The sequence below is a fragment of the Astyanax mexicanus genome, chromosome 10, assembly GCF_023375975.1.
Source record: "Astyanax mexicanus isolate ESR-SI-001 chromosome 10, AstMex3_surface, whole genome shotgun sequence".
Lineage (NCBI taxonomy): Eukaryota > Metazoa > Chordata > Actinopteri > Characiformes > Acestrorhamphidae > Astyanax > Astyanax mexicanus.
In genome coordinates, this window is record NC_064417.1 from 17,633,475 (window position 1) to 17,777,653 (window position 144,179).

The 144,179-nt window shown below is 39.1% G+C and overlaps 6 protein-coding genes across 9 annotated transcripts; 2 read left to right on the forward strand and 4 right to left on the reverse strand.

Moving 5' to 3' along the window:
- Window positions 1-15,703: 15,703 nt before the first annotated feature.
- Window positions 15,704-73,127, reverse strand: poc1b (POC1 centriolar protein B). Of its 2 annotated transcripts, none has more exons than XM_007234184.4 (12): window positions 72,928-73,127; window positions 71,483-71,567; window positions 71,006-71,177; window positions 70,721-70,900; window positions 70,225-70,332; window positions 69,934-70,049; window positions 69,713-69,846; window positions 68,542-68,610; window positions 67,126-67,278; window positions 66,800-66,877; window positions 16,562-16,786; window positions 15,704-16,369 (listed from the first exon to the last, which is right to left on the reverse strand). In XM_007234184.4, exons 1-12 carry the CDS (start codon window positions 72,979-72,981, stop codon window positions 16,226-16,228), a joined length of 1,518 nt encoding a protein of 505 aa, XP_007234246.3. In that variant the 5' UTR covers window positions 72,982-73,127; the 3' UTR covers window positions 15,704-16,225. The 2 variants fall into 2 exon arrangements, with proteins under 2 accessions (XP_007234246.3, XP_007234247.3); XM_007234185.4 differs by lacking the exon at window positions 72,928-73,127 and adding an exon at window positions 72,476-72,666.
- A 60-nt stretch (window positions 73,128-73,187) lies between these two features.
- On the forward strand, window positions 73,188-83,680 carry cep41 (centrosomal protein 41). Of its 2 annotated transcripts, none has more exons than XM_015601546.3 (11): window positions 73,188-73,426; window positions 76,147-76,210; window positions 76,497-76,544; window positions 77,286-77,347; window positions 77,476-77,542; window positions 78,307-78,439; window positions 78,738-78,907; window positions 79,062-79,129; window positions 79,218-79,332; window positions 79,433-79,648; window positions 80,171-83,680. In XM_015601546.3, exons 1-11 carry the CDS (start codon window positions 73,382-73,384, stop codon window positions 80,284-80,286), a joined length of 1,104 nt encoding a protein of 367 aa, XP_015457032.3. In that variant the 5' UTR covers window positions 73,188-73,381; the 3' UTR covers window positions 80,287-83,680. The 2 variants fall into 2 exon arrangements, with proteins under 2 accessions (XP_015457032.3, XP_049339784.1); XM_049483827.1 differs by having other exon boundaries at window positions 78,325-78,439.
- A 1,478-nt stretch (window positions 83,681-85,158) lies between these two features.
- LOC111195717 (carboxypeptidase A1) lies at window positions 85,159-91,233 on the reverse strand. Its single transcript, XM_022683572.2, has 11 exons — window positions 91,149-91,233; window positions 90,024-90,105; window positions 89,746-89,880; window positions 89,116-89,217; window positions 88,803-88,904; window positions 88,594-88,692; window positions 88,351-88,461; window positions 88,152-88,242; window positions 87,849-88,048; window positions 85,765-85,849; window positions 85,159-85,502 (listed from the first exon to the last, which is right to left on the reverse strand). The coding sequence occupies exons 1-11, from the start codon at window positions 91,211-91,213 to the stop codon at window positions 85,315-85,317; spliced, it is 1,260 nt and encodes a 419-aa protein (XP_022539293.2). The 5' UTR covers window positions 91,214-91,233; the 3' UTR covers window positions 85,159-85,314.
- A 3,333-nt stretch (window positions 91,234-94,566) lies between these two features.
- Window positions 94,567-99,880, reverse strand: LOC103029000 (carboxypeptidase A1). The gene is made up of 11 exons (XM_015601544.3): window positions 99,775-99,880; window positions 98,109-98,190; window positions 97,835-97,969; window positions 97,644-97,745; window positions 97,296-97,397; window positions 97,054-97,152; window positions 96,813-96,923; window positions 96,511-96,601; window positions 96,211-96,410; window positions 95,239-95,323; window positions 94,567-94,965 (listed from the first exon to the last, which is right to left on the reverse strand). Exons 1-11 carry the CDS (start codon window positions 99,861-99,863, stop codon window positions 94,781-94,783), a joined length of 1,281 nt encoding a protein of 426 aa, XP_015457030.3. The 5' UTR covers window positions 99,864-99,880; the 3' UTR covers window positions 94,567-94,780.
- Window positions 99,881-102,366: 2,486 nt separating this feature from the next.
- Window positions 102,367-105,693, reverse strand: LOC103029424 (carboxypeptidase A1). Its single transcript, XM_007234183.4, has 11 exons — window positions 105,589-105,693; window positions 105,389-105,470; window positions 105,135-105,269; window positions 104,890-104,991; window positions 104,257-104,358; window positions 103,992-104,090; window positions 103,792-103,902; window positions 103,349-103,439; window positions 103,069-103,268; window positions 102,884-102,968; window positions 102,367-102,647 (listed from the first exon to the last, which is right to left on the reverse strand). Exons 1-11 carry the CDS (start codon window positions 105,651-105,653, stop codon window positions 102,460-102,462), a joined length of 1,260 nt encoding a protein of 419 aa, XP_007234245.3. The 5' UTR covers window positions 105,654-105,693; the 3' UTR covers window positions 102,367-102,459.
- Window positions 105,694-115,781: 10,088 nt separating this feature from the next.
- On the forward strand, window positions 115,782-131,701 carry tes (testis derived transcript (3 LIM domains)). 2 transcript variants are annotated; one of them, XM_049484196.1, is made up of 8 exons: window positions 115,782-115,941; window positions 118,989-119,074; window positions 122,625-123,237; window positions 124,851-125,207; window positions 125,863-126,078; window positions 129,845-130,003; window positions 130,976-131,187; window positions 131,290-131,701. In XM_049484196.1, the coding sequence occupies exons 1-7, from the start codon at window positions 115,915-115,917 to the stop codon at window positions 131,168-131,170; spliced, it is 1,653 nt and encodes a 550-aa protein (XP_049340153.1). In that variant the 5' UTR covers window positions 115,782-115,914; the 3' UTR covers window positions 131,171-131,187; window positions 131,290-131,701. The 2 variants fall into 2 exon arrangements, with proteins under 2 accessions (XP_049340153.1, XP_049340152.1); XM_049484195.1 differs by having other exon boundaries at window positions 130,976-131,701.
- The last annotated feature ends 12,478 nt before the right edge of the window (window positions 131,702-144,179 follow it).

Sequence of the window (144,179 nt, forward strand, 5' to 3'; positions counted from 1 at the left end):
GTATTATAAGACGCACTGTCAATTTTTGTGAAAATTAAAAGTTTTTAAGTGCGCCTTATAGTCCGAAAAATACGGTATATAAAAAAGAGGTACCATTTTTTCCTAATACTGCCATACATTGCCAGTGCTAAAAATACTGAGCTAATCAGCTGTTTTTTAACTTAAACTTCCTTAAGGATGAGCATCTGAAAGTATAGTTTTAAAGGTGTTCTTTAGGCAGGACTTAAGGAGGTTAAAGGGGTTCTTCAGGTCGGACTCAACCCATATACAATCAGACTTTAATTTTAACTCCTCTCCATTAACTAATCTGTCCTTTATCAAGACACTGGCCTATATTTACTCAGCATAAGAATGCTGATCCAGGATCAGTTTAAATTTACTGAATTCTGTGAGACAGCTGATGAGAGCTGATCTTATTTCAATACTTTTATTCTGAGATGCTTGATAATGAGGCCCGCTGAGGGTAAAAGCTACTTTCATTCATCACAGTCCCTTCTCTCAGATTAGTGCAAGCATATGATATCGATGAGTGACTCAAAATGTAAATAAAGCAGCGTAGCCTGGCTTCAGTGCGGGCCCTGTGCATGCTAGATTTCAGCAGTGGAGGTCAAATCCTGAGTGGAAATGCGTGCAAATAATGTGGGAAATAAGACTAAAGACCAGCCACATCAAACATCTCTAAAAACACTAAGTAAATCTAGCTGCTTAATCACCACTCTGGCTAAAAAAATATATAGTTATTTTCCATTTCCCTACCCTAACCATGCCCTGGCTTTGTGTTTGTGGATTCCTATTCTAATGCATTCAGCTACTTCAGGTTGCATTCATTTCTTACACAGATGTAACAATGCACATACACGTGCTTATCTGGTTCCTGTAAAAAAAAAAGGGCTGACTGGAGCAGATTAAGATAAACCTTTTGGCACCATGTCTAATACCAGGCATGAGCTGGAGGGGTTTAAATCCCCCAGTATACTACACTATATCAATTATATTACTATATTGACTTAAGATTTGGACATGGACTCTAGCTTAAAGACCAGTGACGTGACTTGGACTTATATTGTGTTCTAGTCAAGTCACACACATCACTGTATGTCACTGTTGCCCAGTTAGTTGCTTAAATTGTTCTTTGTCTGGGTAAAGATGTCTTTGTTTGGTTTGTATATGGCAGTCTATATAGCACCTAAATGTGTTCAAATAACCTTACATGTAAAATAAGCTATCATAACCAAGCTGATTTAAATTATGAACTATTGTTGGTTCCATAAAAAAACAGAACCTTTAAACAGTTAAAAGAACTTTTAGTTCATGTAGAAGTTCTTTACACTCACATTACTCTTTCACAAACATAACTCTTAATGAAACTAAAATTGTTTTTTTTACAGGACCTTTATTTTTAGTTCTCAAACATTACCCCACAAGAAGAAATACTACTGACATCACGTTTAAGGGGGTTTTATTCCAGACCAAGGGTTTCTTTAAGAGCTCTAATAATTATTTAGAGAACTATGACAATTTAAATAAGCATTTCAATTTGCTTTTACTCTAAAGTTAAGTCCTTGTGGCTTTCTTGGAATCTGTCCCATGACTCCACCCTTTGCCTAGTCACGAAAGTGCTAACAAGTGATCCTCCTGTAGTTATAGTCTAAAGTTCAGTTGGTGGGACGCCCATGTCATGCAGACACTCGGTGGACTGATAACAGTTTGCCTCTTCCTGTTATTATCACAACAGTATTAATGTGATGTAGTGCGTCCGAACCCGGTGTGAGGGGCCCTGCACAACACCAGAGCCTGAAACTGCAGGACTGCCCCAGAACAGCACTGTCTGCTGATTTGCATTACATTGCACCCCAATGTGCGAATTGTTGAAGAGCTGACTTGGAAATGAGGGTCCAAAAACATTAAAATTAGTTTTATTATGGAAATTCTGCTGTGGGTGTGTTGGGGTTGGGGTTGTGCATCCTGTGCATCTCCATTCACACAAGCATACACATTTCTTGACAAGCTGCTTCCCTGCAGGCTCCTGGGCGGAGCTGTTGTTTTGCACACCCTGGTCAGCCCAGAGTCTGAGACAATGACGGCTCCTCTTTTATCTTCTGGCTCCATCCCGTTGTCTCTGCCTGGTCTCTGCTCCAGGAAGGGGCGGACTACAAAGCCTGTAAAGGTGAAAGGTCACCCTGGGTGTGCTCCTGAGAGACAGGGAAGTCCCCATTTGCTGGATATTGTCTTCATCATACAGTGCCAGCGGACTACCGTGTAGTTTTGCATGCTTTTTGCACAGTGGGTTGTGCTGGTGCCCTGTTCTGTGTGATAATACACATGGGTATGCAGAGCCTTCTGAGGTTTTCAACACAGACTGATTCAGTACAGGTGCATGGTTGGTTTCCAGTGCAGCACTAGAACTATATTTTTCTATATATATTGGTATATCTATGGCATATATTTTTTCCAATATGCTGTGAAACTCAGCCCTAGGGCAATCAATAGAATGTAGGAAAATGGCATATGATGTGTATGGTATTTACAAAAAATATACATCCAAAACATTAAAACAAGTTTTTTTCATTCTTTTATGGGAGGGTCCGTGTCCAGCCCAGATTCCAGTACTTTAACACATCCCTAAACCTGCCAACTAACAAATGAGTCTGTGTGTTTGATAAGAACTAAGATGATTCAAGATTTCAACTCATTAAGAAGCTGTAAAAAATGACATATTAAATGTGTCCAAAAGACCAATCAAATCCAAGATGTTTTTTAAATAAGTAAGAAAGAAAGAAAGCTGTTTAAAATTGATATCCGTCATTAATGGTATAAAAAAAAACAAAGAAATAAAAACAAAATAGACTAATATTAAAAGCATGTTCACAAGAAGTGATTTTCTAGTTCTTTCTAGTAGTGTTGTTCAGCCATGGCCAAAAGGTAGGTAATGTGAGCTTTGAGCAGAAAAGTTCCATCCTACAGGGAGGGCAGGACAAGGCACCTAACCACCATTTGCTGCCTGGCGACTAAGGTGGCTGCCCAGTGTTCTGGGTACACATTCTGTCCCCAACTCCAAATGATTGATGTCATATTAAAATATCACAATATTTTTTGACTGTTTAGTTTTTTTAGACCACATACAAACACAGAGTGGGAACACTGCATAATGAGCCGACCAACAAAAACGTAATTCATATACGAGCTTGTTGTTTTAAAATATTTAAAAGATTCTTAGGTTTACTAGGTTATTAGATTACGAGGTTTTGTTTCCAAAACCTAAATAATTTGGCAAACAAATATTCATTTGTTTACATAGGCTTCTATTGAACTACACAACATTGTTGCATTTTAACCAGGCTTCTTTAACCCCTCTGACCCGACTAGCTCACTCTACTTTGCCTCTCTGTCATTTTGATGTATTTCGGTGCAGTTGAGCAGGTCCTTTCCCAAGGCCTGACTTCCAGTGTGTCACTGCAGTGACACTTGTTTGCATTCTTGGTTAAAACAGCTTGTGGCCTGAGGCTAGAGTAGGAGGGTGTTCTCGTGAGCTTCTGCTTAATTGTGCTTTCAGCCACGGGCTGGGTTCAGCACAGTGCTGTGGGGACATGCTTGGAATTGCACACTCGCTACTTTGACCAAAACAGGAAGTTAAACGCTCAGGGCCTCCCTGGAGAGCGAGCGCAGGAGAAGGCGCCCGGCCTGGGACAGCCACAAACAGGATGTGCTGTGAAAGACATGGCTGAAAGTATCTGCCATGTTGATACGCAACGTTCAGCTAAAGTGAAAAATGATTACAAACTGCCTCCGTGCTGCATCGCTTACTTAACAGTGAAGTACTGTAGAGGAACATACTTTAGCGAGGGGTATCACCACTTACTACATTACATAAGCAAGTTTAAGGCAATTATTAACCCATCAGGCCCAGCAGTATCCCTGCTTAGCATATGTGAACTCAATATAAATGAATACAAGACCGTTATCACTTCAGGGAATGTGTCCGGACCAAAACACAAAAGCACATTGTAATGGCATTTTCGGGTCTCCTTGCTCTGCATTGTTTACATAACAATGGGCAGCTATCACTTCTTTTTTCAGGAATGCCCCCTGAAACAATGTCCATTACATTCCCCAAAGACATAACACAGCTAAGACCAGTGCACTCTCTGGTTTTCTGTCTCTCTCATTCTCCAGTTTCAACACATTCCTGACAGATCATTCTGAGGGGGCTTGGCTGCTGCTGACTGTTGAGAAGAGCATTCTGGAAGACATTTCTCCTCTAACAGCTGTTTTCCTCTGCTCCTAAACAGAAGTCCTGCAGATCCTGAAATATGGCAGGAATCTGTAAACAGCCGACTGGGAGGGCTCTGGTGTGTTCTGGGTAATAACTGTGTGGTGCTAGGCGTATGTCTGCATGTGTGTTTGTGTGTGTGCAGTGGTGGTGGTGGTGGGGGGGGTTAATTAAAGGAGGACAGGATGAGGGTTATTACTTGTTTGTTAGGGGACTGCAGAGACCATGGCATGTAATCACAGCATCTGGTGGGCTGAGTCGGAAAACGCCACATAAAAAAACTCCATGTCCTCCTGTGATTCACAGTGGACACCCACAGATTCTTTTAACAGTGGCCAGGTAATCATTAATAGTGTCCTGGCCAAGTTACCACCAGTACAGAGAGACTACAGAGAAAGAGTCCAACATGCTGTGTATGCACACGTCTACAAAACACATCAATGTCACTGCAATATAATGCCACTGAGGATTTTATTACATTGCGTGTGTTAAAGCAGGGGATTTACTAATAATCTGCATCTAGGACCAGGGTTAAGAATCACCGTCACAAAGAACAATACTTTACATTTCTCCATTAATTCTTCCATCAACCATTTCTTCCATTCCAAAATGTTGTAGGCTTGAAATGAAGGAATGGATTAGGGTTGAATGCAGAGAAGTTGCCCTCCAGGAGCAGGGTTGGAGACCACTGTGCAAGATCAATTAGTTTGTTAGAGCAGGCAAAAACACTAAAATAGGCAAGGACAAGGATTGATCTGTGTACTCCTTGGTTAAATTTCCAATCTCATATGCAAGTCATGTAAAAGCGGTAGTAACAAGACATATGAGCCACAAGGAAGGTCCAGTGCTGGACCACCCTCCAGTACACTAGCACACACCGTTAGCCCACTTTTATCCAGGTATCCCAAATACCACAGCACATTACGTCACCCCTGAACACTTTGTCATTTTTCCAACACGGCACAAGTGTTATTTTATTCAGAGTGTGAACGAGTCAATAATCTGAAGTGCTTAAAGTGGGACGGTGCACCCTGGTGAGATATTCAGAGTGCTCCTTTTCTTCTTCTTCAAGGGGAGCTGATCACAAAGGTCACCTTATGCTAGCGTATAAGAATGCAAAGGCTGGCGTCCTACATATTATTAACTGAAACATTCTGATCACCCACTAGATTATTGGCAATTCCAGGCCTATAACATGAGCAATGTTTTAGTCCTTGGACAAATAATTAACTATTTGCTCAGGTCAAGATTTCATCAGAGAGTTCATCAGGAATTGGTTCAGGCAACAGACACAAATGAGTCATTCCATCCTCAGAGACCTAAGAGGCATAATTTTTAAAAACAATATTATTGTTTTAAAGTGCATTCAGGCCCTGATGCAAAAATGCTGGATGAAGCAAAAAGTGTGTGTAATTCACACTTTCTTGACAATTGGAGCTGAACCTGAACAGAGCAGCAGAGCCTTTGGTTGATGTTTGATCTGTTGGGTTGAGAGCAGGAACCTTTATTGACCATAGAGAAGAAATGAGTGATGGAGGAAGCTGTGCTAATTACAGAGGCTGCGGCTGATCCGGCTCCAGCTGGGAAATGTCCACAGAGCTCCACCAGAGTCACTGGCAGTGTGTGCGCACACATGTCAACACTGTCAAGGTCAGGTGAAGCTGTGTTTTAAACAAGAGGAAGAAAGGAAGAATGTACCCAATCAAAAAAACTCTCATTTTCTGAGTGAGAAGAGCGAGAGTAGGATTAGGACTGTAGAATTATTTCACTAAAATCATGCTGCATGATGTTCTGATCTTACACAGCTTATACATTATAATTGAATTACTGAGAGGGGGGGGGGGGGGCAATAGGAGGTACTATTGCACTTTTGGTCCTTTTTCATGCTTTTAGGAAGTTTCTAATATCTGTCTTGATTCCTCCTGGTATAAAGAAGGGTTTTCCTGTAATCAGATTTGTTGGTAAATATTAGCTTCTTTGAGACCAGCGTACAGAGATTCATCAAAGGCAGCACAACAAATTCATTTTAACGCCCCACTTGCAACATCACTAGAGCCCAGTTAAACAGAGGCCCGGAACAGACGGTACTCTCTCCTGGTAAACATCATTAGAGGATCAGCTCTCTCCTGGCTCAGTGACGTGTGAGGGCAGCCTGCCGCAGGGGAACCCTTACATCCGCACGCCGTCATCCCATCAGCCAGGCGTGCTGCCTGTCGGCTCTTGTGCACAACAGCTAATCTTAAAAGATTAGAAAACTGTTCTAATGCTGCTTAGCGTGAAAATCACTTTGGAGAAAACAGTCACCTGATCAAGCAGGTCCATTTCTGAAACCTTTGTAGGCCTTCAGTGCAAAATCATGTTACAACTTATAACAGGTACATGACACAAAAGCTACAATATGAGCTCATAAATATTCAAATTCATCAAAACACATCCAGCACATGTGTATATGCTAATTCTAGGCAAAAGTGGCCTTTGTGCCTGAAGTCAAAACAGGATGAGGTTATGTGAACAGTTACCGTACATTAGCTCTTGTTTTTGTGAACAAACCCTCTTCCTGGCGTCAGATTATGAGACTTCATAACAGGAGATTCATTTCCTGTGTGTCCTAAAGGAGATGCAGCTCCAGAATGACCCACTGAGCAGAGAAAGGCAGACAAGAACTGGGGGGTTGCATCAAAAGTTGATAATCAAATGAAATTCCTTTAAACCATCCAACTTATCAATGGGCATCTCACCATTTTAAGACTACTATGTGACACTTGGTTCTGCCTGGTGGACTGAGTTAGAAGCTCATTCAGATTCAGAGTGGTGGTCCACAGGCCACCTGTGGTTTAAGCAGATTGCAGGATGAGCCTGGTGGCTAACACAGCTTTCTTTTAATCATGCAACTCCACTTCCATAAACTGCTTTTAGCCTTTCTTTCTTTTTGTCTCCTTCTCCTAGATCCTCTCATTCTCCCACTCCCCCTGTTCTGAGAGGAGTGAGCTGACAGATGGCTTCAGGCTATCCTAAAACAACAACAGCATTTGGCAGGTAGAAGCCTGACCTGAACCCAGGTGCTCTCTTTCCTTCACTCACAAACTCACTCTATTACTCACTGACTCACTCTTTCACTCACTGACTCACTCTTTCACTCACAAACTCACGCACCCATTTATTCATTACCTAAACTACTCACCCCCCCTTACATGTCACTTACCAATTCGCTTACCATCCTCCCTCACCATTTCACTTAACCATTTACTCATTCACTCATACTCATAACCCATCATCCCACACCCTTTCACTTACCAGTTCATTCATTTATTTACCATCCTCCCTCACCCTTTCACTTATCAATTCATTCATTTATTTACCATCCTCCCTCACCCTTTCACTTATCAATTCATTTAAACATTTACTTACCATCCTCCCACACCCTTTCACTTACCAATTCATTCATTTGTTTACTTACCATCATCCAACACCCTTTCACTCATTCACTAACCCATCCTCCCTCACCCTTTTATTCATTCACTGACACATCCTCCCTCACCCTTTTATTCATTCACTGACACATCCTCCCTCACCCTTTTATTCATTCACTGACACATCCTCCCTCACCCTTTCACTTACCAATTCATTCATTCATTTACTTACCATCATCCCACACCCTTTCACTTACCAATTCATTCATTCATTTACTTACCATCATCCCACACCCTTTCACTCATTCACTAACCCATCCTCCCTCCCCCTTTTATTCATTCACTTACCCATCCTCCCTCACCCTTTTATTCATTCACTTTTACTTACCCATTCACTCATTCACTAACCCATCATCCCATACCCTTTTATTCATTTACTTACCCATCCTCCTTTCACTTACCAATTCATTCATTCATTTACCATCCTCCCTCACCTTTTCACTTACAAATTAATTCATTCACTAACCCATCCTCCTTCACCTTTTTACTTACCATTTTATTCATTCACTAATCCATTCCCCTTCACTCTTTCACTTACCCATTCATTCCATTTTTCACTCATCCATCCTCCCTCACCCATTCATCATCACTCACACTCTTTTACTCATCCGTCCACCCTTTCGTTCACTCACACTTTTGCTCAGTGATTAAATGGTGAGAGAATTTGGGGGTTTGGCTAGGAACACCTGGTAAGGATTATAGACATGGACACACAGACAAAGCCCTCTGTACTCTAGGCCACTGCTTTGTTAGCACTTCTTATGATTAGTAGGGCCTTCCCACAACACACCTGTGCACCACTGTGGCCACTGACCACTCGCTTACATAAAGCCTGACTGGACAGGAAGAGGACATGACATAAGTGGACTAAGCACTTATTATCTAGCACAGTGTGTCATGCAAAGAAAATGAGGTAACCGATCTGGAGCGCTAGCACTCAGCTATTGCATAATAGAAGATGAATGCAGGGACTGGAGCTATCCACAGACAAGCACATTTAGCATTGAGAATTGTGTTTGCATCAGAATTTATGAGTGTATGAGTTTAAGTAGTTATCAGTTATGACAGCTGGCTTACATGTTCTTGCTGAACATTATTAATATGCACCCATTCATAAAACCTACACAAGCATTTTGAGACAACTGACGAACTAACGAACATTTACAAAGGTTTATACAGACACAAGTCCATTGTGATAGAGTGATACAGACAGCTTTAATCTATTCTGATGTAATTCTGTATGTCAAATTTTGGGAAAAAAATTCTAAATGATTGAGTCTGGGCAAAATACATGTAATTCCATTTTCAACTGGCAGCACAGTCTAAGACTTGGCTTAAACCTTGCCCATGACATAAGCATTATAATACGCATAACAATGTACCTTTTACATGTAACAGGATTTCATTTTTGTTTTAGATTCTGAGATTAGTTTTATCCTGCTTACGGTAAAATTAAACTGGTTACTGTAATGCTATTTTAACTGGGCCATCAAACAAAATGTATTAGTTGTTTGTAAAAGCACTATGAGCTTCTACATAAAGTGCTCTACAAGCATATCATTTTATTTATTATTTTTACATTAGTCTTTTATCTTCCAGGCCTTGTGCATTACATGGAGTAGCTGTTTTGTAGCTAAGCTGTCAGGCAGCTATCTAGTTAATCCCACATTTATTAAGCATTTTGTGCTGTTTGGTTGCATCACTATCCACTATGCACAGCATTCTTTACAGTTTCCTGATTCTCATTCTATACAGGCAGGTCTAATATTAGCATGAAAGGGCCAACTGATCTAGTTATTACGCAGACGGCTAACGGTAGCTAATGTTCTCACAGTGAGACATGGCATTTTTTTAGTTCAGTTAAGAGTCCCAATATTGTTTAAAAACCACCACATGAGCAGGCAGCATAGCTCCGCCTCTGGTTGAAAATGGTCCTTTCTGGATTCTTTTCAGTAGTGTTTTAAAAAAGTGTTTTTTCATGTTAACAAATTTTCAACCAATGGCATCCATGGCTATATACAGTCATTGTTTTAAAGCATTTTCTTTGGTCTGTTCATCAGGAAATGAACACAATATAAAGATGCTATTTTTACAAACATGTAAAGATTTTTTTTTATGATGTTATATTTGTTCCTATTAAGAGGAAGGCACCGGGGGCACCTTTACTTAACTACTGCTTATGTAACTACTGCTTTTGACGTCACACATTTTTCGTGACACAATATTAATCAAAACCAGAATAATTAATCACCAGAGTAATACAATGTGAGAACTTTTAAGTTAAGTTAACTTTATAGATTTCAGTCCATAATATTTGAATGCAGGCAGATTTAGTTTCAGAGGTCATATTGTGTACCACCTGCTTCAAGTACCACTGGAGGTACCTGTACCAGAGTTTGAGAACCTCTGCTCTGTAGCATGACATATTTGTAAAAGAAAAAAACAACTAATTTTTTGGGAGCCTGGGAGTCACTGTTGATCTCCATTTCAATACTAATGCTTTGTGCTTTAACTCAAATGAAAGTAAAAGCAAACTTAATGGTTCTTTACTTTTACTTGTGCATCATTTTAGTTTAATTTAGCCAGTATTAAAATGCTTCACCGTAGCGTTGGGTTTGTTTACTCTAAATTAAAGTAAACAAGAGGTGAGAATAGTGAGAGCTGAAAAGTGCTAGAAAGTGAGATGTGGTCCAAACAGCCAAGAAACAAGTCTGTGACCTTCCTAACTCAACAGCAGGCTAATTCCTTCCTTCAGCCGCCCAATCCAATCAGAGCTGAAGAAGGTTTGAGTCAGGGCAGCGCTCTGCTCCGCAGCCTCCAGGATGAATCATCTCATTCAGAGGGCTCATCATGCAGCGTGGCAGGAGGCCTGTTAAGCCGGGCCGAGAGGACAGGGATTACCTGAGCTCGTCCACCTGCTGCAGTCAGGACCCACCGCCACTCGGGAGCCCGTGGGAAGAGGCCCAAGGTCTGGCTTAAGCAAAAACCATTAGACTGGAGATGATGAAAATGGGGCCAAGGCACCTGACAAGGAAGGCACATGGACAGGGAACCGGGAGAGCCGCCAGTGACACGGTCACACTTGATACACTCCACACACACCCAGCCACATCGCATTCACTGCAGAAAAGCTGATTAGAGTGACATGGACACATACGGCCTCCAAGCTCAATTCAATCAAATCCTCACAGCAAAGTTCCTACAGCTGATGGAAAGTCTTGACTAAAGAGTAAATGCTATTTTGTCAGCAAAGAGGAACAAACTTTCTACTTAATTTTGCTGAATATGTAAGTAGGGATTCACAACATTTTGGCCCTTCATTTAATGTTTGTAATGGCACACATTTGGCTAATATAATACAGGAAATTAAATTCTTTTAAAACCAGTCTAAATGTCAAACAATTATGAAAAATATTTTTTCTATTTTAAATTTTTCTTAGCAATGCAAAGTATATTTAAGCATTCAAATAAATTATGCAGAGCAATTCTCGATTTTCACCAAATTGTCTCAGATAACGGCCACAAGCAGTTCTTGAAGACCTAAATGTTACAATAACCATCAATTGTGGGATCAGTTACTATCGCAATTCCGCAGTACAGAAACGGGGGGATTGAGTTTGATGTACATTATGTCACCAGCATGACCTATTTTTTTTTTTCAGAGGGAGGCAGGGAACAGTGTGCCAGAGAGTACTGCCACCCACAACCCAGATGGAAGCCCAATCAATACAGCTGCAATCTTTCCTTAAAAAATAACCTTCCATATTTAAACACAAGGTCTTCCACAGTGAGGCTATACAGCAGGACACAACTGTAATAAAAACTGTAATAAAAGCTAACAAGTAATAAAAGCTATTTTACAAACAAAAAAGGCCTTGCGCAAAATGCATGTGTTGGACCACATTTCCCTTATGCCCTTTTAATTACCTTGTTTTACCTCATTTTTAGTGTCAAAATATAATTTCTGCTTGGAAATGGTGGCTACAGGTAAACAGGTTTTAAACAGTCTGTATCAAGTAAGAACAGTCATATTTAGCCCTGATTTGTAAAGGTGCAGATTTGTGATGATAAACACAAAATACCAAAATAATTCCTAAAAAAGTCCTAATAAATGATAACAAATAAATAAACTGTAATTAGTACAGAGTCTTACTACAGTATGTTGAGGTTCTTTGAACTGTAAAAATATTCATTCATCACATTTCCTCAGTTCAGTTGCAAGTCTTCTTTTTTAGCTCCTTTGTTTTTTAAGAGCACATATCATCCACAAGGTTTCGGCTGAGAGAATCTTACTTTAAAAACGAACATGGTCAGGTTTCTCCAAAAGCTTGTGGGTGAACAGGAAGGACGCTGGGGTCTGGCAGTGACCCCTAACTGCCCCTCTTTCCCGCCAACATCTGATCCCACACAGGAGAGGCAGGGAGTTCCGTATTACCGGAAGAACCTTGTCCTCACACTTCCTCTTTTCAGCGGAATGGAAACGAGGGAAGATATCAACCAAAAACAGAAAGTCATGAGACTGTATAAAAACAAGGCGATTTATAAGAAAGGGCACAAGCAGGTAATTCAAAACCCTCTGTTTTTTTACATACAGTATATTGTACATTCCTGTGATTCATGTGATATGTACATGTACTTAAAACTGAGATTATTTATTAACTATGGCAAGCAATTTAACTGCTCAGAACAACACCAACAGTTCACACTTGCAAACGATGCTCCCAGCCTAATTAACACCCTCGCTGGAACATCATGGGGAGAGTACAAAACAGACTTCAGAAAGCAGGCTGTTGTGTGAAAGTCTTCAACGCAGACGTCCGTTCAGGTACAGAATTTCTACAGTATTGTTTATTTTCATGGTTGAACTGAAATGTTAAGTGCAACTACCATGTTATCGTACCCAAATGCCTCCTGAGCCAGACGTCTCTCATTTCAGGAAGCAAAACAGGTTCTTAGCCTTATACAATCAAAGGAAACCCCACAACACATGGGTCAAAGGATTTGCTAAGGGTCGTGCAAGCGTTCAACTTCAAAAGCAGCCAGACTTAGAAAACAGAGCTGAAGATAAGAGGGCTGAAATTCGTCATTAGATGGGTGCTGAGATTGAAGACATTAAAGACAATTTGAACCATTAACACCTTCTAATGACCTGCAAATCAGGAATCAGTTTCAGGTAACAAAAAGTTATTTGTCAGCATATAAAGATTTTTTAGATTTTGGCACCTCACTGGAAAACAATCAGCCAAATTAAACAAATTAAACGGAATAGAGCTTCCAAATGTATCCAATGCAATTTTAAATCAAATGTAGTTAGCCAAGACATATGTTCAACATGAAAAAAGGTGACAAGTCTATAAAACCACGTCACAGGACAGTCATTTAAATATGGAAACTCTGGTGATAACTTATCTGAAACACAGCTAATTACTGAGTGATTTCTGCCCAAAACTTTTCTTTTTCCCACAATTATCATAATAAAATTATGCACTCCACCTGCTACTTAATAACACACAGTCCATATGGGGTGCTGTCGCCACTCCTTAAAAAAACCCTAATGCAATATGTCATTGTTCATTAATAGACCTTAATAGAAAGTGTAACAAAAATATTTCATCATAATTGAACAATTTATCATTATTTAATTTATTGTTTTTTGCCATTCTTGTCCAAATAATTTTGGTTGACAAAAATGTAGAGCACCCCTTCATGTCAGTACTCAGTATAATCACGTTTCTAAAATGTATATTAACCTCACCCATTGGCAAAAGGCCCTAGTGAAAGCTGGTGAATCATCTTTGTGAATCATGAATGCACTTTTCAGGCACTATAGATAGTAAGTTCATTCTTTTGAACCATTACATGAGATCTGTTTCATACCCCAATATAGTCAGTTCCACTTTGCCAGTGCTTGAGCTCAAACCCCAAACCTGCAGCGTTCAGGTGGAGACAAAACCATCAGACTCTTTTCTATTTTTGTTTACTGCAAAAATCTTTCCACATACTTTCTTTACTGAAAACGAGAAACACCTGGATGCAAAAGCTGGATGCAGGTGTCCCTACAGCACGCACGCGCACACACACACACACCTAATGTTTATCTGTTCTTTCCCCAGGGCTGGGGGGGTTAAAGGGAATTTCCTCAGCTTATTGATGTGTGGGTTTTTAACACACACACACACACACACACACACACACACACACACACACACACACACGGAAGCACACACACACATGCACACAGACACACACAGACACATACAGACCTACAAACATACACTATATACACACAAACAGACACATACATACAAACAGATACAAACACAGATACGCACACAAACACACATACGCACACAGACATACAAACACAGATACACCCACATGCACACAGACATAAACACAGACACACACATAGACACATACAGACATACAAACACAGATACACACACAGACACAGACATGCACACAGACATACAAACACACAGACATACAAACACATACACACACACATGCACACAGACACATACAGACAGACACACAGACACATGCACACACACCCACAGACACACACACACCTGTTTTTTGTGCTCATCGTTTACCACAGGCTTGTGAACCTGTAGCTGCTGCTTAGAAGTGCCTGGTTCTGGAAGAAATGGCTATGCCATTAGAAAAGGTCATGGGGCACACCTGCTCTGTGTGTGGGTGTGTGTGTGTGTGTTTTGTGTGAGGAAGCATTTGTGGGTCTGGATGGGGGGCAGGGGGGTAATTAGAAAAACACACATGTTGAAGGTTTGCTGTAATGCCTGAGAAGAAGCTCTTTCATCAGATGAAGTCAAACAAGCTCATCTGAACAGTTCTGAGATGCACATTCACCTTCTGTTTTTGTATAAGAGAGTAAAAAAAAAAATGGAGGGAAAGTATTTTTTTTACAAGCACAATATGCTACACAAAAACTTTTGTTTACCTTTCTAACAGTGGATGTAGATAAATGTTTATAACAGTTTTTATAGTACTCTAAAGCAAATGTTCCCAGCTCTGGTGTAACGTGGTGTTCTCCTGTTCCAAAACATCCACTCCAAATCAGGAGAGGCTTGTTAATTAACTGATTACTTTATTATTTAGCTGGATCAATTAAGTGTGTTGTGTAAGGTAAAGACACCTCTAGGACCAGTGTTGGGAGACTGTAATCTAAGAAGCGCATTCCAATTCATATTCCCAACAATGGGTTTCTTTAGATCAGAGGTTTACAACCTTGGTCCCAAAATATCTTTCAGCCAACGAATGTATTGGTATTTTACTCTAATTTCAGCTCTGAATGGGCTTGTAAATGAATTGTTTTGATGGACTAGGTGTTTTTGCAGTAGGGGAAACACTAAAATGTGCAGGGCAGATCAGAGATAAAAAATGAGTAGGGCTAGAAACCACTGATTTATTCCATTCAATCCATCAGAGCAAATACAATCCCCAAAGTTTTTCATCTTTAGTATTGCAGATCTCATGATAAAGTCAATGCATGCTACTTGTTTATCTATTTAGATATCTTTGCTGCTGTCTGACATAGCATGTTTTCTCAGCAAGATTAATGGAAATAAATCAACAGCAAGTAGCACAAGCCTTTTTTTGCAGAGCTCTTGTAAAATAACTCGTGATTGCCACTTGCAGATGTTCTTTTCTTTTTTTAAAGAGAACTGAATGTTTTGTTTTTGTTCTCAGGCCAGTGTCGTAACATTTCTGCGTGAAAGTACGAGTGCGGAAGGAGCAAAGCGCCAGCATGAGGAAGGATGTGGTACCCAAAGCAAACATGAGACGCTGGACCCTTTGTGTCTCGACTCCACCACTTCCGCCTGACCTCCACCCAGAGGAAAGCCACGCGGCTGCAGGGGAGAGCAAACACAAACAAGGCCAAGAGTATCTCTGAGGACAGACACTTTATACACACACACAGAGATGCTTGCAAATTGTGTAATTCTTTTGTAGAATGTTTTACTAATGTAAAGATCTGTGAGAACATATATTGGGGAGATTAAGGAGTAAAAAAGAAAGTAAGGAATCGAGATAGAGAGAGATTGTCTTAGCAGTGAGTGTTGCTCACTCTCTCCTGATCAGTCTTCAGAACGGCTGTCCGGAAGAATGCCACCCCTCAGTGCTGTCAAAACAAGACTGGGATGTTTTGCTAGCTGCAGCTGTCTCCTCTGCAGAGACTTAATGAATTTCTGGAACTGACTTCTGCACAATCCCTCAAACCTCCACCCTGCTTCCCCCCCACTTACCACTTCCCTTTTGTTTCAATGCATTCTAGATTTTATTTTACTTTCTGCCATGTCCAGTGTCTTTTCTGTAATGAAGGAAGCCAGGTGGAGAGAAGGAATTATACGTAGGAGGGAGAAATGATAAATGATTGCTGTGTCTGCACTCTACTTCAAGCCAGAGTCAGTGATCCCTGAAGTGGGGACCACCACGGTGGCTGAAGTGGGTCGGTCTCAGTCTCTCACACAGCCGGTCCCTCAGCGCCCCTCTGCTCACTTGGCTCGTCTGTCTGCAGTGCCTGCTGAAGAATAAGAGCCTGGTTGTCCAGACACTCCTTCAGCTTGTCTTCTGTCAGGGTGAGGCGCTCTTCGAGAACAGCTACAGTCTGAGACACCAGAAAAGCATTAATTTTACCATTAACTCCTTGTTCAAGTTCTTGGGGCATTGTGTATCAAAGGTGTGTAAATGTGTATCAATGGTAGTAAATTCAAGTGAACTGAACATCCAAATATGCACTTTTTTTTAAAAACAAAACAGAATAATTAAGAGCACTGAAAAAAAGCTAGAACTGAGTCACCTGGGTCAGAATATCCAGCTGCTGGACAATGTGCTCCAGAGTGCTTCTAAATGCTGGTGGAAGTCCACAGTGCTCATCCAACAGGTCCATAACCCCATGTCCTAGCCTTTCTTTCTCTTCATCTTCCTCTCGCTCCTCCTCTTGTCTGTAAGTACAGGAGGAGGCTGAGGCAATACCAGTGCTTGGTCGATCTCTAAAGCCTGTGACCCCACGCAGAGTTACACCCTAAATAACAGCAAAAAGGGGGGAAGACAAAGAGACATGATATTTTCAATACAAAACAAAACACGTATTCAACTGTTCATCATCTGCTCAAGGGACTATAGCAGGAATACAGGGGATCGACATGAGTTGTAATAAATTGAATGATTGTGCTGGAGTGTTGACTGGTGTTAATTGTTCACCAACCTTGGAATCTATATAATTAACTGAAGCACCCTAAAAATTTTAAATCGAAATTTTCAGGTCCTGGAGTTTAACACCTTATTAAAAAAGTGGACATCAGGGATGAGCAATGTCATACATAATAATGTGACAATTCAATACAGACGGTCAGAACAGCATTTTTTTTTTTTTTAGAAATGAAATATGGCAGCTTTCAAGATGGTGGTCATTTTCTTATTATAGCCTAAAAGATCCACACAGGTTACTTGCTGGGGTTTACAGACACACTCATTTTCAAAAGAGTGCCCTGCCAGTTTTGATTCGTCCTGACGAGTTGGCTAGTTCTACTTGTCTTCATCTTAAATTCAAATTGGTTGTATCCACAAAAATATTTTTATTGAGACAATTGTTTTACAGCAGTATATTAAACCGTTAAAAACAGAACATACGCATTGTGTATCGTGAACTTGTTTCAAGTGGTGCTATATCATGTTTCTGCCATTCTACCTATCCCTACTAAAACTGGAGACCACCATGTCAACATACTGTTGAAGTCATCAGTTGAATGGGTGACTGCTGGAATTCATGCATTTTCAAGGAATTATTTTTGCAATCTGCTCAACTATCCTACCTTTTGTTCTGCTGGATGGTTGACTTATTGTGACTTAAGTTTAAGATGGCGGCACCTGGAGATGTACCTATGCTGTGGGATGTAAAAAGTGGCTTTTAATAAACTTCTTGTTCAGTTTTAAAGTTCTAAATGGCTTGTTTAAAATGTCAGAGCTCAACGGATTCTACCAACAAAGTGTGGAGCTACTTTGAGCCTGGATAAGGGTGTAAAAAGCGATTTATCTGCAGGCGCAATACATGCCCCCTCTCACTGATTCTAAAGCATGTTTGGCCAAAATACTGGATCTCAGAAAGCTGCGGGAGAACAGAGGTGGGCTACTTAACAAAGGTAAGTATTTTTTTATCATGTTTTAATACACCCAAAGCCCATTTCACACTGGAGTTCTTCTTTAACATCCAAATATCTGCTATTTAGTACAGCCTTGCCAAACCCTGAAGACTCTAGGAGACTGGGGCTACTGTATCAGAGCACAAGAGACTCCCGGGGTCAACCCGCACTAAGGCTCGGCACATCACCAGAGCAGGGAGGACTCTGAACGAAGAGGGGTGCACACATTCCTGTCCTAATGCAGGAAGAAAATCAATTGCGGCCCCTTGCTTCCTGTGCCGCGTCCAAACTTCAAAGGCCAAGCCTGAAAGACAGCAGCGTGGCCTGGGAGGGGAAGAGGGGCGAAGGGGGGGAGGTGAACAATGCAGTCAGTGTGTAGTACAGCCTGTTTGTGGGTCCCTTCTGCACCCACCAACCACATCTGGGAAACATCTGTTCATGTCGTTTGTATGCTCCTTGCACTCCAGACCTAGCTGCTTCTTCAGTTATTTATTTATTTTTTTTCTGCTCTTTCTTCCTCCCCCCCTCCATCAGCACAGGAAGCCGAAGTGCAATTGGGCGGAAAGGGGCGAAGATAATGGGGCTTGCCTGACTGCCAATCAAATGACCAATCAGAGTGGTCTTCTGTCTGGGGCTGAACAGACATGAATCACTGCCATGAAAACCAGCCCTGAGCACATTCAGTGCCAAGCTTACCTGCTTTAGTAAGTAATGCGATTAGCTGGATACATGGATGACTTATCGATGACAAGCTCAAACCGCCTGGCAGCGAGTTTAACAAAGTAGTCAGTTAATGGGGTCAGATATCTCCCATACATCAGAGAAATCTTTTAAAATCTATAAAAATAGCCCAGATGTTACAAAATGTTAAAGAAACTTCTTGAGTCATTGATCAAGGAAAGCATTAAGACTCTAGATCACTGCCTACTTTAATCTATCTCAAATAAAACTTCTCCACCATCAAAACTGTGTTTAATCATTCATGCAATTTTAGGACCACTGGATTGGAGTACAGTTATATAATAATGAAGACCTACGCATTCTGCCATCAGCTTCCACAGACTGTGAATTAACTGCATGAACGTTCAAATATGGTGGTGTGAATGAGTGCAGCGCACCATATATAGTCAAACAATGGTGTGACCTGGCAGTCTGCTCAATGGGACTGAAGTGGGCACAGGTGGGTCATTACAGCTTGAAAATAATCATTCAGCATTGAGGCGAGACCCTTGGCTATTATGCCGGCCAAGCTATAATTTATGTCAACAAGCTTGCTGGCTGCTAAACAGGTACTTGGTCTGCACTGGCCTAACAGGGAATATTTATGAGCTACTTCATCCCCACAGACAATCCTGACAAGTTTTTTACATATAACTCAGTTGCACCCCAGAAACAAAATGTTAATGTTAATTTCTAATAGCAGGAGAAATCAGACAGATTGTGGAAATCATGTTCTCTCTGCTACTAGCCCCATTAAAAAACAACAGCTTAATCACGTGCCTCCTCTCCACAATATCCTCTTGATATTATTTCCTAAATCTGATGGATTTAACACACAGATTTGAAACCTCAGGCTCAGGTCGTTGTTTACAGCAGTAACACAGGTTGGATATGTCACTGGTCAAAATGTTTGAATTGCAGTTGAATTGAAGCTGAATTTTTTTGGCAAAAACTTTCCATAATCTTAAGAACACTGGTACAGACCTTTGATCTAAAAGCCAAATATTTATTGTGTTTTATTTGATTAAAATGGTCATTTTAGTGCTCCACAGGTCTGAAATCAAGACATCTGCTGTATAAAGAGGAAAATATCTCCTATGCTAGCTTGCTCCTAACAAATATCAGCTAGCAGATATTAGCACTAAGCAGTCAAAAAAAAAGTAAAAAAAAAAAAAAAAGTCTTTTAAAAGGTTTAACTTGGTTCAAACAGAAAACAGAAAAGTATCCTTTCACTCAAAATAATGTCTTACATTAATTTATTTGTGTACATTATCAGGATACAATAGTGCCTAAAAGCTTGTAAATTTTGTCCTAAAACTTTACAAATTTTCACACATCCTAAAAGTCTTTAAGGTAGATAAGAACTAAACCAAACAAACAAGACCAGAATATTACACAGTCATTTACTTATTTAAAGGTCTCATTCCCCCAAAATCCTTTTTTTTGTTCTTGGTATAATACTACAGGTCTCTCTGAGTTGTATATGTATGCTGAATAAGAAACTGTTTCTCAGCCTCCCTTGTCTGCAGTAGCAAGTCAAAGAAAAGCCTCAAAAATACGAGCTGATTATAGAGACGTCAACCAGATGAAAGAGTATTCCTGGCCTCGTCCACTTTTGGCTCAGGACCGCCTACAAGTAGGGGGGTGGGGGGGTGGGGGGTATGTGGGGTTATATCATTTCTCGACCGCAGGGAGCGGGCAGTTTGAGCTCGGGCTCGAGTTTGACGTTAAGAGAAGTTTAGGGGTTCACTTCACTTCCGCTGACTATTCTTACACACCGTCTCGGAAGTCCAAAACAGCTTCGGCTCTGTAATAGCTGTGGGATTACACTGAATCAGTATTCACTTTGCCATCAGTTCTAGTTTATAGTTTTCATTATTATTTATGTTATTATTATTGGTATAAGATAATGTATGGTATACAGATACAGTAGTAAAAAAAAAAGACAAATACACAAACCTCAATAATAGAGCAAGCTTCAGAGAACTTTATATTTAAGCAGAGAACTGCTTTTGGCAACTTTATTCCGCTGAAAAAAGTTTAAAGGAGGTTTTTGACAAGCTTCTTTACATCTGTATTTAATAGGCTTAAATCAATGTAGTGTCCTCATCACTGTCATTTAACACCACATGGGTAACCCTGGACCAAACCTTCTACTGCACTGACTCAGACACATTAAGCTATTAGGAGTGCAGTGCTGGCTGTCTTGTGATGGAGTCGAGAACATTTCCTTGTCACAGGATGCCATGTAATGGCATTAAAGTGAGCACTCCCAGCACAAGGAAATCTTTATTGAAATCAAATGAGCTATTAGTTTTGACACGCCCCCCCAACCCCGCCTCCCTCCCGGCCACCAAGTTCACTTCAGTCTCCTTCCGCTCGCTTGCTCCGTCTCTTTATCAGTCTCGGGGCACATCAAAGTCCAACTTCCGCTGTGTAGAGTACCTGCTAAAGGGAGGCTAATGGAGTTAAAGCTCCTCTCTGGATCCGCTCTGATTAGGTTTCATATTGGTGTGCACATAGCTTCTACTTCCTGTACTATTCACAATGGATCATATCGAGTCAGGATGTAAGGTGCAGCTGAAGCATCTGGTTCCACTTGCTTTGAAGATCTAAACAGTGCATCCTTCTTCTACTCTAAATTCATCAAGATGATGTCTTAAAACCATACTGTGCAAACTGTAAATGTAACACCAGTCAGAATCTTAATCTTATTGTATCTATTAAGACAGGAGTTGGGTTACATGAAAAAAAGACGATTTTTAAAACCGAACAAAAACAAACATTTGACTGAAAGCAGTTTGTTTTAATTAGTTAAAAAAAACTTAGTATTTAAAATAGTTAATAAAAAACACATACAAAGCGCAATGGACTGTTTCTGCAGTGGTGGCCTGATTAAAAAAAAAAATAAAAAGTCATAAAATGGAAATAGAAAAAAACAGACAGTTTTTAATTTAAAACGAAGAATTCAAGTGAAAGAGAAAGAGAGGAGATCAGACAGAAATGTGGATTAAAGTAGCTAAAGTAAAGTTTATTACTCATTGTTCAGTATATTCAGTTATTTCACTTTTCAAGGCTAAACAACAAAAGTGCTCTTGTCCTTTTTGACAGAATCTACAATGCACTATTTGGTGCATTATAATTTGATTAAATCTGACAAACAAATAGAATTTGCACTGACTGATTTTTATTTTGCGTAATTACAACAACATCAATTTAAGAAGAGCTCAGTTAACTCTACAGTATATGAACCATTATATACAACTATGTTGATATATATAAAAGGTAGTAGTTGAATTTTACTTTTCAATGCATGTTCAAATAACCCAATTCAACCAAAATATTCTAGTCCTGCCAACAAACATTGAGTGTTTCAATCTGGACTGTTTGAACTAGAACAAAGCAAATTTAAATACATTGATTTTAAAAGGTACAATGCATTCAATCTGTTCTCTTTCTCTTTTCTGTATTTCATTTTCCCAATAAAAGACTTTGAAATGAAACTTTTAAATGAAATGTTTTAAAACTCCTTAAATCGTAGATTACTTGATTGCAAAATTGATTGACAGTGACAGACTTGGTGGTACTGGTAACATTCCTAAGTACTATCATGCTACAGTACCCTCAGTGACTTCACAGATATCCCAGTGAGCTGCATTTCCACAGCCAAGGGAGCAGAGATGGCCAGTGACACTGGCTAGCACAGCGGAAATGTGAAACCAACGCTTGTCACTTTAAATGTGGGTCACTTCCTGTCAGGGGACATGAGCCACAGCTGTCTGCAGCTTCACAGGACAACAGGACAGGAGGACAGGTCAGTTAAGGCCCACAGCCACAGACAACTTTTCTTCATTCATCAAAATCAAGGTTTACAAAACAGAAAATAGAATTTCCATTTGGACCCTGAATTACAACAGCAGGGAAAAACACATCTCTCCGTCCAACCACCTTCCACCCTCTAGCTCTCCCTCACGCAATTCCTTTTTCCACCTCATCTATCCGTCTCCCTCAACACTATTCACTCGCCCACACACTTCAGTCTCCAGGGCACAGACATTTCAGCTTCCACAGATGTCATAAAAAAACGGCACCATTTGATAACCTGCTTTATGACTAACAGGTTACATCATATTTGAATTGGGATTAGAGTGTGCATCTTGAGCAGGTTGGTAATCATGCAGGTACATCAATAAAACAGGAGAGCAATGGACATTTGCAGCTTTACTTCTCTGTCTCCCTCTAAGCATGGTCAGTGTGTGTCCAGCTGTGCGATATTATCAGTTTCCTGCACCTATTGGAAAGAAAGAAGAGGCCACAGGATACGACCGTCTTATTCAAACCAGCCTGCAAGGCAAGCAATCTGCTTACTCAGGAGACACCAGTGACCGAACAGGCAGGAAACAACTGATATGTGCAAGAAAGGAAATGCAGAAAAGAGCAGATAATGGTCAATATTAGCCTGCAGATTAACTCTGAATGCCCAGCTGGGGGGAACGAGGGGATTCCTCCACGAAAACGAAAACAGGCTGGAAGGAGGCAAAGCTGCATTCTGACCCAATTCCCGGCTGAAGCACAGTCTGTCACTGAGATCTCGCTGAGCTTATGAGTCATCAGCTGAGAACGAGCACACACGCACACGCGCACACACACACACACACACACGCACACACACGCACACACACGCACACACACGCACACACACGCACACTTGCTCACAAACATGCTGAAAGCTGTTCAGCCTGCTTGTGATCTCAGTTACAAAAAAAACAACTCCTTTCTACACCCAAACAAAGCAACTCTAATGAGCTCCTTTCCAAGCTGCAGTGTTACTGCTCCCTATACAGTGGGTCAGTTGTTCTATATTGTTCAAATAAAGCCTTTAACACATCACACATTATAGAAGTGAAATCCAGCAAGTCCATGTTCTATTTGCAGTGCTGCAATGTTGAACTGCGCATAAATCTTTCCAGTAATTTTCTCTTAAGAGTCTATGACTCACAGCGCTCCACTAAGTCGTGATGTGAAAATACAGCATTAAATAACCTTGCGAGAGAGACAACAGAAGCGCGCCACACTCCCACATGAAACACTTGTTGTGTCTGCTGGTGAAGCCGCTGTTGTTGTTCATGTACTGTGCTGCCAGCCCATTTCTCCAGAAGGCAGGCAGGGTTAAACCAACCGGCCATGCTACCGGTATCTGTGCATCTCTGGCTAGTTTCCAAAGGAAACTTAGCCACTAAAAGGCACCAGTGAAAATGAGTCATTGAGAAAAACATGGAGATAAATGTTTTTTTATTTTGCACAATCAAGACACAGGACATTGTTGCGGCTAGCATTTCAGACAGATATACAGAGCATCTGACACACACCATTGATGAAAAAAGGTAAGGATAAGCAGGAGAAGAGAAACAGCCTCGCAGAAACAGAGAACAAGGAACAACACACAGGGCTCACCACTGGCAATATCTCCTGAGAACAAACCCAGCAAAACCTAAATCAATTGTTGATGAATTACATAAAAAAAGCACACCTAAAACCAAAGCCTACACTAAACAAGAAAACTACAAGAACCACAAGACAAGACAACCACAAAAAAAAACCTTAAAATTTATAGATTCTATACCAATTTAAATTTTTTTTACACTGGATAATTTACAATTATCGAGGGCTCTAGTGTGCTATCAATTTGGCCGGTGGTCTCACATAAATAACTGAATACATCCTGGTGTTGAGGTCAATAACTAAGGATGGGAGTAAACTATAGCCATAATCCTCATATACATACAGAACCTACTAATCTAATCAGCACAGCGCCATCTATCTGTTATCAAACCCCAGAGCCTACTAATCTAACCAGCACAGCACCATCCATCTGTTATCAAACCCCACAACCTACTAATCTAACCAGCACAGCACCATCCATCTGTTATCAAACCCCACAACCTACTAATCTAACCAGCACAGCGCCATCCATCTGTTATCAAACCCCACAAACTACTAATCTAACCATCATAGTGCCATCCATCTATTATCAAACCCCAAAACCTACTAATCTAACCAGCACAGCGCCATCCATCTGTTATCAAACCACAGAACCCACTAATCTAACCAGCACAGTGCCATCCATCTATTATCAAACCCCAGAACCTACTAATCTAACCAGCACAGCGCCATCCATCTGTTATCAAACCCCAGAACCTACTAATCTATCCAGCACAGCGCCATCCATCTATTATCAAACCCCAGAACCTACTAATCTAACCAGCACAGCACCATCCATCTGTTATCAAACCACAGAACCCACTAATCTAACCAGCACAGCACCATCCATCTGTTATCAAACCACAGAACCCACTAATCTAACCAGCACAGCGCCATCCATCTGTTATCAAACCCCAGAACCTACTAATCTAACCAGCACAGCACCATCCATCTGTTATCAAACCCCAGAACCTACTTATCTAACCAGCACAGCGCCATCTATCTGTTAACAAACCCCAGAACCTACTAATCTAACCAGCACAGCACCATCCATCTGTTATCAAACCCCAGAACCTACTAATCTAACCAGCACAGCGCCATCCATCTGTTATCAAACCCCAGAACCTACTAATCTAACCAGCACAGCACCATCCATCTGTTATCAAACCCCAGAACCTACTTATCTAACCAGCACAGCGCCATCTATCTGTTAACAAACCCCAGAACCTACTAATCTAACCAGCACAGCACCATCCATCTGTTATCAAACCCCACAACCTACTAATCTAACCAGCACAGCGCCATCCATCTGTTATCAAACCCCACAACCTACTAATCTAACCAGCACAGTGCAATCCATCTGTTATCAAACCCCACAACCTACTAATCTAACCAGCACAGCGCCATCCATCTGTTATCAAACCCCAGAACCTACTAATCTAACCAGCACAGCGCCATCCATCTGTTATCAAACCACAGAACCCACTAATCTAACCAGCACAGCGCCATCCATCTGTTATCAAACCCCAGAACCTACTAATCTAACCAGCACAGCACCATCCATCTGTTATCAAACCCCAGAACCTACTTATCTAACCAGCACAGCGCCATCTATCTGTTAACAAACCCCAGAACCTACTAATCTAACCAGCACAGCACCATCCATCTGTTATCAAACCCCAGAACCTACTAATCTAACCAGGACAGTGCCATCCATCTGTTATCAAATCCCAGAACCTACTAATATAACAGCACAGTGCCATCCAACTGTTATCAAACCCCCAAATCTACTAATCTAACCAGCACAGTGCCATCTGTCTGTTATCAAACCCCAGAACCTACTAATCTAACCAGCACAGCACCATCCATCTGTTATCAAACCCCAGAACCTACTAATCTAACCAGCACAGCGCCATCCATCTGTTATCAAACCCCAGAACCTACTAATCTAACCAGCACAGCACCATCCATCTGTTATCAAACCCCAGAACCTACTTATCTAACCAGCACAGCGCCATCTATCTGTTAACAAACCCCAGAACCTACTAATCTAACCAGCACAGCACCATCCATCTGTTATCAAACCCCACAACCTACTAATCTAACCAGCACAGCGCCATCCATCTGTTATCAAACCCCACAACCTACTAATCTAACCAGCACAGTGCAATCCATCTGTTATCAAACCCCACAACCTACTAATCTAACCAGCACAGCGCCATCCATCTGTTATCAAACCCCAGAACCTACTAATCTAACCAGCACAGCGCCATCCATCTGTTATCAAACCACAGAACCCACTAATCTAACCAGCACAGCGCCATCCATCTGTTATCAAACCCCAGAACCTACTAATCTAACCAGCACAGCACCATCCATCTGTTATCAAACCCCAGAACCTACTTATCTAACCAGCACAGCGCCATCTATCTGTTAACAAACCCCAGAACCTACTAATCTAACCAGCACAGCACCATCCATCTGTTATCAAACCCCAGAACCTACTAATCTAACCAGCACAGTGCCATCCATCTGTTATCAAATCCCAGAACCTACTAATATAACAGCACAGTGCCATCCAACTGTTATCAAACCCCCAAATCTACTAATCTAACCAGCACAGTGCCATCTGTCTGTTATCAAACCCCAGAACCTACTAATCTAACCAGCACAGCACCATCCATCTGTTATCAAACCCCACAACCTACTAATCTAACCAGCACAGCACCATCCATCTGTTATCAAACCCCCAAATCTACTAATCTAACCAGCACAGTGCCATCCATCTGTTATCAAACCCCAGAACCTACTTATCTAACCAGCACAGCACCATCTATCTGTTAACAAACCCCAGAGCCTACTAATCTACTAATCTGTGTTATTATGTGCTGAACAAAGGGGGATCTCTTATGTGGTCCTTTTCTGGACAAATGGCATGAGTGATAATTGTATAAATACGCAGCAGTAGTTCGCATATAGATATACATTTTACTGTGTTTTAGAAGAGGATGTAATGTCTGGCCCAGGTAAGCTGACTTGGCCACCTTTCCTGGCAGGTACAAATTAGTGCTCCGTGCGCTGCTTCTGAGCAGGAAGCCATTACAGTGGCATTAAGCAGCGGACGCAGGGCAGGAAATTAAATCCACCTGTCCTCGAAAAACTGATGTTACAGTTCTGGATGTGGGTAGTAATTGATCATTACTGTCTTCTGCTCGGCTGAGAGCTGGACTGAGTGTATGTCAGGAAGGGACAGAGCGGCCGGACGGGTCAAGGTGTTAATAATAAATGTGAGATTTGTGAAGAATTAATTTAAACACCAAAAACACAACATACCCCTGCTTTAGGTCTGAACAGATCATGGGCTACAGGGGATTTTACACCTGAATGTGAACAGGTTTATCATTATTAAACTGGTTGCAAATTTACAAAAGTTTATTAAAACCTGCACACTGAGAAAAAAGGAAGATTAAAATGTAAGAAGGACAGAAATACAAAGTGGGAAAGGAAATCATAATACCTAATAATACACAAACAATAAAGCAGAATTCTGAGTAATAAAGAAACTGGTATAACGCAACCCTTCAGATTCATCTTCTATTTTTAGCCATCAATACAAAGTACACTGAAATGGTTTAATCACTCTCCCCACATATCCTTCACATTCTTCTTACTATAGCAACAGCATTTAGCCAAAACACACACAACACTCGCAGCTCTCTCCCGACAATTCTTTGTAGTAAAGTTATAAACCTATAAACATTTGAATTGTTTCTGCTAATGTAAGAACAATGGAGTGATTTGCTGTTTGATAGTTCTTTGTTATAAGCTCCCATGAATTTATCAGTCACTACCTGTGATCACTAGCTTGTATCTTTGGCTGCAGCTGAGCAGTATTTTACACATTTCTCTAAAGGAAGCTCACTCAAACCTTTACTCAGATCTCTTAACTAAATAAAATAAATAAAATTGTATCCACATCATTCTTTACACAAAGTCTCTCACTGTCTGTTCAGTATATTATACAGATAAACAGCACTTACATAGATGTATCTTCTGTGTCCAATGTCATACCATGTGCAGGTATTTATCTTTGGTTTAGCAATTTAAAATTTAAATGTTACCCATAGCGATACAGGGCGCTTACCGGCTGTGGCAGCCTGTTTTTGTTTTGGGATGGAGTAGCCCCGGACGGGCTTGGGGACAGTTTTTATAAACACCTAATCTGCCTGATTTTTTACTGCAAGTACTGTATAAGTGTGAAATGGAAACGAAAATTATGAATGTTTTTCCTAATTTTTATTAACTAAACATCTGAAAAGTGTGACGTGCAAAAGTATTCACTTAGTTGAGCCACCATTCGCTGCTATTACAACTTTGCTTTGTGGTTTGTCTCTACCAGCTTGGCACATCTAGAGACTGAGATTTTTGCCCCATTCTTCTTTATAAAACAGTTCAAGCTCAGCCAAGTTGGATGGAGAGCGTCTGTGAACAGCAGTTTTCACGTCTTGCCACAGAAGCTCAATGTGATTTAAGACTGGGCTATTCTAACACAGGAATATTCTTTGATCTAAACCATTTCACTGTAGCTCTGACTGTATGTTTAGGGTAATTTTCTTGCAGGAAGGTGAATCTACTTCCCAGTCTCAAGTCGTTTGTGGCCTCTAACAGGTTTTCTTCCAGGATACGTCCCGTATTTAGCTCCATCCATCTTTCCATCAACTCTGAACAGCTTCCCTGTCCCTGCTGAAGAAAAGCATCTCTACAGCATGATGCTGCCACCACCATGTTTCACAGTGAGGATGGTGTGTTCAGGGTGATGAGCAGTGTTACTCCCCCTTTTTTAGGCCATAAAATTCAACAATGGTCTCATCTGTCCACAGCATCTTCTTCCACATGTTTGCTGCAAAACAGCAATACATATGTTTCTTTTAACAATGGATTTCTTCCTTTCCAAAAAGGCACTATTTGCGGAGCACATGATTTTTGATAGTTGTCCTGTATACAAAGTCTCCCACCTGAGTTGTAGATCTCTCAGCTCCTCCAGAGTGACCATGGCCTTCTTGGCTTGACCAGTGCTCTCCTTGCTTGATCTGTCAGTTTGGGTTAAAGGCCCTTGTTAAGTTTGTAGAAAACTTGTAGAATAATTTTTCCATTTTTGAATGATGATTTGTACAGTGCTCCTTGGGATGTTCAAAGCTTGGGATATGTTTTTATAGCCTAACCCTGCTTTAAACTATTTCACAAATTTATCTCTGATCTGTCTGATGTGTTCATTGGTCTTCTTGATGCTGTTTGTTCACTAGTGTTCTCTAACCAACCACTGAGGCCTTTGAGGAACAGGTGTATTAATACTGAGACTAAATTACACACATCTGGACTCTAATAACTAATTAAGTGACTTCTGAAGGCAGTTGATTGCACTGGATTTTATTTGGGGGTTTTAGAGTGAAGGGTGTGATTGGAGATAACCACACCTTCAAGAGTAAAGGGGGCTAAATACTGCACACTTTTCAGACTTTTATTTGATAAAAATGTTGAAAAACCCGTATCATTTTCGTTCTACTTCACACTTATGAAATACTTTGTGTTTGTCACTTAAAATCTCAGTAAAATGCATTTAAGTTTGTGGTTGTAAGGTGACAAAATGTGAACATTTCAAGGGGCATAAATCATTTTGCAAGCCAAGGTTTTAAAATAGTAAGAAAAGAGAGTGACAACAATGAATGCTAACACTTTAAAAACACAATGGAACTTGTCAATGAAAATCCATTCAATGAATAAAAGCATGTGATGTACAGGTCAAACTACAACGAATGTGTGAACCTCACTGCTGTTGTAAACAAAAGGCAAATGTTGGTTTAATGCTCAACCTGCTGATCTTCCAGCCAATGATTAACATCAGGGTCAACAACCCACTGTGACTCAGGCCATCCGTTATCAGCCTGAGATATAATACAGCCAACCGACACCTCATTCAGCTGTGTTTGAACAATCCCTCATCCTGTGTGCTCTTCATGCCAGATGAAACCATATCCGCTTCCCTTACACTTTTACAAGCAGAATTGCGGGTAAGAGATCAAGAAACAAGACAGCATGTGCACGAGGTAGAACAAGCACATAGCACACATCTGCTAAGCACAGTTTAAACACACAAACACAGACACACACACACAGGGGGAGATGCAATATGAAGTAACAGCCCTGGCTATATTTAACACTGTTCTTTGAAAAGAGAACACAGCAGGTTAAATGTTTACACTGTAGTGTTCTGGACTGTTCTTAAGATCTAATATAATTACTCACCCATGCAGCAGAGCTGAAGATATGATTTATTAATATTAAAATAGGCTATTTAAAATATCTATAAAAAAAAAACTTTTCAGAACTGTTGTATAGTAATGTGTCGGGCATCTGAAAAGGGAGTCACAATTTAACATGGTGTCCTTTTATATAACCACTCCCAATTATATTACATTTTATGTATTTCAATATTCAAACACAGGTTATTACACTATGGTAAGTATTTGAGTTAGTTTGTCCAAAACCGAAAAAAAACTTTTACCAGGTTATTATTAATTATTTTGGATTTATTTGCTGCTTTTTGTATGTATTATTTCCACCATAAATTTGGAAAACAATATAATTTTTGTGTATACAAGTTTCTCTGTTTTTTTTTTAAAGTTTCCATCAATTTTACAGTGTCCTTTCAGTTCCCTGATGAGTTTACACTGTTGATGTGTTTCGTTTACCTACAGTACAGGCCAAAAGTTTGGACACACCTTCTTATTCAATGTGTTTTCTTTATTTTCATGACTATTTACATTGCAGATTCTCACTGAAGGCATCAAAACTATGACCAACAAGGTCAACAAGTGCTAAACACCTCTGGGAACTCCTTCAAGATTGTTGGAAAACCATTACAGGTGACCACCTCCTGAAGCTCATTGAGAGAATGCCAAGAGTGTGCAAAGCAGTAATCAGAGCAAAGGGGGGCTATTTTGAAGAAACTAGAATATAATTTTCTTTTTTATTTTTTACTTTTTTGTTAAGTACATAACTCCACATGTGTTCATTCATAGTTTTGATGCCTTCAGTGAGAATCTACAACAGTAAACAGTCATGAAAATAAAGAAAACGCATTAAAAAAGAGAAGGCGTGTCCAAACTTTTGTCCTGTACTGTATATATCATTTCTCTCTTCAATTTGTCTTTGTTTCTGAATTCTCTGTAGCCTTCTGTTCCTCTTTTTTCTCTACATCTCTTCCACTTATTGTGAGCTACAGTAAGCACTGGGGTTTCCATTCTCCACCCTACCTCTCTTCCTCTGCCTCCTACAGCCACTTCTGTTTGGTTTTTAACTGTCTCTCTCTCTCTATCTCTCTCTGTCTCTGGGTGCAGCTGTTTCTGAGACACAGCCAGAGAACATTGTGCAACCGCAGCATAAGCCAGAGGAACATTGTAAGAAATTGTCTGGTCTGAAGCCCACTGACTGCATACTGGAGAGGTCCAAATACATGACATCTGCATGGAAATAAGCAAATGGTTTAAGAGCTTGAGAGCTTTTAAGAGCTTAATTTGCAAGATGTCAGGGATATCATTAAGGACACAGTAATTGTTAATGCTTTAAATGTTTTAATCATTGCTGGTTTAAATGCATCGTAAACTTATGGCATAAAAAAACTCAACTCAGAGTGCAGCCACTGAAGCTAAAAGAGCAACGTGTTAAAAATCACCAGTGTCGAGCATTTAAAATTAAATAACCAAAAAAAATGGACAGTGCGCCTTATAATCCAGTGCACCTGATGTATCAATTTTACCAGTCAGGTTGTAAGGAGCAGTAAAGCCACTCTACTGACGTGTGGCGTTATACAGGAGTTTTAGTTACGTTTTTTTCAGCACTAATCAGCATTAGCATTCAGTTAGCGGCTAATGCTAATCGAGCATATACAGAAAATATTGGAACTTTCAGCTTACTGTAAATAAATGGAAGTGCTTTAACTCACCCAATTAACAGTTTTCAGGAGAGAAATCTGTGTAGATCAACAGCAACACCCTTGTTCTTTACTATTGCTACTTAAAGTGTGCCTTACAATCCGGTGTGCCTTATGTATAAAAACAGACCCTCATTGATGGTATGCCTTATAATACAGTGCGCTGTAAAATACAGTAGTAGTTTTAAGGGTGTTTATAAGCCCTACTGATTAGGCACTTTAGTGATTTTACCAATGAGTATCTGAAGCCTACAAAATCTCTCATCCTAGGCAAGACACATCCTAAGTGGTAATGGGCATGTTTTAATATATTTAATATTTTTTTATTAGTTTAATTTATTTTGATCAATTATTATTTAATTTCATTTAATACATTTGTTCTCTAAAGCCTTCAGATAGAAGGTTGTAGATGAACTTGGGTTTTAAAAAATATCTATAAATTAGAAAAACCATTTACAAGTCAGGATGTCCTAGCAAGACCCCCAAAATAAAAAAAGATAAGAGGGTTCTTTTTGTTGGTTCACATGATGATCTGAGCTGAAACTAGAGCAGTGTATTCATTCACTACGTAACCCTTTCTAAAATGAAAGCATTTCATACACAAACAAGCTGGACTACAGTTTAAGACTACCGTTCCAACCTCAGAGAACTGATTAACTGATAAGCAACATGCAAATGTGTCTCCTAAAAAGTGTGTTAATGCGTGCAAGAATATGAAAATGATACTGAACTAGTGGCTCATTTTACATAAGTTCCTGTGTGGTGTGTGACCAGTTCCCTATGTATGTCAACAAACGAAAATGCAGAGTACTTTGTGTACCAGACTCTTGTGGTGGTGTGTGTGTGTGTGTGTGTGTGTGTGTGTGTGTCTGTGTGTGTACCGGACATGGTTTTTGCATGCGCTGGAGTTTAGTGTGTCTATCTTGCTGTTAAGCCTGCAGCACTGCAGTAGGAAGCAAAGTGAAAGTTCAGGCATTTGATTGACATCTGTAGCCATGGGTGGCGTGAGGCCCAGCTGAGCCTGTGCCCTTCAGAGAGCCCAGTCAGAGCGAGGCGGGCACAGCGAGTGTGTCTCTGAGCCAGAGGGGGGTCTTTCAGCCCTGCTATTAGCCCTGCAGCCACACAGCAGACCCTCACTTCTATAGCCAAGCACCTCATAACACTTACTGAGTGCTGTAAAAATGAGAGCTCTATACACAACATGAGCAAATATTAATGTTCTTAACCTTCATTCAAAAAATACTGAGATTAAGGTCATTTAACTCAACCTAAAACTGAAACTCATATGTGAATTGTAATAATAAAAATGTCATTTTCTTATGATTAAAAAGTTTGGACACCCCCATGTTTCTATCACTTGAACTCCCAAAAACCTCATTTAGGTACAGTACAGCTCATCACTGGATTAGACAAAAGAATTAAACACAAATTAAAAATTCAGAGCATGAAAGTTCTCACACTGCGCTGCAGTAAATTCAACATAGCCTAATTATGCTCTTATTATTAATTTAATTAAATATGCAGTTTATATATACAGTTAAATATGCAGTTAGTACAGACAATATCTAAAATTTGCTCAGACAAGCATATTTTAATTAGTTTTGATATAATAAAAATATATACACACGAGTTTTCAAGCTTTTTGCAGTAAATTCATATTTTTTAGTTTCCTTGCATTATTTTTCCCCATTCAGCACCACATATGTTTTGCTGTTTTGTAATATTGTAATATTAACACACTCTTAAATGAAAGGGAAAGTGTTGTATATAATGTTTATTATTTATTCTTTATTTGTGGTAAGAATATGAATATTTCTCTTCATTGAGTACATAACTTTACTAAACATCTTTAATACAGGACCTCCACTTGAAGCAGAATACGTTTACAGTGTGGTATTAGTACTTATATTACTGATATGGAGGCTGTAAACACCAGCTCTGGAGCCAACATATAAAATAACATGCTATTTGCCAGCTGCAAGCTTAGTAATTGCTTATTAATAGCTGAATAATTTGTTTGGTCTAGACGTTTGGAACCAGAAGCAGTGAGAAACCAGTGCAGTGTGAAAGTACTTTTCTTACACTTGTGATTCCTGTATCTATTGTAACTGTAGATTAAACCTTATTTATTAACATAAATAAAAGGAATCTGAGGGTCATCTGAGGGTTAGTACAGAACCTAGAAAGGCAAATCGGCGAACTTACAACATTCTAATGTTAGACTAATCAGTGCCAAATACAGGGAGAGACAGCTCACACTTCAGTCTGCTCACTAAACTACAGTGTAAACTAAAACTAACCGGACTAAAAGCACACAATGTTTTAAATATATGAACCTTTTCACTGCATTTCTCACTATCTAAGTACAGGACAATTTTAGTTTGATCAGATCAAATGCCCAGGAACTCCCAGGAACCTTTGCATTTTCATCAAGATAAAACAACTTTAGTTGTTTAGAAAGTTTAGAATGACATATGAGGACTAAGACTGCAGCTTACATATCAAAAATTAATTATTTTTAAAACAATGTATAAATTGTTAATATCAAAATTGTACATTTTTGTTCCATTATTGTAGAAGTGAACTAATTATACAATATAATATAATCTGAATACAACTGTTGTGGATCTAAAGCTTTTACAACAAACAATTTACAGTACATGCATGTTTCAGATGTTTGTCTTTTGTAAAAGATAAAAAAACAGGTCTGCTTCAGCATTAAATGGATCGTCAAACTTTTTTTGTTTGATTGCAGATTATTTTCAGACCTGCTGCATTAGAAGTATGAGATTTGTTTTTCTGTAATACCTTTAATAAAATCTTCTATTTCTGGGATTTTTCTTTTCATTCTGCAGTTCTGTTTATGACTATGTGAAATGATAAGAATGCAGAATGCGGATATATTGTGGAAGTGCACTACATATTATATCTGAATAGAAAGACCCAAACAAGTATGAGCAAGTGAAGGGTGTCCTAAAGAAGAAGATTTCCATTTTACCCAATCCAGAGCAGAGTCTTATAGAGGCATATGCTGAACCTGAATCAGAAACCCAGCCTGCAGCCTGACTTTTTCACAGCTGGGCTGGACAGACATCTCATCCTGTGCCAGACGAGAGCAAAACCGGAACTGTTCAGCGAGCCTCTGGGATTTCATATATACCAGGCGTTTTAAATGGTGCAAAACGAGTATCTAATTTTACCGTTGGTGGAAAGGTGCAGGGATCTCCGTCCCATGACAGCCTTATAAATCACCAGGACTTCCAGCTATAAGTGAGCAAAGAAGTATCGGGGTGGTGCTAGTAGTGGGGGTGAACAGGAAGAGAGACTGGTGAGGCATCTGTACAATGTACTGGAACTTGAGCTCTTCTACCAGTGCTGAGGGGAGGTCAGCGTAGGTCAGAGGGAAGAGTGGGAGAGGGGTTTGACTAGTCGAGCCTTCAGACAGGAGAGGCGGATGTTTTTCTATGTACTCATGTTGGGGAGGATAAAAGAACAGCCCCAGCAGGAGGAGGAGGAAGGAAGATGAAGATAAGAGAGCTGTCCTTCGCCATTCATGAAACTCCACCACCTGTGTGGGTCGGGTTAACGACAAGAAGATACTCTCTTTAAGATAAAGTGAAGAGAGGATGAGCATTTATTGCACTGCTTTGTCTTAGTAGACTATAGTCTTACGCATGCTCTAAGTGAAATGTGACTGAGAACCACAACAGATCTTCACCACCATCACCATTACCATCTTCACCACCACCACCATCATCATCATCATCATCATCATCACAACCACCATCATCTAAAGCAAAGAGCAATCGCCCATATTTTATCTGTCAAAAATACAAAGATAATTTGCCTCAAAGGTTTAGAAACAGAACGAAAAAAGGAGGAAATGTACATTAATAAGCGGAGCCCAGTTGGTTTACTCTGAGCTGAGTATTATATTTTTTGCAGCTATCTAAATATCTGGTTAATTCTGTAACTTTTACACAGGGAACATATCATCACTAAATATATCACAATACTAATAAACATCATTTTATTGTACATCTAACAAGAGTTTTACGTTAATGTTTCTATCATTTTAGAATGATTCCAAGTGACTGAGTGTACAAAGTAAAACAAATCCTGTATTTAATGACACATAAACATGCATATTCAACCAGACAATGCAAAAGTACACATTGCAAAAATGTAGCTGTGAAACAGAATGCATGCAGCCTAAAAAGGCCCTGTAATGTTGCACTTTATAAGATGTGTTTACAGGACATATCACCTAAATCATTTCTCTGCTTGTTATTATTAGTGTTAAATGTATGAATGATTGTGGAAAGAAAAGCAGCATTACAAAATCATAAACACTTTTTGGAATACACATTTTGTTTTACACATTTCTAAAATGTGTTGCAGGCCTGAAATGGGTCAAAGGGCATATTAACAAATGAAATTAAAGCATGAAATAGATCCATACTGTAATGAAAAAGTTAAAGTAAATTTGCATTATCCATATGGTCCCAACTTTGTCGGAAAGAAGTATGAGAAGCTCTAGGCTAATGACTTTTTTAAAAGCTAATTGGAGCCAGGATGTGATGAGATTGAATGTGTTGTTAAAGATGCCCTGCCCTATAAAAGAACAAAAAAACAGTTTTGAGTTCGAGTGTCAGCTAAAGACTTACAGAAATCTCTGACACATGCACATTTTTGTTGACAAATCTACAAAAAGGAAAACATTAAACTAGAATTAAGTTAAGTAGAGGACATCACGGAGGAAGCCACTGCTGTCCAAAAAAAAAAACATTGCTGCACATTTGAAGTTTGCAAAAGAGCACCTGGATGTTCCACAGCACTACTGGCTAAATATTCTGTGGACAGATGAAACCAACATTGAGTTGTTTGGAAGAAACACACAACACTATGTGTGAAGAAAAAAAAAGGCACAGCATACCATCATTAAAATCTCATCCTAACTGTGAAATATGGTGGAGGCATCATGGTTTGGGGCTGCTTTGCTGCCTTAGGGTCTGGACGGATTGCCGTCATTAATGGAAAAATTAATTCCCAAGTTAACCAAGACATTTTGCAGGACAACTTAAGACCATCTGTCCTCCAACTGAAGCTCAACAGAGGATGGATGATGCAACAGAACAACGACCCAAAACATAGAAGTAAATCAACAACAGAATGGCTTCAACAGAAGAAAATACGCCTTCTGGAGAGTCCTGACCTCAAACCAATTGAGATGCTGTGGCATCATGACCTCAAGAGAGCAATTCACACCAGATATCCCAAGAATATTGCTGAACTGAAATAATTTAGTGAAGAGGAATGATCTAAAATTCCTCCTGACTGTTGTGCAGGTCAGATCTGCAACCACAGGAAACGTTTGTTAGAGATTTTTGATGCCAAAGAAGGGTCAACCAGTTATTAAATCCAAAGGTTCACACACTTTTTCAATAAAACCATGCAACCGTGGTATTAGCTTAAGCAGACTGTGTTTATCTATTGTTGTGACTTAGATGAAGGTCAGAACACATTTAATGAGCAATTTATGCAAAAATCCAAAAAATCCCAAAGGGTTCACATTCTTTTTCTTGCAACTGTATATTCTTACATATTAGCAACTTAGTGCTCAATCGAACTTCAGTCAGAACACTCTGTGTTGGTGAGGGGGAACACTGTGTAGCAGTGGGAGGGCAAGGCAGAGACTTTAATAATGATCACCTAAGGACTGAAACAATGGGCCTTCTTCAGAGAGACATAACAAGAGTAGAACAATGCAAACAATGGAGAACTTCCCTTGTCCTGGGAGGGCTGCCTCATAAAACATCCAATTCAAATTCAAAGCACCATTCTCTTCTCCTACGAACATCTGATTCACAGGTGGCTCCGAGGGCGGAGGACTAATGGAGAATAACTCATTGCCCTGACCTAACCCTCACCCCAGTTAAACCACACTATTCTTCCTCCCAAACACCCAGCCATCCTTGTTTTGCCTGTATTTGTCAAACATCTACATTTAAATATTGCTGCATGTAAGTTCATTTTAATGCACAATACATTATACTTCAGTGATGTAAACAACCTCACATACCAGCAGACCTGTAACAGTGTAGCTGAGCAGTACTACCAAGCTCAACAGTCGTTTACCACAGTAGTCCATTAATATGACCAGCCTGACCAAAGCACTTAACATCTCAATAATCAAGGCTAAGGCGTCTTAGAATATTGAATTGAATATTCATACATGCAAACATATCACCTCTGATTGGCTAACAGCACTGCAGCAGAGAATGCGACACCCCCCCCCCCCTACCTTGTGCTTCCCTAATGTATATTTAAGGTTACTTACACAAGATAGCTAGCGTTAACTAGCTGCAGTGTCGGCTCTGCTGCAGCCCTAGTTTAACTCTGTCTGTGGATTTTAGCAGACGAAGACCTTGAAACTACAACTACAAGCCAAATAAGGTCATTGTCTTTGCAGCCAGAAGAAATGCATTGCAACATAAAACTCCCACTTCCATCCCCATGAATTCTAAGGTGCACATTTTGTAAGTTAATTCTTGTTAAACAGGCAAAAATCAGCAGGCATCACTAGAGTACTTGTTAAGTGTGTTTCCTGACTGATTGCTCTCACATGAGCCAGTTTGTGAATAACGAAGAGAGAGAGAGGAAAGGAGAGAGAGAGGGGGGAGAGAAAAAGACAGAGTGAGGAGCAGGTCAACACTGCTTTTCAGTAAGTGGCCTTTTGAAGTAGAGAGCCTATTCCCTAGCAAGGGCTTCTCAAAATACAAATCAGAAATAAGGGCAATGTGATCACACTGTAATTGGATTCTTCAAAAAAAAAAAAAAAAAAAGTTATGAAAACAAGGCTGAGGTTCATCCAGCAGTTCTGAGTTAGGTTCAGGCTATCAATTTAAAGCACTAGGTAATGCTATTAATCTTGGACGGCTACAGGTTATTTTGCCCCCATTCTAAAGTAAAATCACTTTATTTATAGTAACAGTTAATTTAATGAAACAAATCCTGTTTACTGTTATCATCTTATATTTCAGTATTACCCTCATTCCTGACCATGCAGCTCCCAGATTTTTTTTTTAAACATGGCATTCAAGTAAAAAGAAAGATGGTAAAACAGAGAGTTTCAGCAATAGCTTTATATTGTTTCACATGTTATGTAAAAGCCAACAATAAACTAAAATATTTTATTTACATTCTTAACACTATCCTCAGTGCTAGCAACTGGGTAAATGTGTGTAAATGCATTTTTGACTCCAGGTGGCGTGCTGGACACTTTGTTTAAAACAAAAACTCAAAACTGGATTAGGATTATAGCTTATATCCGATACATTTAAATTTGCCTGTACCTGCCCTGATCCTCGCTGGGCAGTCGTTGGATCTGGACATCTCATACAGTAACTTTATTAACAGTATTAAGGTACAAATTCCAGAACACACTTGACTTTGCCCAACAACAGTAAAAGTTAAATAATTTTGAGAATGTTTTTTTTTTCTGATCCAACACACTAAGCAAGGGCCTGCCTTCGGATGTAGCGAGAGACGTGTTATTCATACCAGACCTTGAGCAGGCTATTTTCTGTTCAGGCATGTCATGCTTTTGCTGTCTTCCAACATAAAAGACAGTCAGCACTGCCATAACCTTGAACAGTCAATAAAACACAGAAGCCAGGAAAAATAGCTTTACAGTCAGAAAAAAAGGCTACACACAAAAAGAGCTGGCTGAATGAGAGTGAAAGGAAGGAGGCATGAGGAAAGAAATTGTAGGAGAGAGTAACTGAGGGCTCCGTGCACTGCAGAGCTTACTGCCAGTTTGTTAAACGGATGGGAAATTGGTGCGACTCATTGAGAAGGAATATGATATTAAATCCATCATTTGACAGTACAGGTCAGTGCTCTGGCTTTGGCATGGCTCTGTTAATGATACAGTTTCTGCCTTTTAGTTGGGAGAGGGCACAGAGAGTGGGCGACTGCCCCGAGTTCAGTTCACAGTCTCCAGAGCTCTCTCTCACTTCTCTGCTAATGATGGGCAGGTTTCCGGTCTAACAGGATTGAGGCCCCTCACAGCCTGCAAATCTCCCACCTGCTGGAGGCCAGTCAACACATACTCTACAAACTCTGCTAATACTAGCACGTTCTCACCACACAGTCACAAGACACCAGGGCTACAGCCTGATTGAGGTTTGGAACATGTATAGCACTGCTATGGTAGAATCCAGCTGGAGCAAGCAGAGCAGCAGCATCACGGCTGTGTCATATTAGTTATCTGCCTACAGTAAAAAACATACAATTACTAGAAAAGTGCAGCTCCTGAAAGAAAGCTGAATCTTTTTGTAGCGTAAATAGCTCCCACTCCAGGAAGGTGCTATGTGGTTGCTTGTTGCTATGGTGATTACTACAGTGTTGCTAGGTGGCATTTGCTATGGTATCCCAGGTTGTAAAGGTGTTGCTAGGTGGCTGCTAAGAAACCCAGGGTGTTTTCTGTGATATGCCAGGTGGATTCTATGGTGTTGCTTCATGTTTTCTAGGATGTTGATAGGCAGGTGCTATTTAATCCCAGGCGGTTCCTGTGGTACCAAGTTGTTGTTGCTGTACCTCATCTGGTTGACTGTGTGTATAACTTGTTTAAAAACTTCTACACACACCATACATCCAATCAAAAAGTTGTATACAATCCAAAATTGCACATTAAGACCCAACAACCTGATGTTGGAACAATTATGATATCTTAAAATCAGCAGGGCGTGCAATTTTTTTTATACTCTTTACATCCTGACAGGAATCAGTAAGTTAATATGAAAAAGAAAAAATATATATATTTAAATCATAACTTTCTATAATAAATAAACAGTCTACAGCATTTCCAGTCTGACTGCAAGTCTTCCTAAAAAATGTAAATTAAGAGTAAAATGCACTTTGCATGACTGCCTATTCACTGGCATGTACAATGCAGAACTGAAGGTTATTAGATCAAAATTAAAAGCTTAATATTAATCTCTTCCTGTACAACAAATCCAACTCCAAACCATACCACCTTCTGAGTGCATTTAATGACTTTGTTCAACCAGCACAATAAAACTTTCCTTTTAAACTACAGCTTGACCTCAAACACAGAAAACAATGCAATACATTTAAACAGATCACAGACCTCAGAGGGTTGTGAAACTGAAAAACAGCAGCAAACTCACAAACACAAAGAAACAAGAGGGTCACTGTATAGGATTTAACTAAGGCTAAACTCCATTGCTACACAAATACCAGATAATCTGCTGTTGAACTTGAGATAATACCAAATCGAATGCAGAGTAGCTGTGGGAACCTGCAGAGTACAGTGAGCTAGCCGCTAATTACTGCACACTCAGACAACAGGAATGCTAACACCTAACCCCACTCGAGGTCTGCATTCCCAGAAAACATTTCCAAAATTCCCACTCGGCTCAACCAGCAGCTAGCAACTAAAAATCAGAAAACATCATAAAAGGCAACTGTACAAAACTAAGCATGCAACAAATTCTTCAAATATCTACATATCAACATTCTACACAGATAACAATGCTGACACTATCCAACATAACTGCTTGCTTCCTATAAATCATGACATTACATTTCTATTTTTAATATTTATGTCAGCAACAGAAGTTTGTGTCACAAAATAAAAATAGGCTTTAAAGAACGGCCTTCCCACAGCGTGAAAACAAAAAATGCTTCAACAGCAATGTGAGATTCAAGTACAGTCTCTGTGTATACAGGAACAGAGCTTTAATAAGAGATTTTAATGTGCTCTAAAATACAGTTAAATATTAAATATGCATGTCACAATAACTATTTTTGGTTGACTAATTTATAATAAAAAAAAATCATTTTAAGATTTTTTTTTTGTTGCCACTAATGTAATGATAAAAAACGGCATAACAATTACACCACATATTATTTTATTATAACTATTCAGCCGGTAAAGTTGAATATGAAAAAAGATAAATATCCTGAATAAACACTGTTTTTAATACGTTAACATACCAACTCACTTCTTGTTAAGTAATCACAATGGTCAATATCAAAGTACGCCTTACGTACTTCAAGTCAATAATGTAATTATTATGGCAGACCTAATTGTAACAGTATCATCACAGTATTAAAAACAATGCAGTACTGTAAGTGAACTGTAAGTGTTAGATTTTTGTTGTTATTATTAAAATAATAAGTTAATTACATATATGTAAAAGTACAGTGTGAGTCGGCCGATGTTGGGATACCTATTCCTGCTATATTGGCGTCTTCTAAAAATTCTGGTGTTTTATAACTATTTACACATATATCACCTGAAAAGTGTCAATTTAGGTCAGTAAAAATGTTCAGTTTATTTACTCTCAGTGTTTATTCCCAGTGTTTGCTTGGCGTGGATGTAATTATGGGAATCTGTACCAGGTTTGCCTGGCAGCTGTGGCATTAATGTGCTATTTGGCCCCGCCCAAGATCCGTATCGGTGATCGGCAGAGCAAGATGAAAGACAATCTTCAATAAAAATCTGCCCCAAGAACACTGATCGATCCTTTTCTAAATTCAAATATTAATTTACAAACATGGATGGGTATTTAAGTCACACATACGACCCTTCTGCTCTTAACATATCCTCAGATGTGAGACAAAGCAGCAGACTCACATCTGAAGAAATGTGGGATCTTTTACACCTCAATGTTAAATCAATGCTTTCAGTGACCCTTCTGATAACTAACAGACACTTCTGACCACTTCCAGTGGCAGTGTCCCTTTAAAGAGTGTCTGAGATGGACTTGGGTAGCATGGTGGCGCTAGCTCTGACCCTGGCTCACACCAGGCAGGCCAGTGAGGAATGTGGAGCCTGATCGTTAAACATTCTTCAGTCAAGCTCTTGTTTCCCCTCTGCACACTCCCCCACAGAATTCAAACTCAGAGTCTTAACCTCGTCTTTACTGAGCGAGGTTAATACGTTTCCTGGAGTCGAGGAGGAATGCCAGCATTCTGTGAGGAGGTTAAGCCTGCAGGGGCATAAGCAGAGCAGGGAGGCGCCGTGTGGCCCTTGTTGCTCTGAGCCGGGGTCTGAGGGGGAGTAGTGGTATAGGGCTGAAGGTAAGACAGTATAGGAGGAAATGGACGTTCTTGCTTGTTTTATTGTAAGAATCCATGCCCAGATGAACTTTATCCAGAACAATAAGAAGTGCTGCTAAAAAACAAAAATTTAAGACTTTTTCTGCATTTATACTTGTGATGTTTGGAAAATATTTATTTAAAAATAATTGTTTTTAATGTCCCTTTAAGACAGAAATATTGTGTTTTAGGTTGAAAAAGAGTTGTTGATCAGAGAGTGACAATTACCGTATTTTTCGGACTATAAGGCGCACCGTATTATAAGACGCACTATCAAAGAACGCCTATTTTCTGCTATTTTTCCATACATAGGGCGCATCGCATTATAAGGCGCGTTAAGTGACACTAGAAAGGGTGCCTACATCAAAGTGAACAGGGGTGGCGCCATGTTTCCCTTCCCCCACCGGGGGTGGTCGCTTGCCGGTGGAGCGTCTCAGTATACAAATCTAGCTCTTTCAAAGTCAAACGAGTGCTGGATATTAATCTACACAGATTCCTCTCCTGAAAACTGTTTATTTGGGTGAGTAACGTGCTTCAGTTTATTTACAGTAAGCTTAGATTTCCAGATGTCCACTAAGGCTTGCTGCACCAGCGTTAGCATAGCTATCCGCTAGCACGCTAGCTAGTCACCTAAACTAGTAAAGTTAACCCAAACTTAAACGACAGCGTTACACTGAGTAATCCTGCGTGTTCTGGTAAGACAGTGAGATATTAGCTAGCGATTCGTCCCCCGTAGCTTGTTTTAACACGGTAAACAAGCAGATTACAGGCTGATAAAACTCACCTCTGAGAGAGTTAGCGCTTAGCATCTAGCTAATGCTAGCCAGGCAAAGCAGCACAGACTTACAGGCCGATAACTCACCTCTGAACGGTGAACGCTTAGCGATTAGCATCTAACTCTAATAATACTGCTCCAGCAGTATTAAAAGTGCTAAATTTAGAAAATACTGATCTCTGAACAGTGAAAAAGCTAGCTAGCTAAGCGGTTAGCATCTAGCTAATGCTATTGCTGCTCCAGCCTCGGAGCGGCACGGCTCTGCACGGAGTGTGTGTTTACTGCTCCTTACACCTGACGGGTAAAATTTAGATACTACTGATCTCTGAACAGTGAATAAGCTAGCTAATGCTATTTGCTGCTCCAGCCTCGGAGCTGCACGGCTCTGGACTCTGTATAGCACTGAAACTCTGTATAACGCTGCACGGAGTGTGTGTTTACTGCTCCTTACAACCTGACGAGTAAAATTTAGATAATACTGATCTCTGAACAGTGAATAAGCTAGCTAGCTTAGCGGTTAGCATCTAGCTAATGCTATTGCTGCTCAGCCTCGGAGCTGCACGGCTCTGGACTCTGTATAGCACTGAAACTCTCTATAACGCTGCACGGAGTGTGTGTTTACTGCTCCTTACAACCTGACGAGTAAAATCCATACAAAAGGCGCACCGTATTATAAGACGCACTGTCAATTTTTGTGAAAATTAAAAGTTTTTAAGTGCGCCTTATAGTCCGAAAAATACGGTACTTAATCTGTTGGCTTTTGATATTGGAACAAATAAGCTCTATAAACTGCTATAAACCATGTATATATGTACATAATTATGAGTAAGAAAACCAAGAGTGGGTCAACAAGTAGATCCAGTTTAATGGGTTAAAACACACAAATTAACTATGTTAAAATACCAAAACACATGCACACAAAGAAAAACAATAATCTGGATCATTGAACTGAAAGGAGGAAAATGTAGAGTTGGGATAAAAACAGAAATTAATGACTTCCTAACAGGTGGGTCTAACATCCAGAACCCACGAGGTTTTAGGTTTCAAACCCATGACTCGCTGGCCCCTGCCCTAGAGGCAGCGGATTTGTTTTACAACCCTTTCCTTGTAATTCCACCATACTTTCCACACAGGACAAAAAAAAAACATTTCATAATTTCTTGCATTCCATTTCCTCTCTTCTCAGCTGTGCAACACCATCCCCAGCCCCCTCCCTGCAACCATTCCTCCTTTTAGTCGTGTTCTAGAAACCCATCATATCTTCAGTTCTCTTTAAGCATTACCACACAAAACTAAATTCAACAAGAGAAAGGCCCATCGAGCGAGGGCCTCTTTTAAATTCTCCTGTTGTCATGTAATGAATCCCTGCTCAATGTTGTTGAGCGAAAAACATACTCAGTCTTCTGCTCTGCTGAATGTGTTTTGATGGCTCTTCCCACACAGTTCACTCAGGCCAGCTTCCAACCTGCATTCATGCTAATGCTAAAAATAGCACCTGCAGGTGAGAGAGGATTAAAGGGAAGAGAGCAGGCACTAAATCATAAACTGGCACACAGCCGGTTTCCGTTAGAGCGCAGAGGCCACAGAGGAATGACCCCATGTTTTTCACAGAGCCGCTGGAACTCTAAAGAGGCTGCGGTACCAGTGTCAAAGAGCACATACGTAAGCGGAGCCACTTCAGCATAGAAAAACAGAGATATACTTGCAAACGCAGGAGCCGCTCTGGGCTTAGATATATAATTGACTCAGATTCCATATAAGTCTTTAAAATATTAAAGGTCTTCATGCTGAAATTGGGATGTTAGATAGAATGTTACACAGAAACGTGATGGCTTTATCTGTGTGAGCTCTCTCATAAAAGGCAGAAAGCAGAACAATTTTGCAGCCACCTTAACAAATGGACACCTGCAACTGCAAGACATTCTTATTACAATGAACAAATTCAAGAAACACAACAGCATTATTTAGATAAACACAATACTGGAACCATTACACAGAAAAATTCTAAACCATAATTTTTTTTCTAATAAATATATAGAAATAAACAATTATCAGATGTGATAACAGTTCAGTGTATTTGCTGTCTAATCTTTGAATTTTATTTTATTTTCAATCACCACCTGTAGCAGGTTACCACTGTTCGCTGCATTTATCCAGCTTCACATAAATTTCTCAGGAGATTCACCTACAGCTTTACTTTACTAAACTCTCTTAGTAATAAACACATATCTACTTCATCCATTACATAAAGTCTGTCACTCAAACAGGTCAGCACATTAAACAGCTTTACAGCATTTATAGAACTGTCCAAACCAAAATTCTGTGTATTTTAGCTTGCATTCTAGTTAAATATTCAGATATCAGTGATTATCCTGAGCATTATTTCTGCTCTCTACCAGAAAATCCTGAAGGGGAATGTCCTGCCATCAATTTGCGACTTTCAGTGTACTTGGATTCTGCAGCAGGATAATGATCTGATAATGATTGCAGTTGATGCCGTCAAGGATAGTACAACCAACTAAGGGGGCAAATATCTTTTCACACAGGACCAGGTTGGTTTGGACAGATTTTTTTCTCTTAATAAATGAAATTATCATTAAAAAATGCTTTTTTATTAACTCAGTTTATATTTGTCTGATATTAAAATGTCTTTGCTAATTAAAAAAAACGTACTGTACATAAGTTCAACAAGATAATCTACAAGGCTGTTTCAAACATCCATATTCACCTACTAACTGCAGCAGCACAGCTTAAAGCTCACCTTCCGTCGTTTTTTCTTTCATTTTAAAATGTCTAGTTGTGGTCTCTAGTATGAATGAATGACATGTGAGCCGTTTTTTTTTTTTTAAAGTGCTCAGGTGTCTCTGTATAGCTCTTTTTTAATGGACTGTTTTAGGGGTGTGTCCAAAATGACCGGATTCCAGCTTTGCTCATGAATATTCATACATGCAAACAGCATGCAAATATCTCTCCTCTGATTGGCTAGGAGCACTGCGACGCCCCTCCACCGCTCTGCCGCTCACTGCCTCCCACCTCCTAACTGATGAGCGGTGATGTTGCGTCGCTTCAGCTCCGCCTCTGGGAGTTTCTCGAGCCAAGGTGGGCTGGTCTGTGAGTTTCTGCCTACGTAGGCAGAAAGATAATTCAAAATTCACCCGTTTTTCGGAGGGGGGGAGGGGGGATTTCTTTGCTTAGCTCCTGCAGACAATGGGGGCTGCAAAACAGTTTAATGTGCAGGTGTACACATTCAACTCGGAGAGACCTACTGTATTCCACAAAAAACAAGAAAAATCGGATTTTCGCGGAAGGTGAGCTTTAAAGTAATGATAAAGCAGTCATCCAGCAGTTTTACTTACAATATATTAACCCTATTTAAAAACAGAAAAATTTTGCTGCAAGGAAATGTATAAGCCTTACATAAAAACTTTTATACAATCTGTATCTTATTTTATTAAATACAGACATTGAGCTTTTATTTGTTCCAAGGATGGAACTCAGGACAGAGAGAAAGGATGCTAAAGAGAAGCAGAGTACGAGAAGAGCTCATTATTTGCCTGTAAGGCATCACTGTTACCTGTAATAGGGCCACGCTGCTATTTTTAGAATCAGTGATGGACTGTCAGGGTATTTTTAGCTGTGGCCTCTATGGGGCAATGTATACCCTTGACAGTCAAAAGAACAAACGGGTAGGTGGGGGTAGAGAAGAGATGGCAAACAGATCCAAGCTAGATTAGGATATGGCATTTATCTTGCAACACCTAGCAGGATAACACTGACAGGTTCTGACATGTACTTCAGGAGGAGTGTGGGTCTGGAGGAAGCCTCTGTTTAGCACAAAAAAGCACCTGGATCCTGAATCAGCAAGAGACACTACGCAAGTGGTGAGAAGAAGCCAGAATGAAACAGGCTAGATATGGTTTAGAGAGGCAGTAATTGAAGAAAACAAAATAGTGGATAAAAAAGAGACATGGGGCCATGTACAAACGAATGGAATTTGAACAAATAGACCTTTTCACAGTTCTGTGTTGGTTAATGCAGAAGCATAATTTACGGTTGTGTTGTAATCAAAGGCTACTGACCGTTCCATTAATAATTCACTTAAACACACTCACCAGACAAACTGTTCAACCTCAAATGAAAAGTCCTGATTATAACATTACTTTAACCAGCAAATCAAGAAAACCAGAGTGAAACTAAACTAGACTGATCCACTCTTCAGCCAAGCATTCACTCCAGTTCAGGTTCATGGTTCGAGGTACACACCCATCAGAGATCCCACAAACAATGCATGGATTAGTGGATTAGTCCAGGAGGCCACAGGAGGCTCTTTCCGCTTCAGCCTTTCTTCACTCTGTCTGCACTTACAGGAAATGGCATTAAAAATAAAAAAAGAACTGTGTGGGTCATCAGAACACTAGCCCAGATACCACCCACTGTCATAACAAAACCACTCACTGCCAGCAAGCCTGTGAAAACACAACGGAAATATAACTGTGAACGTCCATTATATAACCATAACACATCCTTAACACGTTTCCCCACTCACAAACACCCACCCCATCATACAGACCCGTGCGCACACACACACACACATTGCAACACATACAGTACAGACACACACTCACTGCAACACATACAGTACAGACACACACACACACACACACACACACACACACTGCAACAAATACAGTACAGACACACACTCACTGCAACACATACAGTACAGACACACACTCACTGCAACACATACAGTACAGACACACACACACACACTGCAACACATACAGTACAGACAAACACTCACTGCAACAAATACAGTACAGACACACACTCACTGCAACACATACAGTACAGACACACACTCACTGCAACACATACAGTACAGACACACACACACACACACTGCAACACATACAGTACAGACAAACACTCACTGCAACAAATACAGTACAGACACACACGCACACACACATTGCAACACATACAGTACAGACACACACTCACTGCAACACATACAGTACAGACACACACACACACACATATTGCAACACATACAGTACAGACACACACTCACTGCAACACATACAGTACAGACACACACACACACACACACACACACACAGCGCAACACATACAGTACAGACACACACTCACTGCAACACATACAGTACAGACACACACACACACACTCACTGCAACACATACAGTACAGACACACACTCACTGCAACACATACAGTACAGACACACACACACACACATTGCAACACATACAGTACAGACACACACACACACATTGCAACACATACAGTACAGACACACACTCACTGCAACACATACAGTACAGACACACACACACACTGCAACACATACAGTACAGACACAAACACATACTGAAACACATACGGTACAGACATACACTCACACACACACACTGCAACACATAAAGTACAGACACAAACACATACTGAAACACATACAGTACAGACACACACACACACATTGCAACACATACAGTACAGACACACACTCACTGCAACACATACAGTACAGACACACACACACACTGCAACACATACAGTACAGACACAAACACATACTGAAACACATACGGTACAGACATACACTCACACACACACACTGCAACACATAAAGTACAGACACAAACACATACTGAAACACATACAGTACAGACACACACACACACACACACACACTGCAACACATACAGTACAGACACAAACACATACTGAAACACATACAGTACAGACACACACACACACACATACTGCAACACATACAGTACAGACACAAACACATACTGAAACACATACAGTACAGACACACACACACATACTGCAACACATACTGTACAGACACACACACATATGCGGCAACACATACAGTACAGACACAAACCCACATACTGCATAATATACAGTACAGACACAAACACACATATTACTAAATATACTGTACAGACACAAACACATACTGAAACACAAACAGTACAGACACACACACACATACTGCAACACATACAGTACAGACACACACACACATACTGCAACACATACAGTACAGACACACACACATATGCAGCAACACATACAGTACAGACACAAACCCACATACTGCACAATATACAGTACAGACACAAACCCACATACTGCACAATATACAGTACAGACACAAACCCACATACTGCACAATATACAGTACAGACACAAACCCACATACTGCACAATATACAGTACAGACACAAACACACATACTGCACAATATACAGTACAGACACAAACACACATCACTAAATATACAGTACAGACACAAACACATATCACTAAATATACAGTACAGACACAAACACACATACTGCACAATATACAGTACAGACACAAACACACATATTACTAAATATACAGTACAGACACAAACACACATACTGCACAATATACAGTACAGACGCAAACACATATACTGCACAATATACAGTACAGACACAAACACACATACTGTACAATATACAGTACAGACACAAACACACATATTACTAAATATACAGTACAGACACAAACACACATACTGCACAATATACAGTACAGACGCAAACACATATACTGCACAATATACAGTACAGACACAAACACATATACTGCACAATATACAGTACAGACACAAACCCACATACTGCACAATATACAGTACAGAGACAAACACACATATTACTAAATATACAGTACAGACACAAATTACTAAAATTAATATTTAGTATTACTAAATATACAGTACAGACACAAACCCACATACTGCACAATATATAGTACAGACACAAACACACATATTACTAAATATACAGTACAGACACAAACACACATATTACTAAACATACAATAAATATATTACTAAAGACACACACACACACACACATTGCAACACATACAGTACAGACACACACTCACTGCAACACATACAGTACAGACACACACACACTGCAACACATACAGTACAGACACAAACACATACTGAAACACATACAGTACAGACACACACTCACTGCAACACATACGGTACAGACACACACTCACACACTGCAACACATACAGTACAGACACACACTCACACACTGCAACACATACAGTACAGACACAAACACATACTGAAACACATACAGTACAGACACACACACACACATACTGCAACACATACAGTACAGACACAAACACATACTGAAACACATACAGTACAGACACACACACACATACTGCAACACATACTGTACAGACACACACACATATGCGGCAACACATACAGTACAGACACAAACCCACATACTGCACAATATACAGTACAGACACAAACACACATATTACTAAATATACTGTACAGACACAAACACATACTGAAACACATACAGTACAGACACACACACACACTGCAACACATACAGTACAGACACACACACATATGCAGCAACACATACAGTACAGACACAAACCCACATACTGCACAATATACAGTACAGACACAAACACACATACTGCACAATATACAGTACAGACACACATACTGCACAATATACAGTACAGACACAAACACACATCACTAAATACACAGTAGACACAAACACACATACTGCACAATATACAGTACAGACACAAACACACATATTACTAAATATACAGTACAGACACAAACACACATACTGCACAATATACAGTACAGACACAAACACACATATTACTAAATATACAGTACAGACACAAACACACATACTGCACAATATACAGTACAGACACAAACACACATACTGCACAATATACAGTACAGTCGCAAACACATATACTGCACAATATACAGTACAGACACAAACACATATACTGCACAATATACAGTACAGACACAAACACACATACTGTACAATATACAGTACAGAGACAAACACACATACTGTACAATATACAGTACAGAGACAAACACACATACTGCACAATATACAGTACAGACACAAACACACATATTACTAAATATACAGTACAGACACAAACACACATACTGCACAATATACAGTACAGAGACAAACACACATTACTAAATATACAGTACAGACACAAACACACATACTGCACAATATACAGTACAGACACAAACACACATATTACTAAATATACAGTACAGACACAAACCCATATACTGCACAATATACAGTACAGACACAAACACATATACTGCACAATATACAGTACAGACACAAGCACACATATTACTAAATATACAGTACAGACACAAACACACATACTGCACAATATACAGTACAGACACAAACACACATCACTAAATATACAGCACAGACACAAACACACATACTGCACAATATACAGTACAGACACAAACACACATATTACTAAATATACAGTACAGACACAAACACACATTACTAAATATACAGTACAGACACAAACACACATACTGCACAATATACAGTACAGACACAAACACACATATTACTAAATATACAGTACAGACACAAACCCATATACTGCACAATATACAGTACAGACACAAACACATATACTGCACAATATACAGTACAGACACAAGCACACATATTACTAAATATACAGTACAGACACAAACACACATACTGCACAATATACAGTACAGACACAAACACACATATTACTAAATATACAGTACAGACACAAACACACATACTGCACAATATACAGTACAGACACAAACACATATACTGCACAATATACAGTACAGACACAAACACACATATTACTAAATATACAGTACAGACAAACACACATACTGCACAATATACAGTACAGACACAAACACACATATTACTAAATATACAGTACAGACACAAACACACATACTGCACAATATACAGTACAGACACAAACACATATACTGCACAATATACAGTACAGACACAAACACACATATTACTAAATATACAGTACAGACACAAACACACATATTACTAAATATACAGTACAGACAAACACACATACTGCACAATATACAGTACAGACACAAACACACATATTACTAAATATACAGTACAGACACAAACACACATATTACTAAATATACAGTACAGACACAAACACACATATTACTAAATATACAGTACAGACAAACACACATACTGCACAATATACAGTACAGACACAAACACACATACTGACAAATACACAGTACACACACAAAACCACATACTGCACAATATACAGTACAAACACAAACACATATACCGCACAATATACAGTACAGATACAAACAGACATTACTAAATATACAGTACAGACACAAACACATATACTGCACAATATACAGTACAGACAAACACATATTACTAAATATACAGTACAGACACAAACACACATACTGCACAATATACAGTACAGGCACAAACACACATCACTAAATATACAGTACAGACACACACACATACTGCACAATATACAGTACAGACACAAACACACATCACTAAATATACAGTACAGACACAAACACACATACTGCACAATATACAGTACAGACACAAACACACATATTACTAAATATACAGTACAGACACAAACACACATATTACTAAATATACAGTACAGACATAAACACACATACTGCACAATATACAGTACAGACACAAACACATATACTGCACAATATACAGTACAGACACAAACACACATATTACTAAATATACAGTACAGACAAACACACATACTGCACAATATACAGTACAGACACAAACACACATATTACTAAATATACAGTACAGACACAAACACACATACTGCACAATATACAGTACAGACACAAACACATATACTGCACAATATACAGTACAGACACAAACACACATATTACTAAATATACAGTACAGACACAAACACACATATTACTAAATATACAGTACAGACAAACACACATACTGCACAATATACAGTACAGACACAAACACACATATTACTAAATATACAGTACAGACACAAACACACATACTGCACAATATACAGTACAGACACAAACACACATATTACTAAATATACAGTACAGACAAAAACACACATATTACTAAATATAAAGTACAGACACAAACACACATACTGACAAATACACAGTACACACACAAAACCACATACTGCACAATATACAGTACAAACACAAACACATATACCGCACAATATACAGTACAGATACAAACACACATTACTAAATATACAGTACAGACACAAACACACATACTGCACAATATACAGTACAGGCACAAACACACATCACTAAATATACAGTACAGACACACACACATACTGCACAATATACAGTACAGACACAAACACACATCACTAAATATACAGTACAGACACAAACACACATACTGCACAATATACAGTACAGACACAAACACACATATTACTAAATATACAGTACAGACACAAACACACATATTACTAAATATACAGTACAGACACAAACACACATACTGCACAATATACAGTACAGACACAAACACACATATTACTAAATATACAGTACAGACACAAACACACATATTACTAAATATACAGTACAGACACAAACACACATACTGCACAATATACAGTACAGACACAAACACATATTACTAAATATACAGTACAGACACAAACACACATACTGCACAATATACAGTACAGACAAACACACATATTACTAAATATACAGTACAGACACAAACCCACATACTGCACAATATACAGTACAGACACAAACACACATATTACTAAATATACAGTACACACACACACACACTGCAACACATTGAAGGTGTGGTTATCTCCAATCACAGGTGTGATTGGAGATATCCACACCTTCAACATACAGTACAGACACAAACACATACTGCAACACATACAGTACAGACACACACACACACACACACACACACATACTGCAACACATACAGTACAGACACACACACATATACGGCAACACATACAGTACAGACACAAACACATATACTGCACAATATACAGTACAGACACAAACACACATATTACTAAATATACAGTACAGGCACAAACCCCACATACTGCACAATATACAGTACAGTCGCAAACACATATACTGCACAATATACAGTACAGACACAAACACACATATTACTAAATATACAGTACAGACACAAACACACATACTGCACAATATACAGTACAGACGCAAACACACATATTACTAAATATACAGTACACAAACAAAACCACATACTGCACAATATACAGTACAGACACAAACACACATATTACTAAATATACAGTACAGACACAAACACACATACTGCACAATATACAGTACAGACACAAACACACATTTTACTAAATATACAGTACAGACACAAACACACATATTACTAAATATACAGTACAGACACAAACACACATACTGCACAATATACAGTACAGACACAAACACACATATTACTAAATATACAGTACAGACACAAACACTCATACTGCACAAGACAAAATCCTCAGCACAGAACTAAAAAATAACAATTAATTCTTCCAACAATTCTTGAAAAATGTTTTTTCCAATGCATTGACCAATGCTTACTTGTTTAATTTATTTAATTTGCTCAGTTTTATTATATAAAGATCGTTATATGAAAAGAGCTGTAAACAATACTTTAGTTTAAAAAGTTTACAAATACAAGTTTACAAAAAAAGTAGACATTTTGTTATGACTTTTCTTAAAAACAATTGATGAAAGCTCGTAAGAATGCTGAATGAGGTCCTTTTCGGTTTATCTTTTATGGGTGACAAAGCTTGATGGATTGGATCACAGTTTTAAAGCCACAGATCAGATCATTTTGGCAAAAAAGGAGAAAGGAAGGAAAAATGTGAGTAATTTTATTCTTTAGTTTTAAAGTATGGTGTGTTACTGCTTAGAGACCTACTTAAGGTTCTGTCACTTAAAGGATTCTACACACAAATTAATTCATATACCTCACCATGCGGGACAGGCTTTAGCCATCAGTATTAACTTAAACATTGCTCGTCACCAAAATAAATAATTAAGATGGACATTCAAATTTAAAATAATGAAGGAAAGACAACAGTCTTTATTTTAGACAGTTACAAACAGAACCTGTAGACATGGAAATGTGTATTGCGTTCAGACTAAATACTATTTCAGATTCTTAATGAATGCCAATCTTTAGACCACCAACAAAAAAGTTCAAAAATCAAAGTCCGAAAGGCATAGGTAGTCATAGCATGGGGTTGTTTCTGTACACTTCTGTGGCTGTCAGCATTAAGGCAGAAATGTACATTTTTATCATGGAGCACCATAGGCTGCTTTCAAGAAAACATCTTTTCCTGTGACATCCATGCACTTTTCAACAAGATACATTACAAAAACATGGTTGCAGTACTGGACTGGCCTGCCTGCCTACCTGCAGTCCTGACATGGCCACAATAGAGTATAAGGAGTTCATAAAGTCCCTGTCAGTGAGTAGAACTATTGATGTGACAGAGACGTCACTTAACTGAGATTCTTTAACACAAGCAGTTTCTCTAAAACCTACTGCTTGCTAAAAAAATCCACGACAACAGCAGCAATAGCACTGTGTTGCAATACAACACTGTAGGAACAATATCTCAGACAAAATGTCTGGAAGCAGATTGCTACATACATATTCTGCATTTCACAACATCAAACATGCCAAACCACTTCAAACAGTGAGCTGAATGATACAGCTCCACACAATCTGTGGAGCACATTTATAGAACTACAGAATTTCAAGAAAATAATATACATATAATTTACAGATTTTTTTTATTATTTATTTATTTATTTTTATTATTTATTATTTCTTTGTTTACAGACTAATCCTGGTTAAGAAGAGATTAAGACAGCATTGTGATTTTGTTTTAAACGGTTTAAATTGTTCATGTATATGGTGAGTATTATAATAATATAAAATACGCTACATTAACATATTTTTTAACATAAACACATGCATGCTGCCTGTCTCATTATTCCACAAATTACATTTAGAATGTAGAATTATAAGTACTGCCAATAGAATAGGACAGTTTAGAACAGATAACCTGAAGCTGTTGGCACCATGTCTAAAGCCAGGCGTGGGCTAGAAGGTTGTAAAGCCCCCAGTATTGAGTTGAGTGGCTCTGGCTCTCCCTGTAAGGCTATCTCTCTCCGTGCTCTCCCTGTGGAAAGTGAGCCTTCCCCGGGGCCGCTCTATCTTTAGCCACTTCCTCCCATCACATCTCGTCACTGGAGCCGATGGCAGCACTTAAAGCTGGTATCCGCAGCTCGCGGCCACCCAATCTCCTGCTCCTCACGCCACAGGAACAGACACTGCGCTCAGTTCCTCCCCACCGGCCTCACACAACTCTCACACACACACACACACACTCACCACCGCCAGAAACACGATACCAGGTAACACCCTACCAAACCCCCACTACTACCACACCACACACAGAAATACACACACTCACAGAGACAAAAACACACACAGACACACACAAACACACACACATTACATTACATTTGGCAGACGCTTTTGTCCAAAGTGACTTACAATGACGATACATTTAGTAATAAAAGTTCAAAGTAAAAAACATTTTTAGACACGGCCTAAAGGAGGCCAAATGGGAAAATTGGATAGAGAAGGAACGGAGGGGAAGAAGGAAATTAGGTTAGAAGTAGTTAGTGTGTTAGAGGTGTTAAGAGAGTAAGTGCTAGAGTAAGCGAGAATTTATTAAAGATAAGAAAGAAACGATAGTGGAAGGTAGTTTGTCCACCATTGGGGAACTTTGAAGGAGAACAGTCTAGATTGCTATTTGTGTATTTTCAGCAAATCTAGACAATGTTCACTGGAGGAGCACAGCAACCAGGAGGCACACATACAGAGACAGAGAGACACAGAGACACAGACACACAGAGACAAAGAGACACACACAGAGACACAGACACACAGACACACAGAGACACAGACAAAAACACAGACAGAGTCACAGACAGAGACACAAACACACACACACACAGGCACACAGACATACACATCTCAGGCAGACTGAAAACTAATTTGTTAATATTGATGGATATCACTTGCTCGAAAAAAAGAAATGGATCCAGACAACACTCCACTAAAAATCTAATTGTAGTCGAGCATTGCATAAATACCTCAACAACGATACAATTTTGGCTAGGATTTTAAAATCATTAAATATAGCATAATTATTTCACCATCTAAAATATTGTATTAATACCAACAACAAAACACTAGAGTATACCATAAAAAAGGTAAATATATTTAAATTCAAAAGAAAATAAATTATCTGGAGTCACAGAGCTATAGAGACAGACCACATAATATTACTGCACAACAACCTGATACAATATATCCATGCATCATGTATTTGCATTTTACACATTTTAGCAGCCGTGATACACATTTAGTAGTACTTTGACTATTTACACCTGATTCATAACCACAGCTTATTAACGGTGCCTTCAAGCTAACACAGGGCTAGTACAGTTTGTACAGATGTGTTTACAATTAGCACAGAGCTGGAGGTGCGCGCAGTTAGCACAGAGCTGGAGGTGCGTACAGTTAGCACAGAGCTGGAGGTGCGTACAGTTAGCACAGAGCTGGAGGTGCGTACAGTTAGCACAGAGCTGGAGGTGCGTACAGTTAGCACAGAGCTGGAATTGTGTACAGTTAGCACAGAGCTGGAATTGTGTACAGTTAGCACAGAGCTGGAGGTGCGTACAGTTAGCACAGAGCTGGAGGTGCGCACAGTTAGCACAGAGCTGGAGGTGCGTACAGTTAGCACAGAGCTGGAGGTGAGTGCAGTTAGCACAGAGCTGGAGGTGCGCACAGTTAGCACAGAGCTGGAGGTGCGTACAGTTAGCACAGAGCTGGAGGTGCGTACAGTTACACAGAGCTGGACGTGTGTACAGTTAGCACAGAGCTGGAATTGTGTACAGTTAGCACAGAGCTGGAATTGTGTACAGTTAGCACAGAGCTGGAATTGTGTACAGTTAGCACAGAGCTGGAGGTGCGTACAGTTAGCACAGAGCTGGAGGTGCGCACAGTTAGCACAGAGCTGGAGGTGCGTACAGTTAGCACAGAGCTGGAGGTGCGTACAGTTAGCACAGAGCTGGAGGTGCGCACAGTTAGCACAGAGCTGGAGGTGCGCACAGTTAGCACAGAGCTGGAGGTGCGTACAGTTAGCACAGAGCTGCATGTGCGTAGAGTTAGCACAGAGCTGGATGTGCGTAGAGTTAGCACAGAGCTGGAGGTGCGTACAGTTAGCACAGAGCTGGAGGTGCGTACAGTTAGCACAGAGCTGGAGGTGCGTACAGTTAGCACAGAGCTGGAGGTGCGTACAGTTAGCACAGAGCTGGAGGTGCGTACAGTTAGCACAGAGCTGGAGGTGCGTACAGTTAGCACAGAGCTGGAGGTGCGTACAGTTAGCACAGAGCTGGAGGTGCGTACAGTTAGCACAGAGCTGGATGTGCGTACAGTAAGAACAGAGCTGGATGTGCGTAGAGTTAGCACAGAGCTGGAATTGTGTACAGTTAGCACAGAGCTGGAATTGTGTACAGTTAGCACAGAGCTGGAGGTGCGTACAGTTAGCACAGAGCTGGAGGTGCGTACAGTTAGCACAGAGCTGGAGGTGCGCACAGTTAGCACAGAGCTGGAGGTGCGTACAGTTAGCACAGAGCTGGAGGTGCGTACAGTTAGCACAGAGCTGGACGTGTGTACAGTTAGCACAGAGCTGGAGGTGCGTACAGTTACACAGAGCTGGACGTGTGTACAGTTAGCACAGAGCTGGATGTGTGTACAGTAAGAACAGAGCTGGATGTGCGTAGAGTTAGCACAGAGCTGGAGGTGCGTACAGTTAGCACAGAGCTGGAGGTGCATACAGTTAGCACAGAGCTGGCTGTGAGTACAGATAGCACAGAGCTGGAGGTGCATACAGTTAGCACAGAGCTGGCTGTGTGTACAGATAGCACAGAGCTGGAGGTGCGTACAGTTAGCACAGAGCTGGACGTGTGTACAGTTAGCACAGAGCTGGAGGTGCATACAGTTAGCACAGAGCTGGACGTGTGTACAGTTAGCACAGAGCTGGACGTGTGAATAGTTAGCACAGAGATGGCTATGTGTATAGGTTACTTCAAATTTGAGGGAAAACAACAAACTGTTTTTATTCCGATTTATAACCTGCAGTACTACAAAATGCTGCAGAACTCCTAGTATAAAAGGTAATCAACCAAAATGAAGCTGTTCTGCTTTGATGTCTTTCTTCCTCTTTAGATGGCTAGTTTTGAGGATAAGTAGCTCCAGCTGAGATTCATTAACGTGCATCTCAGAACTCCATTACCAGTGTGAAAAAGGTTTCTTGTGTGTTTATGTGTCTAGAACAAAAACGTGCAGTTACTTTAGAGTTAAGGCATATTTTTAGTTGGTCTAGGTTTTTTTAAATGTACATAGATAGCATATTGTTAATGTAAAAGGAAACAGCACAACATTTTGTGATGTCTATACTGTGTTCATATCAAAGTATAATTATGTAAAAGACATATCCTTCAGATTTAGTCCTACAGCACTAATTTACTCTAAGAAATGTATATACATCACACGTCATGAAGGTCCTGGAAAGGCTTGTTCTGACACATCTTAGACCCCAGGTCAGCCCTTTCCTGGACCCCCTGCAGTTTGCTTATCAGCAGCAGGTTGGAGTAGATGATGCTGTGATATACTTACTGCAGAAGGCTCACTATCATCTTGATCAGACCAACACATCTGTGAGAATCACCTTTTTTGACTTCTCAAGCGCCTTCAACACAATCCAACCAATCATGTTGAAGGAAAAGCTGGTCAAGATGATGGTGGACAAGTCCATGATCTCCTGGGTCTTAGACTATCTGTCTGCAAGACCACAGTATGTGCGGATTGGAACCTGCAAGTCTGATCGTCTGGTCAGCAGCATCGGCGCTCCACAAGGAACTGTGCTTTCCCCCTTTCTCTTCACCCTGTACACCACTGATTTTCAGTACAGGTCTGACCTTTGCCACCTTCAGAAATTCTCTGATGACTCCGTGGTGGTCGGGTGCATAAAGGATGAACAGGAAGGAGAATACAGAGACCTGGTGAACAGCTTTGTTGAGTGGTGTACAAGGAACCGCTTGATCCTCAATGTGGCCAAAACCAAGGAGATGGTGGTGGACTTCAGGAGGAAGAGGTCCACAGCCAGTCCTGTTACCATCATGGGTCAGAATGTTGAGCAGGTGGATTCCTACAAATACCTGGGTGTTCTACTGGATAACAAAATGGACTGGAAGGCCAACACGGAGGCTGTTTACAGGAAGGGGATGAGCAGACTCTACTTTCTGAGAAGGCTCAGATCCTTCAATGTGTGCAGCAAGATGTTGGAGATTTTCTACCAGTCCGTTGTTGCTGGTGCTATTTTCTTTGCGGCAGTCTGTTGGGGAAGCAGCATCAGACAAGGAAATACCAGGAAGCTCAACAAACTGATCAGGAAGGCCAGCTCAGTTCTGGGCTGCTCACTGGAGGGATTTGAAGTGGTAGTGGAAAGAAGGTCACTTAAAAAGGTTATTGCTATACTGGACAACACAGCACATCCTCTTCACAATCTACTGGTCACACAGCGGAGCACCTTCAGCAATAGACTCATTCAGCTCCGCTGTAGCAAAGATCGCTACAGGAGATCATTCATACCGACAGCCATTACACTGTACAACAGCTCTTTACTGTACCGACATAACAAGGACTAACTAGTTCTTGCTCAATTTGCACCAGCTGGACATTATAACATCTCTAATATTCTGCACTGTCACTTTGTCCTACTTTTTTATACAATGCTTTGTACTATATTTATGCACATTTTGCACATATTTGTACATTAATGTTTATACTGTTAATATTAATGTTATCACAGAGCACAGCCACTGTGCATATTTACACTAGTCCATTACTGCACAATTACTGCATAATATTTATGTCAATAACGTCCGCATATTATGTAAATTATATATCTATAGCTTTTATAATGTGTTATATTTCATATCTTTAATTCTTTTTAATTTTACCTATTCTATTCTATATATTCATTACTTGTGATACTTTTTAATTATTGTTATTTGCTCTTATTGTAACTGTGCTGCTGTAATAACTGACTTTCCCTCTGGGATTAATAAAGTTCTATCTAATCTAATCTAATCTAATCTATTTCTCTATAGCAGTGTGCATGATCAATACTGGTTTTATTATTTTAATTACTGAAAGAAACAAAACAATGCTAAAATGCTAATGTTGTGTGCTATTGGTTAAACCACACAAATTAGCAACAGGGCTTCCAGCTAAGATTAGATATTTGACTTCCTTCACACATATACTTAACAACGTATTACCTGTGAAGTTGCAATAAACACAAGTGAAATGGTATGTCTTACAAATCCACAAGATGAGCCACAAAAATCCAACAGTTCAAAACGTCCAAAAGCATAAAAAGACATTTTTAACATGGTAAGATTGGTGATTGGCATGATCTGCCAGATAAAATTATTTTTTTTTTTTTATTATTACAGCAGTTTCATACTTGTGTTTTACAAACCTCTGGTTTAAATCCTTCTAGAAGACACTTACACTGCATTCGTATTAAAAAAGTGAAGGTCTGGAGGTTCTCCAGAGCAGAAAAGAGGAGTACTCATCAATGGACTGAGTGTACTTAGCCCAGAGCTGACGTGTACTGAGCACTCATTCAGAAGAGCCTGCTAATGCTGCAAACGCACATCAGCCCTTAATGCACTGAGGAAAGCCATACTAAGGAAGGCTTACAGCGAAGACTGCATCCTCTCTCACTCACTCTCACTCTCACTCACTCTCACTCACACTCACTCTCACTCACTCTCACTCACTCTCACTCACTCTCACTCACTCTCACTCACTCTCACTCACTCACTCACTCACTCTCACTCACTCACTCACTCTCACTCACTCACTCACTCTCTCTCACTCTCTCTCACTCTCACACAAATTCCTGAGCGATTCAGTGAAGGAAAAGCACACCAAAAAGTGTCCCAGGTCAGATTTTGCACTTTTGCCTGCTTCCATTCTCCAGCCTCCCACACACGCAACCCTGGGCTTCAGAGAAAGGAAACTGACCTGTGGGACTTCAGGACTGTGGGATGCGCTGGGTCAAATATCTGAGGGTTTTCCTGTAAATACAGCCTGACAGCTCCGGAACAGGTGGGCACCCTGAACCAGACTGAACCCACTTAGCATGTGTTGGTTGGACACTGTGTCCTGAGTGCAATTTAGTGAATGACAGAGGAAATGAAAATGCAGAGCTTGAAAGGAGGAGGAAAATAAAGAGAGGAAGAGAGAGGGAGAGAAAGCACAGCTGAAGTCATAGCATTGAAAAGTCTATTATTAGGCATTAGTCCCAGTGGCAAAGTGAGGTCACTTTGGAACCCAGCTGAAGGCACGTGTGCATGTGTGTGGCTGTGTGTGTGCAGACTCGGGCAGCTTTCACGCTTGAGCTACTACACAGAGCACACAGACAGTGAATACGTTAGAGCAACTAAAACCAAGAGGAGGACACAGAGACAGAGAAAGAAAAAGGCATGAAGAGAAATATGTTCTGAGACAGATAAAAAACACAACAGTGATACTACTGAAGCCACAATATGAAGCTACGAGTCTTCTAACAATCTCAGCTGTTTCCGATGAGTTTCTGCGTTTTAATATATTAAGTTATTTATATAATCCATAAAGAGCTAAACCACACAGCACAGAGGTTCTTAAACATTTTAGACCATGTACCACCCACAATCCAACTGAAAAGCCAAAGTACCACCTAAAACTTATCCACAGAAACATCAGCAAGCAAAGCAGGGGTGAATGTCATTGTCGCCAGTAAAACCAGGCAAATTCTTAAGACCCAGGGATTTGAACATCCCCTGGTATGCATTTGCTTGTATATTGTATAATCTTTTTTTTGTTGATACATAAAAAAACATTTAATTGGTTGTGTATTGCCTTGGTGTGCTTCACACACCACCAGTGTACACATACCACAGTTTGAGAACCACTGACATATAGCATGAGCCAGTCTTTCATCAAAATACGATTACATTAATCCAGTCTAATGTTAAGTCCACGAAACAGGAAACAGCAAGAAGTAAGAAGACAGGAAAGTGTTTAAAGGTTTCCTTCGTTACCTCAGTTACTAATTAAATAAAAAGTAATTTTTTAGGGTCTGAAAAAAAAACAAAGAAAAACAAACTTTCAGATATGATTGTTTGTAGGAAACCCCATAGTGGTGTGCACTATTCTCCTGTGCAGTGAAGCCAGTATAAATATGACATTAATGGAAGAATCATGAGTTATGTATCCAAAGCCTGATGCCTGAAAAGTCCTGTGGACTGAGGAAATTAAAACAGAACTCTTTCTTAAAAAGAACAACTAGCCAACTGTGAAGTAAGGCTGCAACTAATGACCATTTTAGTAGTCGACTAATCTGCCGATTATTTGTTTGATTAATCGATTAGTTTTTTGTCATGCCCTCCATCTCTATTTCTTACTAACATTTAGGCCCAAAGCCAATTTTGCAGTATGTATTTATTTTGTATGTATAAGGAGACACCTCGCTGAAACAATTGTCTCAGAAAATAAAGTTTACTTATTTATTTTTTTGGTAGTTACTCTAACATATAACTTTAATGTAGAAGACATGAAAAGGATATGATTTCTGCTCATTCATTCATACTTGCAAACATATCGCCTCTGATTGGCTAACAGCACTGCGACACCAGCAAGACCGACAACAGTTAAAAAAACAATTTAAAATAGACATTTTTACACTAATAACAGTCTTTGCAATGTCATATCTTACTTTACAACATGTGTAATGCAGTGTAGTGCAGTTCAGCCACTGACCCAGATTTAGAGTCTCTGTGCTGTGAAATAAGTTGTGATTTGGGAATGGTCTGAAGGTGCCAATGTGTAAAGTGACTAAAGGGGGAAGCAGCATTGGTTTAAGTCTCATTGCCACTTAATTTGAGAATCATTCGTGGTACAGTTTTGTTTGTTTAAATATCACTATATATTTCTTGCAAAAACACAATTTCTCTCTTTTGTTTAGTTCTCAGAAAAAAACACAGAAGACAGTATTGCATTGAATAGGTCCTACCTGTAATGTGCCCTCATCAGATCACGTGATCTCTCAGCACTATTATGAGCTACACAAGTACAGTGTGGCCTCGCTACAGTCAGGAGAAGTTGTCTATGCTCTTTTAAACTGATGGAAAAATTAAACATGTCTCATCTAATGTATGCAGATCAGTTCACCAAACATGTCCAATCTCTTATCTTAGGATGTAGCATAACTGTACCATAAGCCCACACAGCTAATAAAATCTTCTGTAGTCAGTAAAATACCCAGCAAAACAACCCCCACAATATATTAAAAACTGTAAAACACAAACAACGTAATAACAGACACACTGAACACGTTAGCTTTTTTGGAGCTTTCCGTCAGAAGGGTGTGGGTTCTCTTGTGTTCTAGCAAATCCTGTACTAGTTCTTGTTGTAGTTGCCGTTAACTCTAACGTTGCTTAACACAGCTAATATGCAGCTCCTCTTTGTAAAGAAAATAGCGAAACTGTATCTTATCACAATATATTTTTTTTCACAATACTGTTTGAATATTTAAAAACACAGTGGAATTTTTTTATTAAGAGAGTAAACGTTCACTAAGTGTTGTGTGTAGACCCTGCAGGGGAATTTACCAATGAGAGGGGTTGTATCTCCACCTTAACTGCATTAAACTGACACTGACCAGTCTTTAATATTAGTGATGCATCGTTATTGAAAATAAGGGCAGATTTTTTTCATAAAATAGATAAATCCATAGAAAATATAGAATCCTCTTTTTTTTTTTTTTACAGTAAAACAGATTACATGAAGATATTTTAGGCCAACACCTAAGCGTCATCTTAAGCTTTTTTTAAGAATAAAAAATTGAATGCACTTGTAGGACCGGGAGAATACTGAAATAACATTACAGATGTTATGTTCATTACACTACCACTAGGTGGCAACTTGTCTGAAGCCTTCAGGTCACACATCACACAAAATAAAGCCTGCATCGCCACCTGGTGGCAGAGCTTCAATCTCCAATGTCATGCTACGATTTAAATCATACAGCCCGTTTGAACATATATTCACATATATTGGTATCAATGATAATCTTTTTTGAGCAAATGTCAGAATCAGAAATGTCTGGCGTAGAATCAGATAGAAACAGAATAAACCTAATGCAGTAATGTTATAAATCTAGTCTAAGACAGCACTCACAGTGTGCAAGGTTATGATGAGAGGTTATTTATTCCTGTGGGTTGGTTGAGTGTTTAAGCAGTTTTAGCTCATGTGAAGTGTGTTAAATCAATATATTTATTGTGGTACAACACCCAGGATTTTAATTTTAGCTATTAAAATACTTGCCATCTCTATGTTTGTAGGATTAAAAAGTTTTAAGTAATTTGCAAACTAACAGTAATTGACAAATAATTAAGAGTATTTGCAAACTAAGCAGCTCAGCAAACCACCCCTAGCCAACATTATAGTTCTACTTTCAACACGAAGTATCCCTTTTCTACTTCTCACATACAGTACATGCTACTGAATTGTTTTTGTGCTTCTTCAAATTCTTCAATTTGAAGATTAAAGATTAAATCTTACCGGCATGTTGTAAGGAACCTCTCCTACCTCCACCACATGAGGATCAGCTGACTGGATGTTAGTAACAACAGGATTAATCTGAGGAGACACATACAGTAGTGTTAATAAAAGCTTCTATGGAGTAGCCCATAATTGTATAGTATGAAGAAGTAGATAGATACTTCAATAGTCCATAGAGATTTGTCAGCTGATAATAGCAGATACAAATCACAGTTTCATCTGCTGAAGCTGAAGAACACTGCAGTCCAGCAGTGCTTTAGCCTCAATACTGAATTTAACTGTTTGATGAACTGTGTGAGTTGTAGTAGATGTATTTCAGCTCTAACCTCAACAGTTTCATTCTGGGTATGGTGGAGGTGGGGAGACCTGGGGTAGATATCATTCAGATGAGGAGGGGGGTCCGGAGTTACCCGCCTGCTGTGTCTGCTTAACAGTTCCCTGTAGTTCAGTGCGTCGAAGTTGGTCTTCCACATCAAGACCTACAAAGACAACAGATGCTCTGAATCAGAAATACTGTCAAAGGTCTGACTGGAGATAACCACACCCTCACACTCTTATTCTTAAGTGTTTTATACATTTATATCTACATACATTATTTTCCTAACTGTTTATTTAATAATGTAGCTTTATTAACCTTGCTCTCTTTTTAACTGTGTCACAATTACACAAGGCTGGAGGATATTTATACCTTTTTCAGGAATCAGGAAGGTCAGTGTTTTTGTCAACAGCGACTGCTGTGAAGAGAACATGACCTTCAGTGGCAGAGAATCTTCACTGCTGTTCTGGGACCAGTTTATTTGAAGAGACATTTTTCTGAGTGAAGTGCTGGAAACCTCTCCTTAGACAGCCAGTGCATGCCTGTTCTACACGAAGTATAGAGTATAGTTGTCCAGAGGACAAAAGACCTTTTCTATAGATTCTTTTCTTCTGAAACTTTATGACACTTAACAGTTATATTCTATCTAACTGCAGTGAATCCTATTGGTTTACATGTCATTTGCATAAAGTATAACTGATCGGATGATATCTGTGTTGAGTTAGGGGAGAAGACGCCGAAGGGTCCTCACCTCCTAGCCTCTCTCTCTCTCTCTCTCTCTCTCTCTCTCTCTCTCTCTCTCTCTCACCTACTGAGATACAATTACACAATGTTTTGAACCTCTGATGTACTTTTTTATGATCTATTAATTTATGGGCCTTTTATATATGTGTTGCTGAAACAATTTTTTCAGTAAACTGAGGGTTAAACGAGACTCCAGGACAAATTTGACTTTTGGTGTAGTAAAATATGATAAAACAAGATAAATCTAAGTGCGTGTTGTTGCTACATTTTTCCCCTTGCATGATTCTTATCTCCCAAGTTGTTACAAGTGGTACACCATCACAGCTGGTCACAAAAGCAAATATAAATACAATAGTACAATAAATACAATAATGTAAATATATACTGCAAAACTACAAAAAAACAACAATAAAAAAGCAGTAGTGTGATTTTCTTCAGTCAAAAATGATAAACACTGCTCCTTTTGTTTACATTTACTAGTACAGCCTACACTAGAGGAATTCCAGCCTCTGGTGTTCAAACAATGCAACTACAAGAGATTTTATAATAAAACAGAATGAAATCCTCTGGTTCAACGATGCACAATGCCAAATTATCCAATCCAATGCATCTTGTCATAATGCTTCGTTACAGTCCTACTTGTAGTAGTTGTAGTAGCTGTAGCAGTAATACAGATGAATACCTGTAAATCAGCTCCACCAGATGCAAAAAGATCTCCTTCACGAGAGAAAACCACAGCCAGAACTGGACCCTGAGAGCAGAAGAAAGGCATACTCTTCATTTTGCAGAAAAATACATATAACGCCAAATTAGGTGTACCTTAAACAATAGTTCCTTGAAAAGCCTAATTTTCTAATTAACAAAATGTAACTGATCAGCCAAAAAAGTTGTGCATCCAGTTTTTTTTAGTCTGTGGTTTATATGGCCATATGAAATACGTTTTTTTTTTTTTTTTTTTACATATTCCATTTTTTTTCAGTTTTTATCATTTTACATCATATTTCGGATTTTTAGGGATTAAGTAGTGCGGACAGATTAATTACACGCTCTTTATGAATTTTTCATACTTTCATTTGTTCCTCAGATTAAATTACCTTACGTTTACCTTACGATGCTTTTATTCAAAGTGACTTATAAATAATGATGTACATTAGCAATAGAAGACAGAGCCTAAAAGAGGCCAAGGGGAAATAGTAGGATAGAGGGGGAAGAGAGGGGGTGCAGGAAATTAGGTTAGAAGTAGTTAGTTAGTTTGTGCACATAGAGAGTATTAATGTAATCAAATCAGACTTGGTATTAGCAGATACTTAAAATCAATCTACTTGGAGGCAAAAGAAAGTGATTGAGACAACCCTAATGATGTCTATACGTTACTCTGCATTCCAGCTATGAAGGCCAGAACATCAGCACCAGGCTACAGTGCCGCTCACTGTCATTTATTTATTTATTTTTTTAATTGTGTGTATTTCCATGTTTATATCAGAATTTTAATAATTTATTTATTTTTTTACTCAATTCTGTGATTCTGTCCACGTTTTCCCGCATCGTGGAAATCATAGGGCCCTAGGTTTAGCACTAGATGTAAAGGCTAATGATGCTACCAGGGTACCAACAAACAATTATATTTACTCAAAATACAAATTCAAGTCTCACAACTACTAAAAACAACAAGCCTGTAAGTCTCCCAGAGGCCAAAACCACACCAGCCTCTAGAGTTTGTTACCAGTATTAGCCCTGTGGCTCCAACTCTAATCTACAGGTGAAAAAATGGATCCCAAACATGTATTGGATGACTGCCTATATGAAGTGAAAGAGTGTTTATAAAAAGTGTATATAAAGATAAAGTGTTTCACCTTGTGGCCATAAAGGGTATAGATGAGTCTTCCCTCCAGGAGGTCCAGGATCTTCACTGTGCTGTCACTGGAGCCACTGATGAGGTAGTTTCCAGATGGGTGGAAGGAAAAGCAGTTGACGGATGCACTGTGGACTGAGACATAGGAAAATATGATCAAGTTCTAATTTTAATGTAAGAAATTTTAAATCAGTTTTAGAAGTAGCAGAGAATATATCTTACCCTGGTAATGTTGTATAAGTTTGTTTGTTCGAATGTCCCATATTTTCAGTGTGTTGTCTGCTCCAGAGGATGCAATACAAGTACCGCTGGCATTGAAGTCAACAAATGTTGCTGGTCTGTGAATATAAATGTGGTTGCGGAAGAAATAACAAATACTTCAGAGATAAAAAACTAATTATGTACAGTAGCTAACACTTTATATATACTTTATATATTTCAATAATATAAAAAAATGTTGTCAGAACTACAAGCACAATTACACAGACATTAAAGAGGAGAATAAAATTTTACCCGCCGTAGTCGGTGAATGTATTGATGCATTGGCGGGATGACGTGTCCCAAAGACGAACCGTCCTGTCATCTCCGCAGGATGCCACTAATCGTCCATCTGGTGAAAACCTAAGACAAAATCCCTTGAGGGTTTCATTACAACCAAACACAGCTTTGATATATTTGTCTATTAACTAAAAATATGTACAGACATATATGCTTGCCTGCAGTAAATTGTAGATGTTTAATGTATACACATAAATAATTTTGTATTTGTGAGTTGTGAACTTCAAAGTTAAGCATTTGAACATTTAACATAGTTTAGTGAAAAGCGCATCAACAAGATTCATCACTTACCTAAGAGAATGCTGATAAACAAGACATGTGCTCCTTTAGTTTACAGCGGGTGATGCTAGGCTAATATTGCTAATAAACACTGAACCTACAAACGCATAATTAAACATGCTCACTGGATTTTTCTAACTATTCTTTTCAAATGGAAATTCCAGCTACATACCTTGCACAGCGCACCCAGTTGGTGTGCTGGTTTAAAGAGTAGATGAACTTCTGCCGATGCACGCTCCATATTTTTAAAGACTTGTCATCCGAGGCAGTGATCAGCCTCTGCCCATCACTGGAGAAGTTTACACTGCGCACTGTGGCTGTGTGTGCTGTAAAAACAGTTGAGTCTCCCTTGCTGACAAATGACAACAGAGATCATTTAGACACCTGTACTTACACCTGAAATACTAAAATAGGTCTGAACTATTATAAATAAAGACAACATCGAACCAATGCTCACATGTTTGGTGTCCAGAGTCGTACAGTCTTATCCCTGGATGCAGAAGCTAACAAATAACCAGATGGTGAGAAGTGAACAGCAGTTACCACATCTTTATGACCCTCAAACCTGAAGGCTCTGGCTTTTGGGTTGAGGTTCCAGACCATTACAGTCTTGTCACTGGATCCAGTGGCTGGAAAATAAGTTTATCATTAAAATTGTGATATCCCAGTGCAAAATTGTGACAGTGATGTTTGTGAGGAACAGCCATTCTATTACTGATACATAATGCAGAGACTTTGCTAGGGTTTACAATCAAACAACCATTATCATTTCACATATCACAACCCTTCAGCTTCGTAGCTGTAGTTTTATCATTAGATAATAGATACAGTCCATCTTTCATATGTTCTCTAAAATGAATAGTTGCACCCTAATTTAATATTAAAACAAATGCAAATACTTCAACATATCAGTGAGGGAAAAAATCTTACATACCCAGCTGCTTCTTGCTTGGACTGAAATCTGCACATGGTACTGCATCTCTGTGACCTTTGAAACACCTCTCCAGGGTGGGATCCTCCTGAAATAAGATGACTTATTTCTGTATTTGGACATAAACCTAACTGCTTTTCTAATCCCAGGTAAAAATGCAGACCTCACTGGGTTTCCTCCCAACTCCCAGTAAACAACAGCAGCTTGTAGCTTGTAGACGTGAACATCACGTCTATATTAACCTGCACTTTACTATTGTAATTAAGAAGTACTAAACCCACATCCACCAGCACAAGTCATAACTCTCCTGCTCACCAAGTCTAGCGTCATTACTATAGCCCCTGTCTAACTGAGCCATTTAACGATAGCTGTCTATATTTAATAACACAACCAACCTAGCGTTAGCTTAGTTATTTAGCTAGCTAACCAGTTAGTCGATTTGTTCTTCCGTTAGTCAGTCCGTCAGTTAGTAAATCGATTAGTCATTAGACGATTAACGTTAGTTACTTAGTGGTTCGGTCAGCTAGTTGGTTAGTCAGTCAGTATGTAGGTTAGTTGGTAATTTAGTTAGTCATTCAGTTACTTAGTCAGTTCCGAGGTTACTCGATTAGTCAGTCAGACGGTTAGTTCGTCAGTTAGTTGGTTAGCTAGTTGGATTGACTGACTATACCACTAGCTAACCAACTAACTGGCAAACTACCCGTCTGACTGAGTCGGTTTTTTGTTAGTCAGTCGGTGACCAAGTATTTTCTTAGTCAGTCAGTTAGTCGGTTAACTAACTACCTAGTTGGTTAGACAGCCCGTGATTCAGTTAACGTTAATCTGTTATTTTCTTAGTTAGTCAGTTAGTCGGTTAACTAACTACCTAGTTGGTTAATCAGCCCGTGATTCAGTTAATGTTAATCTGTTATTTTGCTAGTCAGTCAGTTAGTTGGTTAGTTAACTTTTATGTTTGCTAGTTTGGTTGCTTAGCGCGCGAGTTGGTCACACACTTACCAGGACAGATGCCATGAAGTTTGAGCGGCTAGGTTAGCTAGTGCTGAAGGTTCTTTCATGGCACGTAGTCGCGCGGTGAGAGTAAATCAGGTTAATCTTTCATTTTAACCCGATAAAGCGAGTTTAGCTTGCAGAGCTAACGTTAACTCCTCCACTGTTAAACCGGGCGCGCTCAGCATCAGGCTGGAGCAGTGGAGCCGCGAGCGGCCAATCAGATCAGACAGTGGAGTAGATCTCAGAACTACTACAAACATTCAGAGATAAAACATTCCTCTTTACAATAATCAATTATTTAACTGTAATACAAGTTTACACAGTTTCGAGGGAAGGCTTTAGGTTTAACTAAGCGGTTTATTAAAATTTAAATATATATATATATTTTTTATTGTAATATTTGTATTAGATACACATAGATACAAAATACATGCAAATACATACATAACTTTACTTACCAGATCATAAAGATTTACATCCGGCTCTTTACTATCTAAATCTGCTTCAGGCATGATGAAGTTAATCAGCACTATGAGGAGTTAAACACCGCCGGATTAAATACTCAGTGTAAACATCACTAACAGTGTTATAATCCTAAACCTAAGATGGGTATATATTTTATAACGTACAGGATATTTTTCAGCAGGTTTTTTTTAGCAGGATGTTTTCAGCAGGTTTCTAGGTTACCTAGGCGCTAAGGTCGGTTAAAAGCTTGGGGGTCGCGGTTACTAAGCAACCGCAGAGTCAGTGGAAGTCAACGAGGCGTGCTATAAACAGCCTCGATGATTGGACAAGACACCGAAACGACCAATCGCCACCGGGTTTCTTCCAAACTGCCGGACTGAGAATACTGTTTTTGAGGGTTGTAGCATTAGCATTAGCGGAGGACAGGAGCAGCACCAGCGAAGCTGCATGTCTGAAAAAATGAGCTATAAACGGAGTATCGGCGACACGGAGGTCAGTATTTGTGTTTATTTTGATGGCGTTTAGTAGAACAGGAGTTCAGTACAGCAAGGCTTCAGTACAGCAGGGGTTTAGTGCATCAGCAGTTCAGTACAGCAGGAGTTCAGTACAGCAGGGGTTCAGTACAGCAGGAGTTCAGTACAGCAGGCGTTCAGTACAGTACAGCAGGAGTTCAGTACAGCAGGAGTTCAGTACAGCACAGCAGGGGTTCAGTACAGTACAGCAGGCGTTCAGTACAGCAGGAGTTCAGTACAGCAGGAGTACAGTACAGCAGGAGTTCAGTACAGCAGGCGTTCAGTACAGCAGGCGTTCAGTACAGCAGGAGTTCAGTACAGCAGGCGTTCAGTACAGTACAGCAGGAGTTCAGTACAGCAGGAGTTCAGTACAGCAGGAGTTCAGTACAGCAGGAGTTCAGTACAGTACAGCAGGCGTTCAGTACAGTACAGCAGGAGTACAGTACAGCAGGCGTTCAGTACAGCAGGAGTTCAGTACAGCAGGGGTTTAGTGCATCAGCAGTTCAGTACAGCAGGAGTTCAGTACAGCAGGGGTTCAGTACAGCAGGAGTTCAGTACAGCAGGGGTTCAGTACAGCAGGAGTTCAGTACAGCACAACTGGGGTTCAGCATGGCAAAAGTTCAGTACAGCAGGGGTTCAGTACAGTACAGCAGGAGTTCAGTACAGCAGGAGTTCAGTACAGCAGGAGTACAGTACAGCAGGCGTTCAGTACAGCAGGAGTACAGTACAGCAGGCGTTCAGTACAGCAGGAGTTCAGTACAGCAGGCGTTCAGTACAGCAGGCGTTCAGTACAGCAGGAGTTCAGTACAGCAGGAGTTCAGTACAGCAGGAGTTCAGTACAGCAGGCGTTCAGTACAGTACAGCAGGAGTTCAGTACAGCAGGAGTTCAGTACAGCAGGAGTTCAGTACAGTACAGCAGGCGTTCAGTACAGTACAGCAGGAGTACAGTACAGCAGGCGTTCAGTACAGCAGGAGTTCAGTACAGCAGGGGTTTAGTGCATCAGCAGTTCAGTACAGCAGGAGTTCAGTACAGCAGGGGTTCAGTACAGCAGGAGTTCAGTACAGCACAACTGGGGTTCAGCATGGCAAAAGTTCAGTACAGCAGGGGTTCAGTACAGTACAGCAGGAGTTCAGTACAGCAGGAGTACAGTACAGCAGGCGTTCAGTACAGCATGGGGTTCAGTACAGCAGGAGTTCAGTACAGCAGGCGTTCAGTACAGTACAGCAGGAGTTCAGTACAGCAGGAGTTCAGTACAGCAGGAGTTCAGTACAGCAGGCGTTCAGTACAGTACAGCAGGAGTACAGTACAGCAGGGGTTCAGTACAGCAGGAGTTCAGTACAGCAGGCGTTCAGTACAGTACAGCAGGAGTACAGTACAGCAGGCGTTCAGTACAGCAGGCGTTCAGTACAGCAGGAGTTCAGTACAGCAGGCGTTCAGTACGGTACAGCAGGAGTACAGTACAGCAGGCGTTCAGTACAGCAGGGGTTCAGTACAGCAGGGGTTCAGTACAGCAGGAGTTCAGTACAGCAGGCGTTCGGTACAGTACAGCAGGAGTTCAGTACAGCAGGGGTTCAGTACAGCAGGAGTTCAGTACAGCAGGCGTTCAGTACAGTACAGCAGGAGTACAGTACAGCAGGAGTACAGTACAGCAGGAGTTCAGTACAACAGGTGTTCAGTACAGTACAGCAGGAGTACAGTACAGCAGGAGTACAGTACAGCAGGCGTTCAGTACAGCAGGCGTTCAGTACAGTACAGCAGGCGTTCAGTACAGCAGGAGTTCAGTACTGCAGGTGTTCAGTACTGCAGGTGTTCAGTACTGCAGGAGTTCAGTACTGCAGGAGTTCAGTACTGCAGGAGTTCAGTACAGAAGGGGTTCAGTGCAGCAGGAGTTTAGTACAGCAGGTGTTCAGTACTGCAGGAGTTCAGTACAGCAGGGGTTCAGTACAGAAGGGGTTCAGTGCAGCAGGAGTTTAGTGCAGCAGGAGTTCAGTGCAGCAAAGATTCAGTACAGCAGGAGTTCAGTATAGCAGGGGTTCAGTACAGTACAGCAGGAGTTCAGTACAGCAGGGGTTCAGTACAGCAGGGGTTCAGTACAGTACAGCAAGTGTTCAGTACAGCAAGTGTTCAGTACAGCAGGAGTTTAGTGCAGCAGAGGTTCAGTACAGCAAGGGTTCCGTACAGCAGATGTTCAGGACAGCAAGGGTTCAGTACAGCAGGGGTTCAGTACAGCAGGGGTTCAGTACAGCGGGGTTCAGTACAGCAGAGCTTCAGTACAGCAGGGGTTCAGTACAGCAGGGGTTCAGTACAGCAGGGGTTCAGTACAGCGGGGTTCAGTACAGCAGAGGTTCAGTACAGCAGGGGTTCAGTACAGCAGGGGTTCAGTACAGCAGATGTTCAGTACAGCAGGGGTTCAGTACAGCAGAGGTTCAGTACAGCAGGGGTTCAGTACAGCAGGGGTTCAGTACAGCAGGGGTTCAGTACAGCAGGGGTTCAGTACAGCAGGGGTTCAGTACAGCAGGAGTTCAGTACAGCAGTGTAATGAGAATTAGCTAAATAGTTCCTGCTGGAGCTGAAAGAACAGAACTCAGCTAATCTAGGTTCAGTACAGCTTGTGTTCAGAGTTCAGGCTTGCTAGTTTTACTAACTGAAAAAGTGAGATATCAGTCTAAATGTGGTGTTTTTGTCTTCTTTTGTAACAGTACCTGAAAAAGAGAATCCCACAGAATCCCAAATATCAGCATGTCAGATCGAGGCTTGACACAGGTAACATTCTTGTTTTAGTAGATTATGAGGCCACTGAAATATCAGGGACACTTAAATTAACCTTGGGGAACTTAAAAAAACAAATGGTATTTTTAATGGAACGATTTTAATGGATACAAAATTAATGGAAAATATGTATTAAATCAAGGGAACTATATTTAAGGCTCTAAATATTAATTCTTCTGAGTTGATACTTCAGGGGCTTCATGGTGTACCACACATTGAAGAGAAGAAAACAACATTAATAACAACATTATGAATAAAAAAAATGCTACGTGTTTTATAGGTTGCAGCTTGACAAAGTACATGGAAAAGCTGGAGGAGATAAAGAAAAGTAAGTTAAATTAAGATCTACCTATAACCTTGCTTAATTAATAAATAATGTTTGCACACATTGTAATTATTGCAAAAATCCAGATAGTCCTTTCAGTTTTGTGTGGCTTTTAAGTAATACTAAAGTAAGTATCTCTGTCCTACTGATATGTGCAGCCTGATAACCTGACTTTTACTAAGAGAATGGCCACTTTGTTCACAAAAGCCATACTGTTAGAGTTTCTCTCTGATTTCTCAGGGATAACCCACACTGGTTGGACTGAATGAGAAAAGGGGTCTGATTGTACTGTAGACCACAATAATTCCTCTGTCAGGTTCTGGATAGAATAGCCTTGTGCAGCAGTGTCAGGCTCTGCTTTTTAGCAGGATAAATGGTGAAGTTACTATGTGAAACTCTTGCCAGCGTTAAAAGGTGGTATTGGCAGCATTTCCTTGAGTGTTGGTAGCAGATGTCCTGAGGTACAGCAGGTCTTTGGGTTATTTAAGACAGTGTGGAGATGGATATTGCTGGTCTGAATTTGTGTGATTTGTTGGTTGACGAGGATGATGATGATGTTAAAAATGGTGATGCACAGGATCCAGGTGAGTATGATTTTATGTAGAATATGAAGTATTTACATAGTTTTTGCATTTGAAATAGAACTATGTTGCATTTTTTCATTTTGTAAAGGTGAAGTTGCATAATGAACTTGTGTATGACCCTTTATAGTTGTTTTGTCATTTTGAATGTATTTGTTCTCAGATTACAGATATAGGAAAGATGAACTTTTTAAGAGACTTAAGGTGACCACGTTTGCTCAGCTGGTAAGCAGATTTGATGCTGATTTTTATCATGTAGCTTTTATTTTATTTTCTAACATATACTAGAATTGAGATTCTACTGCAAATATAATTCAGTTAGTCATTTAAAAACTGACTTTGTCTTTTATCAGGTGATTCAAGTTTCTTCTGTGGCCAATCTGAATGAGAGTATAATGGATGAAATACCTAGACTTGAAGGTAGCGTCTCATTTTAACAAATGAACATATAACACGTGTAGTTTTGCTTTGTTGAGAAAGCAAATGAGAACTTTGTAAATTTGTTATATATTTATATACATAAACACTCATACTTACTGACTGACACATGCAAACACAAATTTAATCAGCTTATTAGGATTATGTATGTTATAGTTTGGGCAGGCCAGGTGATGTGAAATGTACCATTTTTTGCGAACACTTTGTTCAAACAATTAGCTGCCATGGACTTCTCTAAGCAGCTGCCTTTCACTCTGAAATTTTAAATAACTGTTGTTCACAAAGCAGAAGACTGTTAAAAGAATATAGCATTTTCAGATAGCAATAGCAATTTCCTCAGTTGTGAAAGTAAAGTGACTGTTAACAAGTGAAAAGCTAAACAATACAGCTGTTTGAATGAAAAAGATTTTCAGGCTCCAGAGCGATGTTTGTGCTTGCTGCACAAATATGACCTTCATAAGTCATCAGTAGAAAAGCATTTTGCATCTTCTTACCTGCTACAAAAAGTGCTTAAAAGCTGTGATCCTTACCAAAGACTTTGCAGATTGATGGTAAAAAAAAAAGTAATCTTAGTAATCCGTAAGGTGAAACTTTGATAAGGGAAAAAAAAGTTGTGCATAAATGTTACATTTTAATGTTTTTTTTTTTACTGCGGTTTTTAATTTTTTGCATACCACTGTAGAAAGTGGTATAGTTGGTGTTTTTCCTTATTCCTTTGGTTTATTTCTTTTTCGTTTTTCTACCAGATGATGTTTCTGAAATAGATCATCTTATAGATCAGAACAACGACTCCCCCCAGCGGACACCTCAACCTGTAAAATTCATAGACAACAATGAATCAGGCGACACTGGCTTTTCTCCCAGATCCACACTACAAAGGTATCCTCAGCCAATTTTAACACACACACACACACACACACAAACACACACCTATGTCATTCATTTAATCCTGCTAGCCAGCATGTCTGCCTGTATATCTGAGAAGCTCATCTTCTCCCAAACCACCCCTCCATTGTGGACTTACAAAGAGCCCACATCAGATAGGCCCCTTTCTCAGGGCCCTGAGTTCCATTAGACCTGACCAGAGAAGATGAGTACAACTAGACACCCCCCTCAGAGACTCTGTGGGGTTATAATGCTGATCTCTGAATCTGAGAGTGTCTTTCTTCTTGGCCAGTGTGATCAGTGGAGTTGGAGAAATGGATTTGGATAAGAATGGACAGAAGACCATTAGCCCGACTCCAGTGACCACCCCCAGCTCAGCAGAGCGCCCCTATATGGACTGCCCCTACCTGCTGCTGGATGTAAGGGACAGAGACCAGTATGATCAGTGCCACATCATCAGTGGTAAGAAATGAGTATTGAATATTGACACATAGATTAGTATTGGACAAAATTAATTCATGTTGTAAAATATTTTGGTCATTTAAGTACAGTAAATATCTGCTCTTTTGCCTTTGATTTTGAGTTGGTTTACACTAATCCATTTCCCTCTCTACAGCACACAGTTACCCTATTGCAACCCTATCAAGAACAATGAATCCTTACACTAAGGAAGTGCTCGATTACGTATCCTTCGACCCTAGCATTGTCTAGATTAATACATTAATATTTATGAATGTGAGTAACATTACAATAACCCTTAACTACTTTACAGAAAAACGCCCCTGGAAAGATCATTATCTTATATGATGAAGATGAAAGGCTGGCCAGTCAGGCATCCACCACCATGTGTGAGAGGGGCTTTGAAAATCTTTTCATGCTTTCTGGAGGTAAAACTTTGTACATTATTTATTTTGATAAGAACTTGATACATAGTCCCCAGTGAAAGTTATTATTCAGATTTTTTTTTTCTGTCTATTACCGTGTAAGGTCTGAAAGTGATCACGCAGAAGTTTCCAGAAGGAATGACGACTGGCACTATTCCCATCTCTTGCCTTCCATCTCCAAAGGGCTCTTCAGGACGAAAGTATTCCACTCGTTGTCAGACAGTGCAGCTCGCAGAGAGAAAGTGGCGTTTCACCTCAGAAGACCTTAACAAGATCCAGCATTATCTGGATGAAGTGCTCATACCAAGTGAGACCAGCAGTAAGTGGTCCAGTGTACAGTCGCAGTGCATGTATCAGAAACTGCATTGTTATGTTTACAGTCAGGGTTAAAAATAAAGACATTCTATTAGTTTAGAGAGTCTAGACGTTTGTGGTCTACTCACCATGGGATGGCAGTGCAGAATCAAATAAAATCATTTAAAGGTGAATTCCACTAATACTTCAAAATTGATGAATAGGTATGTGAATAAGATGTAAAAAGTCATATCACTCTGAATAGTTTTTTTTATTTTGGTGATTAAAAAAAAAATTCTTTAAAAATTGTATGTGTAAAATTGATAAGTAATTGTAAATCCAAAAGCTTATTTGGATACTAATTTTGTTAAAGATCATGAATGTGATTGGCCACTATTACTGTACTTGAAATCTACTTAGGGTCAGGCTTTAGTTACACTGTGAGTGGAATTCCCCTCTAACCAAAATAACTGTTACATTATGGTGGTACATAATTTTTCAACTTTTGATTACACTGCACTGTGGTGCTTGTGTTTGTTTCATCCAGGTCGTTTGAGCAGCAGGATGTCTACTGGCAGTGCCCACTCTAAAGTGTCCAGTGCTCGGAGTAGTCGCCAGGGCTCAGTGAGTTCCAGAGCACAGAGCAGTCGACCCTGGAAATAAGCCCTGCCTTCATCATCGTGATCTTCATCACCTCAGCCCAAAATAAAACACTATCTATTCTGATACTACATGCAAGACTGTAACAATTAGTGATGGGCACCAAACCTTTACATCTACATTATTTAACCTTCATACTGTCTCCTGTAGACTAGCTGTAGGAATCAATTCAGTTATTACAGACTGAAATACTTGATTATTATTGATCACTGATAATGTTCTGATGTTTGATGCCTGAAATGAAGACACTGCATTCATTCATTCATTTAGATAGATGTGTTTTAAAAATCATAAGACAGTTTCAGTTTACAGTAGAGATGTTGTAAGTCTATTCTCACTCTGATAGAAGCTTATTTGAACTCTGGAGTGGATTTCTGCTGAAATACTCTAAAATGAAAAGATTACAGCTTTTGTTTTACTGTCCTTAATGCTTTAAGGCTTTAATAATTTGTATTTAAATTGCTTTATTTCTGATTGTGCAGGTATGCTACCTTGCTTTAAAGTGTTTTTCTGGTGCTTTTTGTTATTTTTACTCTTAGCATTAAGCATTCCCCTCCATCCAGATGTTACTTATTTTAGCAGGTCTTAATATTCGCATGTTTAAATCAAGAGCAAGTTTCAGTCATTATCTTCCATATCTTGCCTGTAGAGAGCTGTATATTAAAACAAACTTACCTCATAAACACATACAGCAGCTCGACCTTCCACTGGTGTTGGACTAAAAAAAATCTTATCTACCTTATTCTGCCACGACCACTTTCAAGAGTTTGTTTCTTCTGCATGTATTAGAATATCTGGTTAGTTCATATTAAATGGCTTGTGGACACTGATCATAAAGCTGCTAGCTATGCTAACCCAACATTCCAACAGACTATTTAAGCCTATTTACAGCATAGCTAACCAGCTTTCACTCGCAGATAGGAGTGCTGTGTGGAGTTAGCTTGCTTACGCTTGCTAACTTGTATCCACTGCCATCCAGAGAACTGAAGTGCTGTAGCTGTGGATGAAGGAGCTAAATTGAAAACATCCTCCCAAACATCCATATGTCTGCTCTAACCAGACGTTAGCTTTAGAGCTAATCGACAGGGTGTACCCAGGGGTACAGGGTGTGTGTAGCGGGTAAACCTCACAGCACACCCACTTTACTAAAGCTTCAGAACTTAGAACCTGTTTCTCTGGGTAAGAGCAGACATATGGGCGTTTGGTTGAATGTGTTAAATTTAGCTACTACAGATCCATGGGGCTTAGTAAAATATGGAATCTGGCAATAGCTTTGTCTACCAATCTTCAGAGTTATTTATATTTTTAACACAGACTAAATAACCATTTGAGTAATTCTTAAATAAATAATAAAACTCTGAGATAACGAGAAGCTAAAATGTATTAATTAGCTGACTAGTTAATTTACCAGCTCCTATATATTACTTCTTCTGTAGGTTTATTATCACTGTGGATGTAATCTATATCAGTGGTCTCCTGCTGCACCGGACATTCTAACGCCGAGTAAACACATATGCCCCTCCTTGTCGTCACGCAGAATAAGGTGGATAGAGCACAGCTTAATTATTGTTTTGTGTTGCTGAGAGATGTTAGAAATTCAGCACTTTTGTGAGCCGTGATTGGCCCGATTGAAGGCAGCACCAGAGCAGTGCTTCAGTATTGCTGCGCCTAACAGCAGTAGTTTGTGAAAACGGAAGAATAGATGAAGGAGCCCAAGTGCATTTACTGTATCTCTATTATAAAAGTGCATTGAAGATCTGAGTGATGGGCCTGCTAGGCCAGTTACTTTGTTTGTTTGTTTGTTTATTTGCGTGTGTGTGTGTGTGTGTGTGTGTGTCTGGAAGTGAGAGGTTTTCATTTCTTCTTAACCAATGAAAAATGGAATGTAAACTACCTAGTTTATTGTTCATGTATATTTAAAGTTAAATAAAGGAATATTTTATACTTTAAATACGTTTTAATCATTTATGCCACATCATCTGAATAGAACATGGAAGACCAAACAATTTTTTAATCCTTCCTGACCTGCATTTGATAGGCAGTGGTATCTTGGCACATAATATAAACTTTAATATTAATTGTAAAGTCCATGTTTTTGTTACTTGGTATTATTCAATGTATTTACCTTTTTTAAGATATGTGTGCCTTTTTAGTTTTACTGTTAACACAGATAATAATAATAATAATAATAATAATAATAATAATAATAATAATAATAATAATAATAATAATAGTAAGATATTTATTTGTAGTGGGAAAACTAGGAATTTTTAAAAGGTATTTTGAAACAAGTAACCTTTAAACACAATACCTACAGTAAAATTATCTACAGGAACTCCTTACTCCTTACAATCCGCCGCGTTCACTCCGCTTCCAAGACGCTGGCCTGTTATTAGTCCCGCGTATTAGAAAAAACTATACAGGAGGAAGAGCGTTCTTTTATAAAGCTCCCCAACTTTGGAATAGCCTCCCTATTAATTTACGGGACTCAGACACACTCTCAATCTTTAAATCTAGACTCAAAACATTTCTATTTGCTCAAGCTTTTGAGTAATGTCTCATTACAATTTTCTTCCTCTTACAGCTTATCCAGCAAATATAAACCCTGTCCTAATCATCTGCTTTCTCTTTCTCTCCCCATGTCCTGAGCTGCTGCTACCAGTGCCCATCCCACTCCAGCAGAGTTTTATAAAACCATTCTAACCCCTTTCTCTTCCCTCCCCTCTCTGTTCTCTCTCTCTATCTTTCTCACATGTGCTGAGACGCCTGGCCGGCCGGTCTTCCTGGATGCGTCCGTCTGTGGTTCCAGCTTTCAGGAATCAGCCCTGTCCTTCTACTCAGAATTATTACACAGCCCTTCTAACTTCTGCTTTTTTTTTCTCTTCCTTTCCTTTCTGTTTTCTCTATCTATCTCTTTTACATGTATGGAGATGCCCTGTTCCTGATGTTCCCAGCCTGGCTCTCCACTGCCCGCTGTGTCGTTCTCCGGCTCTGCAACCCTGCACTGATTACCATTAACACACTCAGTATCTGTTTCTGTATTAGCCATAGCTCTATAGTTTGTGCCCATCACATTCTTATATTCATAAATTAGTACCTGTTATATTAGCCATAGTTCACATTAATTCTCTGTACTGTTTTTGTTCTGTTATTTGTTTGTTGTTTGTTTGTACTGAGCGGGTCAACCCGAGTAGGATGGGTTCCTCGGACTGAGTCTTGGTTCCTTCCAAGGTTTCTTCCTCTTAAAGGGAGTTTTTCCTTGCCACTGTGTCACCATAAAATTGGCATCTCTGTGGTGCTGCTCATAAGAGGCGTGGACCTGTTTTTCCTGTAAAGCTGCTTTGTGACAACCTTTGTTGTAAAAAGCGCTATATAAATAAAATTGAATTGAATTGAATTGAATTGAATTAAAATGTTCCTATGTTACTGATATAGTGATGATGATTGCTTAATGCACATGCTGTTTCATACACTTAACCAACACATTTTCATGACCTTTCCATACCTTCCTGGCAAATTGTTATTATCAAGTTCTTTAAAACATCAGCATTCTCTAACTGAGCGAATTTACAGTTAAAGTCAAACTGAAACTCCAGTCTGAGTAGGACCCACAGAGCCACTTAGCTAAAGCGTAGTGATGTGATGGATTTGCCCAAACACTATGCAGTGTATTTTTATTTTTCCAAGGCCTGGAAATTGCTATTTTCAAATTCCATGACCTTTCCAGATTTTTCATAACTGTACAAACCCTGACATTATCAACATCATTTTCAAAGGTAAAGTCACAATTCAGAATACATTTTCATATTTTTATTTTTTTCTAATGTTAAAGAATATAAAGAGCACTAATTCTCTACTTTGCATGTTGGAATTCCCAAAAGCCGTTTGGCACAAAGATAACTAATTGCATCTAATGCAATCTATTCTATCTATTCATGTTTCAGTTTTCACGTCCTCTTTGAAATGCCCTCATATTGTACCCCGTTCTTCGTACAGCCCTCTCTCTGCCACTGGGACGCAATCGGCATGCCTAGGTGCTTGATATTATACAGCTTTGGCATTGGAAGTGATTGAAACCTGATTTTAATGATTTGTATGTGTGAGCGAAACTTTTGGCAATATAGTGTAAAAAGATGTATGGTAAGGAAGTAAAACTTCACTGTACTTAGGTCTTAAAATGCTCCATCTACTAGAGTATTATTTTATCCTACTTTCACTTTTTCTTCACTACATATTTTGGATTAATTTAATACTTTTACTCTGATACATTTTTATGTATTACTCATTAGTATTATAAAAAATATTAGGAATCATTCCAAAACCACATTATCACTGCGAGAGAGGTAGATGCTCTGCACTGTTACCGGGTTTAATGAAGCTGCTCATCATTGAGTGAATCAAAAGATCACGCTGATCTTCTAAAGAGCACACTGCTCCTGTTCTGTCTTTCACTCTAAGAACTTTCCACTGATTTTTGTAATAACTACATAACACAGTACTGAATTTTACTGAAGTCTGTAGTACTTAATAGTGTACCATTCTCCATTAGAACCATTTTAAAATCTAGTTAATGAGCTAGCCTACCAGCATATAGTATGTTTTCCTGGATGACCAGTTGACCTTGAGCTGGATTTTTTAGCAGGGTGGTCGTATTTAGTTGTGAGTCCTCAGAATACACTGTTTACTGGCATACAGGTCATCCAAACTTGAGCTGGGAAACTGATCAAACAACAAGTGCAGTTGAACAATATGAAGGCCTCTGTGCTGTGATTTGTTGCTGGTTGCGAAAACATTCGAAAGAAATGTGAACACAATTTGTTGTAACTCTGCTGTGGAAGTGGAAGCGGTTAATGTGAAGCAATGTAGTCCAGTAAGTTTCTTTTTGCCTTCTGCTGCGTTTATTTGTAATGATTTCTTTCCAAAACAATTGGACATCTCAGAGAGCCATTCACTTTAATAAAACCTCGTAAACACATATTACTTTATATCATGCACCTTTAGGTCCAGTATTAACTGAACCCGGCTGCTGCTTCAGTAGGGGTTGTTCTTGGTGTGCTGCATGATGGTCATGAGGGCCAGCCATGTCTCCTCAGCGGTGGGGATGATCTGATTAGCAGGCAGGAGGAACCCATAGAGACCAGTATCTCTCAGCTCAAAGGTGTAGGAGTACTTGATGCCCTGGTTGTATGTCCAGTCTATGCTGCCTCCACTAGCCTCGTCTGAGAAATATGATTAAAAATATTATTATAGTGAAAGGCTAATTACAGAAGAACAGATATCCTGCAGAAATCAGCTTCCTATGTGTTAAAATTATACACTGATTTCTTTAACAAGATAATTAATGCTATAGAACAGAATGGGCCATCTCAGCACCAGCATATTACCATTATGTGACATGTTTGTAATTTAATCTTACATAAATATTTTCTTTTTGATATTGTTCACAGCATTTAAAAGAAGCTCTAGTTCTGCACTACTTACAAACAACATTGATGATGCTGCCATATTTGTACTTGGTGCTGTACGGGCGTTGCAAGGCAATGACGGCCCGTCTCACAACTTCATGCTGCGAGAAAATAACAGGGTTTTCAAGTTTTAAAAACACACAAATCCCAAACATAGAGAAGAACCATTGAACATTTACAGAGCTGGATTGTTTGACATTTTACAGTTGCTTGGTCAAAAGTGCTGCACAGTTTAAAGTGACACAGCTGAACATTGGCTTCTTTTTCATCTATTCCACAAGTGCTGCAGCTGTTACGTATTTATTGTCTAGCTGCTTATTTAAATTCCTGTTCCACTTTATGATGAGTGTACACTGTGTGATTTTTGGCCCATTTTAGGGCGAGTACTCATTCGAGCAACAAGTTTTGGGATTGCGCTGAGTTTAAGTGTAGTACACATAACGAGAAGTGATTACCACCTCACCACCAGCCCCCAATCAGCAATCCTACAGTCGCAAGAAAATCAAACCTGTTTGAAATCCTGGTCGCCCCTCGTAAAGGTATCTTACTGTTGAAGCATGGGGCAGAGATTTTCTTTAGCTGGTGTTATGGGGTAGCTTGACTTTTCAGTGAGGTGCTCTATAATTTTAAGGTACAGGAACAATAATGTGTTTCTCAAATACATTACATTAATTAAAAATCATGCACTGACTATTAGTCATCTTTTCCTTTATCAAGCAAATTAATCAAGCTATGTTTGTTTGGTCCCTCATCTTCATCCTCTGTTCTTTCTTGGTCTAGGTCAGTGACTATGAGCACTGTGTCAGCACCTTCATCACACCTAATAACATCACCTGATGCCCCAACTACACTATCACTGTCGTTTCCGTTTGAGTGAGTCTCTGGGTGTTTATGCAGGTAAAATTGCTCCACAGTAATATTACTAATATATAACCAATGCTGAGCGAATGCTAAGTTACAAAGGAATGCACTCTAGTTAATAGGAAATTAACATAAGGTCAAAAGTTCAATGCATGTTGCACCCATTCAGATCACCTGTGTTGGCTTTATGTTTTTTTGGTTTAAAATAACCAGTTTGTTTTGTGAAAGTATTGATTTATACATACAGTATTTTCACACTAAAAATAAAAAAATATATATAAATAAATCACAGAACTTTCTTGGAGGTGCTCTGGGGAACTGCCACACGAATTGCCAAGGCAGCACGTTTTTCTTTTTTAGACATTCTTTCATTGTTGCTTGTCTCTTACAAAGTAGATATTTACACAGAATTTAAGAATGAAAATATAGCAGTTTTCCCCTCACTGTGCAAATAATGTGCACAAACATCATACAGCACTCTTTATATTGTTACTGTATTTATATTAAAGCCAGTGTGCTAAACTAGTACTGTCTGTATGTGTATCAGATAATGCTCCCGCAAATAATGTCAGAGAAATATGTTGATATAAATATGTAAAAAGGTGCCTCCAACAGTTTTATATTCTTAGCTGCTGAAAAGATGTTTTAAATTAAAATAACAGGCCTGTCCCCTGTACATAGTTAGTGTGTCTGGTGTGAATCTAAGTGATTCAATTTCTTCTCATATGATCCATTTATTTCTCCTGGAATCTTTTTTCTGTTTCTTTTGCAGTCTATAGTTGTTTTTAATGGGGACAGTGGGACTTGGTTTGTTGGGTGCTCAGCTCCCCTAAACCTCTGATCACGTTCTCAGGTGAGTGTCTCCCCACTTTCAGGGTCTTCTGCTTTTGGATGTGCTGTGTATGGATATACAGTGTGAGCAGTCAGGTTGCATCAGAGCATTACACCATATAGTATGAGAACATGAATTTTTAGCTGCAAATTTTGAAACCCTAAGATTTAGATTTAGACCCTAAGATTAGATGGCTCACAGAATTCAGGTAGAAGGGGCCCCATATCAGACTCTTGCTTAGGGCCCCAGGAAAGTGCAGACTGGCTCTGAGCATTTACATAACATTACCATTTGTCCCAACAACCTATAAAGACATGTTTTTTCAAAGTGTTTATGTTTTTTCTAAATCCTAGGATGTTCTTTAAATAAAATATATGGCAATTTAGAAGATTTGTATTTGGTCTCACCAGTTCAGCCTGGTCCTTACACGGAGTTCTGGTGTAGCCATAGGGGTAAAGCAACATCTGAGAGTAGCTGTGGATGGACACGAATGCCTTGAGGTTACCATGGGACTTAACAAAGTCCACAATGGCCTTGACCTCAGGTTCTGAGTGAGCATAAGGTCCATGATAGATCTCAGAGCAAGGGTCCCTACTGGAGCCAGGGCCTGTAAGACAAAATTACTATTCACTTAGATCTTCTGTCTGGACATATAAACATATAAAGACAACTGCAAAATAGGTCCCAGTGTATGAGTCTGTATACTGCACCTCCAAAAAATGCATCCCAGTTTCTGTTTGGGTCAACACCAACACAATCAGACCCAGAATTGGGCTTCCTTGTCTTGCGCCACATGCGCTCCTATTCATGTAATAGATTTGAAAGAATCGTTATTGAGTTATTAGATTGTGTAGCTGTAAGAGTTGTTATATATGGCCCTGTGTGTTACTCAGCAGTTTAAGAGCTCACAGTTGTATGAGTGTAGTCGTATCCATCAGGGTTGGTGACAATCTCCAGGAAAATGTCAAACTTGAACAGGATGGCAGTAAGAGCAGCATTACGTCCAAAATCAGTTGCAATCTACATAAAGAAACACAAATAAAGCTGCATTAGAGCAAACTGCCACACAGCTTTGTAAATAGATTCAGTCGTCAGGTTGTTATTTGTATTAAAGTTTGTGTTGTTGGTAAAAGATCAAATGATAAAGTGAACCTTTTTGGCGAACCAGGTTCCGCTGGCCTGGGTGACCCATTCTCTGGAGTGGATGCCAGTGTCAATCCAGATTCCAGGGCGGTTAGCACCAGTGCTAAACTGTGAGGAAAAAGTGAAAGGATGACCACGTCATATATCTCTTTTATTAAGTAGTATATAAGTATTTATTTAAATAAATGAACAATGTATAAAGCTGTAGTGTATTTTACTTTCAGAACGTTCAGGGGGTGGCCTTCGTAGCTTTTGCCAATCACAACTTTGCTAACCAGTTTGGGTTTCTCCTTCACCAGCAGGTCTATGAAACTGTAGATCTGAAAGTCAGAGCAGTGATGTTCAGTGCAAGGTCAATCGTTCAAACATCATAAGCTAGTCACTTTACATATAAAATCATATATATATTTGTGGCCTGATATTGCATACATCATTCAAATAATCATGACTTTACACACTCATATGCAACCTACAGTCAAGATATTAAAGCGCTAATAAGATCCACTCAAGTCAAGATATTGTAACTCTAACCTCACTCAGGGTGTGGTAGTTGGCATAGTCATAATCATCAGTACTTCCGGGCTGAAAAGCACGAGATCTATTCATCTCCCGCTGTTCCTCGTCCAGAAGATCCTACGGGGAAAAGAAAGCTAAAATTACCTGTATTTGTTAATGCATTTAGTTATTTTGAATTTAGAAGAACTTGTGCGGTGGCAGGCCAGAACTTCTGTAATCAGATTAAAATGTATTTTCTTTCATAATTCTGAGGTCATCGAATATGTTTTAATTAAAAAATAATAATAATAATAATCGTGTGCACAATCTGATGCCAGATTTTCCAGTATCTGATGATACCAAGTACTGATACTACCTAATAGGTGGCTATATATCCCATTTTTAAATGTTTTTGTATTTTGGTAAACACAGTGTGTTATATCTCAAATAAGTTACTTTTTTGTTAAAAATAAATGCAGTGATCCATGCAAGTAAGGAGTCAGGATAATCCCACAGCACTACTGACTTCAATCAAGTGTTATCTAATGGAACACATGAACATTACTAACTCATTCCTGGAATCAGTGCTCTCTATTGCTGATAGCAGTACTATGTGCAAGTCTCAGTACAAATATTGATATTGGTGCTTCTGCTCATAATTATAACCTGAATATTGTGGATCATAATTGTATAAAGAATATTGTTGTTTTTCAGGAAACTCTTGAGGGTCTGTAGACTGGTTGAGGGAACAGAAACATCGACAGGCAGAGACTCGTGAATGGGCTCCCTCCAGAAGTCCAGCTGCACACAGATAAACAGACAGATTACTGCACCCACACTGCACCCAGTACGTTTACTGCACCCACACTACTAGATCTTCCTTTATGTAATAGTGTTTAATCATTTTTAAACGCTGTAAAATAAAAAATGTAAAAGATTTTTACCTTTAGATATGCCAGCTGAGTCAAGTTCTTTAGGAGATTGATCTGTAAATCATCTTCAGCAGTGATCCGCAGGACCTGGTGTCTGTGAACGTCATGTTTATCAACTACAGTGGTATGAACAAGTTTGGGCACCCCTGATCATTTTCATAATTTTCTTTTATAAATCATTGGTTGTTTGAATCAGCAATTTCAGTTAAATATATCATATAGCAGATAAACACAGTGATTTTTGAAAAGTGAAATTCAGTTTATAGGATTTACAGAACGTGTGCAATAATTCTTTAAACAAAATTAGGCAGATGCGTAAATTTCAGCACCCAAACAAAGAAATTACATCAATATTTAGTAGATCCTCCTTTTGCAGAAATAACAGCCTCTACACGCTTCCTATAGCTTCCAATAAGAGTCTGGCTTCTGGTTGAAGGTAATTTGGATCATTCTTCTTTACAAAAATCTCCAGTTCAGTCAGGTTTGATGGTTTCTGAGCATGAACAGCCCACTTTAAATCACACCACAGATTTGAAATAATATTCAGGTCTGGGGACTGAGATGATCATTACAGAACATTGTACTTGTTCCTCTGCATGAATGCTTTAGTAGATTTTGAGCAGAGTTTAGTGTTTAGTGTTTAGAGTCGTTGTCTTGTTGAAGTATCCAGCCCCGGCACAACCTCAACCTTTTTCTCAAGAATCTGCTGATATTGACTGAACTCCATGCGACCCTCAACTTTAACAAGATTCCCAGTACCTGCTGTCAGTCCACAGCACCTATTCCAAAGTGAAGCTGGCTTGTCCAAATGTGCTTTAGCACACCATAAGAGACGCTGTTTGTGGCGTGTGCTCAGAAAAGGCTTCTTCTGCATTACTCTCCCACACATCCTCTCCTTGTGTAAAGTGCACTAAATAGTTTGGGTGCCAAAATGTTTTTCATCTGCCTAATTTGTTTAAAAAAGTTTTTGCACACTTTCTGTAAATCCTATAAACTCCTATATTCATTTCACTTCTTCATCATCATGGGGGTTCCCAAACTTTTTGTTTTTTCATATTACTGTAATAAAAGTCCACAGTACATAGAAATATGTGTGTATTACTGCACAGATGTCTGAAAAGTAATTTGAACACATACCCTTCAAAAGATTTTCTGCCGAAAACAGCAACAACCAGAGATGCCAAAACCAGCAGGGTTCTCATTTTGCTTCCTAAAGCAGAGCTCCTCAGTGCTCTGAGCTCTATCAGCCTTTTATACAGTTTCAGCACTGAGGGTATGGTGTCAGTTATTGCACAGAACAAACAGCACTTCCCATTTGATTTCCTTTAAAAGATACATTTATGTTGTAACAAGCCATTACACTACACAAGTATTACATTTACAGCAATTTTACTTTACCTTTTGATTTTTGGCTGCATATGACTATACAAACTCTACGGTTAATACTTTTTCATGTGATTTTATCAATTTAATTCATGTATTGCATATCCTGTTGTGAATAACATTGTCCTGTTATCATCGCTGTTGTTGCTTTATTGGAAAGAAATTTAGCCTAAATAACCTTAATAGAGATATAAAACAATATCTAGTCAATTTCAAAACCCCCAAACTAAGAGGAAGATAAATATGAAGGTGGGATGAAGGAGGAGTAGGCCAACAAGATGCACTAGTACATTGGCAGATTTGAAATACAGCTGTCCAAATACTGTCCCATAGTATAGAGTTATTCAATTAAACCGGAATGATAACACTGTCTATAGTGAAATGTACGGTTGTTTTTTTTGCATACCGTGTATTGGAATAAAAAAAAAATCATCATAGTATTAAATATTGTCACACTTCCCAGTTTGGTTATGCCTGTGTTAATATGTGAGTGTCTACTGGCACTTGCAGGACATGTAGGTCTCTCTCTCATTCTCAAGCTGCAGTATATAATTGAAGATTCACTCAAATGTCAGTTTCTGACACCTGTTTTCATGTGTTCAATTTTAGAACCTACTGATGCACCTTGAAAGACCTTGAAACCACCAGGTCTTGCTGGAACTATGCAGCAATCCTAAAATAAATTAGAAACCATTTGCCGTAGCAGAAGTAGTAGTAGTTGTAGCGGAAGTAGGTAGATGTGGTCAATGTGAAGCAATGTGGTGTTTTGTACTTGGGTGTATGTATTTACTACAGTTGTCAGTTTTCTCCTCATTCAGTGTTTTTCTTTATTTAATTTATTTTCTACTTTGTAGATTGATATTAAATGCATGAAAACAATTAGGGCACACATATGGAATTATGTAGTAAAAAGTAAAAAAAAAGTGTTTGTATTCCACAATCCCCTGATTAACCTGATCGACTGAGATGGTGATTTGGTGATTTGGGATGAGCTGGAGCTTCACTTTTGTTCAGCACCTCCTTAAGATGCTGAGAAAACTATTCCAGGTGACTCTACCTCATAAAAACACTGAGATCAAAATACCAAGAGTGTGCAGATCTATCCTCAAATATAAATGTGCTACTCAGAAGAATCCAAAGTATTAAAACTTATTCTGGTTTGTTTAACACTTTTTGTTAACAAAATAATTCTGCATGTGTTCCTGTATAGCTTTAATATAGTCTTCAATATTACATTTACAATGTAAAAAAAATGTAAATAAAACAGAAGAAAACACAATGCATGAGAAGAGGTGTCTTCAGACTTTTGACTTGTTCTCTGCATGGTATTCTATGCAATAATATGCACTCTTTGCCCGAGTCTACCCCATTCATTCACTCATACATATTATACTGTACATACACATCACTGAATGTTTACAATGCACAGACCCATCACCTGCTACACTATTTACAGTGGACTGGTACTTTATCAGACTTGTGCTTTACACAATACACAATAAACATATTTTTCTGTTTTTTGTTCTTTTAATAATGTTTATATTTATTTTATCATATTGATCTTTACTTTTTACTTTGTACACATACAATATTATTACGGTATTATGTGTTTTTATTACAGGTTTCTGTGTAATGCATACTCATCTTTTCTCTGGTACTTCATCTGTGTAAATAATACTTTATTTTATTCTATGTATAATACATACCATTTATTTTTATGTACCATTTATTTAGCCTATTTAGAAATTTTAAATAAATGTTTAAAGAATAGGCTGAATAGCAGAATTGATGTGTACAGATCCTTATAGCTAATAACATACATCTATATATAACATGTGTTACATGTATTTGTCCTTTTACTGTTAGATAAGTACAAGTTTATGATCAACAGTATATTTAGTTTTTGTAATGTTTACTAATAAATATGTGATTAACTGGAATTAAATAACTATAACTATAAATCATGACATTACATTTTGTGATTTATTTTATTATTTTATAGGCAGTTTAGGCTTTGGAGCCATTGTGCTATTGTTTACATTACATTACATTACATTTGGCAGACGCTTTTGTCCAAAGCGACTTACAATATTGAAGTGCAAATAATAGAAGAGGTTAAGTACAAAAATAATAGAAGTTAAAAATAAAGCATCTATAGATAGGGCCTTAAGGAGGTCAGAGGGAAATAATGGGATAGAGGAGTAGAGAAGAGGAAGAAGGAGATGAGGTTAGAATTAGTTAGTTTGTTAGAGATGTTAGGAGAGTAAGTGCTCTTTGAAGAGCTCTGTCTTCAGGAGTTTATTAAAGATAGCGAGAGATTCTCCTGATCTGGTAGTGGAAGGTAGTTTGTTCCACCATTGGGGAACTCTGTATGAGAACAGTCTGGATTGCTTTGTGTGAGTGTTTGTTTGGCAAAGCGAGGCGACGTTCATTGGAGGAGCGCAGCGGCCGGGAGGTAGGGTAAGCCTTCAGGAGTGAGTGCAGGTAGGAAGGAGCCTGTTCTGTCATCACCTTGTAGGCGATTGTAAGCGCTTTGAATTTGATGCGAGCATCAACTGGTAGCCAGTGGAGCTCAATGAGCAGCGGAGTGACATGTGCCCGTTTTGGTTGGTTGAAGACCAAACGTGCTGCTGCATTCTGAATCATCTGTAGTGGTTTTACTACGCAGGCCGGGAGGCCAATTAGTACGGCATTGCAGTAGTCGAGGCGTGAGATTACCACAGCTTGTACCAGGAGTTGGGTGGCCTGTTGCGTCAGAAACGGTCGAATTTTTCCGATGTTGTAAAGCGCAAAGCGGCAGGATCGAGCAACTGAGGCCACATGGTGCGTGAAGAGAAGCTGGTCATCAACCATGACACCCAGGTTCCTAGCAAGAGAGAGAGTCGATGGCTATGGCAAAGTTGTGTTGAATAGAAGGTTTTGCTGGTATGACCAGAAGTTCAGTCTTTGAGAGGTTTATTGTGGTTTATTGTGTTTATTAAACTCACTACAAAGATGAGTATCTAGTAGATAACTACTGTATTTATATATTAACACTTACCCCTAATACACTGCATCAGTGTATAGTATACAGTCTGAAACTACAGCACCAGATAACCCAGAATTAAAAATATTCCTTATCCATAAAGATACTTAGTAGTCTAACTTATAAATATAAAACAGAAAGCATATGTTGGGTCATTTGAGCAGTTTTTACTTTATTTTACTTTTTTGGACAGTTCACCAAGCTGGATGATGTTTAGCATGTGGGCCCAGAACATTACGTTTACCAAAGTCTGAGTAATTAACTTTGGATCCATTGGCTGGAATAATAAACAGATATCCCTAAAAAATGTCTTAGGTCATCCCATCTGGTAACCCAGCTGCTGCTTTAGTAGTTGAGTTGTTTAGGAGTTGTTCTTGGTGTGCTCCATGATTGCCATGAGGGCCAGCCATGTCTCCTCAGCGGTGGGGATGATCTGCCTGGCAGGCAGGAGGAACCCATAGAGACCAGTATCTCTCAGCTCAAAGGTGTAGGAGTACTTGATGCCCTGGTCATAGGTCCAGTCAATGGTGCCTCCACTGGCCTGGTCTAAAAAATATCATTGACAATTTCTTTATAGTGGACATTATTATATTAGAAGAACACTAAAACCTGCAGGAGTCAAAATGAGGATTTAATTTAAAGCAGAATCAATGGTTTAGTATTGTATGGTTTTATTAGGGTATGCTATCTTACGTCTGCTGTTTTTCCAAACAAAAATTAACCTTAACAATTAGTGGTTTGGACATTTTACCAAACTACTTTTAATCAGATCATATTTACTATATTTAACTACAAAATATGCATTATTCATTTACTTACAAATAGTTGTGATGATGCTGCCATATTTGTAGCTTGTGCCATACAGACTCTTCAAGTCAGTGACGGCCTTCTTTGCAAGTTCATGCTGAAAGAACATAATGGGAAAGTTTTTCATGCAACATAAAGCCATGGAAGAATTGAACTAAGTACAATAAAAACTCCCATCTTGTTCTTGCATTTACTCAGAACAAATGTGTTTTAGTGATTAAAACTTGAGTTAGTTAAGTTGTTTTAATAAAATACAGTTGATTTGTAAGATTTACTTATTAAACGCATATTTGGTCAATCGGGATGTATCATTGGGATGTAAATACAGCACATGACTAAGCCTGTCATTTAATTGGTCACTAACAGTTTGGGGATTGAAGTTTCTTTTGAGCAGTTAAACCCTGCTCACACATTTCACATTTGCTCCAGGCATCATCTATTTTGCATATTTGGCATGTTATCCCCCTTTACTCAAAATCAGCGTGTAGCCAATTCCCTCAGACTTCCTTTCCTTAAGTATACAACTTTCCTTTATATAATGATTAAATATCTGGCCTCTGTGTTGTGGGCTGTATTTTCTGTGTTAATAAATGTGACTCCGGACTGGTTGAGTACTACAAATACTGTCAGTTTACTGGCAGTTAATGTTCAGTTACAGTTAAAACTTTTTTTTAATGTAGTTGAATATCAGAATATGAAGATTTTCTGTCATTAATTAACATGGTAAAATAAAGCAAAAGAAAAAAACATTGGTGTGTTTATGACAATATATACTAGCTAACCATACTACAGTCCTGTTGTTCTTTTTTTGTACGTATTATAGTCGAGTTCGTTGGCTTTAATTATTAGTTGATACAACTCAGTTAAGTGGAAACTGGTGACACAACTGAAAAAGTAAATCCAAGAAATTACTTCTGTGAGAGAACATTAAGTAAGTATAATCTGGGGAGAAGAAAGGGAGTTAACAGTTTTATCAGGTCTCACCAGTTCAGCCTGGTCCTTACACGGAGTTCTGGTGTAGCCATAGGGGTACAGCAACATCTGAGAGTAGCTGTGGATGGACACGAAAGCCTTGAGGTTACCATGAGACTTAACAAAATCCACAATGGCCTTGACCTCAGGTTCTGAGTGAGCATAAGGTCCACGGTAAGTCTCCGAGCAAGGGCTGTTACTGGAACCGGAACCTAATTGTAAAATGGCAAAAGATGACAATGCTGGATCACTTTGATGCATATCAATTGCAAAATATGAAGTGTGCTTTCTGAAAAAATGGGTGTACTGCACCTCCAAAGCCAGCATCCCAGTTTCTGTTGGGATCGACTCCAACACAAGAGGATCCAGAGTTGGGCTTCCTCGTCTTGCGCCACATGCGGTTCTATTTGCAGAACAGAATATAAAGAATGCCCAGGTTTTTTTCACTGTGGTGGATTATAACAATTCTTATACACTGATTTATGTGTTTCTCAATAGTTTAACAGCCCACAGAGCTGTGGTTGACTAGTGAGAACTGGTCTGTTGTAACTGTATAACAGTTGCTGTGAGAGTGGATATTGTTTGAGATGCTTGTGAACAAATCTAGGGCTTACAGATGAGTGTGTGTATTGAAATCCATCAGGGTTGGTGACAATCTCCAGGAAAATGTCAAACTTGTCAAGAATGGCAGTGAGAGCAGCATCAGTTCCATAGCCAGTTACAATCTATAAAAGGAAACACAAATAAAGCTGAATTAGAGTGAAATACCATTTTTTAATAAATAGATTCAGTTGTCAGGTTTTTATTAGTATTAGAGTTTGTGTTGTTGGTTAAAGATCAAATGATAAAGTGAACCTTTTTGGCGAACCAGGTTCCGCTGGCCTGGGTGACCCATTCTCTGGAGTGGATGCCAGTGTCGATCCAGAGTCCAGGGCGGTTAGCACCAGTGCTAAACTGTGCGAAAGAAACAGAAAAAAATAAATTAATCTATCTAAAAAAGAAATTAATCTTTACCTGCTAAGTGATTACTTTAATGCTGTACACTTCGTTCTTTTCTTTATCTATATTAATCTTTAATACTAAAAAGCATGACTTACCTTCAGAACATTTAGGGCACGACCCTCGTAGCTCTGGCCAATCACAACTTTGCTAACCAAGTTAGGGTTCTCCCTTACCAGCAGGTCAATGAAGCTGTTGATCTGAAAGTCAGAGCAGGAAAGGCTCATGCAACAGCCAGGCAACAATGAGTCATAAACGTTGTTTTGCATGACTTTACAGACACGTTTTAAGTCCCTTACCTCCATCACTGTCATAGAATTTAGAACTTTAGAATTCTCTTGAACTAAGTTCACATATTACAATCACTCATTTTACTAGCTGATTATCTTAGCTTGTTCTTGATTCAATCTACAGTCGATAACCACAGCGCAGACGTCAGTTCTGACCTCACTCAGGGTGTGGTAGTTGGCATAGTCAAAATCATCAGTGCTTCTGGGCTCAGGAGCGCGAGTGTTTATCATCTCCCGCTGTTCCATATCCACAAGAGCCTGGTGTACAAACAGTTTATTATTCACAGCCCACACAACCCTGCCATTCACTTCCTTTAAATCCAGACATGTGATCATAATCACAATACCTGAAGATCCTCGATCATGATATTATAGTGGATCTCATGGTAGGCCAGGAAAGCTCTGACAGGCTGAAGACTGTGGAATGGAACACGGATATCTACAGGCAGAGACTCCTCCACAGGCTCCGTCCAGAAGTCCAACTGTTCTCAAAAGAGTGCAGGACATTATGCAAGGTTCAGTATGTCCTCAAAGAATAGCTCGAGCTGATGTAAACTGAGCAACAGTTCAGCAGATTCAAACATCATCTACAATATATAAAAAAACATATTCATATTTTACCTTAAGGTGCTCCAGCTGTGAGAGTTCCTTCAGGAGAACAAGCTCTGTCTCACTCTTTGCAGTGATTCGCAGGACCTGGTCTCTGTGAGGGGTTCATCAGAAGGCCATTAATTAATTAATTAAATAAATAATTCATGACAGTCAAGTAATCAGTCAGTGTTTATGGGTTACATTACAACCTTCTCAATGACTAGAGTTTAGTTCCCACTCTGGTACAGCAATAAAAGTTTGATAACGCTTTATAATACAGCCGGCGTTTTAGAGGGTAAGTTCTCTTTACTTACAGTGTAACTTATCTGGATGAACCGGTACATTTAAAATACTTACCGGGTCCTACAGGTACATTAACTGTAGGTATAAATAAAAAACAACCAGGAACAAGAGTGTAACAACTAAGTAACTTTATGACACTTACACTTACTTACACTTTTGTACTTTCCTAACACTTATGGTTTAACTGTTCTCTGTGAATCAGTAAATACAAAATAATTACTGGGTCCTACAGGTACTTAAACAGTAGGTATTAATAAAAAACACAAGAACAGCCAGGAACAATCATTTTACCTTTTGTTCATGGAAATAATGAAGGTTGCATTCATTTCACACTGCAGGAATTTATTATTGTAATATATTTTATATATGTTTGAACAAGAAGATGAAAATTTAAGTTATGTTTTTAAAATTTTAGCAGGTCTGGACATCCAGTATGAAGAAACATATAGTTGGTAATGTCATGACTAAAATACAGTTATATTTGTATATCTTCAATAACAACCAGGAATGCTGAGATTTGAAATAAAATGTATTCATTAATAGACATAAATCACATGGTTTTATATTAATGGTTAATGGTGGATGGGTTCCCATTTACAGTGATGGTTGTTCTCGTGTTTTTTCTTTAAACTTACAGTTTAAGTACCTGTAGGACCCGGTAAGTATTTTGAATGTACTGGTTCATCCAGAGGAGTTACACCGTAAGTAAAGAGAACTTACCCTCTGAAACGCCGGCTGTATTATAAAGCGCTATCAAAAGTTCTTGAACAAGACTCTACATTCTCCCACCAGAGCAAGAACCAATTCCATGAATTTAACTGTTTATAGATTTGTCCAAACTGTTGTCACAGAGAATTTAAACCAAGTGTAAAGGCTCATCTTAGGCAGTGATAATCAGATACTTCTACAGAACTGCATTCATACACGGTCCTAAACATACAAGTTCTACAGAGGGTTTTTTTGAGCAATGCTAAGACCAATTTTAAACTGGTTAAGTACGTATACTTTAACCCCTTTTAACTTTATAATTATTATTTTTATTTTTTTCACAAATACACTTCATACATATATCTTTCACAGAAACTCAAAAGGCTATTTACAGCACCTTTATGTGTAAAAGGTCAACGATTTTCATCCATAATTTGCATTTTCCTATTTCTGCAAAGATGCCACATGTAAATATCCCTAATTTATATGGCCCTTGTATGATGGTTTTTAGGTAGCTTTTAATATTTTAAATCTCTTTTGAGAACATGTTCTTTTTACAACCATTAAATCTAAATGCCAAAGTTTCATAAACACCATATTCAAAGCCTGCTACTCCAGGAATCTGATTTATATGATTTATATGAGCCTAAAAAATATTAAACATGACAACTGTGCGCTAGCTTACCCCACGAAGGATTCCTTGGCAAAAACAGCCACAGAGACAGCTAGCAACACCAGGAGCCCCTTCATTTTTGCTTCCCAGAGTAGAATCATCACAGTCACAGTGGCCTTTTATAACTCAGCTCAGAGGGTTATCTGGCCTTCAGCTAAAGAGACTGCTGCTACCATTCCCACACCTTGAGTCATATTTACCAAACGTTTCAGAATAAGACTGCTGATCCAGGATCAGGGGCTTCTTATCTGTGATTAAGATTCAAAACAGCAAAAACTGATCCTGGATATTTTTCTTTCCTTAAGAGACTCTGTCTATAATTGGAACAAAACTGCTGGAATGAGAACATAGCAGCTGCATTCTCTGACCTGACAACTTATCCTGACTTGCATTTTAAAGTCTTATGCAATGATTTAGTGCAACTTTGGCCAAATGACCCATTTTCGATTTTTTAAAGTAGTTTTTAAGTTTTTAAACATGGTTTCTGTAGCTAATCAATTATAAAACATATCAGATTTTATAATATCAATCGTAAATCCTAATATACAGTTATAATTATTATTACTGTTATATTTATTAATGTGTCATGCATATGATTAATAAAACCATCCTGTGCAAAACCTTGAGAATAAAAACTTTAGACATTTGGAAAATTTTCTTTTGTTTACAGTTCTGAGTTTTTAGTAGATTTTATTAGGAGATATTCTGTGTTTGTATCTCTCCAGGTGGTCTGTGCTGGTTTTAAAGTATATCTTGGAGAAAGGTGTGAAAAGTTTTGACATTCATTATTCAGGTAGAATTACTGATACTGGGGTTTAAAATACTTCTGTAGACGTTGAAGTATCAATTTAAACTTTTTACTCAAGTAAAAACTACGTAAAGAATAAAAGTAAAAGTAATGTAAGTGGATAAAAAGCCATTGAGGACTAAAGCTTAGGCAGAGCCCCATGGTCCTATAATGCACCTTCCTCTTTTTCTAAAAGCTATAATGACTATAATGTCCTATTAAAATGTTAACGTTAATAAATCTGGGATGCACTAGGCTCACCGTTTCAGCTGCATATATGCCCATTGAAAATGAATGTATTTTAGTAAAATGTAAACATATTAAAGAAGCTTAGTTGGACGTTTGTCTGGAGCTGGTCTTCATGGATCATCTTCATGTTAGACTACACACATCTGCTATTTTCTTCTGGAGTGTGAGGGGGCGCGACGTGTGCAGATGTGATGGATCATATAAACCAATAGGGTGTCGGAATGATATATCTTTATACTTCTCATCCAACAACAATCAAATTTACTCAATCCAGATTACATTTTTTAAATAATAAGAAGCCAGAATGAAAACAAATAGGAGTAAAGGGCTATTTTTAAAATGTAAGGAGTAGAATGTTCAGATAATTGTGTGAAAAGGAGAAGAAGTAAAATGTCAGCTGGAAAATAATTACTCCAGTAAAGTATAGTTAACCAAAAATTAAGTATTGTGACAAATTATTTGTACTTTATTATTTGACACCTCTGATCTTGGATCATTATCCTGTTTATCTTTTCAGCTTGTTTGACATTTTAGGATACAGAATCCAGAATTTGCGACCATTTTCTGGAATATATTTCTCCTTAATGTGTAAATGTATTTATGTCCCAGCAACACTTCACAGAGGAGTGGTGAATCACTGTTTTATCACTTTCTAAACGTTCATGCAGTTCTTTTGCAGTCATATGCTTTGATATCTTACCAGAATACAAGGAGTTTTTAGTTTTACATGATCTAATCTAAGTTAATGTAGGTACTGAAACTGAATACAATGATTTGCAACTCTCATGAACCCACACTTTATTCTCTATAAAATGTAGAACAGATATCAGATGTTGAAACTGAGACTTTCTATCATTTTACCATAAACACTAAATTAGAACTTGTAAGAAACAAATCACAAAAAAGTTGGTACAGGGGCAACAAAAAGCTGAAAAATTAAGCAACACGAAGACAAAACAGCTGTAATAGGCGCAGTATCTATCTAACATGACTGGGTAACATCTCTCAGATGATCTGTGAAAAAGTTAAGAAAAGTTTTCTCAATACAAAATGACAAAAACTAAATAGTTCACCATGAACAGTCCATAATTTATCAAAGATTCAGAGACACCTTTTTGTGCAATGGTAATCTTTAGGCCCTCAGGTTGCACTGCATTAAAAACAGGCATCAGAAACACTATCACAAATCACTGTGATCACAGTGCAATCTAAAAATGAATCATGAAAAGAAGCCTGTATCACCATGATACAGAAATGTTACTGTGTTCTTAGAGTTGCAAAATGGACTAAAACTGAAAGCTGTTCATGTTATCTAAACTTTAACATTTTATTATTATTATTATTATTATTATTATTATTATTATTATTATTATTATTATACATTGCAGACTTTTTTCAAGCAAGCTAGTTATGTTTACTGAGCTTCACTCACAGGATAACTGCTTTGCATGTGCCACCTTCTGTACACACTCTGAACTGAACACTGAAGAAACCAAATCCCTTACACACAGAATGAAACTCATACACCAGATTAAAAGCTATAAAAGTAGAAATGACAGAAAATCTGATTGTCTCATCATTGTCTACTTTATTATTCTCAGTCAATCATTTATTCCTGTTAAAGATCTTTTGAAGCCTCATCCTCTAATCTGGCTGCTGCTTCAGTAGGGGTTGTTCTTGGTGTGCTCCATGATGGTCATGAGGGCCAGCCATGTCTCCTCAGCGGTGGGGATGATCTGATCAGCAGGCAGGAGGAACCCATAAATTCCAGTATCTCTCAGCTCAAAGGTGTAGGAGTACTTGATGTCCTGGTCATAGGTCCAGTCAACAGTGGTTCCGCTGGCTTGGTCTGCGGGATGTGAGAAAGTGTGTGTTCAGTATTGAGAGCTGATTGATGAGCCATTGCTCTAAAATAGTAAATGGAACAGTTGTTGGTGTACACTATGTTGGTTAATGGCAGCTTGTTTTTTAGCATACATAAAACCTGTAAGATAACCAGTTTTTCGATCAACATAAAAGCTGCTGTAAATATAATTGTAAATAATAAATAATGCTGTAAATAATCTGTAATATTTGTGTACTTACAGATGGTGTCGTAGATGCTGCCGTATGTGTAGCTTGTGCCATACAGACTCTTCAAGTCAGTGATGGCCTTCTTTGCAAGTTCATGCTGTGAAAACACAATTAAACAAGTATGAAGACAAGAAGAACTGACAGACCTAAGTTTAAGTGTAATCTATGGAGAACAAAAAGTTTTTTTTTATTCTCACCAGTTCTGCCTGGTCCTTGCAAGGAGTGCTGCTGTCACCATAGGGGTACAGCAACATCTGGGAGTAGCTGTGGATGGATACGAAAGCTTTGAGGTTACCATGAGACCCAACAAAGTCCACAATGGCCTTGACCTCAGACTCTGAGTTAACATAAGGTCCACGGTAAGTCTCAGAGCAAGGGTTACCACTGGAACCACCACCTAGGGAAAGCATGAATTATTGATTATTATGATCTTTTAAATTGTCTTCTAAACAAAAAAAAGGGTTATAAGAACATTACCTCCAAAACCAGTACCCCAGTTTCTGTTTGGGTCAACTCCAACACAGTCAGATTCAGGATTAGGCTTCCTGGTCTTGCGCCACATGCGGTTCTAATATGGTGAAGTTATATAAAGGTTTGAGACATTTGAATGTTACTCATCACAAAGATCAAGACAAAGTTTCTGTGTGTAATTGTAATTATAAATATATAGGATGTGGAATTAAAGTGTCCTTATGTTACTTTTGTTATCTTGTACTTCGTAAGGTCCACATAACATATGTTTGGGTTTTTATTTCTAAATAAAAGCAGTAAAAACACTTCAGTGTAAATGGGCGTGGCTAAACTGCTGTGGGCTGGGTAGGTGGATAGATGTACATGTGTTGTTTATTTTTAAAGGCAGTTAATAAGTTAAAACAGCCTGCTTTCACTGCTTAGTTTGCTGTTAAGGGTTTAAGACTCACAGTTTTATGAGTGTAGTCGTATCCATCAGGGTTGGTGACAATCTCCAGGAAAATGTCATACTTGTCAAGGATGGCAGTAAGGGCGGAGTCACGTCCATAGTCAGTCGCAATCTAGATAAGAATACAGACATATTTATAAGTGTGTGTAGTTTAGGCTTTCTCAAGGTATTAGCAAGCAGATAAAAACTGTAGAACTGAACCTTCTTGGCGAACCAGGTTCCGCTGGCCTGAGTGATCCACTCTCTGGAGTGGATACCAGTGTCGATCCAAATACCTGGGTGATTATCACCAGTGCTGAACTGCATTAGTAGAGCAAACAACAAACAAACATATAAAGATTTTATATAAAGATATAAGATTGTTTTTTCTTCTCAGTGATTTTATAAAGACTCTCTGTACATATTTATTTTGTCATGTTGCTTAAAATGATGTATAATCAGAACTTTATTGATGGCTGTGACTTACCTTCAAAACGTTCAGGGGGCGACCCTCGTAGCTTTTGCCAATTACAACTTTACTAACCAATTTGGGGTTCTCCTTCACCAGCATGTCTATGAAACTGTAGATCTGAAAATCAGTAATGAACAGTAACGACGGTCAGGGAATTGGCAACCAGTACAATTTTAAATGTCAGTTTATGTTAGTTACAAAAGAAATATAATAGTGTAGTATAATTAGGGGTGTAATGAAATATTGATATTGTATTGCAATATTATGTTTCGCATAGTACTGTATAGATTTTCAAAAACACTATACACAATATATATTTTAATTGTAAGTTTACATGTAAAGATTGGTGTCAGAAGTGGTTCATCTAGTGTTGTGTTTAAACCAGACCACTAGATAACAGTGTAGTACTCTGTCATTAGATAGCACAGCTCTGATTGTATCAATAGTTCAAGTTCCTTTTACTCAGATTTAATAAACATGATCATGTTTTTTTTTTCTAATACTTGTTATTGACTTGCTTACAGTATCACTATATATATATAGCAGTATATTAAATCGCACACCCTGCATCATGTGGGCTCTTGGAAAGAAAGAAGCTTCAAAATTGTTTTAAAATGTGTCACGACCAACTAATTTTACTGTCCTGACCTCGTCCAGGGTGTGGTAGTTGGTGTAGTCATAGTCATCAGTGCTTCTGGGCTCAAAAGCACGAGACCTCATCATCTCCCTCAGTTCCACATCCAGAAGATCCTGGTTTTAAACAATGCAGTGGTCAGTGGACAGTCCAGAGCTATGTTTATAAGTAAAAAAGCATGGATGTAATATTTGCCTCAGTCGGCTGATAAAGATCTTCAGTTTCTTTAAACTGTAATCTGATACATTTATAATCCTACCTGAAGATCCTCGATCATGACATTATAGTAGATCTCGTTGTAGGCCAGGAAGGACCGGACAGGCTGAAGACTTTCGAATGGAACACGGACATCTATAGGCAGAGACTCATGAATGGGTTCCCTCCAGAAGTCCAGCTGTTCATGTATGAGGATAAATGCACATTCATCTCTGATATACAAACACTCTTTTTACACTGCTTTTCACTTCCAGATTTACATTAAAATATTAAAAAAAATCTAGTATAAAATTTCACCTGAAGATGCCCCAGCTCAGACAGTTCCTTCAGGAGTTTGATCTGCACCTCATTTACAGTAGTAATCCGCAGGACCTGGTGACTTTAAAATATCAGTCAGTTACATCAGATGCAGTCCCTTTATTTAATCATCAGCATCAGCTTTACTGCCATTTTGTCACTTTTATCTCAATATATAAGATATAAAGTATCATTTTTACCCATGAAAGGTCTCCTTCCCAAAAACAGCCACAAATACGGCTGCTAAAACCAACAGTCCTCTCATGTTGCTGGAGTGGAGGGCTTCAGTGCGCCTGTAGACCTTTATATTTCAGCTTTGTCATTATGACCTTGGGCCTGAGATACCAAACTGCCCTTCTGCTTTATTTCCCACACGCTGTGTCTAAACAAACTAATCTAAAACTGGAACGAGTTAGAAGCAAGTGCATATCTGATATTCCGTTTCAGGAGTGTATGCTAAGAGTGTCACATTATTTCATCATAAATGTTTCCATTATTCTTGGATAAATATGATTCAAGCTCTTTTGTACTGTAGGTCTTTTGCTCTGCTCTTTAACCCAGCTGTTGTTACTCACATTCAGGCAGGACAAATCAAAATCTGAGTAAGATTTACATAACATTTTTTTCCACAAATAGCCTGAATATCCCTGCTAGACAAATTTGCTGTGTTCCTTAGGTGAACAATTCAATTAGAATCAAACAATTCATTTTCTGTAACAGAATGACTGAAAACCATACATATTAAATAAACATCAACTCTCTGGGAATATTTAATTGCTCATCTTGGTAAAATTTAAGGAAATTTGTTTCCTGACTTTTAAGCAAAGTTTACATACTGTTAATAGATCAGGACAATTCCAAATGCTCAATATGTTTGTGTTTTATTCATTCCACAGCCACCTTTGATGTGTTTGACTCTGCTGGAGAACCTAATTGTTCCAAGTTTAACACTCTAGCCAGTGGCGTGCACAGACATTTTGGGGGGCAAGTGCTCAGGGGGGGAAAAGGGCACTTTTTAGCGCACATGAAACACGTCCTTATAAAACAAATTACACGCACATGTTGAATGAAATTTGACTTTTATTTGTAACATTCTCTAAACGTGAGTTTTCAATGGAAAAATGTCTCACCATCAACTAATTAAATGCATATACAATGTTAACTATGAGACATTTTACTGCACAACAAACTGATTTCAGGTTGGGTTTAGAGGGCAAACGGTAGGATTTTACTTGTGTATGTTACCTGGCTGGTGGGACACGGGGGAGAAGAAGCCTATCTGTTGGCGTGCGTGCTGTGCTGAAGACTCGCTGAACTGAACTGCTGCGGCAGCGCATCTAGTGTGCCTCGCGCATGACCGCGCGGGGTCACGTGACAGAGGAAGAGAGAGTTCGGGTGTGTGCGAGCTGATTTCAGGGCATTCTGTTTTCACTCGTTTTCAAAAGATCATTTCAATCTGGCCTCAGTAAAATCTTAATTATAATAATAATTTAAAAAAAAGTTTCAAAAGGGCACTTTGGTTGATAAAGGGCAGAGTTGGTGGTGCTTTAGCACCACCTGATGTCTATGTCTGCACGCCTCTGGTTTGAGGTTGTACTGAAGAATTCAGAGATATGGCTGAATTTAACTACTCACAATAAAGCTTGGAAATAATATCTTATTATTCCTTAATTATTCCTGCTTTAATGTCATGAACATTTAAACATGTGCATAATATCCCTTATTCAACATACATTGCAGTAGAGCAGTAAAACTGAAGACATGCTCTAATCTGACAGTTATTGTAGCGGATAAAAGGTATTTTTGAAAGTGGCATTTTTTACAAAAACAGCATAACATAACATTCCACATTAAGCAACAACATTCCCTGTTCTTTTTATTTGGTGGGAAACCCACCCAGTGTTCAAATTATCTGTATTTGTCCTGGCAGGAGTCATGTTTGGGTGGCGTTCAAAGTTCAAACAAGGACTTTAACCTTTATTCACATTTCTCACACAACACTAGCTCATGTGCACTCTAATTTATTTTTTATATTTTATAACTTTAATACATTTACAGAAGTGTCTTGTTATAATGCCTTGTATTGGTGTGTAAGAGAGTTTTGCTTTTTATGTTCATTTTTTAAATTATGTGTGCAGCTGAATAAACAAAACAAAGGGAGGTACCCCAGACCTGGACTATATACAGCTCTGGCAAAAAAAATAAGAGACAACTTAAAAATGATGAGTTTCTTTGATTTTACCAACCTAAAAACCTTTAAAATATAATCAAGAGGAAGATGGATGATCACAAGCCATCAAACCAAACTGAACGGTTTGAATGTTTTGGGAGAAATGTTGTCAGTAGTTTATAGAATAAAACAACAATGTTATTTTTATTTAAATATAAACCTGTAAAGCAAAATCAGAGAAACTGATTCAGAAACTGAAGTGGTCTCTTAATTTTTTTCCAGGGCTGAATATACAGTTGCAGGAAAAAGTATGTGAACCCTTTGGGATTACTTCGATTTTTGCATAAACTGGTCATTAAATGTGTTCTGATCTTTATCTAAGTCACAACAATAGACAAACACAGTCTGCTTAAACTAATACCACACAAAAAAATATATGTTTGCATGGTTTTATAAACACAACATCTTAAGATTCACAGTGCAGGGTGGAAAAAGTATGTGAACCCCCCTAGCTATGGCTTGACAAATGTAAAACCAAGAAAATAACCAGTTCTTGCTGTCTCTGTGCTAACATTCATCTGTCTAGATCGGCTGGCTGGGTAATATTAATAAGGCTAGACTAAGCTAGCTAGTACAGTAATACATCTTAAATTATTGTGTGAATCCATTCATGGTGAAGTAAGGGATCTTTAGGAAAATTATGGAAGGTTTGAACTCTATAAGATTTCTTTCTTTTTGAAGAAGTGCATTTAAGAACACAGCAGTGAGGGGGCATAGCTCGTACCCAGCGGCCCAACACTACTTCTGTACTGCACAGCCTCGTTTTGGTACCCTCCCAGTTTATTTTTTTTAATTCGTTTGCACGCCTGTACACTCCCCGTATTTAAAACCAGACCATTTGCTCATTTGCTATTAAACCAGGCTGAACCCTTTCCCAGTCTTGAGGCTAATGCTCTTCAGAGAATCAGTCTTTACACAACAGTGATACAGGACCCCAGTTTTTCAGGAAGGTCAGGTGCCCTCTTTTAGGAAGTAGGGTCAGGGCTGCTCTCCTGCAGCTCAGGAGCTCTCTGTCCTCTGCATCTGTACATCTATTATCTTTTTTAGGAAATCGACATACATTTATATTAAATGCTTATCCAAACAAGATTAAACAATAAACACATATGTACAATAAACAACTTCAAAATATTAAAGTTTGTCCATTTTGTTGCTTGATACCCAGTGTCCTTTTTTCAGTCATTGTTTGTTTAAAAACACATTTACTCCTAATGTTACAATTTGAAATGGCAATCTTACATTGAGTTTTCCACAACTTACATTTAACAATGCAAATAATTACCATACAGTTTCCTTTAGAGATTTTGTGAGGTATTCATTAGAAATTCCATATTTTTTATATTTTTGTGTATATTTGGTCTGTTTTATTCCATACCTCTTTAGACCTGTTACATTTAAAAAATGTGATCTGAAGTCTTTACTTTAAATTATGTAGGTTTCTAAGCCAACGATGGTTACAAAACTCAAGCAATTCCTTTAATTTTCTGACTCATTCCTGTTACTTTCTATGTTTTGAGTAACACAAATGAAAATAACAGAAATTAATTACAAATGAGGACACTAAACACATTCTAGTGATTTTCCCCAAAATTTGTATAAAAAAAAAAACAATAAGATCTAAAAATTAAATTAGGTAACAGTACAGTGTTGAGAGCTCCTCAGTCACAGTTACAATAAGATCAAATTTACAGAAAAACAAATGATGGAACTTAATTTTGGTCTTCCCATGATCTTCAGAAGAACCAGCTGATGTCACTTCCTGTTGTAGATGTGACTTGTAAAATGTTCCAGATGTTTTAGATGGGGTAAAGTTTTACGCTAACAGGAATGTGTGAAACCCAGGGACACAAAAAATATATATATTTATAAATAAATATTATGTATTTATTCTGAAAATATTTTTAAAGCATAGATGGGATTTGGAGTCACACAACAATGCAAAAATATTACATTGCTAAAGTATTTTAATAATTATATTTTATGGTAAAGTTTATAGGTAGAGAGTGGGGTAACAGGTAACAAATGATATTTTTCACTGTTCTAAGTAGTTTTTTTATTAATGTTTTAATTACATATTTCACTTTTGCAATTAGATCAACATACAGAGACAATATGCTTAATAATAAATATATTTTCAGTAATTTAAATTTTGTGTGCACATTTATACATGTAATTTCCTGGATCTGGTTTTTCAAAACTTTGAATCTTGATTCAATTTTTCCAGATAATCAAATCCCCCATTTTCCTATCAAAATTCTAAATTATATCACAGGTTTTGTCTACATTTTTTTAAAACATATTCAGACTGGATATATTTGATTCAGGTATCACAGGATAAGGATTTCTAGATCTGGATTTTACATTTTTTTTAACTTCTTTATGTGGCCATCTGCTGGACAAATGATGTTTTGTCATTTTCTGTTAGTGGTAAAGAGATATCTTTAATAAACCACTTTAAGAGAGATTTTTTTATTTGAACATTTAATAATCACTGTCCATTTTAGAAGACATTGTAAACACATCACAATAAATACAATTTTAATTATAACAAGAGAAATAATGGTTTAACATGGCATTCTTCCTTGGCTGTCCAGCTGGTCCCTCAGGCAGAAGTGCTGTTTGTAGCAAATCAAAACCCCCATTTTAACGCTGAGGAAAAGCCGACTGTCCATCATTGTAGAGAGGGACCTTGCGTGTTCGTGCTATATTGTGAAGAACAATGCAGGCGCAGGTGATGTTGCATGTTTGCTTTGGCTGAACACGTCGGTAGTTCAAGCAAGCAAAGAGTCTTTTCAGGACCCCAATTAATCGTTCATTTGTCCCTCTAGCTGTTGCATGGGCCTGGTTAAAGTTCAATAGGTGGCATTAACCATGGTTAGAGTGGGTAACCACTGTCACCAATATGATGTCATCTGAGGGCTTTTGCTGGAAGTTCTTGAAAAAATTGCTCTCCTTAAAGATTCTTGCAGCATGCACTGACCCTGGTCATCTCACAACACAGTTTGTATTGATTAGGTCAGCATGTTCTACAAGTTAAACAATAATGCTAAATTTTGAATTGTCCTCCTTAAAAACTAAATAAAAGAAGCTGGCCTTGTTATTTCTTGTTATTAAAGGCCTTCAACTGACCTTTTGGCATGTTATTGTAAAATATACTCCCAGTAAGTAAACATTAATAAGTTTACTATTAGATATTGTTAAACTGACTCTCTGTTAAACCCAAACAAACAGAATTATGCACAATTGTTTCTTTTTTTGCCAATGTATTTGAATAAAGGTAATCAAACTGTTTCGTTATATGGTAAAAAGTTGTTTTAAATGCTGTTAAAACATGTTTACCATGTCTAAGTGTTTTTAAATCACATTTACAGAACACAGGTTTATTTTCAAGTAATTTATGTGCAAAGTGTGTCCTCAAGTGTGTCCACTCTTAAGGTGGGATGAAAATTATCCTGTTATTTGGAATCAAAAGTATCCAAGATTTCTACTTTTTTTTTTTTTTAAATACGAACTTGAAGCATTTAATCCTGCATGAAGGTTTGATTAAATTATGAATAACCCATTATCTGTTAAAAAAAAAAAATTCTAGTGTAATCCAACAAGATTGATTTAATTCTGGCTTGGGGACAGAAATGGCACAGATTCAGTGAAATGGCCCTTATATTTGTATTTGAGTCAAAGAACCAATTAATATTTTGTTCTTTAAATATATTAACGAATCCAAGTAAACTAATTTATATTACAGTTATAGTGTTATGTTGCCTATCCATTCTATTTGTCTGTAAATAGCGCTTGCTATAATTTTACACATAGTGATTTATTTTTTTAATTTACATTTATTGCATCTAGTCCTCCTTGTTTTTCCACTTAAACATCAAGTCTCTTTTGGCTGTTTCTCTCCGTGAGCCCCATATGAATAAGCAACATTCTTTATTTTTTGAAACCATGTTTAATACTAAAACATAGAACTAAAACATAGAATGCAGCACTTAAAAGACCACTTTTACACCTCTCAGAATCTCAAAGATCTCTGTGAGTTGACCATTTATTTTAACTCTTACCATGGATTTTACATAAAACACCATATTTATAAACTCACAAGAAAAAACATACATTTTAAAAACACTTATTATATATTTACGTATATAGATACTAGATACTAATATATATAGATACTGATACTAATATCTGATATAGAAATTAGTATCAGATTTATTAAATATCAACTCTATTTGCATATATTTGATAATCAATATTATTATAAATTATAATTAAAGTTAATGGTCTATAATTATTAAGATGTGGTTGGTTCTTACACATCCTGAGAACACAGATTAGCCAGAGTCAGACATGGAGCCTTTACCTTCATTATCACCTTCACATCCATTGAACTCCTCATCTGCACCACCTTATTCCCCGTCTCCTCTTCTGGCTTCTTTGACCCTAATTTTTAATTACAGCTTTCATGCATCTGGGCATGCTCTCCAAAATCTTTCACACTTCAGCAAGGCTGGAATTGGGCAGTTTGGTCTTTGCAAATGACGCATGAATAAAGCCACATACAAGGTAATCCTGGAAGAAAACTTGCTTCCTTCTGCTCTGGCAATATTCCCCAACTCTGAGGACAGTGCAGGACAATTATCCATGCCACACAGCTAGATCAATTAATGTGTGGATGAAGGACCACCAGATCAAGACAGTGTCTCCGACCCTGAACCCCATTGAAAATCTATAGAATGTAATCAAGAAGAAGATGAAACAAAGCTGAACTGCTTAAATTTTTGCATCAGGATTTGCATAAGGTCAGTCGCAGCGGCCATTCTGGGAGCAAAACACAGTGTTTTTTCTTTTGTATTGTTGTTAAAACCCTATCTGAACTCGCAATGGTGGTGCCGTCCATCCTTCTCTCCAACGTCTGCTCCCTGAAGAATAAACTGGACTACCTCCGGATCCAGCGGACAACTCAGCGCGAGTTCAGAGACTGCCGTGTGTTCAGTGATTAACGGACTCAATCCCAGACACCGCCATTCAGCCAGACGGCATGCTCTTTTTCCGTGCGGACAGCAACGCGGACATGTCCAGTAAGGCCCGCGGGGTGGGGGGGTGATGGGGGGGTTTGTGTGTTTCAACACAGCATGGTGTAACAACGCTGCACTGGTCTCCAGCTACTGCTTGCCGCTGGTGGAGTTTCGCTATAGTCAGAGCCAGATCATTTTACCTGCCCAGAGAGCTAAGCAACGTGTACATAATAGCAGTGTATGTAGCAACATACTTGTTGAGAGATGCTACTTCTGAAGACTCCATCAACCTGGAGGACTACACAGATTCAGTGACTGGCTATATCAGCAAGTGCATTGATGATTATACTGTCTCCAAAACAATCACAACACACCCCAACCAGAAGCTGTGGATGACTGCTGAGGTGCGTGTGCTGCTGAGAACCCGGGACAAGGCCTTCAGGTCAGGGGACAATGCTGGCCTCAGAACTGCTAGAGCCAAGCTCTCCCGGAGGGTCAGAGAGGCAAAGCGCATCTACGCAAAGAAAATCCACACCCCCTTCCAGGACAGTGCTGACTCTCGGCACATGTGGCAGGGCATCCAGGCCATCACCAGCTACAAAACACCCCCACCTGCTAGTAACAGTGATGCCTCTTTTTCAGATGCGCTGAACACCTTCTACGCAAGGTTTGAAGCTCAGAACTACACAACGGCAAGGAAGACCACACCTCCACCAAACGACCAGGTACTGTGCCTGTCCTCAGCTGATGTGCGGAGAACTCTACTGAGAATCAATCCTCGGAAAGCCCCAGGACCAGACAGCTTACCTTGCAGAGTGCTCAGAGGATGTGCAGACCAGTTCACGGATGTTCTTACAGACATTTTCAACATTTCTCTGAGCACTGCGGTCATGCTGACCTGCTTTAAGACGACCACCATCGTTCCTGTGCCAAAGAAGTCTCAAGTGTCCTAAATGAAGTGCTTTGCGAGGCTGTTCATGAGGCACATAAAAAATCAGCCCCCTCTCCTCACAGAAGGTTTGCGTATCATCCAAATCGATCAACAGATGATGTCATCTCAACTGCACTCCACCTGGCTCTCACCCACCTGGACAACAAAGACTGCTATGTTTGAATGCTGTTCATCGAGTTAAGTTCATCATTCAACACCATCATCCCTCAGCATCTAATTGCAAAACTGAGCTTGCTGGGCCTGAACTACAACACCTCCAGCACCACCATACTGAGCACCGGTGCTCCCAGAGCTGCTCAGTCCACTGCTGTTCACCCTGCTGACTCATGACTGTACTGCAAAGTACAGCTTAAACCATGTCATCAAGTTTGCTGATGATGACACAACTGTAGTTGCCTCATCAGCAAGAACTACGAGTCAGCATACAGAGAGGAGGTGCAGTGGCTGACAGACTGGTGCAGAACCAATAATCTATCTCTAAATGTGGATAAACATGTCGACTTCAGGAGAGCACCAGGTGTCCACCACCCGCTGAACATCAACGTATCTGCTGTGTAAATTGTAAAGAACACCAAGTTCCTGTGTTTTCACATTGCAGAAAACCTCACCTGGTCCCCTAAAACCAGCACCATAAAAAAGAAAGCCCAGCAGTGCCTCTACTCCCTGCGGAGACTGAGGAAAGCACATCTCCCACCTCCCATCCTCACCATGTTCTACAGAGGGACTGCAGAGAGCATCCTGAGCACCTGCATTACTGTCTGGTTTGGGAACTGTAACACTGGAACGCAAGACCCTACAGCGGATAGTTAGGACAGCTGAGAAGATCATCGGAGTCTCTCATAATTTCACTACACTGTGTACCTGTACTCAGATGTAATGACAATAAAAGGCTTTTGACTTGACTTGACTTGAGACACATGAAACTGATTTAAAATTCTTGGTTATTTTACCAATTATTGATTCTGAACTCTTCCTTACACTCACACTACACAGCTACACAACCACACACACACACCCTTACTTCACAGCTACACACACTTACATATACACTCACACTACACAGCTACACACACACAGTCCATAGATACACACACAATTACACTACACAGCTACACACACAATACACCGCTACACACACACACACACACTCACATACATTCACATTGCACAGCTACACACACTCCATAGAAACACACTTACTCACACTACATAGCTACACACACCTACTCACACACACAGGAAACAAACATCTAACTACACAAACACAATCCACAGAATTAAATTAAAAGCAAACAGCTAAAAGTTTGGCAAAACCTCTGCTCCACTCTACTACTCACATTCGTGGGGAGAGGGAGGGAGAGAGAGAAAATGTGTGTGTGTGTGTGTGTGTGTGTGTGTGTGTGTGTGTGTGTGTGTGTGTGTGTGTGTGTAAAATGGAGCTCTGCATGCTCACACTCTCCACACCCTGTTAAGTAAAGCCACAACTTCCTCTGTGATAGTGCTGAAATGAGTAATGAAGTGGCTCAGGCTGTGTTTAGTGTTGGCTGTGTGTATTGTGTGTACAGTGTGTACAGTCTGTAGTGTTCAGTGTGTGTAGTGTTTAGTGTGTGGCGTGTTCACTGTGTGTAGTGTAGTTTTGCAGTGTGTATGTTTTCAGTGCGTATTGTAGTGTTTGCAATCTGTAGTATTCGGTGTGTGTAGTGTTTGCATTGTGTATTGTTTGCTGTGTTTAGTTTTTGTTCTTTGTGACATTCTTCATATTATTAATGTAAATATAATAACATTAATAATCTAATATTCTCTCATATAAATAATACACAGTAGTCAGTGCTTATAATATAGTTTTGTTCCTAATAGTAACCTAGCTGTTCTCCATAGTTCTTATTCTAGTTCATATCCATGCAGTTTAATGTTACAATATCAGAGGAAGTTCTACTAATGTTTCTTTTATAAGAGCGTGAGATCTGCAGGTGGAGACTGTCCGACTTCACTCATCTCTCACCCCACCCATCTCACCCCACTAACTGCGCCCCCTGGTCGAGGCGCTGCTGTTTCTCCAACACGCCTATTCCATCCCCTCCGTGTGTTACACTCTCAGTGCGGAAGGATCCGTGCTCGGCTCTGATTGGTCCTCTGAATCCGGTGGTTTCAGACTATTGGTTGAGAGCTGCAGGCTGGAGGACAGAGGAAGAGTGAACAATGAACTGAGAGTGAGGAGGAGGAGGAGCTTATTCACCCCGGACTTTACCTGCAGCTCAGTCCCACTGTCTCACAGTTACCTTCACTGAGCCCACCTCCCTATAGCAGCTCAATAGAAGAACCCGCAATGGAAATCGAAAAGGAGGTGAAAAAGGTGAGTCCTGCTCGGTTTGGGGAGTGTCCTGTATAGTCCGGTAGACTCCTGCTCGGTTCGGTGAGTGTCCGGTAGAGTCCTGCTCGGTTTGGGGAGTGTCCTGTATAGTCCGGTAGACTCCTGCTCGGTTTGGGGAGTGTCCGGTAGAGTCCTGCTCGGTTTGGTGAGTGTCCTGTATAGTCCGGTAGACTCCTGCTCGGTTTAGGGAGTGTCCGGTAGAGTCCTGCTCGGTTTGGGGAGTGTCCTGTAGAGTCCTGCTCGGTTCGGTGAGTGTCCAGTAGAGTCCTTCTCGGTTCGGGGAGGGTCTGGTACTGTCTTTCTCGGTTTGGGGAGTGTCCTGTGTAGTCCGACAGAGTCCTGTGTAGTCCGGTAGAGTCCTGCTCTGATCAGGGAGTGTCCGGTAAAGGTGACAGGGGTCCCAGAAACGCCCAGGACGGTAGAGAAGGAAGTTCTCCATGATGGCGAGAGGCTGAGGTTAGAGCTGAATCACGACTGAAGCCAGAGAGAAACCTGCCAACACAACTCGCTTAACTCTCTTCTGTAGAGGAGCACATTTATTTAGAATGAGCCTTTAAATCTATTATTATTATTGGTAGTTTTCATTGTCAGAATCATGGAAGGGCTTTATTTTGTTATTTCGTTTATTTCAGCTGTTCATTGTTTACGACAAGCGCTGATGGTTAGGCAAAACACACAAAATAGGATTTAATAACATTTTTGTTAGCAGGCTAGGCCCAAACCTGTAGACAACTAGGATACCAACGTATCCTTTTGCGTTCATTAAGTGTCCAGACACCTCATCTAATAGTAATTGACAGTTGGTAAAATTGCTATAGAAAAGCATTGGCAGCACAATGGGATACTTCCTGGAACAGCTGTACACCAGCCTAAGGTCACCATTACCCATGACTAGAAGGATATAATGTTTACTCTGGGGTGATGGAGCTCTATCCCATACTTTTTGGATGAGCTGGATGAGTTTCAGCACTAAATTACCAAATGAAAGTGCTCCTGTGACTGAATACAGTCAGATCTTTACAGAAGTGTTTCAAAATCTTAACATCTATAAAATGTACATGTTCCTCTGCAGCCACATAAAAAGACCTTAAATAGAACGTCTATGAGAATAGTCTGCAGTAAGACTATGACAGAACAAAAGTGCAGTGTATGGTTTAACTAAAATCAATAACTGGTATCTTTTGTCTCCTCGGATGTTAGTCGTCCATCATGGCCCTCGTCATTTCAACTGTGGGTCAGATGTCAGAAAGGTGCAGAGTCCTCACTGAAGGCCTTTCATTCATTCCCCAGTGTTTGAATCGGCCCTTTTTTAACTATGACTTCATGTTCACAATTCCTGCATATTATTTTCATGCAGTGAATCTGCTGTTCTACAACATGCCAAAGGCCTTAGATCTGGTGACTCAAGAGGTCAGTAAAACCACTGAACAAACGATCATGTTCATGAGACCTGTGTTAAAATGTTTTTTGATTTGTGACATTGTGTCATGCTGAAGTAGCCTTTAGTAACTGGACTGTTGCCACAAAGCATGTTTTGTCCACAGAAATCCTGAAGTATATACTGAAAAGTGATCAGAAGAAAAAAACTCAAACCAATTCTGACACCAACAATCCCATTTTGTCTGCATACATGATGGGTGATGTGAAGATCTGAAGCTGGTTGATGTGAAGACCTGAAGCTGGTGGCTAGAATCTGCATGGTTTTATGCATTGCAATGCTACTACGTCACTAATTAGATAATTGAATGAATGTGTAATTGAGCTATTCCTAGCAAAGTGCTTAATGAGGGTAAAATAATAACAAAGTAATTTATCTTAGTTTCAGAGCAAGAATGTTTAAAATGTAGAAAGGACTGGTCCTGATTTGTTTTGATCAGAATGCTAAAGTGGAGTAAATATAAGCCTGCTGTACCTTGCATGCTGTTCCTAGTGTGCTGATGTTACTTCCATTTGAACGGGGAGAAAGGAAAGGCTCAAGTGTTTAAAGATGTGAAGAGAATCATACACAAACATTTACTTTAAGGCGAGTGAATAATGTTTTTAGTGTTGACATACTGCCATCTAACGCACAGTAGCACAGAGAAGAAACAGCTGTGAAGGTCAGACTAAACCTCTTAAAATGCAGACATAGAGATACAGTATTTTATTTTAAGCATTTATTTAGTATGAACGGGAGTGCTAGCAGTTATTTTATACTACTACTACTTCTACTCATAATACTATTATTATAAGTAATAATAATAATAATAATAATAATAATAATGTTTTATTAATATGGTGCCTAATATGGCTACAAACCCAAGAATGCTTTCCCTTTTTTTACATATCTGATCGAGCATTTTGTAGTGATCGGGGCACAACACAGTACCAGGTGACACCTCTCTATGCCACATGTTCCTGCATAGCAAGGTCTGGTTCTCATAAGTGGTAAATTATATGCTGCTGGTAGATAATGGGATTAGTGTAAATATTAGTTGCAATGTTAGTAGAACCTATAAACTTTAGTTAGGACGTTGTGGTAAAAGTCCAGGCAGAGATACTAGGCCTCTTGAGAGGTGGGGTAACTCCGTTATTTTACCGCAACAGAGGACTAAAGCTTTCAGAACAGGAGAAGACTATTTAGTGCCCCCAGGCTTTTCCTCACACCCTCAAATACTTATCCTTATATAGCCATCCCAGCTGTAGCTGTTTGGTGTGCACAGGAAGAATGATGATGTGGGAAAATTTTGGCAGTGCTCTTCAGTGTACTGACAGCAGTGAAAAGTGAAAATGACTGAACTATCTTACAGACTGTTCATAAAGTATGTAAATAAACAGCTGTTTTGTCTAAGTAACAGTGACCTAGATACACAGACAGTGTGTTTATAAAAAATGGTAAAAATTGGAAATATCCTCTCAGACAGTATCACACTTTCACAATCAAAACTGGTCTCAGCGAAAAGCTGCTCTTAAGGGATTTAAGGCTAGAAAAGAAGCCTTTAAGCAGGATTTGTGCATAATGCTGAGATGTTCCTGTGCTGTATTGGCAGATTACCCTGGGCCATGAGGTAGGAGCTGGCGCCGCCTGTCTTAAATGCAAGGACAAATGTGAGGGATTTGAGCTGCACTTCTGGAGGTATGTATAGAGTTTATTCATTAATGCACGCCTAGCATTGTGTTTTTCATCATCATTGGTTTTGCCATTGAGTTTCATTGTGCGACTGATATCATCAATGTCACATCAAAATGTATGTCTTTACCAAAGCTGCCCTGTGGTTTACACTAGCTAAACTTAATATTCTTTTAAAATTAAATAAATACGATTGCAGTCCATAATAGCTTGGGATAATTCATTTTATTGTTTCTTAGTAATAGTCCTGGTGCCCCCATTCTCTGCACATTTAGTGCGTTCCTATGTTGTTCTGTTGAGACCCTTGCAGAATTTGCTCTCTTGTTTACTCCCATTGTTATTTTATTTTTTTCTTCTACAGCTTACATTTCCCTTTTTATTTTGTCAAAATCCAGAAAGGAAAACCCAGTGACTCAGTGGGAGTGTTCTTGCCATGAATTCCACTCGGCTAGTTTTCTTAAAGAACACTCTACAGGTGCCAGAGTGCAAACTGTGCCCCTTTTCTTTTACCACAGTAGCCCCACACTCAGCCCTAGACATGGGGACACAGTGGGAGTATTGTTGAAAACCTTCAGTCTGGGAAGGAGATGACCATTGTGTTCTGAATGATGTCTGGTGAACTGGTTGGGGCTAGACCATTCAAAGACTGAAATCATTTATCTTTGAGGATTTAAGCTGTAAACTTGTGCTCCAAACAAAGCAGCTTCCAAAGAGTCACCGGAAACAATTCACTTTTGCTTTTTTTCTTTCTAAGGCAGCAGGGTGACTTTGCATTTCCTCTTGACGTTGTTGGGTTTTGCTTTGTTAGCCATTGTTAGCGTTCTCTGCTTTCCTGACAGATTGAAAGTGGTTATTTTAGACAAGGTCTTTTAACCTTTTAGCATTGCATATTTAAGTAGCCCCACATTCAGATCTAAGACCAATGATTCTTGTTTAAGAGCAACCCAACTCTGGCAACTTAAATATGGCCATGTTCTGAAGTTGTCTGTGCTAACCTAAAATGATATGATCTCAACATGTCCCTGCATTATATTTAGTTTTGTTTCCACAATTCCCTTAAATGTTAGATATATTTTAAACAATCCTTGGATTATTCCACATAAACACACCACATGGCCTTTAAGAAATTCCCTCAAAATTTTTAAAATAATTGTCAAAAACTATTACCCCCAGTTAAGCGAATTAGTCATCCACATGCCATTGGTCCCCACATGGCTGCCACATATATATATATAAGTATTTTCAATAAATGATTTTCATGAAACTTAACCTGCAAATCACTGGTTCTTTAAAATCTGGATAAAACAGATTTGAAAATAAAACGGTAGTTAAATTACAAAATCTGGTTTATGATTATAGACTAAAGTCTTGGCTGTTTTTTATTGATTGCTTTTAATATGTATTTAGATTTGATTTGACATTCTTAGTACACATAATGTTAAATATTAACGTTTGTTCATTTTTATACTGTTTGACATGTATGCTTTAAATGATCTAACATCATACAACGTTTACTTTAAGCCTAAATAAAAGAATTTGTATTAAAACGGACCATTACTTTAATAACTCTACAGCATTGAATAAACATATTATACATATTATAAGCATATTCCTTTAAAACAAATGAAACTCCCTCTGACTGTGGAGACTTTAAATCTGACAGTGTTGAAAGTCACCTCATTATAGCATACAGTTCCAAAATTCACACCACTCAAATTGCTAAAAAATAACAGTTCTGAGCACTGTTATAAACATTTTTCAAATAATATAATATAATACTTATCTATATTTATCTATATCTATAGTATCTATATTTTACTGAAGGAATTCAGTTTTTTGATTACTTTTTACTTCTACTCCTTATATTTTCACACAATTATCTGAACTTTCTACTCCTTACATTTTAAAATTAGCCTTGTTACTCCTATTTCATTTTATCTTGTTTTCATTCTGGCTGTAAAGAACTATTCAGATAAATCTCTCCATCCAAATAGAGTGAATTTGATTGTGGTTGGATGAGAAGTACAAACATACACCATTCCGATACCCTATTGGTTTACATACAATCCATCAAACCTGCACACGTCACATTACACTCCAGTCGGGTGTATGCACAGAAATATGAAGAAGTTTAAATGAAAATATTAAACATACAGGAGCGTTAGTGATCCTGAAACTTACAGTAGAGATAATGGTGTGAAAATGGGGTCCTCATGAATGTAGTTGATCTTGTAGTTTCCTGATTTTATCTGAGAGTTGTGATGAATATGTGGGACATATATTTGAGAAACCAAAAATGAATGGTAAATATTGTTCAAAACTTTCTGTTTGAAGTTTTTACTATGTATTACAATGCTCTTTCGTGTGCTAAAGATATTTTTAAATTCAATTATTACTTTTTATTTGTAAGAAAGCAGAAATAAACAGATTTTGTTGGCAAAAGGTCAGCATATAATAATTAAATTAAAACAAATAAAAAATAAACCTATAAAAGAACAGTAAATGTTTGCAAAGAAGTAGTCCACCAAGTTGTTTGTAAGTCAATAAATGCCACTGTAAAAATCTAATCTTTAAAAATCTGTAAAAATCTAAATCTTTCTTTGTCTCTGAGGGACAAACGAATAAAAAAATGAACAAATCATGCTACAGCTTTGAAGTAAAATGTGTCAAAATATGGGTGTCATAAGCCAGAAAGATTTATGCAAAATTTAGATCTAAATATCGAAATATGTTGTTGTTCACAAAAACAATGAATTTGACGTGAACTGCTTTTACAGTTGATTTCCCATCTAAGTGGTGTTTATAAAATTTAACTTTGAAAATGGGGGAAAAGGAGGAAACACAATTCTTTACACAAACCATTACCATGAAAACTGTGCAATATGTAGCTTATGACATAACAGCAATTTTTTTTTTTTTTTTGGTTTTCTTTTTTTGGAACAGTTTTGTGTGCCTTCATGTCAGGGCAAGTTCTTACCCCAGCAGTACTGCTAAAACATATAGCATGTTGAATTCAGTATCTGACAAAGTGCATGGCATTATTCCAGAGAGCAACTTGTGTTCATCGAGCCAGTCAAATGAAACAGGGCTAAATTTAGTCATGGTGAGAACGTATAAATGTATGTGTATTTCATGTGTATTACGTGTTTGATTTATGAAAAAAAGCTTTCCATCTTGTATCAATTTTCAGCTGTATCTTCCTGCTTTTACATGCCCTGCAGTCCAAGCATCTGATGTAATGTTCCAAAGAACATTAGAAGATTCTAACAAACTGGTAAAAAAAAAAAGCAGCGGCTCATATGACATCTTTTACATTAGCTTCACACTGGACCCTGCTTCAGTTCATCTCTGTGAGGGAAAGGCTTGGAGCTGGAGGTTTAACACATGGAGAGGCTGTAAAATAAATAATTGTTGAGATAACAAATTAAGAAAAGTGCAGTTGCCTGGCCACACAACAATGCTAGTGCTCTGCTGAACTAAATTGGTGATGTTCTAAAACATTTTACCAGTAGTGTTTTAAGTGATCCCTTTTAATTGTTAATTATTTCCTCAACAGAAAGATCTGTCGTAATTGTAAGTGTGGGATAGAGGACCATGATGTGCAGCTGCAGACTGAGGAGAGCCAGAAGGTGGGCCGGCTGTTTGAAGACACCAAGTACACAGGACTCATCGCCAAGCTAAAGAAGGATGGGGTGCCTTCCTACCGAAGCAATCAGGTTACCATATCTGTCACAGCCCCGGCTATTGGCACTGCAGTGCCCATTCCAGCTACAGCTGCAGCTACAGTTTACCCTGCCATCACTCCGACCCCCACTGCCCCTGCTGCCACTACAGGTCCTTCTGGAACCTCTGCCCCCAACCGTGGTGTACCTTCCGGTCCTGCTGCCCCTTCGGGAACTTCCACTCACAACCGTGGTGTACCGTCCGGCCCTGCTGCCCTTTCTGCGACTTCAGCCCCCAACCGTGGTGTACCTTCTGGCACTGCTACACCTTTTGCAGCTTCTGCCCCCACTCATGGTGTACCCTCTGGCCATGCTGCCACCACCCCTGCACAGCCTTCTGCTGCCTCTCCTGCTGCTACTGTGATGCCTGCTGCAGTCCCAGCCAAAACAAATGTTGTCAAAGCCATCACCTACGACTGGGCACCTCCAGGGGTTAACCAGAGTTTGGTGAGTTTCTCAGCATTTAAGCAATTTTGGTTTATCATTTTAGGGTTTGGTAAAGAATAAGTATACAATAAAAAGAAAGCTCTAGTAGATTGTTGCAGCCTCTATCCTGGATACAAGATTCGGGTCAGATTCGGTTGGGCGCTACTAACAGATTCCTGAAGCTGCCGTCTAAGCTGCTACCATAAATTCTGGATTTATGATAAATCTGGAGACTGGGCAGGGCAAAGAAGTTTTGGAATCTGGTGCACAGCAAATTTCTGGAATTCAAAAATCTGGAGTTAAACAAAAATGTGTAAAATCGTGTGAGTTTATTCTTCAACTTTAACTACAAGTAGAGTTAAGGAGAACTCTTTGGTGGTGTAGTTTTTCAGAGTTTTCTCCAAGGTGTTGAGGAGCGTGACTGAACTCTCTAATGGGCGTGTCCCCCAATCCCAGCTTACCATCAGTGTAAAGTCTTGCCCACCAGGGCTCCCTTCCATGGGGTATTTCATTATATTTTATATGATGGCTATAAGAGCAAGTTACCATCTTCTGCACTGTTAAGTGTGACAAAGTACTGGCAATGCACTGAGAACTGCAATGCAGGATTAAAGTTGCCATGCAATAAAAAAATGTACACTGACATAAACTTGTTGAGTATAAAATTGTTATTGTATATCAGTAATGATGCTTTTTGTTGTCATTTTTTACTTCTTAATGTTCCAGGGTTTTAAAATATTAGTTTAATAACACAAATTATTGCATTATTTGTTAACACTGTAAAGGAGTTTATGGTAAAATTAACTCCAGCTGAGAGCTGTATTTTACTCTAGATAGGATAAGTGTTATAACTCCCACAACAGTTCAGATTTAACTCCTGAACAGAGTTAAAAGACCAACTCCCAGAAAAGAGTTACTTTACCTCTGTTATAGAGTGTATTCGACGCATATGCACTTAAAATGAGTTGATATTAACTCTTAGGGAGTTAAACCCCTGCTGTGTGTGATTGATCACTATCCTGCTCAAAAATGTCCAATGAAAGCGCTGCTATGAGCTATTTGTGTTACTCATATCACTACAATGGGTGACCGACTGTCATATGTGATGGACCTCTTGGATCATCACAGTAACAGTTGGGGCAGTGTGTTGCTTCACAGCAAAGGGAGGATTGAAGCACTCACCAATGAGACCTTCATGTTCAACCCCAACCACCATTAAATCTCAAACAGAGCCTGGGTTGTTCTCTAAAGGTGATACACTTCTAGTCTATAGCAATCTGGGTATCTCGCTCACGACACCACTGCAGATGAAGACAGTGGTGGTTGGCTGACAGACAGATTGTGGGTAATTTGCAGAAACTCGCTTTCACCTTATTTATTTTACCAAATTATTTTAGGATTTATATATAGCTATAATATAGCTATAATCTTTTATTTTTACTTACTTTTATTTTCATTTAACCTTAACTTCTGTAATAATTTTATTTTTTTTTTTTTTACCACTTTTAATTGCTACATTGATTGCTTTTCATGTTAATTTTATCCTGTATGCAGTTTTGTTTAACCAGAACTTTCTGTATTTTTATTTAGCTTTTTATTTAAATTTTGAATGTAAAGACTCGTTCTTTCTACAGGCTCTGCGGTACATGGAGCTTCTTCCCCCAGAGCAAAGACCCATTGCAGGCACTCAGGGGGCAGACTACCGTAAGAAACAAATGGCCAAACAGCTTCCAGAGCATGACCAAGACCCGACTCGATGCCACGAGCTCTCGCCAGCTGAGGTCAAACAGATGGAACAGTACATCCGCAAGTACAAGGACGAGGCTCTGGGCATGGGAGACCTCACTCTGCCGGAGGAGATGGTGACCCTCGCTGAATCTGCTGGAGCACTGGGTCCTCAGGCTCTGGAGGCTGGAGCTGCTGGAGATAAGGCTGCTGTAGGCAAGGCTGGCATGCCAGGAGCACCAGGAGCTGTATGCAGTGGCAACTATGTAAGTCCCCCACTTTTAAACCACGGCAGACAAACAATACAGCACTTAGGTGATTAAAAATTTTTAATGGTTTCTTACAGATGTTTTTATAATCAGATACAGTTCTCTTCTAAAAGTCTCTTTTACAATGAGTTGCATGTCACGATCCAAGGCCTACGATTCAATATATTGCAAAATAACAATTATTCATTATAAGCAAAAGAACTTCATCTAATTTTCTTTAGGTACTTACAGACTGGCAGTGCATACAGCTGACCACCAGATGGAGCCATTTAATGAGCTATACGTATATCTTACAGTGTTTAAATGTAGTGCTGAAATCCCACAGCTGTTAAGATAAACAGTGTGAATATGGTCCAGAATGAGAGAGTCTCTCTGTGGCCTATTACTAGAATTAACATGTTAAAAGCAGGTGTCAGATGTATGAGGAAAATTGGAAACAGAATTTTCCTGCAGCCCAAAGTCCTCACTTTAAGCAAAACCAGTCTAAGATTATGTTCCCTTTTTTATTCCCATTATCTTCCAAGAGAGTAATTGTTTGTCTAATACCCTTCACCCTAGAAATGTTCATCTTTTCAACACTGAAGAACTGATGCTGCCTGTTTGTGCTGGGAGGATCTAGATGAAGTTAATCTAAAGAATCTTTTGCTTGCAGGTCTGCCACCACTGCCAGAAGGTCATGCAGCAGGGCGACCCCGCTGTGTACGCCGAGCGTGCAGGATATGACAAGCTGTGGCACCCGGCCTGCTTCGTCTGCTGCACCTGCAAAGAGCTGCTGGTGGACATGATCTACTTCTTTAAGAAGGGTCAGCTGTACTGCGGCCGTCACTACGGTGACAGTGAGAAGCCCCGCTGTGGAGGGTGTGATGAGGTGAGAGGAATGGAAGAGGGAAGTGACTGTAAAATATTAAATTGTTTAAATGAATCTTTAAAAGTGTAAAGCAGAAATATGAAGGCCATGCTGGTTTACTTTGTGTTAAACATACAAACTTAGTCACATAGTCTGATGTTAAGTTAAATGTGCTCTTTTTCACCAGTTCGCTGGAGTTATACACTTTGTTTATGTGAATAATTGTGGTCCCGAAGGTCATGTCTAGAAAGAAAGCAAAAGGATAGGTAAGTGCAAACTAGCAAGATAACTAACGTTAGCAGCTGGCTAGCTAACTGTAGCAACACGCTAACTAACTACGTAGCAACGAATTAACTAAAATACCAATATTATCAGGGAGAGAACAAAAGTAAGCAACAAGATAGCTTACCGTAGCAATGAGCTAACTAAAATTCTAATGTTACCAGGGAGAGAACTAAGACTAGCGACAAGCTAGCTGATCTTAGTGACAAGCTAGCTAAAATACTAATGTTACCTGGGATAGTACTAAAGCTAGTGACGAGCTAGCTAACCTTAGCAACGAGCTAAATTACACACTAAGGTTCCAGAAAGTGAAGTGAAGCTAGCTAGCCAACCTTAGCAACGAGCTAGATAACCTTAGTGACGAGCTAGCTAAAATACTAATGCTACCAGGGAGAGAACTACCGTTAGTGACAAACTAGCTAACCTTAGCGACGAGCTAGCTAAAATAATAATGTTACTATATGCTTGGGCTTTGTGTGGCCAGTCAGTCAGTCATGGATATTGGGTGTTTTTTTTTTGTTTTTTGTTTTTAAATAAAGGGTTTATTCAGATTCATGTGATATAAAAAAAAATGTTCTTTTCATTGCTTAGTGTGAGCAGATGCTCTGAGAAATCCATACTGAGTTTTAAGAAGTTTTCCATAACAAAGCTTCATTAGGTATTTTTAATGGAAATATTTAAAATGTTTTATCTTCTTGTCTATTAATAAGATGTTTAAAAAAGTAACACACCTGTGCCCTGTACTGTAATAGTTTATGTGTCTGATTTGAATATTAATGATTATATGTTTTCTGATATAACACTTATGTCTCCTGCGAACTCTTCTCAAATTCATTTACAGTGCATGTTTTTAACCTCTGATCCTAGAATCCCCCCCTGCTCAATACAATTATAAAAATATGTTATGAATCATTACAAACCCACATAATCACTAAAGCCAGTGCTGTAGATGTTCTACACTGTCACAGGGTTTGATGAAGCTGCTATAATCCCTTGGCAATTAACAGCATTAGTTGATTTTACAATAATGATAGACCACCTAGTGACCTTTTATTCCGAAAGTGTTAAAAATGAAACCATTTGCTGTTTAGCCTTTCTTTTGCGTAATTAACTTAAGACTTGTGTAAATATACTCTATTCTATACATTCCTGTTTTTGTGCTGTTGTTACAGCCAAAGAAATTGTGAGTGTCCTTTAGCCTAAACATTTAAAATAATATAAACAATATGCTATTTTAACTTTTGACTTATTTCTGTAATAACTACACAAAACAGTACTTGTACCTTTACTTTCAATACTTGAGGAGAACATTTTGAAATAAACTACTTGCAATACTTAAGTACAAAAAATGTTTAATTTCTATTTAAGTCACTCATTTGGTAGAGTACTTGTACTTTTATTTCAGTCTTAAATAGTTTATACATTACGGGTTACTTTATGATCAGTATCCACAGAGGTAGCTACTTTAGACTGCATTTACTTCAAATATGATACAACCAGAAACCATTTACTATGAACTGACTGGATATGCTAATACAAGTGAGAAAGAAGAGAACTTTTGAAAGTGGGAATGGCAAAATAAGGTGGATAGTAGGAAAGTGTAATTCACTTTCAGAAAAATAGAAAAGCTCTATGAAAAATATGACAGCGCAGTGTTACGCAGTTCTGGTACAAGATCTTATGCAGCTCTACCAAAGTTTTATAGTGCAGCAACATTTTAGCTCAGAGTGTGAATGTCAGGGATGTCCCTCTCCCTATTTTACTAAGTGAAGTTGTATTTCTGTTCATATATTTTTGAAGTTGCTGTAATCTCTATAAAATATGTTTTAAAAAGGTTTCAAGTTAATTTGTTTATTATTTATATAATCAGTAATAATTATATGATATGATTATGTAATATTATATAATATAATTACACAAAACATGTTTTTGTTACTATGATTATGTATTTATTATAAAGTCAGACAGTAATATATACAATATATTTTATGGAAACTTTAATCTGTGGAGATTGTTTTGAGTTTTAAACCTAGTACCGTATTTTTCGGGCTATAAGGCGCACTTAAAATACTTATTTTTTCCCAAAAATCGTCATTGCGCCTTATAATGCAGTGCGCCTTGTGTATGGATTTTGCTTGTGTTTACTGACCTCGATTTTTATGTGGTACACGGCGCTCTGTTGTGCAGAATTCCTCACCCACGCCAGAAAAAGATCCCCCTCTTGGGCTAGCGCGCGGTTACCTTTGACTGCCGTACTGCCTCTCGGCTGTGGTTCAGGGTAGCTAGTTTCCACTGTAGCTCCGTGGCCAGAACAAGGTGCCGGTAAACTTTCCTTTCCACCCGTTCTGGGGTAATAGCACAAACTGTTTCTTTTTAGCGCCCACTTCTAAGTAAAGTTAACCTCTTAACACGCGCTGGCCCACCGGCGGGACAGAAATATTTAATATTTCATAACTGGCTGTGTTTCTGAATAGTTATGAACAGTTACAGGTTCAATATAGACATCCAATATACCATTTTAAAGATTAGAATCTCTGCTTTTGAGCTATTTAGCCTATTTAGCGGAATATCCTTTCAGAAAATAAACATTTAGGGCGAAATATGCCTTGGTTATGATTTTAATAATTCATAACTCTCATATTTGCGTTTATCGTTCGTCCATATTTCATCGAATGCGGTCATGTCATACACCATTCGAACCGTCTGGCTCTCCGGATTCCAGAACTGTGCTTTTACTGTAGGATGTATGTTTCATGAATTAGAGCTGCGTCAGAGCGCATGTTTCCAGTAATAATAGGCTCTCCTTTTGTCCTGGGGTAACCTCCGGTCACTGCCGCCACCCCCCGAACACACACCCGCGCTCAGCCACAGGTCCTACCTTCAAAACGCGTCCAGACTAAAGAGAATCCATCAATCCAGTCCCTGTAATCCACAGTTATATCCAAACAGCGCTGGAAATCACTTCATCCAGAAATGAAACTTATCCAATCTTTATCTCTGTTTTAAAACCGTTTTATTCACCGAATTCGGCACAACACGCTATTATAGTCAGAAGCCTCGCGGAGTAATACGTACTTGCTGTGCTTCAACATAATATTATGGTCTGTCGGAGCGTTGCGGCTACCGTTGTCAGGAGCGTCGCGGAGTAATATGTACTTGCTGTGCTTCAACATAATATTATGGTCTGTCGGAGCGTTGCGGCTACCGTTGTCAGGAGCGTCGCGGAGTAATACGTACTTGCTGTGCTTGTTGATTTATTGCTCAGAGATGTTGTTATTTTTCACAGATATTGTGAAGGATTTATTGCTCAGAGTTATTGTTACTGATATAAATAAAGTTTCATTTAGTGCGCCTTATAATCCAGTGCGCCTTGTGTATGGACTAACACTAAAAATAGACCGTTCACTCATCTTGCGCCTTATAATACGGTGCGCCTTATAGTCCGAAAAATACGGTAATATTTTCTGTATTTAAATTTAAGTGTATATGTATCTGTGTGTTTCAGCTCATCTTCAGTAACGAGTACACTCAGGCTGAGGGCCAGAACTGGCATCTGAAACACTTCTGCTGTTTTGACTGCGACTGTGTCCTGGCTGGAGAAATCTACGTCATGGAGAACGACAAACCTGTCTGTGAACCCTGCTACATGAAGAACCATGCTGTGGTACATATACACACTCTTCTTCCTGTTTCTTTTTGCTCCTACATTCACATATTAGTTTATATTTCTCTCATTCATTTATTTATTCGTTGAAGTTGTAAAAAGAGTTTTTTCTCTACCAATTAATCCTGCCAGGGCTTGAGGGCTTTGTTTTTCTGTGATTAAGGAAAAAGTAAATATATACACTGTACCTCCAAATATCTCCTATATTTAGGAAACATATTTTTATATGTACATCCACATAAACATCGACCAGTGTCTGGATAAATCCTGTAGGCATTACACTGTGCATCATAATCTCCTCTGTAACTTACAGAAAGCAAGTGCTCTAACAAGTGTTCTGGATGTGCAAGTATTTGTCACTGTCAGTGCCAGATACCGGCACTGCTGAAGGGTTTTCAGGGCAGATAACACCAGCAGACACACCGTGTGTTTAGCACTCATCTTGGCTCTGGAGCAGGTGATGGGGATTTACCATGATAACGACACTTTAATGAGAAGAAAGAATGCAGCTGTATGATATTGACTCATCTCCTTCTCCCCTCAGAGGCCCAATTCATTTAAAACAGTGTTTCCCTGGTGACTAATTATATAGGTTAAAGCATGGTATGGTGTGTACATTTTGTGTTACTTTTTTCTTCATACTTTTCATTCATTTCATTCATTATTCTCCTTTCACCCTGTTTTTAAATGCTCAAGAGCCCACAGGATAAAACACTACAGAGCAGCTTTTATTATATATATATATATATATATATATATATATATATATATATATATATGTATGGTTAGGTATGTATGGTTAGATATAGTTTGAATATAAGGTAACCACATAGATTAATAGAATACCATAGTAGACATCTTAGAACATCATGGCAACCATTTGACAACACCTGAACCACCTCTTTTTAAGTGTAAATTTTATCCAAAATAGTTTTTGATTGTTAATGTTTATTCGTGTATTCATGCCCCCAGCGCTGCGCAGCATGTCTGAAGCCGATTGAGCCCGAGGCCCAGCGCGTGTCTTACGGAGAACACCACTGGCATGCTGACCCTCAGTGCTTCCTGTGCTCCGGCTGCTCCAAGTGCCTGATGGGTCAGCGCTTCATGGCCCTGCAGGGCAAACTGCTCTGCTCTGTCGAGTGCAAGAAGAAGGTCCTGGCTTCTTAGATAACTGCAGCATTCTGGTACAGCAGCTTCTACACCACTGTCTTAGCTTCAGAATAATCAATACTGAGATACTGAGTACTTCTCAGCATTCTGAGGTAATTTCTTTTCTACTTTTTTAGCTTTAGATTCAGAAGACATTTTTATAAGGACCTGATTTTCTTTACCAGCACCTCCAGCGCATAGTTTTGGTTACTGTGGCAAGGAGGTAAAGTATGCAGTAGAAGTAAACTTCTCATAAAAGGATCATCATCCTCTGCCATAATGGACATGCCTGTAAACTCTTCACTCAGAATATAGACAGGGTGATCACTTTGTCCTTCAGTGTTGTACCCTAGTCCAGTATTATCAAGCATAGTACATGAGCTTGTCTCCAAGTGTTCATTTCTTTCAGCCCCTTTGAACTTCAAGTGCCATTATTGTATCACCACTGAAATTGCACTTTATTTAGGTTTTTCACTTCTTTTGCTTTGTACTGTAATTAATAATTTGTAATCTAATTAATAATTTGCAAGTAAAAAATAATGGAATTATTGTGTTTTGTTTTTGTTTCATGGTAAGGAAGAAAATGACGATATCAGAAATTACAGTTTGTACAGAAAGTAATTGTAGATATTCTTACATTTGTAGAACAGTAGATCAGTAGTAACCGATCACTAATCACATTATTTTAAGCATATGCCATCCTGACAGTGTGAAAAGTCAGAACTATAGATCTGATGTTATTTCAATTAAAAAACATAATTGATATCTGAAATCTAAGAGATCTTAAGCTTTTACCCATAAAAATTTAATATATGCAGTTACAGCTAGTACCAGTGGGGACATACAGGATAACGATAAAGATACTGTACAACATACAGACATAAGATATTGAGTTAAATTAAGAAGTCACCCAGAATTTAAATACTTTCGTAAATATTCAAGAATGAACTACTAAAGTACAATAATATAATTACTTTATTACAGCAGCACTGTATATATTCCATTTGCTGCAAGTCAGTTGGGCAATGATTTTTAGTCTGTTAATTTAACTAGTTAACTAGGATAGATGATAAACCACACATTAGTAATCACTGAGTGTGTTTTCCCTTTCCAAAAACGTTCTACAAGGTTTTACAGTTTAAATATGAAGAAATAGTTGTAACAAATGTTTGCAGCCAGAATGAAGTGTTGTATTACTGTGTTATTTGTAAAGAAGATAAAAGTTACCAAGAAAAAAAAAATATTTAAACAATTGACAGATATAAGCAACTCATGGTCATATTTATTGATGTTTATGTACAGAAATAATGTGTAATGCATGTGTAATGCTACAACATGCCAGATGTCTCAGCATGGATTTGTAGAGGTTCTTAATAGAGTCGTGTGATAATCCATTCCATTATCATGCACATTGTGCGGTACAGGTGTAGAGAGTGTTGATAGGATAAACAATAAAAAACCCTGCTATTATTACAGTGAGATATATTGGAAATATCCTATAGCCCCAGCATGTACTCAGTAAGCAGTACGTGCTGCCTCCCAGTCTCTGAGGGCTGGAGTAATTCTGTAGGTGATCCCTCAGCCATTCCACCACTGAGAAGTATGCAGCTCGTCCGGCACTGATGGAAAAAGACAAGCACGTTTTTGTGTTGTTTTCACGCAACTGTGGAAACCTGCACAATTCAAGGAAGCCCGGTCCTCGCAAGCTTCTATTGTGTTTTAATGGTACCCAGCTTAAGTGCGTGACGCCATTTCCTGACACCTTTACCTCTGTGCGCTGAGAGGCTCCCGCCAGCCCAGGCCCCCTCAGCTCCCTCCTCACCAGGGCGGAGTTTTCCAGAAGGGAATTCTTTCCCTCTATGTCATCCTTGCACCAATTTGCATGGTGCTTTTCTGCCAAGCATGAAGTGTGTGCACACAAGCACACACTCAACCTGAAAATCTCTCTCTTCTGCAGTGTTGATATGATCTGCTTCTGACTCGCCTGTGGTCTCCTCAGTAGACGAGAGCCAGAAGCAAAGCGTTTCTGGCGTTTTGTAAAGCAGTCGAACTGCAAAAAGACCTGCCAAGCTTCATATACACAAAACAAGCCGGGACACACTGTATCCCTGGAGGAAAGTGCTCCCACCATTAGCAACCAGGATGGCAAAAACTGTCCTCTAACTGTTCATTCTCACATTGTTCCTCCGCTCTGACAGATCACAGACTTTCAAATGAGTAGAAGAGACACACAGTCTAAAGTAAAAGGACAGATGATAGAAATGAAACACTAACCACATATTAGTAATGAAACATTACTGTAATACACTAACTATAGTGCAATAAGTGTATCACTGGGTGTGTTTATGCTTTACGGTTGAGTCCAGAAACTTTCCACAAGGTTTTACAGTTTATGCGTGAATCATCAAAGAAATAGATGCAAAAATGGTTGCACCCAGAAGGATGTGTCAGATTGTGATGCTATCCATAAAGAAGATAAAGGGAACAAGGAGCAATAAATGGTTAAAAAATGTATTGATATGTGCCGATGATCATATTTATTAATCTTCACATACAGCATAGGGGTCAGAAAATCCTTCATCCAGGCACATGAGAGAGGGAGGAGGCAGAAATGTCTAGTTTGGTGATGAGAAGAAGTGAGAGATTGAACTTTAATCCACAAAGAGTGACCGGACGTAGCTCTGCTGCTGCTTCAGGTGACTCAGCACACAGTGGAGAGCTATGGCAATGGCATCCTCTGTGGATATCTAATTTTGTATCAGACCGTCCCACAGCATTCGATAATGCGCACATTTTCTGTCTCTTGAATGTGTATTCTAACTGTACAACCATGTACCTTAAGCCATCCAACGAGTTAACATTAATCAGTGATAAACACTAGTTCATCAAAGTAACTAATCTGAGGGCAGCATTCCTTAAATTGGGTGTGCCTATGTGTTTCAGGGTGGAAGAAAAGAGAAAGAAAGAGTAGAGATGAGAAATGAAGGATCAGATGATAACTCTAGACTAGATAAACAATTAATAGCCTAATAACGAATTCAGAATGCTCATGATGTTACATGTGACTGTTCACTGGTATTGCCACTGACAGGACAGCCACCACTATCACCTTCGTCGGTCACAGAGGCTGATGAAGGCCCTGCTGTGGCAAACATCTGTAATGTTGGTACATTTGGCAGCGTTAGCTTGAATAGAAAGTTTCTGTGTTCTTTTAATTATTTACATTAAGCAGCCATGCTGCGTGAAAATATATTGAAAAGGCTAGAATGTAAACATATTGTATAACCAACACTGCTGCTGCCAGAATCTGAGTTTAAAAGTTTTAGTGTTTGAAAAAATAAACGTACAGCAAACAGCACAAATTCTCAACAATTTCTGAACTTCGCCCAGCACACCCCCCTTTACTTCATCAGTACTTCACCTAAAACTGAATGTCTGCTGCACACGAGCTGAACAAAGACAGGAAGGTCTACATGCCAGCTTTATAGCTCCTGCTCAGATTCTCACATACTCTTTTCTTTTATTAAACACTGGCATGCCGTGCAAAAGGACAGAGCGTCAGACTGACAGCACTGTAACTGAAACAGAGGCCTTAGTTCTGTTGAGTGCTCATCTGGAACTTCAAACAGGCTGATCTTGAAGGCTGTTTACAAGTGCATAAAAGCTTCCCTTAACTTCTTCCAGCTGCCTTCACTCTGTGTGCTGTGGTCAAGCGAACAGTCCAATCTTAAAGCAGCAGCCAACTAATACGCTCCTCTCGCTGCTCTCGTCCTTCAGGACTGAGGGAATAGTAATGAAAACTATACACTTACTTTCTTTTTTATACAGGCTCTGTGATGCAGTCGATTTAAAGAAAGAAGAATTAAGAACGTGTATTCCAGCTGTTTTACAGATCCAGAAGTAGTGTCATCATTATTTTAATGAGGTTTAGCTTCCACTGCATCTGAAACTCCACATTTTCCATGTTCTCAACAGCTGCCTTATCCTTTCAGTACTTGCTCAAGATGTTCCACAGCCTCTCTGCAGGGGGCACTCTCGCACACTCACAAGCATTTTCACACAAGCCAGTTGCACAAAACAGAACACACAGATACTTCTGAAAGAGGTGTAACCAGACATGCTGAGCCTAATAATAATAGAATTAATAGACTCTAAATGTTCATACAACACATACAAATGCTGTATAGCTGTTCTGTATAGTAAATTATTACTTTCATTTTAAATGTCATAATATGCTATGTCTCGTTTTTGTGTATTTCATCACATAAATAATGTAAAATATTGCAGACCCCTTTGTAGGAGCCCTTTATAACAATAATGTATAAACAAGCCATAATAATAACCATGCAATGTCAGAGATTACCATTTGTCACCATTAGCAATAACTTCATCAAAGACTACAAGGTTTGGAATCGTGGCAGTATTTCTCTGGGTATAATGTGTCATAACAAGCCTTAACAACATATGACCTCTACCAGGACATATTTTCTGTATGTTTACATGTATCAAGAGATGTCTATGACATGGTCATAATGGTATGTAGGAGAGTTTAGCAAATTGTTACATTATTTAACACTGGAATTTAGTAATGTTTTGTATGTTGTCTAATGCTTATCTGAATGCTGATATGGAGACATACACTAGCTTTGTTTTGGTGATTGAATATTAAATGTTTATTCCCAGTTCACTAAAAGGGAACAGCACAAGGTAGAAAAGTATTAAAACATTAAATCTAACCTAATTCTAAAGCGAATAAACTTGTACAAGTACATAAATATGAAGAGAAAGTTGAGGGAATGGGTGTGGTGTCAGCTGAGAAGCCTCTGACAGAATTCACCTTCTCTTGCAAAAGAGAGAGAGAGAGAAAGAAACAAATACCATTCCAATGACAAAGAGAAGCAGTGTAGTATTCTCTTGGGAGCACGTTGCCAGAACAGCTCGCTGTTTCACCACACTCTCCCAAAGGGAATAACCTTTTCCTTACTTGTAGAATGTTTGCTCTGTTCCATGATTAACTTTCACTCTGTGCAATTCTAAATATTGTAACTTGGTAGGGAATCTTCTGGAACGCTCTTGTCGCTCCCCTCGTGTGCCTTTCATCTTTCTGAAGACCCTTCAGCTCAGCTCTTCACAGCTTGAAAGGATATCTGCCCTCCTGGGGTAGATAAACAGGTTTGTGGGGCTGTGATGACCCCGAGTTTACCGAGTGTTTGTCAGGGACGTGCTCTAGCTGATGAATAGCTATCAATTATGATGTGATCCCTCATTGCTGGAGTGTTCTCTGGTTTTGGAAGTTAAAGGAATTGTTTTCCCTTTAGGCCTTTAGGAATAACTCACTCTCTCTCCTCCATTGCCCAGGCATGCTCACTGTCTGTGGCCTGAAGAAAGGCTCAGCGCTGCCCGGAATTCTCTGTAAATCACAGGTGCTGCCTCTGCTCTCTTCTAACCGTTCTCATACAATATATCACATACGGTGTATCACCAAAGTGAGAACACCCCTCATATTTCTCCAGATATTTAAGTATATCTTTTCATGGGACAACACTGACAAAATGACACTTAAACACAATGAAAAGTTGTCTGTGTGCAGCTTATATAACAGTGTAAATTTATTCTTACCTTAAAATAACTTAATATACAGCCATAGCTGTCTAAACCACCAGCAATAAAGGTGAGTGCACCCCTTATTAAAAGTTCCTGATGTCCATATTTTGTGTGCCACTATTGTTTTCAAGAACTGCCTTAACTCTCCTGGTTTTCACAGGTTGCCACTGGAATGCTCTTCCAGTCCTCCATGAGGACATCACAGAGCTGACAGATATTGGAGACTTTGCTTTCTCCACCTCTCGCTTGAGAATGCCCCAAAGATGTTCTATTGGGTTTAGATCTGGAGACACGCTTGGCCAGTCCATCACCTTTACCCTCAGCCTCTTCAATAAAGCAGTGCTCGTCTTAGGGGTGTGTTTGGGGTCATTAGCAGCAGGCTACAGGCCAATAATAATTATCTCTCATTAACTCATTAACTGCAAAAGAACAAGCGCTTAGTGCGGTTAGCGGCTGATGCTAATAGTGTTCCAACAGTGCTAGCCAGGATTAGCAGCAGGCTACAGACCGATAATACTCCCCAAAGAATGAAAAAAAGTTAGCGCTTAGCGCGGTTAGCGGCTAATGCTGCTCCAGCAGTGGTAGCCAGGGCTAGCAGCAGGCTACAGGCCCATAACACTCACCACTGAAAGGCAAAAGAGCTAGTGCTTCACGCAGTTAGTGGCTAATGCTAATGCTGCTCCAGCAGTGCTAGCCGGGATTAGCAGCAGGCTAAAGCCAGGCATAGCGTACTTTTCCTATCATTACAATAGCAAAGACACACTGACACGCCTTAAATTAAGCTGCACAGTGCACCATTAACAGTCCTGTAGATCGCAGTCTTTATCTCTCTCCGTCTGCCCCACCCTGTAAGAGATACCTGTCTCAGTACGTGGTAGAGGAGGAATCAGAGAGCACATGTGGTGTCCAGATTCCTCAAGAATGATTTAAGAAGGAGTGGGAGTTAAAAAAATAAGACTCTCAGCCAGTTTATCAGCAGCTGCAGGGAAAGCAGAGAAAGATTCTCACTTTTAATTTCATATCTGTTACTGTAATTTGAGAAAACAAGACCGTTTATGTCTGATGGATTTAAAAAGCCTGATCTATTTCCTTATATTGGCAGTTTACATCTTTAGATCTTTATTATTATGCATTCTCCAATGTTCTGCACAAAGCAGCCTGTCTCACAGTGCTGCAAATCACTGCTGCTGCTGCTCGGAACCTTTATAACTGCAATTCTCACAGTTGAGGTTATTGTGTAAATTAGAGGCTGACGCCCTGTATGCCCCCAGCCTTCTAGGGACATGGGAACCTTTGCTGAGAATCTGCTGAGACCAAAAAATGTATACATGTCTCCTCTTCTGAAAAAAAAACAACCTTTTCAGCTATGAGTTGACAGTGGGGGAGATACAGAGAAGACAGGATTATGAACTCTCCAGTGACAGTTGTGTCATGATGATAAGAGGACAGTGAGAGGACTGATTTATGAAGCCCTTAAGCCATGACAGCATTAGCAAACAGCATAAAGAGCACAGTCAGAATAACCTCCGGCCCACCGGCCACAGCTGCTGCCTCCTTCTGCCGACTGCAAGCTTATTAATTATGACATAAAGACAATTACAGTAGTGTGGGACGATCATAATATTGTGTAAACAACAGCAACTTATATACAGTATTACAATTTGCATTTTCAGTAGAATTTGATGAGCAATGTGCAGCAAGTGAGATTTTACACAATGCATTTACACAATTAATTGGCAGTGTTTAATATTACATGCATGAGCTTCTAGGCTAGAAAGTAGAAGTTAACTGGTGCAGCCTGTAGTTTGTAAACCTTAGCATGTTTTTTGTGTCTCTTTCTTCACACACACAGACCATACATGTCATCAAGAAACACTGGAAACACTGTCCGGCCTCCAATCTACTGTCATTTTATGAGGCCAGAATGTCATTAGTTGTTGCTTATTAAAAGATTGTATATATATATATATATATATATATATATATATATATATATATATATATATATATATATGGGTCACGCTCGCTACAAGCATCAGCCAGAGGGAGAAACAAAGGGAGGAGTTACTCATATCTAAAACTATTTTAGAAAAAATGACAGATAACAAAGTGCAGCAGTCAGGAAAATTTGCAAGGAATCATCATTTCCTATTAGTACAAAACATGTTAGTATACAGGGCCATCTCAAAAAATTAGAATATCTTTGAAAAGTTACTTCATTTCAGTAATTCAGTTCAAAATGTGAAACTCATATATATTATATAGATGTATTACACACAGAGTGATCTATTTTAAGTGTTTATTCATGTTATTACTGATGATTATGGCTTACAGCCAATGAAAACCCAAAACCAGTGTCTCAGAAAATTTGAATATTATAAAAGACCAATTGATACTTTTGGCAGTGTGGGCAGTTTGCTGGAAAGTCCTGCTGGAAAATGAAATCCGCATCTGTATAAAAGTTGGTCAGCAGAGGGAAGCATCAAGTGCTTTAAGATTTTGTGGGAAAACAAAACTGCGCTGACTTTAGACTTGATAATAAAACACAGTAGATCAACACCAGCAGATGACATATTTCTCCAAACCACCACTGATTGTGGAAACTTCACACTAGACCTTGAGCAGTTTGGACTGTGTGTCTCTCCACTCTTCCTCCAGACTCTGCTCCCTTGATTTACAAATGAAATGTAAAATTTACTGATGATCAGTGATGGTTTGGAGAGACATGTCATCTGCTGGTGTTGATCCACTGTGTTTTATTATCAAGTCTAAAGTCAGTGCAGTTTTGTTTTCCCTATAAATCTTACAGCACTTCATGCTTCCCTCTGCTGACAACTTTTATGGAGATGCAGATTTCATTTTCCAGCAGGACTTGGCACACTGCCCACACTGCAGAAAGTACCAATTGGTCTTATATAATATTCTAATTTTCTGATACACTGATTTTTGGGTTTTCATTGGCTGTAAGCCATAATCATCAATAATAAAATAAATAGACGCTTAAAATAGATCACTCTGTTTGTAATACATCTATATAATATATGAGTTTCACATTTTAACTGAATTACTCAAATAAAGTAACTTTTCAAAGATATTCTAATTTTTTGAGATGGCCCTGTATATTTAGTGTACTAGCCTCCCAAACCTGCACTATTAAGATTAGTATATAGTATATACACCTTTAGTATAGGTGTGTAGTACACAGTTGGGATGCAGACAACATGCTAGTTATACACATTCAAATATATCTAATTTTCATTTGAGAACAAAACAAAACAAAAAAGAGCATCTGTTATTTTTGAATAAATATAATTTATAACATTGTTAAATTCTTGCTGTCCCAACTTATTGGGAATGTGTTGCAGGCCTAAAGGGTAGGAATAGATGTATATTAACAAATAAAATAAATTTGTGTATTTGCTTTTTCTGCTCCAGGATTGTATAATATCACTGGTTGTACTTTTCGCTTCTTGAAAGTTTAATTCACTAGTCTTTGCTTTTCCAGCATTTCTGCAGGAATATGAGCAGCGTATCCACCCATTAGTGTTTCACCAACCCATTCATACCTTTCCAGATGACTCGTCCCATAACAGCTTCCGTTTCCTGCCATTGTACATAGTCTCGTTTCCCTCCATCCACACTGGAACAAGCTGGTCATATCCACAAGTGCACTGTGTACCTTTGGGCAGCACAGCAGAACAGAAGATTTACAGTCAACAGAAAAGCATGAAAGTGTATAATGCAGTAATAAAGCAGGCTGCTTTATTCAGGGTTAAGAAGACTGAAGAAAGTGTAGTGCTGCATTTTAATTTGAGAATATTTTTGTTAATAACAGTCTCTTTTTCTGGTCAAAACTGGTAGTTTCACACAATCTGTTAAAAACAACTATTTATAAGGAGAATTGGGCTATAATAATAATTGAATTTATGTTAGCTAGAGTACATTTTTAAACAAAATTTACTACTATTACTATTTTCTACATTTACAGATTGCTGAAGCTCCCTTAAATGCTGTATTGGTGATGAATCTGGAAGTGCTGCAATCTGGTGGATTCCTGGGAAACCCTTGTTGAGAGTGGGTGAGCATTATCCTGCTGAAAATGCAAGTTGGAAGTGTCTGCGTGGGTTTCCGCCGGGTGCTCCGGTTTCCTCCCACAGTCCAAAGACGGCACATTCCGGCTAATTGGTACTGGTTGAAATTGCCCTCTAGATGTGAGTGTATAAGTGTCTGTGTCTGTCTGCCCTGCGATGGATTGGACTGCCCCTTTCTGCTTTTCTTCCGGAAAGGAGGCCACTGTCTGCCTGAGACATAACTTTAGGCATGTTTTTCAGAAATGTATTTTTTTTGTCAGTGAATGTAATTTCTGTCACACTGTATGTTTGGAGTGTAAGGTCAGTTACTACTATTAAAAGCTGTCAACTCAAACCAAACTCCAAAAAGAAGTTAATGGGTAGGTGCTTCACTTGCACTTAAACAGTAAATTTTTATTTAAGTTAGAAAATGTTCTATTTTGTTTTTGTATTTCTATTTTTTATTGAACACTGTTTTGTCTTTAAGTGTATAATACATATTAAAGTGATTATGTTGATCTAAAGCTGATTGACCTGAATTAACCTGTGCCCTCACTCTCTCTATTACCCCAAATCAAGGCCATGTGTGTGTGTGTAGACTGCTGACCTTCTTACTGAAAGCAGATACAAAAAAATGTTAACTAAGGAAAAAAGAAAGAATAAAATGGCAACACATACACTCATTCATTTCAAGAAAGAATGAATCTTTTGTGCACCTGATTGCAAAAACATGCAACTTGTTTTACTGTGCTGTGTAAATGTAGTTATGTAATTTCCTCCATTTTTGACAAATACATATCTGACTTTTATTAGTGTAAAGAACTGCAGCTGTGTGTCATGGTGAGCACAGAATTGCAGACACCAGACGTGACAGTACCTCCCCCCAAGGGAGTCGGAACGGAGCCGGAACGGGGACGACCACGACGACGTCCACCCGACGGGCAGGGAGTACCGGTGGGAGGAACAGGCGTAGCCACAGAGGTGCCGGACAGGCGGGGTCTGCGAGACTGGGAACCCCGACGCACCGGAGCCGAAGAAGAGAGTGAGCGCTTGGGACGCCCACGGGGTCTAGGAGCAGGTTTTTCAGGGTGACGGGCATGAAATTTGGCCAGTAGAGCAGGATCCAGCACATCGCCGGCGGCAACCCAGCAACACTCCTCAGGGCCGTAACCCTCCCATTCTATCAGGTACTGGAGCACACCGCCACGCCTGCGTGAATCCAGCACCTCTCGAACCGCATAGGTAGACGAATCCTCCGAATCCTCCGCATAGGTAGACGTCATCAGGAACACCCTCGGCAAGCGGACCTGGGACAAAAGGCTTGAGCAGAGAGACATGAAACGAATTATGCACTCTGTACTGAGCAGGTAACTCAATCTTATAAGTTACCTCGTTAACCTGAGACAAAACCTTAAATGGGCCAATATACTTAGGCAGCAGTTTCCTACAGGCCCCCTCAAACCTCAAGTCCCGGGTCGACAACCACAACCTGTCTCCGGGTTGGTATTGGGGGGTGGTACCACGGTGTCTGTCGGACTGCTCCTTATACTTGCGTAAAACCTCCGAAATTTGTTGATGCGTCTCCTCCCACACCTGCTCACTCCGCTTCATCCAGTCGTCAACAGCAGGTATCTCAGTGGACGACGCTGTCCACGGAGCCAACGGAGGCTGGTAACCCAGAATGCACTGAAAGGGAGTGAGTCTAGATTTCACATTGCCCATTGCTGGTGGGATGAAACCCAGAAGTAAGACTAACGTGTTCAAAGAATGATTTCCAAACTCGAGAAGTAAATTGTGGACCTCTATCTGATAGAATATCTTCAGGAACGCCAAAATGTCTGAAAATGTGTGTGTAGATAGCTTGAGCTGTCTGAAGAGCATTAGGTAGTGCAGGAAAAGGGATAAATTTAACCCCTCTAGAGAATCTGTCTATGACTGTGAGGATGGTAGTGTAACCTTCTGATTCGGGTAAATCTGTAACAAAATCTACAGCAATGTGTGACCAAGGTCGTTCAGGAACAGGCAGAGGACAAAGTTTACCGGCTGGAAGGGCTTTGGGTGTTTTGCATTGAGCGCAGACAGAACATGAAACTACGAAAGCTTGTATGTCAGCTCGCATGGTTTCCCACCAATAACGAGCTGAGATTAGTTGTAGTGTACGTGTAACGCCGGGATGACCAGAAGTAAGGGCAGCAAGTGCCCAACCAATGAGTTGATCGCGAAATTGTTCGGGTACAAAAATCTTGTGAGGAGGACAGCCCTCCGGAGGTGGTGTATTAACCTGGCTCTGATGAATAAGATCATCAAGCTCCCACCTAATGGCAGCTACTTTAACTGTGGGTGGCAGAATGTATTCGGGTTCTGAAGCGCGGCATGTGTCGTCTGGGGAACTAAAAACGTGAGATAAAGCATCCGCCTTAGTATTACGGTTACCAGGTCGAAACGAGATTAAAACTTGAGAATAATGACCAACGAGCTTGACGGGGGTTTAAGCGTTTAGCTGTACGGAGATATTCCAAATTTTTATGGTCTGTTAGTACAGTAAATGGATGTGCAGCACCTTCCAGCCAGTGACGCCATTCCTCAAGAGCAAGTTTGACAGCCAGTAATTCTCTATCCCCTATCCCATAGTTACGCTCAGCTGGTGACATTTTACGCGAGAAGAAGGCTATGGGATGGAGTTTAGGCGGTGAACCGCTGCGCTGGGAGAGAACTGCTCCCACGCCAGTATCTGAAGCGTCAACCTCGACTACAAATGGTAGTTCAGGTTTGGGGTGCATGAGGATGGGGGCAGAAACAAAAGCAGTTTTTAGCTGGTGGAACGCTAAGTCAGCTTCAGGGGACCACTTAAGGACCTTGGTGGCGTTCATAGTGAGCGCAGTGAGCGGAGCAGCTATACTGCTGAAATTACGTATAAAACGTCTATAGAAATTCCCAAATCCTAAGAAACGTTGTAAGTCTTTAATAGATTGGGGAACGGGCCAGCTAGTAACGGCATCTACTTTGGAGTCATCCATAAGAACTCCCTGGGAGCTGATAACATAGCAGAGAAATGCGACTCTCTGAAGGTGGAACTCGCATTTCTCGGCTTTAGCATAGAGGTTGTTCTCCAATAGTCGTTGGAGAACCGAGCGAACATGTAGCACGTGAGACTTAAGGTCGGACGAATAAATTAATATGTCCTCTATAAATAGGGTAACATATTTGCCAATCATGTCACGAAATAGGTCATTCATAAACGACTGAAACACAGCAGGGGCGTTAGCAAGACCATAACTCATCACTAAGTACTCATAGTGGCCATTGGTAGTAGTAAACGCGGTTTTCCACTCGTCCCCCTCCCTAATGCGGAT

What these genes read in the sequence shown, in the direction of transcription:
- poc1b (XM_007234184.4), bottom strand. Translation starts at nt 72,981, where the DNA reads ATGCCTGAAGCAGATTTAGATAGTAAAGAGCCGGATGTAAATCTTTAT. An exon ending in CCCAGAATGAAACTGTTGAG is followed by an intron (nt 66,878 to 67,125) that starts GTTAGAGCTGAA and finishes GTGTCTCCTCAG; the next exon opens with ATTAATCCTGTTGTTACTAA. An exon ending in AGGTTCCTTACAACATGCCG is followed by an intron (nt 16,787 to 66,799) that starts GTAAGATTTAAT and finishes GCTGTTATTTAG; the next exon opens with GGTGTAACTCTGCGTGGGGT.
- cep41 (XM_015601546.3), top strand. Translation starts at nt 73,382, where the DNA reads ATGTCTGAAAAAATGAGCTATAAACGGAGTATCGGCGACACGGAG. An exon ending in GGAGTATCGGCGACACGGAG is followed by an intron (nt 73,427 to 76,146) that starts GTCAGTATTTGT and finishes CTTTTGTAACAG; the next exon opens with TACCTGAAAAAGAGAATCCC. An exon ending in GCTGGAGGAGATAAAGAAAA is followed by an intron (nt 76,545 to 77,285) that starts GTAAGTTAAATT and finishes ATTTGTTCTCAG; the next exon opens with ATTACAGATATAGGAAAGAT.
- LOC111195717 (XM_022683572.2), bottom strand. Translation starts at nt 91,213, where the DNA reads ATGAGAACCCTGCTGGTTTTGGCATCTCTGGTTGTTGCTGTTTTCGGC. An exon ending in CTCAGCTGGCATATCTAAAG is followed by an intron (nt 89,881 to 90,023) that starts GTAAAAATCTTT and finishes ATCTGTGTGCAG; the next exon opens with CTGGACTTCTGGAGGGAGCC. An exon ending in GTAAGGACCAGGCTGAACTG is followed by an intron (nt 85,850 to 87,848) that starts GTGAGACCAAAT and finishes ATTTTCTCGCAG; the next exon opens with CATGAAGTTGTGAGACGGGC.
- LOC103029000 (XM_015601544.3), bottom strand. Translation starts at nt 99,863, where the DNA reads ATGATTCTACTCTGGGAAGCAAAAATGAAGGGGCTCCTGGTGTTGCTA. An exon ending in CACAGCTGGAGCACCTTAAG is followed by an intron (nt 97,970 to 98,108) that starts GTAAAATATGAA and finishes TTTTGAGAACAG; the next exon opens with TTGGACTTCTGGACGGAGCC. An exon ending in TTCAATACACACACTCATCT is followed by an intron (nt 96,602 to 96,812) that starts GTAAGCCCTAGA and finishes TTCTGCAAATAG; the next exon opens with AACCGCATGTGGCGCAAGAC.
- LOC103029424 (XM_007234183.4), bottom strand. Translation starts at nt 105,653, where the DNA reads ATGAGAGGACTGTTGGTTTTAGCAGCCGTATTTGTGGCTGTTTTTGGG. An exon ending in CTGAGCTGGGGCATCTTCAG is followed by an intron (nt 105,270 to 105,388) that starts GTGAAATTTTAT and finishes ATACATGAACAG; the next exon opens with CTGGACTTCTGGAGGGAACC. An exon ending in GCAAGGACCAGGCAGAACTG is followed by an intron (nt 102,969 to 103,068) that starts GTGAGAATAAAA and finishes GTGTTTTCACAG; the next exon opens with CATGAACTTGCAAAGAAGGC.
- tes (XM_049484195.1), top strand. Translation starts at nt 115,915, where the DNA reads ATGGAAATCGAAAAGGAGGTGAAAAAG. An exon ending in CTGTATGCAGTGGCAACTAT is followed by an intron (nt 125,208 to 125,862) that starts GTAAGTCCCCCA and finishes TTTTGCTTGCAG; the next exon opens with GTCTGCCACCACTGCCAGAA. An exon ending in ACATGAAGAACCATGCTGTG is followed by an intron (nt 130,004 to 130,975) that starts GTACATATACAC and finishes TCATGCCCCCAG; the next exon opens with CGCTGCGCAGCATGTCTGAA.